This window comes from Acipenser ruthenus, chromosome 2, assembly GCF_902713425.1.
Source record: "Acipenser ruthenus chromosome 2, fAciRut3.2 maternal haplotype, whole genome shotgun sequence".
NCBI lineage: Eukaryota > Metazoa > Chordata > Actinopteri > Acipenseriformes > Acipenseridae > Acipenser > Acipenser ruthenus.
In genome coordinates, this window is record NC_081190.1 from 31,796,823 (window position 1) to 31,941,001 (window position 144,179).

A 144,179-nucleotide genomic window follows, 5' to 3' on the forward strand; every position below is an offset into this window, starting at 1 on the left:
CAATTTAGTCTGCTTATTGTAAGTTTAAAGGCAAACCATTTTGTTTGACTGCAGAGAACATGTTATTTTTGAAATGGCAGCATTCTGTTCCATATGCATTGAATTATTCTACATTGACATGTATGTTAACCATATTGCCAGATATGTATGGAATGTGTGTTTTGTTAGTATTCTGTCACTTTAGGTTGGGTTAGTGAACCACTGATCCAGGTGCCCATGAGCAGTTAATTACTCCCGGCTAAAAAAACACTCCAAATTAGAAATGTGAGCTCTGGGTTTTAATGTATCTTGGTGAGTTTAAAACTTAGTTTTATTCAGTAATAATCATTTCTTGCACAATTTTTTTTATTTTACTTTATTGTCAACAAAATGAATAATTTATTACAGATGAGGGTGTTACCGAGATCTTTAGAACAATCTTTTTGTTTTATTTTTATTTTTAATTCTACTCAGTCTCAATACAATTTTAGATGATTAATTGCTTAGAACATTAAACTTTTAAGTCAACTAGAACTACAAGAGAATACAATAACAAAAGGGATGTAATAAAACATTTGTTCCAGTAAAGGATTGTGATCTAATTTTTCTCATTTATTTTTATTTTTATATCACCCTATATAGTAGGCACATCGTAATTTATCATTTGTCTAAATAAACAAACAGTGGTGACTTCATTATTGCATTTTAGATGTTTATTTTTTTTGTGCATGTCACATTCTGCATACAAGTTCAATCAAGTATTTTCCCCCAAACCAGGAAATGCATTGAAAGTCAGTGCTGTTTGGTAGCTGACAGCGAATGTGTAAATCAGTAACCATGGAGACAACCCTGGGGTAACCTTTAATAACTCTTTGGCATCATAATTAGACGTTTTTTCGGAAGTTTCCAAAAACAAACATGCTTTCCTTATGAACAATGTGCATGCCCAAATCTCTATTTGTTGACCATTGTTCGTAGAAAGATTGAAGTCTCCTTCACCACAGTTATACACATTTTAATTTGACAGCAAACAAAAGAAAGATTTTACTTCACACCATCCTTATCAGCAATCCTCTACATCAGCGAAAGAAAAATGAATCCCATCTAAATCAGAAATAATTATGTCACCAGTAGCAACACTCTCCATTCATGTTGTGTAACCTCCAGTCCTTTATAGCTGCTACTTTAGCTGTCAGTTTACCCTCAGATACACAGCAAGTGTTATTTTATCTGTGTGCTGTGCTGACCTCAGGCAAAGGATTCCTCCCCATATCTTTGCTCACAAATAGCAGGGCAGTCTTTCAGAGTCTGTGTCTGTCAGCACTAGCTAATCGTTAGCTTTCAGAGGTTCTATCATTTCTTACCTGCCTCAGCCAGGAATTCAAGTTATCTGCATTACAACACACTTATTCTACACCATTCATGGTACATTAGAAAAGCTCAGAAATGTACCATATCTGCGTAAATAGTAGAGGCATCATGGTTTGTAAGGCGAGCAAATTCAAAACTGGAAGAATATTTACTTTGGCTCCTCTATTAAATGATAGATTGCAGTTTTTTGTTACATGTCTCTTATTGTGTTCATTTGCATTTGACGCATTTGTCAATCAGCCCATTGGTTATTTTTACAGTTCACAAAACAATGTACTGTACTACTGACAACATGCCCCACATGTCGACCTGTTCCTATCCAGCTTTAAATAACTTTAGCATAACAGAGGCAGAAGTGTTAAAGGGACTAGGAGCTCTTAAAATAAACAAATCCCCTGGGCTGGATGAGATCCTCCCAATAGTACTCAAAGAAATGAATGAAGTTATTTACAAACTGCTAACCAAGATCATGCAACAGTCTCTTGACACAGGGGTTGTACCGACAGACTGGAGAATTGCAAATGTAATGCCGATCCACAAAATGGGTGACAAAACTGAACTAGGTAACTACAGACCAATAAGCCTGACTTCTATTGTATGTAAACTTATGGAAACTATAATAAGATCCAAAATGGAAAATTACCTGCTAACAGTATCCTGGGAGACAGTCAGCATCGTTTTAGGAAAGGGAGATCGTGTCTAACTAACCTGCTTGATTTTTTTGAGGATGCAACATGGACAATGGATATTTGCAAAGCATATGGTTTATTTAGATTTCCAGAAAGCTTTTGACAAAGTCCTGCATAAAAGATTAATTCTCAACCTGAATGCAGTAGGGATTCAAGGAAATGCATGCACATGGATTAGGGAGTGGTTAACATGTAGAAAACAGAAAGTATTAATTAGAGGAGAAACCTCAAAATGAGTGAGGTAACCAGTGGAGTACCACAGGGTCATGTATTAGGTCCTCTGCTCTTCCTAATCTACATTAATGACTTAGATGGTATAGTAAGCAAACTTGTTAAATTTGCAGACAACACAAAAATAGGAGGAGTGGCAAACACCGTTGCAGCAGCAAAGGTCATTCAAAATTATTTAGATAGCATTCAGAACTGGGCAGACACATGGCAAATTACATTTAATATAGAAAAGTGTAAGGTTCTGCATGCAGGCAATAAAAATATGCATCATAAATACAATATGGGAGATACTGAAATTGAAGAAGGAATCTATGAAAAAGATCTAGGAGTTTATGTTGACATATAGTGAGAAGAAGGGAAGTAATGCATTATTAAGACTTCATCTAGAATATTGTGTTCAGTTCTGGTAACCTGACCAAAATTATTCCAGGTTTAAAAGGCATGTCATATACAGACAGGCTAAAAGAATTGAATCTATTCAGTCTTAAACAAAGAAGACTGTGCGGCAATTTGATTCAAGCATTCAAAGTTCTAAAAGGTATTGACAATGTCGACCCAAAGGACATTTTTGACCTGAAAAAAGAAACAAGGACCAGGGGTCATAAATGGAGATTACATAAAGGGGCATTCAGAACAGAAAATAGGAGGCACTTTTTTACACAGAGACTTGTGGGAGTCTGGAACCAACTCCCCAGTAATGTTGTTGAAGCTGACACCATGGGATCCTTCAAGAAGCTGCTTGATGAGATTCTGGGATCAATAAGCTACTAACAACCAAACAAGCAAGATGGGCCGAATGGCCTCCTCTCTTTTGTAAACTTTCTTAAGTTCTTATGTTCTTACTTGTATTTGCTTTGTACTGTGATACAGATAAATATGCAGTATTGGTATAAAACTAAGTAAAATTTTCTAAACATCAACAAAACGCACATGTACAATGTACAATATATGCATTTTGTTTAAAAACTGTTACTAAATGCTAGCAACTAATACAATGTTTATTCTCAACAGACTCCGGCTTAACTTTGCCAGGTGATAGTATGAAGGAACAAAAGATGGAAAATACACTGAACTTGCACACTGCAAAAACCAAAGGGAAAATCTCTTAAATGTTTGTCTAACCCGATAATGCATTGCTTCTTAATACTCAAATCTTATGATTGTATGTTTAAAGCACTGAATGAATCAGTCAGGATGCCCTGAAGACTTCTACAGTAGCTTTAGTACATACTGTCTCAAAGGAGTTAATGCTATAATATTCAGCTTCCCATTAACCTTATTTACTTAGCTTAGCAGGGCACATACTTTTAAACCAGAACTCACAGCACCTGCAGTAATTATTCTGTAGTCCTTATCAGAGTGCAATACATTTTTGTTCTTTAAAATATCAACCCCAATGAACAAGTTTTCCACATGCATTGGTAGTAAAATTAGGAAGAAGTTACAAATGTTTTTTTAAAAGCCTATCAGACACTAAATTCAAAGACTATTACGTCTCCTAAATGTGTTGAAAGAGAACCAGCCATGTATGAAATCTCAGGTGTATGCTACCAGTAAAGACAGGTTTATTAACTATTCTTTTTGTTTAACATACAGTAGCAGAACCCACACCAGGAACAAGAAATTACAAGGTACACTGATGTTTATGTCCACGACAAAGTCTGCTTAGATAACGGTAGAAGATTGATTTAGGAGTTCTTGCAGCAAGTATGCATGTTTTAACATCTTCAAAGTGTATTCTTGACAATGAGATTTCATATATGATTACAGTATTCTGTAATTTCAAGTGGTATGCATTCCTTAAAATCAGAATTGCTTTTTTTGAGCTACAACCTTTCTTTTCAGTTTAAAGTGTGTCTGTGTGTGTGTGTGTGTGTGTGTGTGTGTGTGTGTGTGTGTGTGTGTGTGTGTGTATGCTTACAGACTATACATAAGAAACAGGTTGTCAAGCAGTATAAGTTTTAATATGAACAAAATCCTGAGAAAATCCTGATAATATTTTAACCTGTTACAAGGAATATTGACTAAAAACGCTGCTGATTTTGTATTAACTTGAATCTACCCAAGGATATGTGTTGTATTAATGTCTACAATATTAACCTCCTTTGGTAAATTGCTTATGTGTTTACAATAAATAAACTAACAGTTTGGGTTTTGCACCTTACAGTCAGATTGCACAGGTCTTTTGCTTCCACAAACTAACTATAGCAGCTGTGACAATAAGTCTGTGTGACTTCTATACATTTACACTCAGTCTACCCCTTTCCACAGTTGAAAGTTTCTTGAGAACTTCATGTTGGTACGGCGTCTGGGGCCATTTACATTCAACAACTTCAGGAATTTCCCTTAAGCACCCTTTTAAACTGAGTGCTCCTGAAACAACAGCAAGAAAGCATATGTATCCCAATGGGAAACCTAAGAAAATACTCTAAAAGCATTTCACTTAAGTGGATATACTGTAAGGTACCGGTACACTTAACACAAAACCACTTATGGCTGATAAAGTATGTGATTCAGTGTTGTATACATTTAAAAATAACGAATTCCAGTCATCTGTACTGGACATAATGCATTTCAACACATACGAGACAATTACATTGCAAAAGAACTTTATACAAAACATCTCTTATCGACATTTCCACATTTTTTTTGCCAAAAAATGATAAGAAAATTGAAACTTTTCCCAATTTTCCCCCCATTGCCACCAAGAGATGGATCAATATATGTTTTACATTGTAGAACTATCTGTGAGATACAGGGGCACCATGTTCATTGAATATCACAAAATCTTCTCTGCAAAAGCAGCAGCTATCTTAGCAAACGATAATCATATTGTTGATTGGTCTACAGATAGCTAATTTCCGCAGCCTGGTTCCAGCAGCAGTTCGATTCCCTCTCCAAGTCCCGCCGTTCCAGCAGCTCATCTTCAATTAAACTCAACCCTCGCCCCACCTCCTTCTATCAGCAAGATCCTACATGTTAGCAGTCCTCTCCCCATCCACTCACTCCTCTTATGCAACAGGTTGGGCAGCTTTCTCTACCTTTTGTGCTCAGAACAGGATATCCCCCACTCCTTTTTATGAAAACTGGATTATAACTTTCATCGTTCACACTCGGGGCACATTGCATTTATCCCCAACCTTTATAAAATCTACATATCAGGAATTCAATTCCACTTTCGCAACATGTCCATCCCAGCAGTACGTCTGACACTCCGAGGAATCACCTAGAGCCTCCCCCTTGCATCTCCTTCCAGACTCCTCATAACCACCGATATCCTCAATACCCTGATATCAATTCTCAGGTCAGGATGTTTCAATCCATTCGATGACATCGTCATGGAAGCAATGTGCCTAACCGCCTTCTTTGGATTTTTGAGAAGTTCACAATTCACAGTCCCCTCATCATCCAGTTTCCCAGCCATAGGCATCTGTTCCTGCAACCTCTCTCTAGTTCCAGACCTTCATTACATCCTATTCCTGAGAGCATCCAAGACAGACCAATTCCGCCAAGGTCAATTCATCCAAATCTCAAAGATAGACTCCCCTCTCTGCCCTTTCTCCCTGCCCTTTCGCCCTTTCGAGCACTAAGTTCATATCCATTAAAAGATATTTCAGTTCCTTAGACCCCCTCTTCATTGATTGCTCTAAAAGCATAATTACCAGACATTGGTTCTCTTCCCACCTCTCCGCTTTTGTCACCAGAGCAGGTCTTTCTCCCCAGTTCTACACCACACACTCCTTCAGGATTGGCACAGCTTCTTCAGCAGCCGGAGCCTGCATCAGCCGTAACTTAATCAAGACCATTGGTCCTCTTCAGCAGTCAACTCCTACATCCAATTGTTGCCATCTGATATTACTGCAGCACACCAGTCTATAGCTAGTATGCCTGGAGTGGGGGCACCCTCTCCGCCAGGACCACCAGAGGTTTTCCCCTAATAGAAGGGGTTTTTTTCCTCTCCACTGAGCGGATGGCAGTCACATAGCCTGTCCCAGGCTATGTGACTAATCTAGCTTTAGTTATTTGTTTGTCATGTTTGTCCTTTCTTGCCTTTGTTATACATTGGCACGCGGCCTTTGTTTGTCTTCACAGGTGCGGATTCAGTGGGCGCCGTGGTCCATTCTTTGGGGGGATAGCGAGTCTCACTTCCCCAACCTAGAGTTCCAGTAACTTGTCAGGTTCTTCGTGTGGTCAGAAGGGACCACTGGCCACACTGTTCTTTCACAGTTTATGTGCTATATCTTGCCTCATGAAAGAAAGCTCTGTCTTACTTCCTCCTTTATCCTCCCGGGACGTGGCCCTCATACTCGTAGTGCTTGAGTCCCATAACTAACAAATTATTTGTGTTCTTCCAGATCCTCTTTTCTTCCTTACATCAAGGTTTCGAATGAGCCGTTCCTTCCTCTGAGGGTGGAACCCGGTCGGTAACTGGGACCCAGTCGCGAGGCCAAACCTATAACGACTCCAAGAAGTCAGAGGACTCTGTTTCAGTGGCCCGGAGGCCAGTAGGGCCAGACTCGACTCCATAGGGAAGGCACTGTTGTTTGAAGTCCTACCCATCCTTTTCTCTCTCCCCTGACCTAGAGGCTGAGCCTCCGATCCTAAGTTGCAAAAAACACTCCCTTCCTCTTGCAGCCCTGGCTCCCGCCCCATGAAATATATTTATATATGGTATACATATAAAATATCGGCCTCCACTCTCTCCAAGACAGTGATTTTCATTTCTTAAAATATTTCAAAGAATAAGCCAAACAGTCTGCAAAAAAAAGTTTCAAATCCGCAAGTTTCCTGAAAAAACAAAACTGAAAATACCTGTTTTACACTGGAAATCGTGAGATCAATGTGGCTGTCAAAATTAAGATAAAGATCCAGCCAGATGCCTAGAGTACTTAAAAGCGCCCACCCACTCCAGAGTTTTACTCTTAAGTATATCCAAAACAAACTGGTTTCTAGACTATGTTCAGAAGAGCACAGCACTTTTTGTTTTCTTTTTACAATTCAAAACTAATCAATTCATCATTTTACATTCTAAAATGAAATAAATATACTATTCACTTGTTTTAATGACTGGATCTGTTGAAGCATAGTGGATTTCAATACCCCAATGGGAATTAACTCTAGTTTTTTAAAATCAACATCTATCAGGACCATTTTTAGTAATAAAAGTCACAATGGTGGGGGTTGTTTTGTTTTGTATTGCAGTTCAAGTTCATTTTGTATTATTTATTATTATTAATAAGTATTAAAAAGTTAAAAACAGTCTACCGAGTGGATAAAATCTGAAACGAAGTTGAGACTGTTGTCTCCAAGTACACTAGAAAGTGGCCTGAAGCTACAGATATTAATTGACAAGACGGCACACTGCTGTTGCTATGGACCCATAATGCTTGTTTATCTAAACTGTACCGTGTCATGTTATCTCAGCAATTCTAATGAATGTGAAGGGCAGATAGATTCTTCTCTAACACATAGCATGTCTTACATATATCCATCATATAAGAATATTGCAGGGTGTGCATGTGTGGGTCCAACCAAAGGGACACAGCACCAGACTGACCTTTGACCCGTCATTCCACTTCTTTTCAGAGAAAATGCTAAATCATCTGCTTTTATAAAACTCCATGGTTTATGTAGAAATCATTTTAGCTTAGAATGCAAATTAAATTAAAAAGTTGTAACAAAACTTTTTATTGGTCTTTCATATCATGCATTTTATCATATTCATTTCTAATATTTATATATTTAAGATATTTCATATTTTAAAGCGATGTTATAAAATCACATTTTGTTTCCACTGTCTCTCGCTATTCAAGTTCAGTCGCAGTATTTCGCTATATGAGACAAACAGAGTAACATTTTACAGCACCTGTTTTCAGTGAAGTATCTATGCTGCTACTGACTTTAACAGTTTTCTGTTTACAGAATATATTACAGTTGCTTTGACTTTTTAAGTAAATGCAATGAAATACACCAGGACAGGGAATATTTTTTGGATATGAACGAATAGCCAGCTTGGAAATCTCTGTACTAATAAAGGTGATCAGGCCGATTCAGAACCTAGTTTAACATAGATGGGTTACTAGAACAGTCTTTAAATAAGTCATGTGTAAAACATTTGTGAATAGGGGGAAATCATTCTAGATTTGGGCAAACTCTATTGGGTTTATTAATGTAAAGGGGAGGATAAATCTTGACCCATTTTATTGATATAATATCTTAACATTGCTGTTCCCTTAAGTGTATTTTGTGAAAGAAGAATGCCTGCAAACGGCTTGGTCAGAGATCACTGTACTCGTGCCAATAGCGCAACAGCACCACCTAGAGGAAAATATAATTGACAGCAACATCCAGGAAGAAAAGAACAATAACTCTGATTTCACTTTTGATCATTATTCTTTGTATTTCATTCTGTTTATTGTGTTTTTAAACAGACAGGCATATAGAAAACAAATAACAGTGAAAATAACAGAATAACAATCTCTGTAAAAAAAAAAAAAAGGGAAAAGGTATATCATGTATAAAAACACAAACAAAAGCCTACAGTATTAGACCTCTGGGCAGTTGGGGTGGTAACAACAAAACATGGCATTTATGACAAAAAAAATCTTTTTACACTTGATTTCTCATTCAGAAGAAGCATATGCTAGATTGCACCACAGATGGCATTACTGAGAGCGTGCAAGACCACAAAGGAGCGATAACCAAGCCTTTCAAACAGAAACAGATCCCATCAGGATTATCCAACTCAAAGAAACAATTAACTGGACACATGGCAGTTGGTGTGCTTAATGGTGTGGATCCCTGAGTGGTTCATCTGGTAAATGACAACCCTGTTGTGTGCAGTCGAGCGCATGTTATCCTGCGGGGAGCATTGCGTTGGTGCTGGTGCTCCTACGGGTTGGGGAGGTACAATCTTCAAGAAACTGCTTCAGCTCAACGGACACACTGGTCAAGCACTCGGGGAGCTCAAGCAGACATCTGAAGGGCGGATCTCTGCTCTCCAGGTGTCTACATCCATAGCTGAACTCCTGATTGTAAAGAAGTGATTGTCATGTTGGTGGGATCAGAAGACAACTTTCAGTTCTCCTTGGCTTTTTTTAAAGGAACATTCTAACCTGAGGAGAACAAGGGGGATCAAATAATAGGACATCATTGGAGTAAAATCTTTATTCTTAGCATATATTTGATTATTAACTCTCAAAATCAGTGTATAAACCCAAGAGTATTCTGTCCACGTGTTCCTGATATCTGACTGCAAGGCACAGTCACTAATGTGATACATTCTGTAAAAAGAGGTATCCTATCTCAGTGATATATGACTTGGAGGAGGCATTTTAATTATAAAAATTAAATTTACCACAAAAAACAAACTGTTAAAGCCAAGATATTCTCACAACTTCCAAAACTGTATTCTGTAATTAAGTTAATGTGGATGGATGTACAGCTATGACCAAATGTTTTGCATCGCCTAGAATTTTAGGATTGAGAAATAATTATATAATTATATATATATATATATATATATATATATATATATATATATATATATATATATATATATATATATATATGAACATAATTGAGATATTTTATTTAACATAAATCTACCAGAAGCCATAATAGTTTTACAGTATTTCATGTTCAAACTATCAAGCGGTATGTAATTCTATATGTTAATGTAACATTATTCAGCAGGTTTCATTCAACTTTATGAAGCAAAATGAGTTAATTCTATAGTTGATGCAAAACTTTTGGCCATAACTGTGCACGGCAATTGTTTAAAAATTTTTTTACAGACATTACATTCTTTCTAAAAAAAAAAAAAAATCTCATCTTTCTCTGGCTATGGAGATTCAGTGGTCTAGTTGCAAGAAAAAGTCCCTGTGTTTTATGTTATCTCATGTTGTACCCCTAAAGATCAACTCCCTGACTTTTAATAAACCTGGCAATTATTTTGATTTTACTGTAAACAAACCCGCTACTACAGGACCCGACTCGAACCCGCAACCTGACCCGACCCGCTTTAATAAGACCTGCAACACGACCCGAACACGCAAGTGTTTGTCCTTTACTTATTGCCTGCACCGACTGGCTCTCACATTCCCATTGATACAGATATATCTACCATTCTCCACAGATCGAGTTTATACAATAGGCTATACAGCGTGGTAGCTTTCTCTAGTGGTCTAGATATATTTTAACACTGTAACATATTAACTATCTCTACTTTACTATAAAATACCTGTCTATTCCTTTCGTGCCACCAGTTGAAAGGGAGCTACACCTGTGCTTTCGCAGAGATGTACCAGTTTTGTGGCTGGTGTTCACAAAGACATAATGACAAGCAACGCAGTTTTACAAGCAACGAATCCAGTCACATGTTCGTTATTTTCATTCACTATGATTCCAAAAGAATTCCTCACTTCTGATTTACCTCTCGAACTACATGACATAAACCCTGCGCTATCTTTTGTTTCACCTCATCCACAAACATTTTTAATATCACCAAGCAGACATGGTTAAAGCATCTTGCGACATATCAAACAAGCGCGAACACGGCTTAGTCAGCTGACTCTTCCCTAATCGCATCCTGCTTTAGTGCAGGAAATACTTGTACATTTACTTTCTAATATGTTATTTGGGAAAGGGTAAGAGAAGAGTACCCTAAAATGACAGAAAACATTTTTGGTTATTCAAATTCAGACCCGAAATGTACATTTATTTGACCTGCACCCGAACCGCAAACTGCGAAAAACTTCCAGGTCATCCGCAGGTACGCGACCAGATGCAGATATCACTTTGAATAAACAACACGCCACTACTATCCATAGTATTGTTTAAAACTCAACATGATAGTTTTGAGTAAGGCCTTTCACATTTTTCAATACGCGTGAAACATTTTGGCACTAGAAGAGGCAGCCGTTCTGGATTATTCTACTGTTGGTGACGTCTGGCACTCTGGGTCCTTACATGTTGTTGCAATAGGGGAAACAGTCTGTGTACTGCTATCAGAAACTACACGGGCTGTTGAGAAAGCCCCAGAGGCAATAACCGCGGTGAGGAGACTTAGCGTGGCTGAAATGTTTTGATTAACAGTCATCTGTTCCATTTGAAACTGCTCACTATTGTTCCTCTGCATCATAATTCGTCCAAGCTCACCAACCTGGTTTGTTAGTTGACCTATCTGATTTGCCAGTAGTGCAACCTGGTTACTAAGCTCGGATAAACCTGTATTAGTAACCTGGTTCCCTTCACTAACATGGCTAACAACAGTCTCATTAGTTTCACCATAATATATATAATGGTGTGGCTCTTTCTTATCCTGCAACGCTTCATCCAGCAGCGGAGGGTGTCCCTGTTCCATGTGCTGATCCTGTGAAAGCGAACAGGGTGCCAATGAAAAGGGTGGGCCCACAATCCTTGGAGTAAAATCCTCCAGGAGAGAAGATTCATGGGGCTGGACAATTATGATTGGTCCAGTGTGACTTTCTTCAACTTTGTCTGGCTCATCATCAGCTAGAACTTCTACAAACACTGTGAACAGCAAAAGAAAGAATGAATTAACAAAACTACAGTGTTAATGGAACTGTGAAAAACAACGCACTACATAGCAACATATAAATGACAATAGCTATTTTAAACAGTGTTAGGTGTGCCACTATTAAGATTAATTAGTACAGATAATTCATTTCTATACACTAAACATTGATTGACTGAAGTAAGCAAATGATCTAATTACTAGGGCTACTGATTTTCCACAATCACGGAACCACGGAAGGAATCGCGGAATTAGGCATTTGGAACGGAATTGGAATTTTGGGAATGGAATTCTGCTTTGCAACTGCACCTTTAAAAAACCTTGCAAACAGTCTTCTACCGCTGTTATTCTTCTATAAAAAATAATGGATTGCTTTGAAAACTATACTACCCAGAAGCCCAGCGATGATGCTTGTATAAAACATTTTTGTATGTTTATTTGGATCATTGGATAACGAGAAAACAGGTGGTTTTGTGGGCGTTACGCTGATGGACTGTCTGTCTGTGTTGCGGCGCTGCCTGTGTGCTGTGTGAGTCGAGTTGTTTAAAAATGCAACTAGCCCTTTTGTGAGTTCTATTCTGTGGAATCATTTTGGAGTTGTATATACAGAAAAGTGAAAAGTACCGAAAAAAACGATCGTCAACCCCCCCCGATTAAAAAATCTTAATTGAATTTATGTATTCATTTATTTAGTTATTATCGCAAATCCATTACTCTGTCACCCGCTCAACACAAGGAAACAACACGGTGGTTGAGGTGAAACCTTTAGTTTTATAATTTATTATTTCTCATTTATCATTAACGTCTTAATAATACTATGTACTCCGAGTGATTTTTCATCTCGTGTGGCTATTAGTATTATTTATTTCTTAGTAGGTGCCCTTATCCAGGGTGACTTACAATTGTTACAAAATATCACATTCTTTTTACATACAATTACATTATTTTTTACACATTATTTTTACATACAATTACCCATTTATACAGTTGGGTTTTCACTGGAGCAATCTAGGTAAAGTACCAAGCAGTTTTACAGCAAGTACAGCATAAACCAGTCTGCGTTGTTGCAGATGAAACTACAGATGGGAGAGTAAGTGTCCTGAACATTGCATTTAATTTGTAATTTTATGAAAACTGTATATTTTTTGTAATAATGTCCCTCGTTTTCAACTAGTCTGCATATTATAATGCCAGCAATAAGCTGTTTTTTTTTCAAAACACCTTTATTTGTTGACTGACCTACAGTACATTGTTACTAGTGGACTGCTTTAAGAAAGATTTTTCCTGAAAATTACAGTATCTTAGGGACTTAAAAAAAAAATTTAAATTAATTCAGTAGATTTTTTAATGTAAAAATATTATTTATGTTCAAATTACATTGTTAATTCTTAATAAATTGGTAAAAATGGGAAAAAAAAACATAACTGGTCATTTTGAAAAACAGAAAAAAACGTAGCTGGTCATTTTGAAAAACTGAATTTGCCATTCCCAGAATGGAAAATCAGTCGCCCTAAATTACTGTGCGAGCAATTAAGTGTCATTAAGTGTATTCATAGTAACCTGGATTAATATCACATTGACCCTTTCATAACATTGTACATACATTACAGGCAAATATATTTCAATTGTTATATGTTGTATAAACATATAATATGTTGTATAAACATATTTGTTTGTTTATACAGTACCTTCTGCAGGCTCCTTTTTAGGGTGTATACGTTCAGATTCCAGCCCTTCCATCTCTGTGTTTAAATGAGGGAACAGAAGAACCATTACTCTTTTCTCAATGGAGGTCAGTACCTCATATTTCGATATTCCTCTGAAATTCTTCCTGTTCCTCATTATAGAGACAGTCCTCTTAAGGTCTTCCCATTGTGTTTTTATGTAATTTTCAGTTCTACTGAGGGCTGACATATAATGAATTGTATTTGTAATTTCCTGCCAGAGTTTTGACTTTTCTAAGTTAGATATAGTTGTACTGCCAAAAAGGGGCCTGTAATGCGTTGTTATTTCTGTGACAAGTACATCCAACTCAAAATCAGAGAACATTTGCTTTCTTCGTTTGGGCTCTCCGCCCATTGTTTTGTCTGATTCAGCTTTGATTGTGTTCTCTGTTAGAAAAAGAAAAAGGTACCTTAGGTATTCTGTAAAATTGTACTAAACAACAGATTTGCAAGGTTAATAAAAAAAAAAAAAAAAAAAAAAGAATCATGGGATGACTTCAATATTTACACAGGCTGCTAAACTAAATAATATCAATTATGTCTACTGTTTGCAAATGCTGAGTATTAATAATTTCCAAAATAATTTACTATGGTACTGTGTACTAGTATTGTGATCTATTCTCTCACCCGCATCAAATGTGCCATCAGCCAATCAGCTTCCATTTCTAGCGGGCTCTACTAGACGGTAGATGCCCACTGTAACGTCTGAGCACCAACTGTGAATCAAATCAAGTGCTGGCTATTTCTTTCTGACTTACTGTATTTTTCAGCGTAGCTCACATCTATTGGACAGTAAATACTAAACAAAGACAAAATTGGTCCAAATTAATTCTATCATCCACCAAAACCAGCCAGTCAATACTTTGCATCGACGAAAGCAACCAATCCTGTACCTGCAACTGCCGAGAGCCAATCACAGACTGTATGCTCGACTGGAGCACAGGCACAGCATCTTTCAACAATAACAAAGCGAGACGCAGACAGTTCAGTAATATTGCTCCATTCGTATAGATTCCGGAGAGAAACGGCTTGGCTCAAGGTAGTAACCTGGTGAGTTAGGAGGCATTTTAGAGTGGCATTTAATGAGAGATTGTATTGGTAGTTCAGACTCCATCGCACACGGACTGGTAAGTAGTTGCTCCGTTCATTCCTCAGGCAATGGCCCGATTATAAAAAGGGGTTTAAATCCCTAACAAGTTAATAATCGATTTACTAAATAAAAATCGTTTTTCTCTTTATATGTATGTCACCCTTGTTTTATATTTAAAAAAATGTTTGGGACTATTTTCTTAGTGTCTTTACTCAGCGGAAAGGTACCTGACGAATCGGTACAATTTCAAGGTAAATCTAGCTTTTAAGGTGTTTTTTCTTAAAGAAAACAATGGTAAAAATAATTTTCTAATAGTGATAGTGCCCTCTCGATGGCGGCTCTACCGTGTGATAGTTGACCTTGATTTTCGTTAGCACCCTTGCCTTCGGCTTGGGAAGCATAACTCCCATCATGGTTAACTATCACACGATAGAGCCGTCATCGACAGGCACTATCGCTTAATTATTGTGTTGAAATAAAAAATGTAAATCACCTTCTGGAAATTCATTTTGTGTGTTTGACTCTGCAGATCCAAGTTCGTCAAGAAGTGGGAGGCACTCAGGATACACAATAGCTACAACTCTTCTTTCAATAATGTTCATCTCCACATTAGCTGTTTTAACTTTTGGGTGCTTCTTCAGATTTAACAGACAGACGGACCGCCTTTTGAGGTCATCCCATCTGTGTTTTACTTGTTTTTCACTTCGTCTGATGGCAGACACAGAATTGACTTTATCTGTTATTTGACTCCAGATTCTTGTCCTTTCGCTTAAGCACGTAACTGATCTTTCCTCTCCAAAGAGTGCTTTGTAATTGTTTGATATTTCTGTCACAAGTGTATCTAACTCAAAATCGGAGAATTTACAAGTTCTTCTTTTCTGGACTCCTGCCACGGTTTCATCCGATTCTGATTCGCTTCTGTTCTCTGTTTAAAAAGAGTTGCAGAAATAATCTGATAATACACCAGACTTTAAATTACACCATAAATGCTGTACTCTGTTACTTTATATACCAGTAAACAAATCCCCAATAAACTAAATACAAAACAAGTGTGTCACAAATCTGTAACTCCTGCAAATAAAACATAATTAGAGCCATCAGCATCATGAAAAGTATTAAGGATATAAAGAACGCAAACCCAACTGTACATAACAAGGCTGTAATTCCTTCAAGGGTTTCTGACATAAACCAAGTAGAGTAAGCCCCCCCCCCGAAAAGAAAATTTGCTCACCAGAGATTATAAAAAATACTGCATGGGGTAGTTTTTAAAAACAATTCTTGTAGAAGCCAGCAGCACCTGTGTTTTCTCTACACGCTGCAGCCAAGATGCTTGATTCTCACATCCACACCCATATGATATTGCAGTCAAAATAGTCACACAAGAGTCAACATAATCCATGTATTTAATTATATTGTTCATATGAAGTTCATCAAAGACTAAAAGTGGTTTGGAGCGACAGAACCTCTGTGCATAAAATAGACAAGGTTTCCATCAAAACTACTTTAGGAAACAAACCTTGAAATTTACAGTAAAGGGCTTTTAAATAGATCCCGTTTTCCTGGACCAACTTAATCAATCTGCACGACCAGCTGAATACCAGCAAACCACCAGCTCTGAGAAGCATTCACCAGAGCTGATCATGAGATTTGATTTATAAAATTATTGAAATACTGATATTAAATGATTGAAATACTGATATTAAATGTTTTTTTCCATGATTATGCAAATGTAACTTTTTTTTTTTTTTAACCAAGCTGTATTTATGTAATTTGATACGGTATATTACATTTAGAGCACCAATTAAAGAGAATTTCTAGATTATAGATAGGTGCCAGTTTAACATGCTCCAAAAATTATAAACTAATCTATCCTCAAATCAGGACAACGGCACTTAATATAGCCTAGCTAACCCGGTTGTGCAGAAACGTTATTAAAACAGCGGAAGTTGTACTTACCCCATTCTATGTCATAATGTGGAATGGCAGTTGTTGTACCTGCTGCAGGATACGGGTATTCTTCCACAGCACAGCTAACATCAAAACTCGCGTCGGTCTTGTTTAATCTGCGATCATTATTCGTTTTAGTTTTCTTTAGTTCTTCAAAGACGGCATTAACACCCGGGGGTGTACCCTGCTTGACTATTCTTCTAACAAGAACCCTTTTTAGGTCATCCCATCGGTGTCTTACTTGTTTTCTGCTTCTCTTAACGTTCGACACAGAATTCACTTTATGTGTCATTTCTGTCCAGAATGCAGATCGTTCTATGGAAGTTGTATATGACCTGCCTTTTCCGAAAAGTTTATGATAATAATTTGTCACTCCAGTGATAAGTATATCCAACTCAGAAAATGAGAATTTACAGTTGTTTTTCTTGCCTTTACTACTCATTGTGTTTAGCACAAATATGCTTACTAGCACGTACAATAGACTGATCGTGATCGGTGTATGATTTGCACACAGCGTAAATGCTGTATTATAACACTTAACTAATAAGTAAAAATACAAGCCATTGCAACCATTTATTTACGGTGTCTTAAACATTACCGTTAAAACGTGTGTAAAACAACGGAAAAGACCTCACTCTCTGCCTGTGTTCTGAAGCTCCGCCCAAATATAATGACGTATCGCCGCAAGAAAGAACGGAGAAACACCTCCGGGAGATCCGTCTGTCTGCAACTGCGGTAGAGAGCACGTGGTTTTTAGTACTACTAGGGTTCTCCATGCATTTCAGTGGAACTTGGTGATGCTATCATTTTCTTTTTTTTTTTTTTACTATCTGTATTTTACCGCATCTTAATAAGTTTTGATTACTTTTAATTGAAATTAGGAATTAGAACGTGTTCAGGTAAAGCGTTGACTAATATGAATTGAGCTGGATGTAATATCTAAATATTATATGTCTTTATGTATTTATTTATTTGATCTTTTAATGCATTTTATTTCATATATATGTGCATATATGTAATATATTTATTACATGTATGGATATTTATTGTACTATTTTTGAAATGAATAAAAAAATATATAATTATATTTAAAAAAAAAAAAAAAAGATATGTTTATATTATAGAACAACTCATATTCTTTGCAATCCACAATACAGTTGGGCCAAAAATAATTTTCCACAGTGCTAAACTTGTAGCAGATACTAAGATGAATTGAAATACACATCCTTAATTATTTATTTAAAGCTTTATGTAACATCAACATTTTGGGGTAAATGCTTTGCGAAAAGGACCCTAGCTGTATAATCAGTGCGTCAGTGGTTATTTTCCACCAAAAAAAATTGCTTTCAGTGCTACAAGGAATGTTTTTTGAACATAAGAAAAGTTAGAGACCAGAGGTATCTAAGTGGTCAGCTCACATTTACTCAGCAGCAACACAAGGCTCATTAAACACTGACCAAAGTGTCTACTTCCTCCTGTCCAAACCAATCTCCACTGAATTTCCAGCTGTGTCCTGTGATCAGTCTCTGCACTGAACTTTAAATAATGTTTTGCTTTTTTTCTCCGCTGGGGATGAAATCCCTTGCAAATGGATATAGTGTGGAGGTGGTCACATATCTGACTATACACACTTACATTTGTGCATGTGTCTTGAGAACTGTTTTTCCAATTGACATGGAGCTTGATTTTAACATTGCTTAGCGTAGAGAGTATCAGATTCTGTTTGTACATGTGTCTGTCTGTCACACTTACATGTTTACATAGCTTGAGAACTGCTTATCTAATTTGGATAAAACTGGGGCTATATGGATGTGTCTGTCTCTGTGATCGTCCATCCATCTGTATCACACTTTTTGCTTGTCAAATTGTGGTGATTAACCTTTAATTGCACATTTTGTTTTTATTCTGTACTGTTCTGTACATACTGTTGATATGTATCATGGTCTTCAGCTTCGTCATTGTACTGATAACTCTAATTTTGAAATTACAGCCGGAGATTTATGTTACTGAAATACTTGATCAGAACTTGTATCAGACAATGAAGAAGATGACTTAGAGGTTAGTGGTTGCTGCATACATATTAACTTCTTGGACAAAACCCTACTGATATATGTGGCTGACAAGTCCCCATCTGTATTGGCAGGTCGTGGAATGCAATAGGCCAGACACCTCCTCCAATTTCAGCAAACAACTGATGCAAAATGTATTTGTGTGTAAAGACCCTGAAAGGCCCTCATATATTACATAAGGAATAATGTTCACCCAGCTGTGAATAGTAAGGCTCAAATTCTAGCCACTGACCAGAGCTAAATCATCATTCCCAACAAGTCCCCTAACTGGCTTAATTATGTAAACAAAAGAAGCAACCTTTCAGTAATTTGCATAATTATCTCCGGCCAGCTGGAAGCTAGTGATTTGTCCCAGCTGCCAGCCTGTGTCAAACCCAGGAATCGCTTTCTGTGTGGACCGTCTCACTGGGGTGTGATTCAACAAATATTATGGGTTAATTTTAGCCTTTGCTGCAACCAATTTGCTTTTAATTTACATTCAGTCATAACAGAATTATCCTCAATCAAACCTCTTTTTTATTACACTAATCAGTTTCTCAATAGGTTTTATGGTGTAAGCCAACCTTTTAAAAAAACATTTGTCTTTTTCTAGGGTTGTTAGATTACGTAACCAATCATTAGAAGCCCTCTATTAAAGTGATGTCATTATTATGATGAACTTAAATTACAAAGCTTTTGAGAGTACATGTGTGTAACACGGTATTTATATTCATCAGATTATTTTTGCACTTATTTATTATCACCAATTATTATATTTACTTTTTGCGCACATTTTTAGTTAGTTTGTCTTGCACGAGTGATTTTCTTAATTTTGGTGTTCAAATATTATAGAACTCAACAAGGTTCAATTGAATGATTTGTAAGATCTTACGATTGGTTGCAAAGCAAGTGGCCCGTCCCCCAAACTTCGCTACCAGTAGATTCGAAAGCCAGCTGTTCAGAGTCAGTGTTGTGTTGCTTTGCTTGATACGGTGTGTTGTGCTTGAAGGATTGTTTCGTTTCAGTTTCAGTTTTAGTTTTGTATGGGATTTGTTTGAGTAATTGTAAGGGGGTTTTTTTTGTCTTTTTTATTTAAAAACACGAGCTGCTTTACCTGATGCTGCCTGTTGTGCTTGAAGGTTCCTGTTCCTGGTCTGACACTGTGTGCGTGCTGATGAACAGCGCAACTGAGGGGAATGCGGCAAAAGAAAGGAAAAATATTGAACTGGACTTTGATAAGTGTGTAGACAAGTCTGAACTAAACACGAAGTTAGCAGTGTTTTTTTGTTTTTGTTTTAATTATTTTATGTGGCCAACTTTTGTATTCCGTCTTGTACCTTTTTTATATTTCTGTATTGTAATTTTAAGTGGGGGATCGGGGGATATCCATTTTATTGAAATATCACTGGCCAGCTAATTTAAATGCTTTAGCACTCTTGCCTGTAGTGGGCGGTTAAGGTACTGCAAGTCAAAATCTGTATTCAGAATTTGACATAAATGTGGATAATCTCTTAGGCTAAAAGCATAGTGCGATTGAGTCGTCTGAAATAGTAAGTGGGATTGGGCAGTGGCTAGTTTACTCTTGTATGCTAGCTTGATTTGTAGGGTGCTTCAGGGTCTACAAAATAAATCAGAAAGACCCCATTGGATGTGTAACATTGTATTGTATGTTATTTGCATTCTCCCCTTGAAGAAATAATACATTGTTAAACTTGCATTGTCTTTCTCTTGCCTAAATTTATTCCAGTGCCAAACAAAATAACCCAAGCCTTTTTAACCTAGTCTGAAGGTGGTGGCGTAGACGGCTACCATAAATTATTTATTTTATTATTTTTTATAACAGACCTAAGCCCCTGCTACATGTGTACTACATTTACTTGTATATGGAAAATATTCTAAAGAGGTATTGAATAAATTCCTTTAAACTGTACCTATGTATAAACACTACAGTTGATCTCTATATACATGCATATCTGGTTAAACATTTATGAAAAATGTTTAGCATTTAACACTTGGAAAATGTGTAAACGTATAATTCAAACATGTCGTTTTCAGAAAGATGGTCTGTGGTATGGCCCTTGTTATTGAGGCTCTGTGAATGTGCATATGAAGCTGGCAGAACAATTGTAACAGGCATTAAGATTGGGATTTTTGCCTAGAAGGGACAACCAAAAATAATATATTTCCTTTAATGGAACTACCGTATGGTATATTTGTAGAAATGAACTGAGCCATGTTTTGATTCCTTCCATGTCAATCAATGTTTTCCTATTTTGCATTGATTTTGTTCATGTTGCTTAAAGATCATGTGACTAATCGTTACACAGCATCATATTTAATATTCATCACATCTCATGAATACTGAAGTTGTGTCTTACTACTGATTCACACTTATGGATATTGGTCATGTTGAATACAGCATATTTTACCATTGTGGCAGTCTCAGCAAGGTGGACTTTCTGTATAGAGGCCAGTGTAAACATGACCCATTCTAAAAAGTTCTCTCCTCCCTGAAATATTTGTGTGATATTTTCAATGTCAAATCTTTATCATGCAAGATGGTACAGTAGCACTACATAAATCAAACGAGTGTGTTGTAAAATAAAAACACAACCCCGAAGATATTTCTTTTTTTTTAACGTCTGTTTAATCAAGTGTTGTGGCCGAAAACATGGTGAAGTTTGGGTTATTATATTATTGCACATTGCACATTATGTATCTCATGATTATTAACAATTGAATTGACAGCCCCAGCCCAAAATACAGTATATCACCTCTAATCCCTTGCCCTCATCCAATGGTTCCAATTTTTTTATGGAAACCTGTTCATACAGGTACGAAGCATATTTCTTTTTATGAAGTAATCGGCTGTGGTGGCGTGGCCGTGTAGTGGTGTAGATGTACACACACAAATGTAATTCCAGACACTGTTTACGGTTCAGCGCTTTTCAGCACACTTTTATTATTTACAAACAAAAGGTTTAAAAACAAATAAACAAAACAAACCCAAACTCCAATCGGAGACCTGAATACACTTTGGGTTGTTAACCCTCACTGTCAACAGGACGGCTAAACTGTTTACCTGTTAATTTGTCCTCTCTTCTGTAATTAATCATTCAATTACAGCGTTCAGATTAAGACTCAGGTGTTGTCCTGAGTCCTATAATGTATCGGACTAATGCCATCTATTGGTCAGTCCTCTGTTACTGCACCTTTTAGTTTACACAGGGTACAGAGATCGGACAATCTTAGGCTTTCATATCATCCGTCCGAGACTTTGTCACTATCTAAAAATGTAAAGTTACAGTAAAGGCTTAATACAGTATATCAATGCATGATGTCTCAATATTTTTTTTAATGTATTTAATAATTTATTTTATATACCATAGATTTCACTCTAGTCCCTGATGTACGTTAATGTTTACACATATTAAATAATGACTGTTAATATGCTCCCTTGAGTTTATATTTTCCAGTGTAAACTATATATTGCACTCTTCACATATCAAATAACCCTACAAATATGAAGCGGCTGCCTTAAATAGTTGCATAAATAGAAAATGGACAGATATTTTTGAGAAACATATTTTGCTTGTAAAAGCTAATCCTTCCTATGAGATTAAATGACCTAAAAGCCACAACACACAATCCCTTTTTCGTATAGCCTGACACAAGTGTCAAGTGTTTAACACGACTGGACAATCTACACTGTGTGTGGTTTTATCTACATGCAGGAGCGTTGGCATCTTTCACCACATAAAATGCAAAGGACAGAGCTGGGAGTTTGAGAGGGCTTCCCACAGGTAGGGGTATCCCTGTCAGGACTGGCAGTGTTGTGTCATCCACCATCTTCAACACTTTTCCATTCAGCTGCACAGACCTTAAGGAGATAACACAAGATGGTTATTATTTGTGTGCATGTGAAACATTAAAAGAGCCACTTGGTACAGGTCTGAAATATTACAGTCAACTAATTTATACGGATCAGTTTCCTGTGCCAACAGGGACCTAAGAAACCCAAGACGTCACTGCGCCTTTGGCAGACGTGACTGGTGTACCCCCTGCCTCCTGTTTGGTTCCCCCTGGGGGTTCAGACGTTGCTTTGCTGGCTCCAGGACTCGCACCTCTGCCTGCTGGTGCAACAGCCCGGTCACCAGCCTGCGCTCCAGTCGCCCCTGCCACACCGTTTGGATCCCGTCACCGGGTCTCAGCCCGTGAGGAGGCACTGGAAGGTGGACTGACCCCCCCCCCCATCCCGCCCACAAGGATCCATAGGGAGAAAGATGGACATGAGGGGAAGGGGTTGGTGTTTTAGGGGGGAGGTGGTCGATTGCAGCCATGTGTGCTGTGCATATAGGGGGGAGGTATGTGGCAGGGTGGAAGCCCTGCCGGTGGAATGTGTGGGGAATATTGGGTGGCAGAGAGGGGGTTAAATTCCTCCCTGTTCAAATACATGGGAAAGTGGCTGGAGCTGTAAATTGAATAAATGAATAATGATTAATTAGACTCCAGCCACCGGTGTATAAAAAGTGTGATCATGGGTGTTAGTTTAGAATGAATGGTGTGTTAATGTTGGTGTTAGCTGGTGAAGGTGTGTTTTGCGGGGCGCTGTAAATGAAGAGTTATCGTTGGTGTTCAGGGGAGTTGCGACGCCGTGCATACTGGAAGCGGCGGCTCAGCCTGAAGCCATCAGGTATATTGAAAAGTGCTTCTCGTGTTTTGTTTAAACCTTTTGTTTTTGGCCACCGTGCCACTGTTTGTTTGTTCTATTATTTTGTCATAAAAAATGTGCAAAAGCGCTTTAAAACTTGCAACTTCTGTCTCTGGGTCTCCTTCATGCCAGTACCAGCCTTGGCTGTAACTCTACCCTGGCACAGTCTGTGTTATTAGTTCTTATCTAGACCGAAGTATGACTGGTTTGTTTCACACTACTCTTCGATTATATTTTCCAACAGGGGACTTATCAGCACTTAACAGCCTGAAATGAGCTCTTAAACATGTACTTTCTCTAAGTTCTGCTGGTACACCAGATTGTAACCAATAACATGTCCCCTTGTAACACTCTGCCCCAAGTGGATGTTAAAAATACAACTGTAAGAAATACCACATAAAACAAATGTGGTATTTCATACATTTACTGTGAGTGCAGGTGGACAGGTTAATGGTAACAATGTGGTGTACCAGCTAAACTTAGACTGAATACATATTTGAAAGGCCTTTTGAGGCTGAGAACCCCTTCTCTGTACTATTAAGGGATTTTATACCACAGACTTTTCGTTTCAGGGGAGAACCAAACTCATAACAATACAATACATTTTTATTAATTAGATTTTTGTGAACTTGTTTGGCTAAGCCAGTAAGAATAGCACGTACCGTAGTGTAACATCCATTGCACTTCTCTCAACTCAAAACTTACTTGCCCCACAAAAGTTGAAACATTGATAAATATAATTTTGACTATGACTGGACCGTATAATAAGAACAGTAGTCTACTGCATACCTTGAATGTAAGCCATCTTCTCCAGCAGGCTCTAAGAGGTAAAGGACGACTGTTTTGTCAGACAAGAGTGGAGGTAGGTGGATTGTTGATGTTTTCTTACTCAGATTTAAGGCAAACACTGTTACAGCTCCCGTCCCAGAGGTCTCACTGTAATAAAGAAGAACTTTATGTGCGGGTCATTGTATCCTAACATCATTCTCCAAACTGTAGCCCCAGAACTTCATCTAGTCATGGCAATTATATTATGAGGAATTACAATATGTGAACACTACATGTGCTCTTTTTAAAACATCTTATCAAATATTGGTCACTCAATATTTGACCATTCTAACATGACAACAAATATGTTTCATTATTTTACTGTGGTTAGCTAATGCTTAGTTAATATCAAATGGCTTATTTATTATTTCCAGGACAGCTTGGAGAGTCTCTATCGTGGGTCAGTGGAATTGTATGGCATATTCTAATATAGTAAACATCCATTATCAAGAAAATGTAAATGTTAACCATGTTACTGAAATACTTGTCAACCGTTAATACATTTTAAAAAAGTGTTTAATAAAAGAAACGGTGATCAGACAACAATCTCGTCATTCAGTATGCACAGCTTACCTGTTGCTCTTGGTGCAGTGCATGTACACACGGTGAAGCTTGCTTTCTGTTCCTAGATGGGTGAACGCTGTAGCAGCAAGCACCTTAGGGCCAACCAGCTTCTTGTATAGTAAAGACAGCCAATAGTCCTAAAGGGAAGATAGATTATGAGCGATGTGATCACATCACTGGAAACATAGAAAATCTCAAACACATTAATAACGTTCTCAGTGTTGCTCCTTGAGTTTACCAAGAAGGTGCAGAAACAGGAGTAAAAACAAGTATTTCAAGTATGTCAATGAAAAATTAGATGCACACTATCATAGAGACCGAGATTTTGAAAGTCTCACTACCTTGGGCGAATAAATGCCTTAACAAATATTAAAATATGAAATTCACCACAACCTCATTTTTAACAATATCCAATAACAGTTTAGACTGCATTTTCTCCTTTTGGTATTTTAGTCTTTTAACCCTTTAAAAAGTGTCACATTTCTCCCTGTCTTCTGCAGATAATACTTAAAAATTCTGCAGGCCGTTGTTGTTTGTTTTGATATTCACTGCACTTTGTTGTGTTCATGTACTGGTGGTAGAGTTTGTTTACAAAAAATGAGGTTGGCAATTTTATAATCAACCTTATTATACTGTATCTGGTCAATGTTATTATAACACAGGTCTCAGGCCACCACCTAATCTTATTATACATGCACCACCATTGTGTATAATAAGACTGTAAAACATTGAAGGTAATAGGAAAATTATTGTTCACCGTGTATTATAAATGCATTACTCACAGGCAATGGGTCGAAATTGGAATCAACTAAATGGTAAGATCCAGCCCCAACCAAAACTTGCCTGATGACCACGTCAATGCCCAGTCTGGCTGAGAGTCCCAGTTTATCTAGCCACCTAGAAACCACCAACAAAAAGAGGTTAGGTATTCAAGTTTTGTACAAATTTGGTTCTTTGGATTTCAGACCAGAGTTTTATTTCAATGCTTGCCCATTTCCAGGCACAAATTCTAAGACACTTACAGTAATTGTATACAGATTTCCATTTCCCTTTTTATATAAGTGATGATAGTTATAGTGTTGACTAACTTTTTGGTCTTCAGCGATACACTTTTTTAATTTTTTTTTTTTACTGGATCTGATTTTGGAATATATATTGTACTGTTTGAAATTATCCCACATTGCTTTGTTTATTTCACTTATGAGGTTGCCCATAAACAACCTCTTATAATGCTCGAGACCCTTGCTGTTTCACTTTGACTATGAAGCCAATTTATTTCTTTTCACAACCTTGTCAACTCATGTGTCACAGGTAAAATATCCCACCTCTCATTCTGCTTATGCTACCCATAGGAAACTCTGTGGAGTCGAGTGGGTCTTATTTCATATAACACAGCAAGTGGAGAGGGAAAGTACTTTTATCAAACATATACATAGGCAGCAGTGTGGAGTAGTGGTTAGGGCTTTGGGCTCTTGACCGGAGGGTTGTGGGTTCAATCCCTGGTAGGGGACACTGCTGCTGTACCCTTGAGCAAGGTACTTTACCTAGATTGCTCCAGTAAAAGCCCAACTGTATAAATGGGGTAATTGTATGTAAAAAAAATAATGTGATATCTTGTAACAATTGTAAGTCGCCCTGGATAAGGGCGTCTGCTAAGAAATAAATAATAATAATAATAATATCATTGTGGCTTGATAAATAGACTTTACTGGAGAATAAAGTAATTTCTGTAACATTTTTTAATGTCTTGAACATGATTTTTAGAGGTCTATACAGTAGCTTACAGTATTGGAATTCAAGACCCAGAATAGCATATCACACCAATAAGTGTTTACCTTACCACAGTGCCTAGTTCACAGCAGACAGTTTACTTACATGAAGCCAGCAACGTATGTGTCCGACAATCCAGGGGCTCCACCTCCATAGGCAGAACTTGTTTCTCCCAGCCAGACTTTTTTACCTGGAACTGTCTCATTGACGACCTACAACGTTCAACATCTGTCAGTTAAAAGATAATTCCATAAAATGAATAGTATTGTGTTATTTCACTATCCAGTATGACATGATGCATTTCTGGGTTATTTGTGTTTTTATCTGAAAGATTTCTTGGGTCTTTGTAGCAAGGCTATCCAGCACCTCAGGACTGAGGAAGTCTGACAGGGATGTGTCTCTTCCATTCACATAGTAACTGCGATAATAGAGAATTGGATATAGTGTTTGTTGTCTTTACATCATGTATTACTTCAGTACAAGCACACTTTGCCCAGTTTTACCACAACAGAAAAATTATGTCTTTCCTGCAGGTCTCAGATGCATACATTGCTGTAGACTGTTTTTAACATAAAGTTGAGATTGAATTTGATATTTTAATGTTTTGGTTCTTTTAGTTAACTTTGACAGTTATTTCATTCAGTTGCTCTGACCTAATCAAAGGAAAGTTGGTGACATAAAAACTACCTGATGCAAGTGACCAATAGGACATTTTTGGGTCATTTATTAAGGTTTGTTGTAAAAAATAACTTTTTATAATCAATTTACAAGAAACAGATTATGCACTTACTGATGCCAGGTGCAAGCATCTATGACTTTCCCACCCGTCTCCAGAAACCTGTAGAAACAAAAACACAAGCTATTTAACATGAGTAACATCTGTACTACTGCTGCACTGTTCTAGGTGAATACGGGTGTTTGTAAGCACATGGTTTGTAAACTATGGAGGCTCGGTGGTCCAGTGGTTAAAGAAAAGGGCTTGATACCAGGTTGTTCCCGGTTTAAATCCCAGTTCAGCCACTGATTCACTGTGTGTGACTCTGAGCAAGTCACTTAACCTCCTTGTGCTCTGTCCTTCGGATGAAACATAAAAACCGAGGTCCTATTGTAAGTGATTCTGTAGCAGCAGTTGTTGCATAGTTCACCCCCTAGTCTCTGTAATAAAAGCATATGCTAAATGACAAATTAATAATGTTCCAGAAAATTCTGAGGCATTTTTTATGTTATTGGCAGTACAATCTTCGTTTTTATCATTTACATTTCCGTGAGATAATTTGTTGTGTGTAGGGTGTCTCTTATTACAAGAGATGTCATTATGCACAGCACAACATCAGTTATGCTAGTATCCTTAGGAAATGATATGTATTGTCCTGCCCTTTTCAGCATGTCATCCAGAAATTCGCCTAGCACTCTCAAAAAGGTGGATAGGGCTACCCCTCCAGACATTCCAACTGTGGTCTGAAAGGAACCAGAGGCTAAGTAGTGCAGAGAACACAGCACTTTCACATGTGCAGGGATAGCGGTCCCTAGATTGACGCTGGGGTCTAGCTCATCCCTGATTTAAGCTATTAGGTCTAGGATGACCTGCGGAGCGAGACAATAATGCCTTTATGGACGAATTATGGGGGTTCTGCCCCCTCCACACAAAGTTACATTAAATGTGATTTTAATTATATATTTAATAAAAGTGTTACCCCTCCAGCAGATTCTCTGTGTGGTCTCGAGGCTGTCCCACATCAGGTCCGTACAGTCCAGAATCTTGGAAGTTTTTGTATCTCCTGAGGATTTCACGAAGGTGAACGAAATCCTTTCCCAACTGGGTGCCGTCAATTCTGATTCCAGATTTCTTCATAAAGCTATTAGGCTCTAGAAAAATAAGTAAATGATTATGTTTTTAAGGCTTTGGGTATTACACATTTAAGTTCACAGACATTACAGTGTATCATCAAAATAACCAAAAAAGTGATCTAAAGGTGGCTAATACAGTACCGTTTTTCATTAAGCCTTTACCAGTAAATGCATAAACCTGATACCCCATCATAAAAAAATTCTTAAACATGCGAAAATTTCAGTTCATTCCAATATGCGATTAACCTGGTTTCAATGTGTTTATTTTTAATGTTCCTGCAGAAAACATACATTAGATATTCTCTTCATACCTACCCAAGGATTGAATCTTCATTATTAAACTCTCCTTATACATGCAATCTGCATCGTTATCACTGTGGTTGTTTTTTGTAACTTGATGTTTTTAAAAGCTTTGTTAAGGATAGTGGCGCCATAATTAAAATAAACAGCTATCATAGTTTTTGTTGTTTGCTACCTTTTAAAAGCAGCTACAAGGAAACGGAAACACTGGAAGCGTTTCTTGTAGGTTGAAAAATAAAAATAAAACTGTATATCAGTTGAATCTCAAAGAAGTGCCAGTATCAAAGTAAGACGTTCCATACCATTGCCCAGTTCCCATGACATGCTGTAGTTCTTTGACTGGCAGTAGTTGAGGAGTTCTTCAGCATTGGAGCTGTTCCAGGTATTAGTTTTAGTTCTCAGTAAGGCATTCAAACCGAAGATTAAGTGAAACCCAGAACAATTGGCAAAATTGTACAACATATCCACGGTAGACCCTGTTAAGTCAATACAAATACAGTACATGTATATAAGCTTGTGACAAGGTAAGAAGGCACAGTATTTTCATTAATTTGCATTTTTATGTTGCAGGGAAAGGGTTCACTTCCTGGCTGTCTATGAAGATCCAGGACTAGACTATCATCCTGACAATGTGGATAGATCAGCAAGTGCAAGCAACTTTACTGGGCAGCTTAACTCAGCCCCTTGGAAATTTAGCTAAATGATTTAATTGTTTAGTTAATCAATTTCCTGCACTGGCTGTGTATAAAATGAGAAGCTCTTGAAGGTGCAGAAGAGGCTGGTGTTTGTTACTGCTCTAAAATATTTGAAGTTGCAGGAGAGCTGCAACTAGACATTACCTGATTAAGGCAACTTTTTGTTTAATAGTTTTTTTTCCCGGTGTTGATTTACTTGTATTAGCTTCTGTAACAAAAACTCATTTATTAGCTCCTGTGACTTTTTTTCTCTTGCCTGACCACCAAGATGTAATAGATAATTAAGTATCAGGAGAAAAAGTGGATTCCTGTAGAAAGAGAGGGAGGGGGCAGTTATATTACTGCTACTTTTAATGCAGGTGGTTATAACATGAGTACAAACAACCTTCTGCGGTGAAATATTGGCTCTGTTAGAAAAATAAATGTAAGCAGTAAACACATCTTAAGAAGATATGGAAAGATACGCAAGTGGTCTGTTTCATGTTTTATTTGGATTTCGCGTTTAACACCAAAAGGATAAAGGAATTTGACAAATGATTTTGCCTATGGTAATATCAAATGGAACTGCTGCCCCTGGCCTCAAGAGTGTCTTGGACGAATAACAAAACCACTCCTCAGGCCTGCAACATCTGGATGTCTAACTGAAGAGGTGATCTTCCTTGGCTCAGCAATGGCTTGTCATGTCAATTCTGCTATGGGTTATACAGTACAAGCTTCCTCTTGCTTATGATACTCCTTTAGGAAATGTATCATTAATGACCTGCTGTACTGCATCTTTCTATCGTGCTGTTTCCTCCTAACAGCATAGGTGATTTGGAACTAACATTACTTTCCAATTGTTACATGCATTGCATCATGGATAATAGTGCAGTGCGTTGCTGTTCAGTCTGCCTTGAAACTCTGCATAAATCTTGTATAGCATGTATACAAATGGGTGTCATGAAGAACATATGGTCTGGGGCTCTACTAGGACTGAGTAAATATATCAGTTGGGTTTTTGGTCTGCATCCATGGTGGTTTTGAGGTCAAGGGGGACAGTGATTTAACATTCCACTACTACCCTGTGTCCACATTCCTTTCTTAAAGAACAATTACATGAACAGATGTCCTTTTTAATACCATCATATTTAAATATTTATTATTTTGCAGAGAGAATTACAAGTCCACTAAAGGCAATTTTAATATTAAATTGGAGATGCTAAATAACGTCCATAATTATCTATTGTCATATTGATATAAACTAAAACCATTATACCTTCATATGACCTTTGCATAACTACACAATGCTGTTAGACACCTTGAGGTATAAGGTAAATATAACTACACCATGCTGTTAGACACCGTGAGGTATAAGGTAAATATAACTACACTATGCTGTTAGACACCTTGAGGTATAAGGTAAACATAACTACACCATGATGTTAGACACTGTGAGGTATAAGGTAAATATAACTACACTATGCTGTTAGACACCTTGAGGTATAAGGTAAATATAACTACCTGAAATATTTAGCTTGGAACAATGATTTTGATGTTCCTCCATAAGGATGAGTTCCTCCTGCAATACCCACTCTGACTTCAAATATTCCTCTGTCTCAGGAGAAATGGGCCTTCTGTCACAAACACCTGCGAGGAACAGACACTAGAAACATCAGTTTGACATTACCATTAATAGGACATGAGGCAAAAGTTTGTATATGGCTGTGATGCATGTGCACAGCCTACGTGGGTGGATCAAACATTATAAATCAGATATAACAAATTAACCAAAGTTATGCATCTGGCAGAATTCCAGTACATCTTATTCTGTGTAAAGATACAGCACAATTACTAAAAAGATAATAAAAGAAAAGTCTAACAGCAGTTGAGTATAATCTTTTGTGATTTATAATAATCGAATACGTTTGTAAGGTAATTTAATACGTTGTGAGTAGGGTGAGCTGCTCAGCTTTGCAGTTCTCTTGTCTGCACTGCAAGATATAACATCTGTCTCAAAAGAAGAGACATCCTACACACAGCATATTCAATTGTCTATGCCATAAACTGTAAATGGGGTGTTGCCATGGGCAGCTGACACGACAAGTCGGCAAAGTGTTGCAATTTGTTCTTGAGGGCTCTGGTAAAGCTGATGTATCCTACCACAACACAACCGCACATGGTTTCCTATTTGAAGAATATAATGGGATTGGAACGCTCTTGTTGAATGGGAGTATACACTGGGTTTTTAATATCTGCCTTTTGACTACTTACATAGTAAATTGTGGATTTCTAGTTGAATTGTTTGTCATTGAAGGAACATGTTTTTTTTTTTTTTGCTTTTTTTTACTGTTCCACTTCCACAAAATGCATTATGGGACAAGCTGAATGCACAGGAACCCCCCATCATGCTCATGTTGTTGCCAAACAGTTGCACACAACTCACACACAGCCTACAGAGGTATAGTCATGTGACCACATAAATTTGCACACCTTGCAGACTAGGGATTTTCTCATTTCATTTACAATCTCCAATTATTTGAATAGTCTGTGCATGTATTTGAAAGAGGAGGGGTGTCTACTTTCACAGACACAGAACTGTAAGAAGAGCAAATGAAGATGACATTACCTGGTTTGATTCCAAACTGTCTGCTAAAAGCCTGTTGTCTTGTTGCCACTTCCTTGGTGTGGAAGCGCATGAAGTCTGCTTTTGTTCCACCAAATCTCAAATACCCAGGAGCTAGGCCTTTTGCTAGTGTCCGCAGCTTCTGTGAGCTAGCACAGGTGAATCAAATAGATAGAGTATAGATATAAGGGTGGCACAATTTCATACACTCCTGAAAACGTATCAAATGAAATGGGGACGGACATGTTATTTTCATGTTTGAATATTCTTTCATTTTGAATTAGCTGAAAAACAAAAGTATAATTATACCGTTAAAGTAAAATAAACCTGAGAGTAGAATAAACCTGGTACCCCATTAAATAATCTACCGATGAATCGAGAGAAACTTTCTTTTGTCCAGTACAATGTGCGTTCATTATTTCAGACATCGTTTATGCACTGGTTTCCTTGGCATGATATCTTTTTGATACAATCATTTATAAATTATGTTAAGAACAAAAAAAAAGGTTTTATTAAACTGTGATTATAACACTGAGCAAACCTTGCATTACAGAGCTACAAAAACAGTTCCGAATCAGAAGTTTTGTACTGTACAGTACACCTTGGCAGTTATGGAGAGATGAGAGAATGGGTTGTAAATGTGTACAGAGCAATTAATCTGAAAGGTGATGAAAAGGTGTGTTAGTAGCATACGTGATCATCCTATGACTGGGTTCTATGTCCAAGTTGTTTAACTATAATCCCAATGAGCATCTTAATTTTTGCACACGTCGGAAGATGTTCTCATCTAACTCCTGTAATACCTTAATTGTTTAGAAGACTCCTATTCTTAACATCCTCTAATTTAAAATGTAATTCCTTTATTATTTGTTTATTTAGCAGACGCCTTTATCCAAGACGACTTACAGAGACTAGGGTGTGTGAACTATGCATCAGGTGCTGAGTCACTTACAACAACGTCTCATCAGCAAGACGAAGCATACAGAAGTTACTCAAGGTCACACTCTGAGTCAGGAAGTGAGCCGGGATTTGAACCGGGACCCCCTTTTCTTTAACCACCGGACAACACAGAATCCTTCCTTGATTGTCTTCTATTGCATGTCAATCATGTTTTCGTTTACTTTTCCTTGGCAAAGATGCAAACAAATGTAAGTGTAGTGCGGCTTTTAACAGGGTTTGTTGAAAACTGATGTGTGTGGCTGTCTTTGACGTGTTGTAGTGACAGCCTATATCTGCAGTGTCCTCTAGAGGCCGCTGTTAATGGCTTTCTTGGGCATTTGATATCAATTGATTCCTTCTGCTGCCAAATTCAAGACATTTCGTAATTATTTAGTAAGTTGCATAATAAAAAGGTGCTTTGTGTACATTTTAAATGCTCCAATTACCAACATGATATAGTATTTAAAAAATAAGAACAACTCACTGTGTTTTTAAAAGATTACTGCAGCATGTTAAAAATGGTATTTAAAATAACAAAATCTAGTTTAAAGCTCAGCCACAATAGGTAAACACAGCCTGTGTAATTTTAAAACTTCACAATATACAGTAGCAGTACTATATCACTTTTTTAATTCATTAAGCTAGAATTTAGGTGTTTATTTTATGTTTCAATTAATAAACTTCCCTTGCCTTAGCGGGATTCCCCCCCCCATACTTACCCCAAAAGGTTGATGTACCTCTCTTCAGTGACCAAGTTGGTATCTATAGCCACTGATAGAAAAGCATCGCTCACTGTTCGCTCAACATGTATTAGATCAGCGTTTACAACTGCAAATTGTTCTTTCTCAAACAGGGCATGTATTGGCGAGTAAAGATAAAGCCCCAGACCCAACACCGTCATCACTGCCAACATGATGCGAACTCAAATACTTCTTGATGCCCCGAGACGACTAATAACGTCATAAAAGCAAACGTCTTCTGAGATCTTCTGCTTCCAAATGTTCTTTCAATGGTGCATTTAAACTAAAGGAGTCTGTCACTTCCTAGTCGCATACTTCTTTGTTTTCCAATCACTACTGCATGTAGTACTAGAGGAAGTAAAACGACTTTTCACTCTAGTTTCGCTTTGGCTGTCTTGTTTAATTTTCGCACCGTAATCACATGATCAAAGAGGTACCTGAGCAGGCAAGCAGGGAATTGCAACAAAACAAAAACATAGGCGAAGGTGGGGCTTACATAGGTTAGAAAGGTGAAGGCATATAGCCTGTAGTATTATGAAGCCACTGGGTATAAATGTGTTCAGTAAAGTTTTTAGTTTTAATATTTGAATCTGCCAAATGAAGTACAACATGTCAATTGAATGCTAATACTTTATACATTATATTTGTTCAGTTAAAAATAGATAATGTATTTTCAATGTGACAATTTGTTTTATGTAAAAAAAAAACCTGTTAAATTCAATTTAGATTTAAAAAAACGTTATATGTAGATATGCGACTTTCTCAGATTAAATGATCATTGATCATTTTTGAAGTACTGTACCAATATATGACTAATTTAGTTCTTAGAAAGTTAGACATTTGTTGACTGTACTACATACACACTAAAATGAACTTAAAGATAGGTATTACAAAAACAATATTTAAACAAATGTTGATTTAAACATTTTATTTACTTTTTCTTTGAGATAAAACAGAACGTTATAAGTGGTGGCCAGATCAGGTACAACTTTGGTGCATATAAATAAGATGGAATGGATATAAGGTCCTTATTTATTATAAAAAATACAGTGAACACTACTGTGACTGCAGTTTTAACACAGAAGGGTGAAAAATCACCAAGATACAAGGCTATTCACCAAAAAAGCAGAATCAGAGATAAAATGGAATGTTAAATTAGGATTAACGTGTCAGTTTTTTTAATTGTAATCTTTATTCCAAAAGTCTGAAAGGAACTTGGGGCCAGGGGGCTGTGACAAAGTGGTTTGCAGTGTGCAGGTGTACAGGTGATGTGATTACAAAATAGAAGACAGACAACAAAGTTCACGATCCAGATAGAAACATTTATTTATAATCCTGGTCTGGCGACTACAAAGAATAATCCCAGGCAATACACAGCAATGTGTACTGCACTGTTCCAAAACAAAGGGTTACAGTCCCGAAAGAATAAACACGGAAGAACACAGACAAAGACATACACACGTTCACAAATCCAGAGTGAGTGCACAGTTGTGAAGTGTTGTCCGGATTTGGTGCTGGCCTTAAGTGACAGCTCCGGATCGTGTTAGCTGTCTGACAAGAACAAACAAGTATAATTAGACACGACAAACAAACAAAACACTCACGTTATTTTACAGTTCTCCTTTCTCGGTTCGACCTTAATCATAACAAAAGGAACAGATCTCCTAGCCATGTCCCCTTTCATACCGTCAGTCACACCCCCTTGGTTAACGACTGCAACCGTTTCTCCTCCAATCCGTGGTTGTCACATCGCTTCCCTTCTGGGACGATGACTTGGTGTACCGTAGCTCTGCCCCCTTTTTAGATGGTCGAGTTCCACCTTTCCCTTGGAATGAATTGTCAGACCATCCAGTCCGGGGCACTCTGTTCCCTTTACACAGCGCCCTCACAGGTCAGAAGGGAGATTTATAATATTAAAAGTAATACAGCTGGAAAAATATTCTTATGCAACCAAGTGAAAGGCAAAACTGCTGAAACCCAAGCTTAAACAGTATTTATTTATCTTATATGTGTTTTACTTTGTACAAACTGAAGCATTTTACAAATATAACATACAACTTAAAAAAAATTATATATATATATATATATATATATATAAAAAAATATGCATCCTCATGAAGGAAGATCAGATGGAAATGTAAGAAGTTCATCCACCTCTTCTTGGAGCGCCTCAGCTTTTTCAGTCAATAACATCTACAAAAGGCAACGATAAAAAAAAAAAAACACGCAAATCAGTAATAAGACAAATGCATCTGCCTACCAATTCCTAGAAGCAAACATCACCCTTGTATTGATGAAGGAATGTAAATGTTATGGAATTTGGGGGTCAATGGGAAATTTGGGGGTCAATGGGGTCATTCAGCAAATGATGCACTGCAGTTTTCCCTCCTGCACCTGTTGATGTTATGGGAAGCATAACAAGACACATTGAACATGTCAGTAGTACAACAATTATGCTTGGAATAGCAAGCAAAAATATATCAAACACCATAAGAAATGAATGCAAGTGTGACTCACTTTAGCAGAAGCAACCATCTGATTGGCCTGTCGTTTGGACATGTTCTGAATTGTCTTTGTTAACACGTTTGGGTCAGCATTTGCAAGGTGGGCCAGTGTTTTATATCCCGCGCCATACAACTGCTTGGCTCGAGCCTGCAAACCACATACATTCACTCGTTAATACTAGAAAATAATCGAAGACCAATCTGAAAAGGAACCTCACAACCCAGCTGTAAAGCCAAGTGGTTTGTCTGCACTTCACTAGTAATTAAATTTTGTACAGAACAGGAAAAATAAATCAGGGCCATAAAGCAGCATTGTTATTGTTTTACTGAATCCCCATCCATAGTATACTGTATTTTATTCTGAACAGCTGCCTCAGTTGCAGAAGCTTGATAAAATGTAGTTATATTTTTTTAATTAATAACATATTTGATTCGGGTGAGTTGTGAGAGTATGCGGTTTTACACCAAGCTGGTTACAAACCTCTAAAATTCCTGCTACTTCCATCAGAGGAATGAGCTCTGCCTTCACACAATAGGTGAGCCTTTTTGTGAGCTCAATGAAGAGAGCTCTGTAAGCCCAGAACTCTTCCAGCTCCTGGAAAGAACAGACAACACATATTGATAAAAAAAAGCTACAGATCTAAACACACCCAGACATTTTACAAACAAAAAACCTAAAAGGGTGTCTATGTTAATCCACTGACATTTATATAATTAATTAAATAATATATATTATATTAACTATACAGTGGTATTCTACAAATAATAAAGTTAAAATGTAGTACAAAGTTTGAGCAAAAACTAATCAGGTAAATCGTCATTTTGAACTGCCTTCCTCTCAGTGTATATTTAAATCTTATTTTTAGTTTATGCTGATAAGGCTAACAGAAACCAGTAGCCTGCCCAACTGAGATGATGACTAAACACCTTTCTTGACCACAAAAAAGTAATCAGAAAAAAGGGAAGAAAGAGAAAAAGCTGCTCAAAGTACCTCAGTGAAGTGTACTACACAAGAACAGAAGGCTGATGATGAACCGAGCAAGGATTGCACAAAGCCTCGAGCCAGGTTAAATTTATCTGCCACAACCCATACGTTGGTTTCCTTTAGGAGAGCAAACAACACAAAGGCGAGGTAGAATCTATTCACTGTGAGACTGTCCACCCCCTGGAAAACACCAAATAAGGAACAACATTTACAGAAGAATCCAATCATGAAGCTTTTGGAATGCAAATTGTGTTAATCATAACACAAACACAAACATATTAATTCATTTTGTCAGAAATTACCTGGCAAAGGAAGTAAATAAGCAATATCTTATATTTTAAATGGAGCCATCTGACTATAAAATTATATATATTTCGGGGTTTAGGTAATGATAAACTAGCACATATGAAAATAGGGCAATTATGTTTAAAGTAGAGATTACGTCCAAGACACCCAATGGCAATTTGAGTAATATAAACATGCACTAAAGTTTCACATGGTACAATACAAATTCCTGAATTCAATACAGTAAACTATTACAGGCATGACTAATTTGTATGGAAATTATTACAAGTGCTAAACTTACAAAACGCTGGTGAAAACTCCCTCCCTCCTCACCTTTTTTAAACTCTGCCCTGAAGCCTTCTTTACAATGTAGCTCTCTGGCACACCTACCATAGATGCCATATTTTGTTCCACTGCTGTCAGCTGAGTAAACTGAAAACATAAATAAGGTAAACTTTCTTGGTGTTTGAGCACATTATTTGCATAAAAACTATATATATATATATATATATATATATATATATATATATATATATATATATATAATCATTTTTTGGAACTGTGGTACACAAGGCCTTCATTTTCATGGAATAAATAGCAATAGTAATTTCACCTGTCTGAAATAGATCATCCAATCTGGTTTACAATGAGCTACCATGTCGTATGGTGTCACCAAGTAGATCAAGTGAAGGATACTGTCAAGCACCAGACCCCCCAGTCCTCTCTTGAGATCACTGTACAGAACATCACAATAGCGCAGGTCTATTGAACCTAAAAGAGAAAGAAATAAAGTTATTTTCTATTACACCACTTCCTTGCTAAAGGTAACACAAATGTTATCCATTTACAACCTATAAAATACCCAATATGACAGCCATCTTAGGTCACAGATCAGCAGTGTGGAGTAGTGGTTAGTGGTTAGGACTCTGGACTCTTGCCTGGAAGGTCGTGGGTTCAATCCCTGGTAGGGGACACTGCTGCTGTACCCTTGAGCAAGGTACTTTACCTAGATTGCTCCAGTAAAAACCCAACTGTATACATGGGTAATTGTATGTAAAAATAATGTGATATCTTGTAACAATTGTAAGTCGCCCTGGATAAGGGCGTCTGCTAAGAAAGAAATAATAATAATAATCAAAGAGAAGGGTGCCATTAGATTGTTCCTGAGAAGTTTCCACAACACTAAAAACATATGAAGTTGCCAGCTGAAATGGTTTATATTAGCAGCAATAGGTGCAGAGATATAAGCAGCAATAGGTGCAGTGGTGAAGGGTTTGCAGACTCATATATGCTCCCTTTACGAGGATGTTTAATAATAATTCTGTGATGTGAATTCAATAAGGCACGTGTCTCACCTTTATAAGTTGCTCTCCCTAGCTTTGTAACCTCAAGAACTGTATCTCCATGACTGCCAGCAGTGCTCATAATGAGTCCCTTCTCTGTTAGGAAACTTACAGTTTCCATTGTTATATCCCAAAGGTTCTTCTCACTGGAGAGATGTTCCTGCTGCACACTGAACAAAGTGCAGGACACAAACTCGTGAATATCAGCTGGAGTCCTCGATATCTGAATACATTTGAAATAAGACATACACTTTCCATTAGATACTTCTGAAAATAGAGGATAGAACTAAAAAACAACAACAAAAAACAAACAGCTCCCATACAATTTTTGATATATAGTTCTTGATTCTTTAGTACTTGTACTGCAAAGCAAGTATAGTAAGGCGATGTAGTAGCAATGTGCACATGAACATGCCTTTTGAAAAGTGAGTAAGAGAAATTCAGACTATATTCCCAAGGCTCACAGTGAAGAATATGTTTCTTGTTATTACCAATTAGAAGAAATGCAAAATAATTTGTAGCACATATTTTCTTTTCTTTCTTTAGAGCAGCAAAAGCTTTGGATATTAGGATATTGGATATATTTACATTTAACCCAATGAGGGAGAGGATTAGACTCTGCAGCCCCTTTCTGTTGTCATGCATCAGATTGCTGTAGCAGTTTTCTAGTGGTCTGCTCACTAGCGCCTTTGCCTGCAATGAAAAACGCATCCAGTATAAGCACTGCTATTGCACTAGCCAGAGAAATACATTATCAGTTTTACAGCTGTACCTTTCTGATTTAAAATAAATAAATAAATACAAATAATTAATGCAGTAGTTACAAAAAAATACAAAAATATTAAGGCTAAGAAGCAAAAAAGCTCAGTGATAGAACACTTAGAAAGATGTATGATTGCCTTTAGAGTAGAGGTCTGCTCGGGCCTAAATTTAAAAACCCGATCCGAACCCGACCCGAGCCCGAGACCTTTGAAATATCTGCATACCCGACCCGACCATCTCCACAAATATATTCTTAACATACGCTATTGCAACTAAGTACCTTCAGTGTACGGTAATCCTGGTTTCCAGTTAAAATGGAAATAAATAACGAAAAAAAAATCACTCTCAATTAATCACATCTCATTTACTTCCTTAGTAATCCAACACTGTGTGATTTAAAAGAAGACAACAACAGGCTTCTTCAAAACTTTGTTACAATCAATAGCCGCACAGAAGATGCTCCTGCAAATTTGCATACTCATTTTGGACAAGCCTATATCATATCAAACCGCTAAATTAATGTTCAACAACAAATATTACAAATATTAACTATGGCTTTTAAAACAGCTGCAGGACGAATAAATCACTTTTCAGTGCACTTTTTGCTGTTGTGTTTCAGTAATATTTTGCAAGATTTACCAAAGCCATATGGAGTTTTATTATCGCTGAATACAACAATGTTGTAATTTTTCCAAAGAGTAAATTTAGACGTATCCTTTCCAGCAACAGACCGTTCCATTGCTACACATTCTCCTGTTGATATTTATTTATTTTTATTCCATTAGCCTATATACAGATGAACCTGCTTTATATCATGATTGCCGTGCAGGCATAATTCGTGATATAAACCGGGTTTCACGTTTGCCTATGACAGCACATTACGAGTGCGAGAAAAAAAGAAAGAAAACTAACGGTGAATTAAAGAGCAGTGTTTTAATACTGTACATTTAGATATTCTTTATATTTAAACAAATGCATATAGTTTACTACAGGACAAATACATTTTGTATCATTAACTGGAATGAAACAGTTTGTGTCATTACCTAAAAAAGTCATGAATTGTTGACTGATGAGAGCTATCAATTAGGCGTTGTACTTGGTGGTTTTTTTTGCATACATTTGTATAAGACTGATTGTTAAAATTTGGTGACGTTGGCGTTTTTGCATTTGTTGACAGGCTGCACAAAATGTCCGTTTATCAGCCAAGATGATTGTTGGTTGTTACTGGAGTTGGAAATTAATTATATCCTGTGGTTACTTAATAAAGCCCGGTGACGCAGCATTTAACAGGCTGCACAAAACAAATAAGCGGGTTTGTGAGATGATATTAAGAAAGGTAATTTCTCAAAAGAAACTATGGTGCATGGCGAGTGGTTTTTCAAAAATCGTGAAGCAGGCCATAAATTGTCACATATTATACAAGATAACGGGCCTTCACCACTTCACAGTTTTCAATACTTCATGTTTGATGGGCAATTCAGATAGCGAAAAAGTATGGTATGTTTCTTTTGACACCCTGTTCTTACCAGTAGCTTGTCCTTCTCTTGGAGAATGAGAATACTTTCCCCAGAAGTATCAATACCAGCTCGACCGGCTCTGCCTACCATCTGTTTGTACTGGTTTCTCTTTAGAAACTCTGTGGCCACGTAGGGAGATCGCAAAATTACCCTGTTAATAGTTTAAAAAATATATAACAAGATTAATATCATGCTGGCCTTTACATTTCTCATTACTGTTAACTGTTTATTGTTTTGGGGCATGTCACAAAAGCACAGATTGCATAAATTATTTACGGGTCAACTTATGCAACTAATATGCAGTCTAACCTACAAGAAGCACACACCTAGGGAGTACTCTAAAGTTGCTTTTCATAACTTTATTACAAATATGTGTTTAAAAAATAAATAAGTAATGAAGAGCAATATACATTAAATGTATGTCTTGAAGTTTTCCACTTCTCTGACTTCAGAGGAAAGGGATGTATGTAATTATTATAATGTACTTGTAAAGCACATAGTGTCAGACAGACTAACCTACGTGCTGGCAGGTTCACTCCGGCAGCCAGAGTTGACGTGCAGGTCAGGAGGCAGAGCACCCCAGCGGAGTAGGCTTCCTCAATCAATTTCCTCTCATCGTTGGTGAGGCCGCTGTGATGGTACGCAATCCCAAAAGGGATGGTCTGTTTTAAAACAGAACAGATGCTGCCATTTCCAGCGCTCCTAATCTCATCCAACAGATCTGTCTTCTCTTTCTCTCTGTGTTGTATAAAACACCTGGGAATAGAAAAGTGGTGTTGAAGATCTGTTTGCACAAATCATGCCACAGTGTTTATTGTGTTCTTATTCTGTGTGAGCTGTAATTAAGCCATAACTACAAGGGTGCCTTCTGTCTTTTGTGTGGATAAAATCTAAAACTAAAGTCAAGGACATTATACTAGCAAGGGAGACTGTTGTCTCCAATTACACTAGTATCTACAATATGACAAGTTTTGTAGTCTTTCCTTTTTAAGGCACTTGATTTTAATAAAGAAATTCAGTTACATGGTTTAGCTCCTATATTGAGTCTGACTTATTTGTGGTGTTTACGGACCCATTGTGATGTTTGTTTATCCAAACCGTACATCGACGTGTTATCACAGGATAACAGGATTAGGAATCCTGACAGAGAGATTCCACTTGCCACACAATATACTAGAAACTGAACTCTGGGATGTATTGTTCAACATTGATCTTTTTAAAATAATATACTTCACACACTGAACACAAATATCTCTTGAAAACTAACAGAAGCCATCATTTACAATAAGAGTGACTTTACATGCAATTACATACAACTAAAATAAAGTACTACAGCTATGGACAAGAGCTTAGCACAACCTAGAATTTTAGGATTGAGACGTAATAAAAAAATAAAAAAAAACTATGACCATAACATTAGATATTGTATTTAATGTAAATCAAAGAAACTCCAAAATGATATCAAAAAAGTTTACCAGAAGCCATAATAGCAGTACAGTATTTAAATTTTGAAATGTCACATTGTTCAATTTCTGTCAGTTTTTCATTAAGCATATGGAAAACTACAAAGCGGTATGTAATTCAATATGTTAATGTTCAGTAGGTTTCATTCGACTTTATGAAACAAAATTAGTTAATTCTATAGGGTGATGCAAAATGTTTGGTCAATAGCTGTATTTCCTGTAAAGTGGTCAATAAACTAACTAACCAACTAATATTGTGTCATAGTAAGATAAGAAAAAAAATGTAAGTGAAGTATGCTATCTTCTTTTCCCTCATAAATGCTGTAATTTTCTTCAGGTTCACTGAACACACATGTAAGTAAACTGAAAGCTACTATATCAGTGAATAGAATATTGTGGTATGTACTTGTTTAGGTATTTGCAAATCATTCCAGCCACATTTTCACAATTTTTTTTGGTTGGGCAGAACATGAGACAGGAATGCATTGGAATGACCTCTGTCACCAGAGCGATCAAATGGTCTGGGTCCATCTTCTTCATATTGCTAGAGTACTATAAATGACAAAAAGAAACACATGAAAAAAAATAGAAACATGTCAAAACAGTTTACATATGTCAGTCACATCTATGCAACAGTTGCTTTACTTACTACTGTATCAATACAAAAAAAAAGGTGGTTTGTATTAATATCCCTTCATAATTTTAATACGGCAACATAAATCAAAAGTTATGACAAGCCTTACCTGGTTGGCTTCATACATAGATCTGTTTTCTTTTTAGGTTTGTTGATTAAACATACCCTGCGTACCCTAATCTAAACCTTTTGTTACAAAATGCATCCTGGAAGTGAAAGGCTGACGCTAGAAGTTTTTAAGTAAAAAAAATTTATCTGTGTAGATCTAATAAAATTAAACAATTATGCTAACCGGATTAAAAACAGTCAAATGAAAAAGCATTGAAATAAAATAAAATGTTATTTGAGATCCTGAACCACTGTGAAACTGGAATAAGCAGGATACTGTGGACAAATATCTGGAAGCTGTTTTAAATGAGATGCTTCTGTGAGCTTGTCAGTTTATTTTTATTAAAGTAGCTTCATTTAATGTGCATCTATTTAAATGGTTTAGTTTATCTCATTACTTGGTTGCTGCATTCTGTCGGCATATTAATTTAATTCAAGTGTAATAGTCTTACCATATAGTCACACAGTGTCATGTAACGGCTATTATAAACAAGAACTGTGCATATGTTTTATTGGGGGGCTAGCGTTGAGTTCTAGCTTTAGATTTTTGCTGACATAAATCTAGGTGACATTTTATATGAAAAAGTGTTTCCACATCAGAAACTAATTTAAAATGCCACCACACATCTCAGTCACTTTGAAGCCAATGTTAATTAAATAATTGCAACTCCATGAGCTACAGTTCTACTAAGACGAGATTTGCCACTTGCAACTAACCTCGACTACAATGGGGGTACCAGGAAAATAATAAATAAAAAAGTTTAATGTCTCCTAATACAGTATTTTAATTTGTATTCATTGTGTCTAATTGTATAATACATTGGTATGCGTGATGCAATATCACTGCATTGAGGTTATTTATTAAAGTAAAAAAAAAAACGACATGTGTGTAAAATGGTACGTCCCGTTCCCTCGGCTGCACAAAAGCAGTTCAGTTTTTCGCTTTGAATCTTTACATTCAGTTTTACCAAAAACCGATTTGAAAAAAAAAATAGTTGATAAAAAAATGAACCGATCATAACCGACTTTCATCCCTACTATGAATTACTACACCTATAACGAAAATAAATCAATTTAATTCAATCAGCTATACAGTATAAAATGTATGGATGTTAAACGAGACGGAAAAATACAACTAAAATACGTTTTTGATACCTTTTCATTCACGACGCAGTAACAGCTGCTAATCATAAACACTGCTCAAGAGCCCTAATTAAAATGTAAGTCACATGCCGATTATATAGCTGTTTTCCATTCCATCTTTTTTAAGATGTATGTAATAGTTGTTATGTTTGATACTTTATTAATATTTAGTCTTCAGCAACAAACTAACATTTACTGGTAAGCACATTTATTTAATGCAGCCATTAGAGCTGTACTGCCATACCTTAAAACTTAAGGGTCGAGAAAACTTGAAACAATCTTCTTCTTTGCAGTCAACCTCATAAATGCAGTCACTTAGTTTAACATACTCTTTTAACTGGACCTGTAGATTCAAACAAATGAGACAAAGCAGTTTTCCAGTCTGTGTAAAGATCACAATTGTAGTTTGAAATTAAATAAACTACATTAGCTTTAAATTAAATGTTTACTGTCTCTACATTGTATATGATGCTTACAGTAATTTTGTGATAAAGTGCTTAAGTTCAGAAGCTGCTCTCCAGTTCTCCTTGCATAAGACATAAGCAACACAGACTAGATAAGCCAAAGTGCCTTTGTATTCATAAGTGCCAACACTATCTAGAGAATGCCTACTCTGTAATAAAACAAATGATACAATTCACATACAGGTCTGAAGTCACTGGAATAATTCTCTGCTTTGAGGAACTTCTGCAGATCACCAACATTATTTAGGGTGGCACTCATTCCTATGATTTGTGTGGTCTCTGTTGGAAGCAAGAATAATGGTAAGTAAAAAAGTAAAGACAAGTTATTTTATCACACTGCACATTTGGGTTTGAAATGGGAAAAACAATGTTAAAACATTGGCTTGTCATGTGAGAATTACTGTATATAAGATCTTAACAGTATGAAAATACAAGGAGGTTATGAACATTAGACTTCGCAAACATGAGTCACACTTTTATAGAAAGAATACCGTATTTAGTAAGTGTACAAAGATAGTATCCTGCATGGTTTTGTGTCATCTTTGTAATTTTCTGTTTTTAAAATGGTAAAGTCTTCAGTTCCAGGGTATTTGACTTCCAAGTTTAGTTAGTGTAGTGCTTAGTAAATATAAAAAAAAACAAAAAAACTTACTGCTTGCAAAGAGAACTTTGGCAAGTGTAATTTCAAGAATGGCCCCTCGGCTGCCTTCACCCAGCATGTGCAACTATAAAAACGGGACAGAATCATCATACAGTATGTCAGGAATAGCAAAATAAAACATCACTCTGTGGAATGAACCTTGCAGATCTCTTGTCCTTCTGTCCCATCAATGTTTGAAACTGAACAAACAAAAAACAATTTGAAATTTCTCATTACAAATATATAAAAATACATTTCAAGCACTATTTGTTAGAATAGTAATCCAAACAGTAATATGTCCCGGTAATGCTTTTAAAACCTACCTCATCCACTACAATCAGACCAACGTTTTCAAGCCTATTTGCCTCTATGAGAGAATTCACAAGGCTGTGTCCTTTCTCAATGGTAGCAATAAAGAGCGAGTTCTTCAGTCTCCTCTTGATTGGAGGGTACTTCCCTTTACTCCCTGCATACTCCTCTATTATGAAATCAAGCTCCAGGCCAAAACTGGCAAGACCCCGGACCTGTTTACAGGAATACAAATAACACATTAGGTTATTTAATTAGAAACTGAGAGGCAGGGGAATTAAATTATGCCTGAAAGTATAACTAAATAAGCAGGGATGCCTACAGTTCTTGAGAAAGTTGTACACTCTTGTCTGTCAAGTACTATCGATAACTTATTTTTTTAAGTTATTGAATTTGGTAAATTCTAATGAATCTAAATACCACTGCCTGCCATTGTTTTAAGTAATACTGAAAAGGTCATGCAAATATCAGAAATGGGCATATGCAAGATCTGGTTAAGTGTGTCTGTTGTGTTGAGGAATTATTTTCCTGGACCAGTTTAAATGCCTGCAGTACTGAAATAGTTAGTACACAGATGTTGGTTTTAACAAAGGGCCCTCCATTTAAAGATTTAAATGAAAGAGTTTATAGATCTGCTACTGTTTAAATCACTTTAATTGACCCCAATTTTTATTGTATACAAGAAACGTACTTAAAGAAGGCTTGCAACGCAAACAGTCCAATTACCTTTTCCTGTACAATGGCCACATATGGCAAAATGAACAAAGCATCCTTTTTCCTGCAAAGCAGTTCACGAAGAATCAGTATCTCGGCAACTAAAGTCTTGCCTCCACTTGTTGGCAATGAATAAATCAGGTTTTTTCTCTGCTGAACAGATTCTAGAGTCAAACAGGTACGCTGCCATTCTGTTCAAATGCAAGAGAACAATCATTTTAATTCCAGAAGCAGATTTGGTCAGTAAGGAATTGGCTTGTTTTTGATGTACAATAATAATAATCTATCAACGCAAAATACAATTAGACAATTATTTTAACAAAGACCAATTCAATAAAAGTTCAAGTGATCACCAATGATTAGATACAATATTAAGAATTTTTTTTAAAAAGTGAAATGTGCATTTTCTGATTAGGAATGTAAGTTTGTTTTCAGTTTCTGGGAAAGAGGTTTCTTGATTTGATATTCTTTTAGGTAATACACATTTATATAAATAAAGAAATACATGGACATATAACAGTGAAAATACAGTATATTTGGTTTAGAATGCAGGGCACAGTAGTTGTTTACCATAAAGCTCTTTGATGCCCCGATGCTTCTGAAACAACTCTTTAACTTTGCTGGGCAATCCAAAAAAGGGACCAAGGTCAACGTCTGAGGTAGATTCAATAGTTTTCACTGCTAAATTGATCTCCTTAGTAACCACAGCATCTTTCTGCTGTTTAGCCCTGGAGACTTGGGGTGACTGTGCTCGAGCATATCCTGTCATAGTACTTTTGAGATGATCTTTCAGGCTTCTCCTTCTGTTCAAGACTGGCTCTGCAAGGTGTGTCACAGAGTTTAGACTATGTCTAATAAGGTCTTCGTCTTCTTTAACAGAAGACATTTCACCCCTAAATGGATTAAGAGGTCCACTTTGTTCTGATGATGTTTGTTTTGTTACAGTTTTATTTTCTTGTTGTAACATGAGTTGGGAGCTTGGTAAGTCATCAGAAAAGTTATCCATTAAATCTGAAATAAGGATACTATCAGCATTCCCCACATGGCAGGATTTTGTGTCATCTCTGCAGTTTACTGTTTTTAAAACAGTAAAGTCTTCAGTGGCAGGGCATTTGACCTTGTGCTTTCCATCTGAATGTGCCTCCAAGTTTCTCATTTCTGCCACAGTATTCCCATTATTTGCATATCCGTGCTTCACAGTCTCCAAGTATGGACTGCTGCAGGCTGGTGCAAAGTTGTGTTCTACATCATCAAGCTTTGCTAGGAAGGAGCTTTCGTTAGCAAGGCTGTCATAGTCTCCAAAGAGATCGTCATCACTGTGACACTGCAAAACAACAAAGAAAGGTAAATACAAATAAAAGAATACGATTTCCAGTGTCAATACAGAGTACCAAGAAGAACAGCATTAACTATGGCAGGTATAACTTACTGTATAGGCCTGGTACAGCAAGTAAATATGCTCAAAATATATGCTTCTGTATTTAGTAGGAGGAGGATAGCTCAGAATTTACATGGTGGGCTACAGTCTGTTGGTCACTTTGTAATACTGCTGTGGAAAAATCACTGCAAACAAATGACAGGTAAGATTCTAGGACCACCATCACAGATCATAAAAGTCACTGTAGCTGACAGCAATGAATTGTATTGCATGCAGTGCCCAATTTGTCTCATTTAAGGGTTTCATTGTTGAGATCATCTTAAATTAAGTAATTCTATACATTTTATATTTTTTGTAAAACACAAGTCAGGATGACATGCATTTCTTTCAATTTAAAAGTCTTAGTAACAACTATGACTTATTGAATTATTTAATGAGCTGTAACCCCTAAGCAGCAGTTTCTTAAACACCCAAAATACACCCGATAGGCTACAGCCGGGATCTCCAACCCTGGTCCTGGGTAGAGCCCTAATCCTCCAGGACCACGGTTGGCGACCCCTGCGCTACAGTGTCTAACTTATTTTACATTTAAAACGACCTTTGATAAAATAAAAATATAGCTTAGGCCTAAATTACCTCTAAATATGCATTTGATCTTGGAAAGTCTGTTAACATATTGATCCAATGTATCACACACACACAAAAATGATTCTGCATTCTAAATACACAGCAATAGCATTATTACTTCGCTGCACTTTTCGCGTCAAAACAACCTTGAACTAAGTGTTTTAAGTTAAATTAACATTTTGTTTTATTTCAAACAGTAGGTTGTTTTATTTAAACCAAATATATAAAAACATAGCACAATATGACAAAATGCATATCAGTCAGTACCTCCTTGTCCTGCATGTCTGGAGCTAATTCAGTGGTCTCGTTTTTTTCTCTCCATTCAGTATCATGATGATGAAGCTGAACTTTGTACATGGCAGCTTCACAACTGTGACTGGGACTGCAGGTTTTTTTCTTGACAGGGGTTAAACAGCTGCTCTTCCCATCTCTCGATCTCTTACGTACAGAAACACGTTTTACTCTTAATTCGCTTTCAAACTCCGAGCTCATTGTATCACTCAGCAAGCAAACAAAAGGACGGTCGTTCCTATTTACATGTTTACATGCTTCATGTTTGTTAATAAAATTGATATGCTAGCAATACCTACAGCAAAACGTATCCACACTGACAGTAGTGGCGTGATGTAACAAGTGTTGACATTCTCATTTTAATAACTATTACAAAAAACGAACAACAACGACGAACAAAAAATGTAAACACGGACAAATGCATATGTAGCACTTACAAAAATCTCGAATATGTAAAAAATAAACCAATCATTTGGAAGCGTGAGGCATGGATAGCCCAACGTCGAATGCTGATTGGGTCTTCTGACACGTTTTAAAACAGCATTGCGGTTTTAACTGATATAACGTTAACGGGTATGTTAACGCGCAAACAACTCCTAAAAAGAAGACGAAGTTACAACCTCCGGAACCTTTATTCAGCCTCTGGTTTCGGGCGGTGGGAAACAATTGACGTTCTTACAGGAAGTTAGAGGGAGGGATATTTAAGAAACATGTTTGCTGTCAGAAATTGCAGATTTTTTATAACATTTACAAACCTGAAAGTAACGACCAGAAATCCAGGTAAAATGTTTTAACCGTCTGAAGGGGTTATGTATACCTATTCTGGTTTACGAGCAAGGCTTTATTTTGAAGACAGCACAAGACCAGCGTTTAAATGTTTGACCTACTGTTTCATGTTAGTCTGTTTGCTGAGGAGTATAGTGTAGATTCATAGTTCCAACCATTGCTGAGTACGTCCATATTACAGCGAAAATAAAAACGCAAAAGGTGTAACTGTGTTTATGGATTGGGGTTCAGGAATTGTTTCTACTACTTGCCTCCGGTGGGAGGTGATATCATTTCTGTACAGCATGGCATTGACTGTGTCCTCTGTAGTTGTTGAATGACGATAGGGTGCAGTGACATATATAATGGCATATTTGAAACCTTCGCATACAATGATGATTCTATCTATCTATCTATCTATCTATCTATCTATCTATCTATCTATCTATCTATCTATCTATCTATCTATCTATCTATCTATCTATCTATATATATATATATATATATATATATATATATATATATATATAAATATAAAATCATGTGCTGTTTATATTGTTTCCAAAACGCGGTGTTGCTGCCTTCCCTGACCAATCCCAGCAGTGTTCAGATTTGTTTTTTAATTGGAGTGATATAACCTCCATCACCGAACCCAACTACACATATTCTTCTTATTCTCTTTAGGGTATTGCCACAGCTGTCCCAATTGTTTCAGCGCCATTCAAATAAGTTTTCTGGACAGCTCTAAACACTCTAATATCGGTGGAAGTACTGGCATAAAAAAGTGTTGTTCTGGTGAAGCGACTAAATATAGTAAATGAAGACAGATCTTTGTGAAACTTGCCCCCCAGTTTTTTTATTCGTTGCTACAAGTTCCTACTGCAAAGAACATGGGGGTCCAAGTTTTCCTCATTTGTCTTGTTAAACGTGTCAATAATAATAATAATAACAATAATAATAATAACAATAATAATAATAAAAAACATCATGAAACATACCAAAGCAATTTCAATGCATCAGCAGAAACATAGTTTGGTTTGAACTCTTTCATACATTGTTTATTATTTAACGTATCAAATATAACTGATCTAGGCTCTATTACATCTTAAATATTTTCAGAAAATGTTTTTTCTTTAGGCCTGTGGCAAAGAAGCCTTAGCATACAGCAATATGAGAATCCAGCTGGCAACAATGACATGGTAAGAGAATCTACGCAATATTTATTATTTTGAAACAAAATGAATGGGTTGCAAATAAAAGGGGTCTGGCACTGGGGATCTAGTGACAACTCACTGTTAAAATTAAATCATGGGTCCTCCTGCTAGCAACCCAATCGATGCATGCTGAACCAGCTATTGTGAATACTGTAGAATTTTTTGTACATTACAAGCTATGTAATTGTGTGTGTGTATGCACTCATACTAAAAAGTATTGATAATCAAATGTTTATTATGTTAAGAATATGTGAAAACAATATAAATGTTTATGTTGATTGCTGCAACTCACCCTAGTACTTTGAATTTGTAGCCTATAAAGATGGACAACCCGTACAAGGAACCTCCAAAAACATGCATACTTTGTGGTGTAACTGTGGACTATAAAAACATACAGGTTAGTTATATATATATATATGTGTGTGTGTTTATATATTTGAGTAACTACAGTATGAGTAATATTTCACAGTTTATACAGTAATATAAACTTGTAAAACAATAGAGAAAAGCAGTTACTGGTCCTACAAACTGAAGCCAAAGGGTTCCAATATGAAACTCCATATTAATTTTTAATTCGAACCCAATATATAGAACCCTCTGTTGGTCAACAATGATGGTTCTGAATAAGCTGCTTATTACGAGATCTCTCATTCAGTTCTTTCGACTCAAACTGTGTGAAATGATTGCTGTTATAAGAAGCACGCCACACACCGTGTCTCATAGTAAAACACAAGTGTACTCATGAACTACTATTCTGTTTTAGTATTATTATTCTATACAGTATGTTCTATGCATGGAATGACATTTATACACAAGATAAGATGGTTGATTTCTCTTCACGTGATTTATAATATTGAACCTAAACAGAATAATGGGTTCCAAAGAGAGCTTGAAGAAATCATATAGTTCTATATATAGAATGCTTGGGCACCTTCTTTTTAGTAGATAGTGTACAATAATAACATCGGTCATCTGTGCATTGATTTTCATTGTGCGACATCTTTGTTTCTGTACATTTATAAATTGTTATATGGATGAAGATGATATTTTTCGCCATCCAATATGCATTTTATTTCATATACATCAAAGCAAGAGAAAAGGCCTGCAACTATGATCTCATATTTTGTTATTCAACAGCTTCTGTCCCAGTTTGTATCGCCACACACAGGCCGTATTTATGGCAGACACATAACAGGTATGAGTAAATATGTTACTGTATATATGATATACATGATATCAAACTAAACTGAAGTGGAGATTTGTTACAGGATTCCCGTGTTATCACAGTGTTATGTACAAACAGGACCACTATACATTGTGGGTAGGTGGTAAACATTAATTTATCTTACTATGTTGAAACCTAATGATTATATTGTTGTTACAAATTTGAATTCAGGAATTCAGTGCAGTGTTCTGTTAGCATGATAAACAACAGAATGTAGAATACATAGTAAAATGCTGTAAGCTGTTTTTAACTTGTAAAAATAGCATTAGACACTGTTGATGTCTTTTATTTTTAATTGCATTTTGTTGCTGTACAAGGTATGGTCAGTTTATTCAGTGGAACACAGTACATGCTCAGACCTTTTTGTAATGTATGGAAATCATTCGTAGTGATTTGTATTGCAATACATATTGTGCTTTTTATTTTTTGGTAAGTTTGTGATAAGGAGATTTGTTCTAGTTTAACTACCTGCCATAGACAACATATATAGGCTGGGTCTGCCAAAGTGTCTTTAATTAGTAAGTGTGAGCGCTGGCTCTTGCTATGAAGACACTTTGGCTTTTCTAGCCTAGGTTACATATATCTACAGTATGTCAAAGAATTAGAATATCTCCTGAACTCGAGTCAAAGCACCTTACACAGTCAGTCTATGTCTATGTCTCTCTCTGATGTATTTTTTCTTCTCTCAATAAATAGGACTGCATATTACAAAATGGCATAACATTTTTTACTATACCTTACATTTTTATGATGTTTGCCATTATTCTGAATGTTCCTAATCATAATAACGTAAATACTGAGGCATTTATGTAACAAGTTGTGTTTTAAGCAGTTGAATATGGTAGCAACCAACTTGCTTCTGAAGTGGCACCCAGCAATTGGATTTGGCGACCAACTTTTTTTTTTTTTTTTGGCCAAGGCAAAAAGTTTGTGTGTAGCCCTGATTTGTAATTTTGTTTTAAAGGAATGTATGTTAAAGAATAGTAAACAAAAGAAAAACAGGCCATGAAACGTATTGGACCAAAAGTACTTTACCAGTGTTTTTGCAAACAATTGTGTGGTTTTTATGTAGGTCTCTGTGGGAAGAAACAAAAGGAGGTCTCAAAGGCGATCAAAAGAGCGCATCACATGGGTATGTGACAGGACAATTGTACTGTACAATGTCTTGTTTTGCATTACAGCAAAATCATACGTCATCAAACATCCTTCTTTTTACATAACATGTTCAAAAGGCAGGAAGGGCTATTATTGAAATATAAAGCTGAGTTGATTGGTAAGATTAATTTTTGTGCTATGTGGAAAAACAATATTAGGCCTTGTAGTAGTGATTTAACAGAATCCCAAACACATAGGGAAGTAGTGTTGTAAATCATACTGATTTATTTACCACTGATAACCAGAAGTCAGGCACACATGTATGTGAGTTGTAGATTAAAACGCACTAGCAACTTTAAGTTAAATAATTTAAACCCATGGTACAGTACTAGTTTTTTTTATATATTTGTATTGTACATTAATTCTACTTGAACACTGACACCACTACCCCCCCCCCCAAACACATAGGGAAGTAGTGTTGTAAATCATACTGATTTATTTACCACAGCAACTAGCAACTTTAAGTTAAACAATTTAAACCCATGTACATTAATTCTACTTGAACACTGACACCACTAAACCCCCCCCAGGAAAGTGTGAAATAGTTCAGTCACTTCATTCTCAATGTGCGTAAGAGTTGAATAATCTGATTCATGTGATCCTTGTGTGTTAAAGTTAAACTGCCAAGGCTTCTTGTCATATTTTGTAACTTAGTTGTTCCATTTTCTAAATGTGTTTCAGTTACTTTAGATGTAAATTAACAAGAAAAAATGTTGCTCACAGTAACTTGTATGGTCTTATCCACAGCACAAAACCCTCATGCATTGAAGTCTGCTTGCAGAAATACAAGGGTGTGATCAAGGTGCCTTTCAGACACACTGTAGCCAATGCCACTGTTCTCCACTTAAATGGGCACTGCATTTATCAAAGACTCTCCATATGTTCAGGCCATTTGCCATGGCTAGATCTAATACTTTAAATGTTTTTCAGATTTTTTTTCTTTTTTTGTTATTTCAGGTTTCATGCCAGTTACACTGAAGGAACCTGCCTTTCTTAAAGACCCTAATGTCTGTGATATCAAGTACCCAGAGTAACTGTCTTTTGAAAGCTGTGTATGATTGTGTACCGTATGTGAACATATTTTCATGAAATATCAATAAACCTGGTTGTCAGATGTTTGATGGTGACTTGTTTCATCTTTTTTCTCTCCCTTAACTTTTTTGTTGATTACAGGCTGTGTATGTGTTTATTACCAACTTGACGGCTGAGCCGTTTACCATCAACAAACATGTACTTTTACCAGGATTACACCTTTCATAGGCTTCAGGATAATTATTATTATTATTATTATTATTATTTATTTCTTAGCAGACGCCCTTATCCAGGGCGACTTACAATTTATTTTTATTTTTTTTACATACAATTACCCATTTATACAGTTGGGTTTTTACTGGAGCAATCTAGGTAAAGTACCTTGCTCAAGGGTACAGCAGCAGTGTCCCATACCAGGGATTGAACCCACGACCCTCCGGTCAAGAGTCCAGAGCCCTAACCACTACTCCACACCGCTCTCCGATTTCTTCACAGACCTTCACACAGACAACCTACAAACACTTGTGACCTGCTTTTATACCTGCCTGTTTAATCACAGGCAGGTGTCCCTAATTGCATTAGAGCTAGGCGTTTCCCAGCCTGGCTCTAATTATAAACCCCAAGGCATTCTGGGTGATGTAGTCCTGTATCACACTCTGGACTACATTCTCCCTCTCTCCTCCCCTTACTCTGCCACAATATTAATATCACGTTTCCATCTGCAACAAGAACATTATTATATGAAATGTGTCCAAATCAAATTGAAACTGATTACATTGCTTTGGGGTGCCAAACGTAATAGTTCAAGTTTATAAATAATATATATAAATGGAATTATTTATGTATACTTAATTAAAAAAAAAATATATATATATATATATTTTTTTTTTTCCCAAAAGCATCAGATTTTAGAAGGGATGCAAATGTAGCTGACATTTTGGTTCACAGTAAACACAAACGGATTACAGGCCATTAAAACATATATCTGTCATACATATATTTGTACTGTGACATTTTGTAACAACTGTAAGTCACCCTAGACAAGAGTGTCTGCTAAGAAATAAATTATATATATATATATATATATATATATATATATATATATATATATATATATATATATATATATATATATATATATATATATAATTATATAGTTCCCTGCCACAGTCAGATATAGGCAACGTGTCATTGTAGGAGAAAGCAGCAGCGCCATCTAGTGCTCATCTGTATTGCCAGAAATACACACTTTGGCTGATCTGTTGTATGTCAATAGCAAACTCAAAACCACAAGAACAGAACCACAGCTCGACCTCAGATAAAAGCACTTTGACAGTTATAAAAGAAAAACAAACAATATTCAGTCATTACAATAAGAACTAATCAAAATGATGGTAAACATCATAAAAATGTAAAAGGGAAAGTAAACCAAGAATAAGAAAATGTAATTTGAAGTTTGCTTACTCTTTAATAAGAACAATACAAAAACATGGCAAATTAACAGTTTGCTAACATTTTCAAGATTAACGTCACTGCCACTGGGACTGAACTCAAATCAGACTCACTCATTTCCATCAGCAGCAGTACGAGATAAAAACCATTTAAATTGTGACTCTCAGCCCTGGTTACAATTGTGGGCTGGCAGAACTCAATCTCTCCAACTCGCACTGACAATGAGTGTCCAATGCGATGGACGCAAGAGGCAGGATTGAAATCTCCAACTGCAGGAATAAAATGTTGGCTGAACAGGGAGGGTTTGTTGGAAATATATTACACTGACGGAACAATGCCATGTAGGCTTATTCATTATTAAATACAAAAGAAAAACAAACAGATGATCTTTAGTTGCAGATTGACTGTAGACTGCAGATGGAACTGGCAGCAGATGAGTTTGAGTTTAAGACTGGATTCATGGTGCAGATGGAAATGTGGCAACCAATAATTGACAAAATTCAGAGCTAGTAATTTGAGGGAACTAGGTTAAAGAATCATTAACCTAATGCCACTATAACAAGTGCATCAACCATCTTTCTTAATTGGACTGGAGAATAACATAATGTCATTTGTAGTTTGAAAAACACTACACATTTGTCAGTCTGGGTTTTCAGAGCTGGAATAAGCTATTTGGGGGGGGGGGGGGGGGGTTCTCTGACATTATCCGTCCCTCTAGAGTTAGTTGGCACAAGCAAATGGCCACTTCAAGTGTTTTTTTTTTGTTGTTTTTTTTACAATAAATTTGTGCAATTTAGAAACTTGTGATCCAACTACTATTCAATAGGGATCTGAAGTTTGGTTCTTTCTGACTTTCTACCAAGTTTCAGGTTGCTTTGTAAAAATGTGCATGTTTGATTTTAGTAATGGACGACACAGTGATGATTGTATGAGCGGTCATAAAAAGAAAATGTGCCTGGCCACATATAACAGGTCTTTTTCAGCTTTAAACAATGTTTTTTCTAAGTTTGTTTTTAGTTTTTGATATAAAGCATGATTTAAATAACTCACAAGAATAATTTATTTGCGAATAGCACCCATATTATCTCGTTCCAGCAGAACCTTAGAAGGTTGGGGAATGTGAGACAGCCATCTGTATTTTCAGGGGATCCAGCAGGTCCTCCTCAGTCTCTGATCCGCTTTGATCCAGTTGCCTTTCAGTGTCACTCTCACAATTCTCCTTCTTGTCAGCGAGTAGCAGAGGCAGTACCTCTGAAATGTCAATTCCGTGATCTGCACTGCAGGTGTAGGCAGGTAAGGGGGTTCCCTCAAGTGAAATGGTTTGAGTTTGAAGTGTCTTTGTTTCAGGGAATAATTTCTGCAGGGCTTGGCACAGGAGGACATTCTCATCAGTTTTTGGTTTTTTGCATTTCTTCTCTTCTGAAAGAGGAGACAGAAAATCTATTTCCCATATTTACACAACCTGTTACTAGTGAACGGTTACAATGGGCAACAGCTGGTACGTTGGTTTGGATGGGCATGGTGGTGAAGTATTCTTCTGCTCTTTACAGGGAAGTGTCTTTACAGTTTAAGTGCATTGGCAAGACCGTCTAAGAACTGCTCAGTGGGTAAACCAATGCAATCTAACATTTTTCTTTAAATAACAACAAAAAACACAAAAGACTAAATGTAACAGTAATGTGAATTTGAAGGTTTCTACCATAAACATGATTTCAAAGACCTTTTACCATGTCTGTTAACAGCCACATAATAAACCAATGTGGCATATTTTATAACTTGCCCATTTTATAACTTGCCCCTCTATTCACTGTATATAACTCTACCATTACAAACACTGTTCCAAATGAAGCACTGTATAAAAATAATAATACATTTTGCCACAGCGGTTGCTCCAACTACAGGTTACATTGTATCGTAAGAATATGCAAAACTACCAATTCTTACCAAACGTTTGCATGCACAGCTTCTTTTTTTCCTTTACTGTCTTCCTCAGCTTGTTTACCTCATCCAGAAGCTTCTCTAGTGATCGCTCACTCTCCTCCACCTTCCCGCAGGTCTCCTGCAAGACATACAAGTACTTTAATAGGCAAGGAGGTAACATGGAGTAACATCGGTTTTCCTTTAATGCAATTGAAATGATACTAAAATCAAGTCCATGCGCTGATTGAAAATCCAACAAGAACATAACTATATGAAATAAAACCTAATAAATGTGTCGAAATCAAACTGAAATTGATTACATTGCTTTGGGCTACCAAAAGTAATAGTTCAAGTTTATAAATTGGATGCAATACCCAAGTGGAATGTGTAAGGAGGCAGTTCAGCCAATTGAGACTTATGCCTTGCTAGGACATTATTAGCCACAGGAAAGTTAAATCTTATTTTCATTTAATGATCCTAGTAAGCCTACGGAACCTGGTATTCTCAGGCCAGTACTAAACTAACTCACCTGTCCTATCATCCTATCATTAAACCTGCACATCAGTTCAGCCCAGACCAAATCCTGCTCACCTTTAGTTCCTCCTGCAGTGCTGAACTCATTTCATTTATTCTACAGACCTCCTTCAAGGACCCATCTGTATTAAAGTATTTAGACCTTGACACACACAAAAAAAACAAAAAAACAATTTACTTCTCAAAGATAGGGGTCCCTTTATAGTTTTGAGTGCGTAATGTATTTCATAAGAAAGAAAGAAACATTAAAGATCCCATGTCAAGCTTTCCAAAAGCATTAACCCCCATGTCATGAACGAATATCAATCCATCCTTTTCTGACATTCTCAAAAAAAAAAACTTCCCATAGTCACTACTGTACCGTAAATGAAAACTTGGAAATAAATTCCTACCTGAGCTTTTTTACTACCCGTGTGTAACCTACAGAAGAACAGGCTATAGAAGACGCGTGGTAATCCTGTTGGTCTACTATCCCCAAGTTCGTCACCAGAACTGGGACTTTATGGAAACAGCTGTTTAATCATAAAGGAAAAAAAAAAACATATTAGGCAGCTTTTACATTTTTGATTCTTGTAATATTTATTTGCATGTGTACATGAAACTACCTGCTTTAACGAAGGTCTACATTTAGAAAAACAAATGACTCCATTACCTTCCCTGAAGTTTGTACATTGCATATTCCAGGCTGTGGGTGGAGCTGCTCTCAGTGATGGCACTGGAAGTCATCAATAAGAAGACCAGCTCCTGATTGGAGAGGCACTTTTGTAGGTTCTGATGAATCAGACGTTCTCGGAAGGTCATGACCTGCTCTGTATTCCGCCTCTGTCTGTACCAGCCAATCACATTCTGCTTAAGTGTTTAAACTAAATGTTATACTATAAAAATGATATGTTTGTATAAAATATACAATTGAATGCATACAAAGCCAAATAAAAAATATTTACTGTACATATGCATTAATTTAGATAAAATATAATTGTGACCCACAAACTTTTTTCTTGTTTTAAAAAAAGAGTGCTGTTGTCCATGAATTTGAACACTTAAACATTTTGTTAATAAGCTGTGTATCCTGAGAAAAAGACCTGCGCCTCTCTCTATGTATGCATGCTGCTCACCACCTTTAAATTAAAAACATATTCAATATAAGGACAGTTTTAACAGTAACAATACCTCTTTATGACAGGATAGTAATTTCTTCAGCACTTCCTTATTGATTTCAACATAGTTATAAAAGCTGCAAGAGAATGGAAATTATTTAATTGAGTTTTGTTGGCTTATTGGGGTTTTGTTCTCAATTTTATTTGCAAACACCTGTGAATTTACCCATATTCAAGTTAACTTCCTTTTCCTAGCACAGCAATTTCAGTATATTTGTTTTTAATATTAAGCTACTACACAAAATAACCTTGTACTTACCTGTGAACTGTACTACATGGAATATGTTTTTGTATGTCTGTAAAGCAAAAACATAAATTCATCATATAGACATTCAAATTCTGACACACACACACACACACACATATATATATAGATATACAGTGCCTTGCAAAAGTATTCAGACCCCTGACCAATTCTCTCATATTACTGAATTACAAATGGTATACTGAAATTTCATTCTGTTTGATATTTTATTTTAAAACACTGAAACTCAAAATCAATTATTGTAAGGTGACATTGGTTTTATGTTGGGAAATTTTTTTAAGATAAATAAAAAACTGAAATATCATGATGGTAGACTACATTTGGGGGCTGATTCGTGAAAGTGATTTACAGTATAATCGTAAATCTCGAAAAACTACTCACTTCTAAATCTTTTGTAGTCATTTTTGTATTACTTTAGTATAAACACATGTTAACCTGGATTCATATGTTGTTTTTTTCTGACTTTATGTGAACGAAAAGACACAAATTCGCCAGTTTTCTCATTGGAAATAGGTAAATTTCAAAATATCACTCCTGGTCACAAAAGCAAAGTTTGTGGGGAATAATAGCCATTTTCTATACTTTTGAGGCATAAGCAATTAGGAAATAACACTTACTACCCAGGAACAAAAATTGTGTTACATAGTGTTATTATTATTATTATTATTATTATTATTTGGCCCATTAACTATTTGGTTTAAATGGGGTACATAACATAAAAAAATTACTTCATGCCATGACACAAAGCACTTCACAGTAAAGTACTATACTCAAATAAAAGAAAAATAAAACAAAACAAATGACATTGACATTATTGTGCTGGATATTTAGACCCAGCCCTGACAAGTCTCCAAATGACCTTGCTAAGGAAACTGTTTTTGCCAGTTATTATGACAGCTGGAGATTGTTCATTTCTCAGGCACGCGACTAGGAAGGCAGTGTGCTAAAGTTGACTTTTCTTAAATGAACCGGTAAATTCCTGTTAACTAACGTGGATTCGTTTGCCCAATGCTCTGTGGTAGCTAGCAATACTGACCTATGGTGTACTCAACCTGAACTCCATCCATCTGGGAATCTGTGATGCTGTTTCTTGCTTCAGTTTTAATTCCCCCAAGAAGAAACCCTTCCTGAAAAGAAATAATAAAACAAAAGGTTCACAGGCGTTTTTCGATGTATTATCATTGTTTTTGTTTTACCCCTGACAGACAAAACACTCTATATGAGTTTAGTAAAATCGAAATTACTGTATTTGGGAAATGTAAACAAACTGCCGAAAGTCTGCTTTCTGATATTAACTTAGACTAGAGTGCACAGAACAGACGACTCCTAGAAAGAATGCGATAACCTGACACAATAGTTTGACACAAGAATAGAATGGTTTATTTTAACAATTTGTATTTTGTGAAAGTCAAGTGCCAAAGCTTAACTCAAAAGTTATACCGTTCCGTACTACCCAGTACCGTACCCAATGACACAGTACTTAATTTTACAACACCATAAGTAGCTTATCAGTCCAATAAAAACATGGGGACGTATTTTAAAAATCCGTAGTGATAGCATGCAGAAAAACATCTTCATTGTATTTCATGCAAATGATGCTCTTCATTGTCTCAGAGGCTACAATTCAAACTTGGAGGTCTGTTTTGTTGACTTCTTGTTTGCAAATGAGAACAAAAAACACGTGAATGTGCGTCAATTCCTTCCCTTGATTTTTAGTACGTTTTCTTTTACTCACAACATCAGAATTACGGTTGAAATGGTGGAACATTAACGACGCCAGAACATATCCCGAAACGTGGGCTGTTGTGTTTAATTCCGCCATACTTCCTGTTGTTAAATCAAATGACGTTTTCTCCTTGTTTAACTCGACTTTTTGGTGCCACCTACTGGATTCTTTCTCTTTACGCCCTCTACTGGACGTTATGTAATTTATTGAATATTCTCCCATCTGGGATTTGAGAAAACTGACCGATTACTGAAGTATATTTTTAATTTGTTTTATCTATCTATCTATCTATCTATCTATCTATCTATCTATCTATCTATTTTAGATAGATAGATAGACAGATAGATTTCATGACAATACCCTGCCCAAGAGGAATACTGTATTACCTTCATATCATTTGTAATTCCCTTTGTCGTCGTTATCCCACCTTCATTTCCATAAACTGTCATGCTGGATACTGACTTGAAACCTCCATACAAGTTAATTACAGAAAAACATATCTGACTGTTTAAAAATTACTGTCCATATTCCAGATCTCAATGAAAAAGGTTAATTGCTTTTTTTTCTTTTCTAAACTTACAAATGTTATGATGTCTATTTATAGAATTTGTATGTCCCAATATACATTTATGTATTAGGCCTTTGTATATTCTATAAGCATGAGAAACATTTCTCCTGAAGATAAATACAGTTCTTAACATGCAGTTATCCACTGGCACCATAAATCCCACCACTGAATCCCTACCTTTTACAAACTAAAACAGCTGTTATGAAAATGTGTGAACACTCTGTTACCATGAGGTGTGATCTTAGGCACTGTGGTGTGGCATATTCAGTTGATCTAAACAGTGGCAAAGGGAGGGTCCTATTTTAATAATTTATTCTATCACAATATTAACCACCACTATTTTGGTCAGTTGAGTAGACGGTAATATGTTTCAGAACTGTAGCCTGTAACCTAGGTCACCATGACTTTGTGTATATTCTGAGAAAGAATAAGCATACCGAGCCCAACAACTCGACATTTATTTAGACAGAGAGCAGGTTGTGCTGGCAGAGCTGAAAGATAATATTATCGCATGGTTTTAATGGAACAAACTCAAAGGAGCTCAAAGCCAGGTAAAGGCATAGAAAAATGCCAAATCATTCTTTTGGAGCAGAATGATTAAAAACACCATAACATAGTAAGGGGAGTATAGAAAATACCTAGATTCTAATTAAAATGCTTCACAGCATCAGTGCTTGTTTACAGTGTGGCTGATGAAGCTCACTGTGAAACCTGGCATTGATCAATCTGATATGAAACTGGAGTCTAATATTTCCATATCTGAAATGAGCCAGTTATTTAAAGACAGCCACACTTCTCAACACATGGTGAGCTGAGGTGGAGTGGAATGCTCTCTTGCTGGACCCAGAACCTCAATGCAAGAAAACAATATCAGTGTTGCAGCATCAAGTATGACTTTCCAAAACCACCTCACATGTATTGATTACCTGTCAGCCGAGCTAATTAAAAGGAGCAGTTTTACGAAACATTGGCCAAGTTAATCAACATAAAACATTCAGTTGATAAAACATGATATAAGCAAGTGTTGTTAAACTTTTTTTTTTTTTTTTTTTTTTTTATCTTTTATATAGTTTCATACACCCAGTCATACATTATATGAGGGTTGGTTTGATTAACTCATCAAGGGTGATTCCCCATAGTTTGAACTCAGTATATCATCAGGTACTTTACTTTGCTTAAAATGCCTGTAGTTATCTGAAAGACATTTTAATGCGTAGTAAAATTTAAATACGTTATGTAAAAATGTTTGCTTAAATTACAAGCTTCAGAAATTGGACATATGTTGAGGGTTATTTGATGGAGACACAGATGTGCAATAAAACCAACAGCAGAAAATCATGGTCGGAGGTATGCTAATTACCAGGATTGATTAGCATGGGAGTCAGTTAATGAAAACAAAAATGTAAAATAAAAAAGGACAGTGTTAAGCACTTTCCATATATTCTGTAACATATTTGGTGCCATCCACCTCAATAATGTTAGCTTTTGTTGTATAGGAAACACCTAAGAACGGTCATTCTCAATTGCAACATGTATATTACAAATACACCAGTGATGCAACAAGCATAGTTATAATATAACGAGACAACCTATTACAACAAGTGTGTGCTGCTACATAACTTGGACCAAAGTCTTGTTGTGTCCAACCGGTGTAGTAGTTAAGTGTAATGGTACTATAGAGTACAGTGATATACCGTCACATTCATTTTAAATGTACTGTGGGTGGGTTGATTAAACGATATCTAAATAACCACAAGGTGGCGCCGCTTAATAAACCAAGAAACGGCGACAGTACTGACTCGGACTTTGATCGGCATAAAGTTCTCTGGAAGTTTCCTCAACTGTTTCCTGAAGTTTGGGGTTTGGCGAGATATGTCATTTTGAGCAGGGCGAAGCAGGCAAAAGAAAGCTAAACAGGAATGGGGATGATAATGCATTGGTAGTGTTAACGAGCTTTGAAGTTCAGGTAAGTCACATATAGTATTTATATATTTCTTATAATGTGCACTTTAGAAACATTACTCATGTCATCTTTGTTTTCGTCGTTGTAATTAATAGCCCAGTAGTGTGTGTGTGTGTGCGTGTGCGTGTGTGTGTCTATAATATATATATATATATATATATATATATATATATATATATATATATATATATATATATACACATATACACACATCACATTACCTAAATTAGTTATAAACAAACCCTATTTTACTCTCTTGGGCTTTCACATAAACAGCTGTGACAAGCCAAAATCTTTACAGTTTATCAGCAGTCTACCCAAACTACAGAACGGCCTTAAGGGGTAGGAGAACATAGCTGCTGGTGCTTTGTTCCAGTGTGCTCACCAGGTTTCTGTGATTTGTGCCACTGTACAAGAAGCATACAGTAAGCGTGCACAGTGTCATTGCTGGTATTGTTCTTAAACATTTGCAGACACTGTATACTGTTTAATTCATAGAAAATGCATCGCATGCATGTACTGGATTAAGAAGACATTTGACAAACATGAAGACATTGAGAAACGTTTGATAATGAACTATATAAACGTTTGTTTTAGTACAGATACTGTGCCATTTGTGTACAGAGTTATGGATAGTTAACTTTATTAAAAAAAATATATATACATTTCATTTTATGCATGTTGTGTAATAATTTGTTGTTGTTTTATTATAAAGCTGAATCTCTGCTTTAATTTATATCTTTCAGTAGAACAATTAGAAATGATAGAAATCACTTTCTTTGTGGTTTTTCTCATTTTTTAAAACTGCCCAAATACTTTTGTCTGCAGCTGTTTTGAATACTAGTCAGGGTTTTGCAACATTTGTTCCACAGTTTCTGAGCCATGTTTCTGACATTTCCTGTGTGATTCGTATATAGATACATTTTGAGGGCTGTTGTTCTGTTTGTTGATTTGTGTTTATTGATTGTATGGTTTCCTGGTTTGGTTGAATTGATGAAGAGAGTAGTAGATTACGGTATATCTGGTTATGTTTAAAGGGAGGTCAATAACCTTCATTGAAAAATACAAAGGGATTAATATTGAGTTTAAGGGTGGCAGTATTAAGGCTGGCCACTGTTTAGATTCATTTAAATTGACCTCATTGTCTATAAATCAACTACTGTGATTCCTCTTTGATTTGTTACGTGTAGCTGCTTAAGGAACTGTATACCATCATTTTTATCTGTATACCATTTACAGATATTCTACATCACAGTGCATTACATTACCTTCTCTTTTAGAGTAACTAATGGAGTTCAATTACAATTGAATAGGAGTTGCAACTATTAGTGGTTAAGTGATTTGGAGCAAAGTTCAAAAGACTATACTGGATGTTCAGGTTTTTTAGGAACACTCTGCAGTTTAGGTCATAAAAGATTGCTACATGGGTAATGAGTACTGGCAGCAAACCAAAATCAGCAGCTTGCAGTAAAGAACATCCAGGGGAGTAGGCCAGAAAAATGGCAAGTGCCAGAGCATCTATAGCCTTATTGATTAAGAGAAGAATGTTACATTCTGGAACACACTGAAGCATGAGCTGCAAGCAGGGAATCGCAGGATCAAGTCCATATGTAACAAGAGCATAATGTCTTTCCACTTCCAATAAGTAAAGACAAGAGCATACCTTCAAGAGTAAACTGAAAAAGAGGGATTTGAGTTCCAGGCTAAAAGAATTATCACAATTCATTGACACACAATTCTGAAGTGCAAGTGACATGCTGATGCATACTACAATTTTATTGCCTACATTGAATTTATTTTTTGAAAGCAATGCTGGTTCTTGCAGGTTAATCAGGTGATAAGTTATTCCAAAAATTCAAAGGGGGTATATTATGCGCAGTATTTTAATGATCAAATGAGAGCGTAAGTGAAAATTCACCAATTTTTGTTTTCTTGTTCACAGGTATTCCCATGTAGGAAAGGATTGGTACTAACTAACTCAGACCATTTAAAGCAAAACTGCACAAATGGAGGACTTTGGGAACATTGTGTGCATTGCATTTATAGTGTGGTTTACCCTGGTGGTTGGGCTTATCGTACTCCCTGCGATGTTTGGAATCTCCCTGGGAATAACAGAAGTTTACATGAAGGTTCTAGTGAAGACACTTGAGGTACTATCACTAAAGCAACATATAACATGTTTCTTTTGGGTATCACTTAAAAATAAACGAAAGGTTCATGGTTTTTTTATTATTATTTCAGTGGGCCACTTTAAGGATTCAGAGAGGTTCAAAGGAACAGCAGAAACCTACAACTTTAGTTTCTAATGGTAAGTAGTTTATTACTTCTGTAATAGAGGTATTGTATTACACTAATGAATACTGTGGAATGACACGTTGTAGCATGGCATGGTATTCCATTTATTATTTGTATTAATTAGTTTTCTGATTATTTTCGGACTTTTGTTAGATTTCCAGAATTTGAGAATTGGGTTTTTTAATACTGGACAAAAAATACAGCTGTGGCCAAATGTTTTGCATCACCCTATAGAATTAACACATTTTGCTTCATAAAGTTGAATGAAACCTGCTGAATAATCTAACAGAAATACTATACTACTATTATGGCTTCCGGTAAACTTTTGGAATATCATTTTGCAGTTTATTTGATTACATGTTAAATAAAATATCTAAATTATGTTCATATAGTTGTTATTTTTAATTATGTCTCAATCCTAAAATTCTAGGGGATGCGAAACTTTTGGCCAGAGCTGTAGACTTGCTACAAATTAGACTGAACGTGGTACCCTGGAGTACAGTAAATGTTATTTCAACACTAAGATATTGGATTTATGTGAACAGTTCAAATGACATTGCCCAAGCTTGCAATGTTGTGTGATGGCAAATTACAAATGAATGGTTATTACACATCCAGAGTTTGTACAGAAAAGGATTTCTTCACTCGGCTATAACTTTGTGAAAACCTGTTTGGTAAGTTGTACGATTCTGTTTTGGCTGCCGTTATCCACCTGTGCACAAAGCTCTTTTTGATGTTACTTTGCAGTTTCTTTAGGAATGTGTAATGTTTTTGGTATGTGCAGACATCGATGAAATGAAGGTGGATTCACAGTTTAAAAGTGTAACTTCATGATCTGCCCAGATGATTCCCTTCTAATAACATTCTCCCCCAATATGTATGCAGAACTTGTCTTTCTCTGTCACATAGAAGAATGTTACATATTCTGACTGACATGAAAATGTTTAATCATCACATTTCACCTCTTTTCTCCCATTGGTACTGTAAGTTATTGAAGATCACAAAATCATCTAAAGTAGACACTTTTCTGAACATCATGGGGAAAAAGGGCTATAGCTTTAGAGCTTCCTCAGTTGTATTCCTTATACCAGACACCTTTTATATGTTACATATATCAGTGCTGGGTGTGAGACTTTGGACTTTGTCCCCACAGCAAGCCCAGTGTAATGGGCATATATACTCTAGTGTTGTTTCTTCAGACACTTCTCAATGTGACAACAAGGGGAGTAGTTAAGAGTCACTGAAGCTAATAAACGGGAAGGGAATGGATTTTAAAACCTTTGGGTGCATATTTAGTAAGGTACAGAACAATGACACATAGTGGTTGTAAGCCTTTACATAACGGCTACATCTATGCGAGGATTCATTGCAATCATCTTCTTTGAAACAATGGTGCAAATAGGACCCTTTGATGTATGCTGTTATGTTTATCTTCTGTTAAAACGATGAATTGGATCAATTGTGTCTGCACTGAAACCTCAAGGTGGAGATGGTATAACTGCACTGTGCATTTTAATGAAGGGCGTAGTAGGAGGGGAGCAGAGGCAATTAATCATGGATGGTAAGATGTGCTGCAGGTTCACTGTAAGATCAATCCAGGATATTTGTATGAATACTTTGCATCTGTTATGCAAACATAGTGGCAAATCCATAGAATGTTGAACCAGCAACTGAAAGAAAAGCAAACTAGCCATTCAAAAAAGCTGCTTCTGTTCAGCAAACTGAATGTTAATAAAAACACTAGAAAGGATTAGTCCAGTGTAGAGATACTGTCACTTACAAGAACATGCAGAACACTGTTTTTGAGCAGTAAGCAGAAGGGGCAAGAACAGTAGCAATAATGATGCTGAAGTCAACTGAACAATTTTGTTGACCAGAGGACTTTCTTGATGCAACATTGATTTAACTGTGTAAAGGCAGCTAACACCAATCCTTGAAAGCTGACATACATGGTCACTGCTTGTTTTCACAGCTAATTGTGTGGCACTGATAGTGTAACAACACAACTGAAGGTTATAGTTTCATCAAATCCCACGCATGCCAAACCTTTTTTTATTTTTATATTATATAAAAAAAGATATTTTTTGCAGGCAAATGTTCCATTTTAAAACAGAAATAAATCATTTAATATAAATGATATAGATGTCACAATAAGTGTGTTCCCTAGTATATTTCCAATTGTCATTAAACTCAGATGCCCTGTGATATACATATGCGTGGATAAAACTCCCTGGGGTCTGCAAAAATCTGCAAAAAAATGGGAGAAATAGAAGGACATTTTTATCTTACTTTGGCGACTTATTTCTCTTACTGTATGACAGGTTGTAGCAGGGCAGTAGTAAGCCCTGCTTATTGATATGTGTCTGTTCGTTTTATTTTAGAACGGGATTTCCCCCTCCGGCCCAGTGTTATTTTGTATTTGTTTATTGTGTTTTAGTATTTAAATGTATGACGGCGAAGCGCCACTGTGTTTTGTTTATTTTTAAAACGTGTCCTGGCAGAGGCGAGATCAGTGCTCGTCCTCTGCCAGGAGTAATGGAAAAAAACTCGTGCAGAAGGTGGCCATCTCCCGAATTAATTAAGTGATTCATTTTGTTGCTAATTGGGAGATGGTCACCTGAATATAAAAAGCCTGCAGCTCTCCAGCTCGTGGTGGGTGTGAGAGAGGAGAGAGCGAGCAGAGAGAGAGAAACTGTATTTAAAAAAGACAAAGGATTAGTGAAGGCTATTGCCCAGCCTGACCGTGCTATTTTGTGTTCGAGAGTTATTTTTGTTTAAACCTTTTTATTTTTGCTCTGTGAGCAAGTGTTTTTTTTGTTAAAATATTTTATTTGTTTTTGTAAATAAAAACGGCGCGCCTTTACCTACAGTACGTCCCTGGTGTCAGTTTTTTGTTCCTGCTTCTGCCGTGACGTCAGACCATCGGTCACCCTGCCACACAGGTATTGACCTTTTTTTCTACATTTCACCAAAGAGTGTCGGGAGCTACAAATTAAAAGTGAAATGGTGCTTTTGGCTGATTTACTTTTGCGGCGCCAATACCCTGAAAACATGTAAACTGTAATGCTGTATAGAGAGTCTATGGCAGTTCTCGCTGATAACTTGACGTGAGGAATATATAATATACAGTGCTACCCCCATTATAACATGGTTGTCGGGGTCCATAATTGGAGACCATGTTATTTGTGTTTCGCCTTCTAACGAATATTGCCATTTTTGTTCCCCTAAATTATTTACAATGGTCAAGTTAATATTGTAGCGTACTGTGGAAAATGAAGGAAGGAGACACACAATTTGCAGGTATTCGAATCCACAATTTATTGGGACGATTATTCCTGGCCCGTCAGCTTGGGCCACACCAAAAACAACCAAGTCTTGCACATTCACACAGCAGCTTGTCTGACTCAGCTGTCAGCTCTGTCTGCGTTGATGTGGGCTTTCATGTTCCCGCCTACCCAGACGTCAATCAATCCCGGCTGAGGCAAGCTTACCACTCCCCTGATTACACACACACACACACAGGGTCCATAGACCTGTTGTTGAACAGTATAAATCCTGGGTTGGACATCTTCCGATTGCGAAGGGAAGTAAGCATGATGTGTCTTTCATAGAAACTGCGTCTTTAATAGAAACTGCTTAAACCAGTTTAAAGTTTACACCACTGTTATTTAAATTGTATATATATACAGTACTGTGTGTGTGTGTATTGTGTGTGTGTGTGTATATGTGTATATATATATATATATGTATATATAATATATAAATAAATACAGTACTGTGCAAAAGTTTTAGGCAGGTGTGAAAAAATGCTGTAAAGTAAGAATGCTTTCAAAAATAGACATGTTAATAGATTATATTTATCAATTAACTAAATGCAAAGTGAGTGAACAGAAGAAAAATCTAAATCAAATCCATATTTGGTGTGACCACCCTCCTGCCTTCAAAACAGCATCAATTCTTCTAGGTACACTTGCACAAAGTCAGGGATTTTGTAGGCATATAGTCAGGTGTATGATTAAACAATTATACCAAACAGGTGCTAATGATCATCAATTCAATATGTAGGTTGAAACACAATCATTAACTGAAACAGAAACAGCTGTGTAGGAGGAATAAAACTGGGTGAGGAACAGCCAAACTCAGCTAACAAGGTGAGGTTGCTGAAGACAGTTTACTGTCAAAAGTCATACACCATGGCAAGACTGAGCACAGCAACAAGACACAAGGTATTTATACTGCATCAGCAAGGTCTCTCCCTGGCAGAAATTTCAAGGCAGACAGGGGTTTCCAGATGTGCTGTCCAAGCTCTTTTGAAGAAGCACAAAGAAACGGGCAACGTTGAGGACCGTAGACGCAGTGGTCGGCCAAGGAAACTTACTGCAGCAGATGGAAGACACATCATGCTTACTTCCCTTCGCAATCGGAAGATGTCCAGCAGTGCCATCAGCTCAGAATTGGCAGAAAACAGTGGGACCCTGGTACACCCATCTACTGTCCGGAGAAGTCTGGTCAGAAGTGGCCTTCATGGAAGACTTGCGGCCAAAAAGCCATACCTCCGACGTGGAAACAAGGCCAAGCGACTCAACTATGCATGAAAACACAGGAACTGGGGTGCAGAAAAATGGCAGCAGGTGCTCTGGACTGATGAGTCAAAATTTGAAATATTTGGCTGTAGCAGAAGGCAGTTTGTTCGCCGAAGGGCTGGAGAGCGGTACACGAATGAGTGTCTGCAGGCAACAGTGAAGCATGGTGGAGGTTCCTTGCAAGTTTGGGGCTGAATTTCTGCAAATGGAGTTGGGGATTTGGTCAGAATTAATGGTCTCCTCAATGCTGAGAAGTACAGGCAGATACTTATCCATCATGCAGTACCATCAGGGAGGCATCTGATTGGCCCCAAATTTATTCTGCAGCATGACAACGACCCCAAACATACAGCTAAAGTCATTAAGAACTATCTTCAGCGTAAAGAAGAACAAGGAGTCCTGGAAGTGATGGTATGGCCCCCACAGAGCCCTGATCTCAACATCATCGAGTCTGTCTGGGATTACATGAAGAGAGAGAAGCAACTGAGGCTGCCTAAATCCACAGAAGAACTGTGGTTAGTTCTCCAAGATGTTTGGGTCAACCTACCTGCCGAGTTCCTTCAAAAACTGTGTGCAAGTGTACCTAGAAGAATTGATGCTGTTTTTGAAGGCAAAGGGTGGTCACACCAAATATTGATTTGATGTAGATTTTTCTTCTGGTCACTCACTTTGCAATGAGTGACCAGAAGAAAATTGATAAATATAAACTATTAACATGTCTATTTTTGAAAGCATTCTTACTTTACAGCATTTTTTTCACACCTGCCTAAAACTTTTGCACAGTACTGTGTATATATAAATGTGTTTAAATATAACGATTCTGCACTATAACGGGTCGCATTATAACAGGGTAGCACTGTGTGTGTGTGTCATATATATATATATATATATATATATATATATATATATATATATATATATATATATATATATATATATATATATATAACCCAAGTGGTGCTGCATTGATGATTTCAGAGTGACCAATTAGCAGCTACTCTCAAACAGACACTCTTATCCAAATAACCACCGAGTTAAAAAGAAGATTGAGAAAATAAGCTCCCGCTTATTTCGAGAAAATACGGTATAATAAGATATTATGTTATGTGTATTGTTTCTGTAGTAGCTGAGACATTGTTTTGCTCAGTTTGAGCTGCCAGAACTTAATGAGATGACATCTGTTTTACAAAAAGAGACTACATGCAACATACTAACTTGTATAAGAAACTCTTTAGAATGTGTTTTCATCAACATGTCTTTAATGGACTTCTAATGTTACCTTATACTATTGCGTGTTTTGGAAGTTAAGGAGGAATTCAAGCGGTTTTGTCCAAATGTTGCTGGAACAAATGCAGATTTGATATCTGTTGTATCAAGGTTAGCACTAGAATATTGAACAGAACAAGTCTAGGCATCATGCCTATGTTTGCTGAGGCAATACTGGATTGCATAACTCCTAGGCTGAAGGTCTTTTTTAGTGTATATGATTTATACCAGTAAGCAGCAAAATCATATAAATGAGAGGTTTTACCTTTACAAGCTTAGGGTATACAATAGAATATAATATATATTTTTTTACATGGATGCAGCATATTCACTATGTTCTTGTTGTTGTTTATGCAACACCTACTGGTTAGTGTGAGCTAGTTGCTGTTTGTGTTTTCTCCTATCTTCGGCAGTGGATTTCATTATAGAAACATAAAGTGAATGGCTATCTTAATACAATGATACAATATGTTTCCACAATAAAAAAAAAAACTATACATTTTTCAGCACTTTTGATCCAGCATGGGCCAGATTGCTTCCAGGCATCTTTCAGCAGTTTGTTTGTTGTCGTTTTGTTTGCACTTTTAAAACCAGTGGGATGTACAGTAGAGTGGTGTGATTCACCTCCCACTGATCATCAAACTGTGAACCAGACAAATTTCGGTTTATAGACTTTCCTTAAAAGGATCTATGTCTAGCGTCCCAAACTGTTATATTTTCAATCTGATAAGAAACGCTGGCCCATTACCAAGAAGCCAAAGGCAGTGGCATCAGACAGCTAATACGAAAGCTGTGTTTTGACATGAAATTATTTTGCAATATTACAGTAGATCTGTTGCAATCATTCGGTTTCTTGGTAATATGTGTGCAATGTGACCTGTTGTAAGTGGGGCTTCAGTATTTTTTTTTTTTTTTTATAAAGATAATCTCAACTTGTTTGGATCTATCTTAATGAACCCAGTAAAAATAAATAATGAAATGCTCATAGATCAAATTATTAGCGATTGGGTAGGTGTCATTCTTTGTTGTTACAATCTGCAATTGTGGGACTTTCGCCCCCCAAACTTTATGAAGGAGTATATAGATTTTCAATACAATCCAACAAATGGTTTACAAGTTACAAGCTTCATTGAAACTAGGGGTGCATATCAATGATAGGCAGTAGGGGTGCACCGATAAGATTTTCTTGGCCGATACCAATAGCCGACGGTTATCTACACACAACAGTCACACAAAAAACACTTCACTTCTCTAATAGTAAAAACACTTCTGTAGAAAAACTATATAATGTGACATTTTTTATAGCCATTTTTTAAAGCCACTTGCTGTCAAATATTGTGTATTATAACTTCGGCCTATACTGTACAGTGTCAGTAGAAAAAAAAATGTCAACTACAACAATGTTCGTTAAATTCTTATTGTAAGCATACACTACTTAAATGCAGCCCAACTTAAATTGTTCACTTAATCAAAAACAAAAAGATGTCATGAAAATATCCGGTTACAAAATTCAGTCAAACTTGAATTTATTACTAAACAAGCTGGCAAAGTAATCCATGCCAGCTTCAAAATGCCGCCTAATACACTCGCAACCAATGCAGATTAAGATAAACAGAGCAAGATAAACAAAAATTACAAAAGGTAATTCCCATTTAATGTTTAGAGAGCCCACAACTTCTTAGAAGTTGGAAGATAGGGAGATTGTTGTCATTGCTGTTGTAGTCTAAAAAAGTGCTTTTCAGCTAAACTGTTTATGTTCAAGGATTTGATCAAGTGAGCTACAGAGGAGGACCTGAGGGTGATGCTAAGCTGCCAAATAAAGGATAAAGGTAGCCTTTTTTTCTTTGTTGAAGGTATTATCCTAAGAGATGACGGTTCCATGGAGAAGGAGATCACAGACCTGAGGAAGGGCCGGAGCAAACCCCAAATAAATGGAGAATTCGAGTTGAGCGACATCTTCTACTTCAGTAAGAAGGGCTTTGAGTCCATCGTGGAAGACGAGGTCACTCACAGGTTCACCTCCGAGGAGCTGGTCTCCTGGAACCTGCTGACAAGGTCCAACAACAACTTCCAGTACATCAGCCTGCGCATCTCCATCATCTGGGTGCTGGGGGTCTTCATTCGATACTGCATCCTCCTCCCTCTCAGGTGAGCCTGTCTGCAAGTGGAGATGCTGCTTTTTAAAACAAGAGTAGTATAAGTGGTGGAATGAAGCTGATTGCAAGCCCCTGTTTAAATTGCAGGATTTAGGGGGCTCCCGAGTGGCGCATCCAGTAAAGGTGCTCCACGTGGAGTGCAGGATGCGCTCTATAGTCTGGACGTCGCGAGTTCGAGTCCAGGCTATTCCACAGCCGACCGTGGACGGGAGCTCCCAGTGGGCGGCGCACAATTGGCCGAGCGTCGCCCGGGGGGAGGGAGGGTTAGGTCGGCCAGGGTGTCCTCGGCTCACTGCGCACCAGCGACCCCTGTAGTCTGGCCGGGCGCCTGCGGGCTTGCCTGTAAGCTGCCCGAGAGCTGCGTTGTCCTCCAACGCTGTAGCTCTTGGGTGGCTGCATGGTGAGTCCGCAGTGTGAAAAAAAGCGGTCGGCTGACGGCACACGCTTCGGAGGACAGTGTGTGTTCGTCTTCGCCCTCCCAAGTCAGAGCAGGGGTGGTAGCGGTGAGCTGAGCTTCAAAATCATAATTGGCCATTCCAAATTGGGTGAAAATAATACAAGTAATTGGCAACGACTAAATTTATAAAAAATAAATAAATAAATAAATTGCAGGATTTATCATGTTAACAAAAAAAAGAGTAGTCCAAGGTAGAAATACTGTAGCACTAAACTTCCATTCCAGCATGTACAGGGTCCCCCTCATGAAGTCCATATTCATACATACTGTACACCTAACCAGTTAAAGGAGTCTACATGGTCTCCATTAAGTTCCACAGAGAATAATCCGCCACAATATACTGTGGAACATTTTGTGTAGGATTTGAGTTTAAGCAAGAATTGCTTCATTCAGTTAGTCCATACTATTTTCTCTCTCTTTTTACTGGAACCGTGCAAAATTTGTTTAAAAAAAAAAAAAAAAAGTATACAAAGTTTAATTGCCCTTGCGTTGTGTGTTCGGAAGTTATACGATAGGCATTTCTTAACACGAGGTTTGTGACGATTCTTGAATTTGTCCCTTGAATTTGACGCATTTTGACCCATTGAACAATGTTAGTCGTACCAAATTGGCACTGGCCTACCCCCTCCAAGCATTTCCAAAATCTAGAAACTGTAATACGATGACAGTATGATGACATCATGAATCTAGAAAAATAAATATGGATGCCAGAAGTCGTTGTAAACGACAGTGAAAGGTTAGTTAGTGGGAGAGTTAGTTAGTTAGCTTTGAATTTTACCTATTTATTTATTTATTGTAGTATAACAATTCTAAACATTTCATTTCAAAATCATTTTATTTTTGTTTTCCTTTAGGGTTACCCTAGCAACGATTGGGTTAAGTTGGCTGGTTATAGGTGCCTCATTGGTAGGACTGTTACCAAACAGCAGGTAAAGTTTTTAACTTGTATATTATTAAATAAAATACACAACTTTGAGCATAAAGGCCAAATGTGGTTGTAATTACAACAATGTAAAGCAATCCACTGCACGTGTGAGGATGGAAACACAAGCCTTACATGCTTTCCATAAATGCAGAATAATCCATCAACTCAATTACCAATGAACAGTGTAATGAATGTGCATGAGCACCTTACATAAGAAAGGTTACAAACGAGAGGAGGCCATTCGGCCCATCTTGCTCGTTTGGTTGTTAGTAGCTTATTGATCCCAGAATCTCATCAAGCAGCTTCTTGAAGGATCCCAGGGTGTCAGCTTCAACAACATTACTGGGGAGTTGGTTCCAAACTCCCACAATTCTCTGTGTAAAAAAGGGCCTCCTATTTTCTGTTCAGAATGCCCCTTTATCTAATCTCCATTTGTGACCCCTGGTCCTTGTTTCCCTGGGTTGACATTGTCAATACCTTTTAGAATTTTGAATGCTTGAATCAGATTGCCGCATAGTCTTCTTTGTTCAAGACTGAATAGATTCAGTTCTTTTAACCTGTCTACGTATGGCGTGCCTTTTAAACCAGGAATAATTCTGGTCGCTCTTATTTTCACTCTTGTCACGAGTTGACCAGAACTGAACACAATATTCTAGATTCTTGTATAGATGGAGTTCTTAATGTCCAATCCAACATAACAGATTTAACAATAATATATTGTTTGCATTCTGCAATGGGTAGAAATTAGTTAAATGGACTAAAAAATATAGAGGATGACTTCAGTAAATGCTTTAAGGATAGGATGCAAACATGCCTATGCATCATCTCTATGCAAATCTGAAAAAAAAATTATCATTGAGTATTGTCGTTGTCTCTTAGTGCTCAGATTTACAGACTTGGTTGTGCTTGGTTGGTTTTTGAATGTTGTGTAAAAGTCTGTGTTTTTGTTTCCCTAGAGTGAAAAACTGGCTAAGCGAACTTGTCCATCTGATGTGCTACAGAATCTGTGCCAGGGGCCTGTCAGCTACCATCTATTATCACAACAAGTGAGTAAACGAGCTAAAACGAGCTATTCATTCACAGCAACTTCGTTTCTGTCTTTGCATTTCACCCTGCTTTCAGGGGCGGGGGGATTCCCTAAAATAACTTTCTGGAAGGTTGGAAAGGCCCTGCTTTATTTATTTATTCATTTTAAAATCATGTCCTTTTCAAAAGTATCAAAAAGAAAGTACTAGACAACAAAATCTGTCATACATCTATCAACAGTTATCTTGGGGCTCCTTTTCATTCTTGCGTGTGGGTGATCTTTAGTCTTTGTCAGTCTTTTATGATGTGGTATGTTATTGTATTTAAGTTGCAGTGTGTTAATTGTTTCTATTTATCTTACCGTCGTAGAGAAAACAGACCAATGAAAGGTGGTATATGTGTTGCAAACCACACCTCCCCAATAGACATTGTCATTCTGGCCAATGATGGTTGCTATGCTATGGTGAGTAAAAGAATAATTAAAGAAATAGGAGCACGCTGAAAAAAGCATGTGCAACAGTGTTCTGTATTCATGGGGTGCTAAAGGCTCAAATAAATGTTCAAAATTAATCAAATGCCAAGCACTCACCAAATGTGATTAGGGCAGGGTTTGATAACAGTTTAGCACCAATTTTCAAAACAATTTGCACCCCAGGTATTGAGTTTACTTGTTTGCTATGTCCTGTTTTCTCAAGGCTTAGTTGCATATGGCTGGCAATTTCAGTTACAACAACTAGGTTATTGTTGTAAAATGATATATACGGTACTATATATTAAACCATCCCTGATTTACTATCACATTTCTATAAGATAAATGAAACTCATAGTTTACAAAATAATTGTTTAAAGTGTTTGAAGTGAGAAAAATAGATGGTGGCGGGTCTCTCTTGCTGTTTTGTCAGTTATTTACTACAAATAAAGTTTGTTTGTTGATGTGTAATAGATGGCCCAAGAGCAAATAAATAAAATTTATTGGTGGTTTTGAGATTACAAAATAGCATTAAATGGATCTGCCACATACTTACTTACAAAGCATTTAAAACAAATCTTTAAAAACAGTAGAAAATTCAATAGGTACTGTAAATAAAAGCCACTTTTTTAACTGCAGTTAATTAAAGAATAATACATCAAATTCTTATCTTGACTTGGATATTATTGATTGTATTCTTTCAAACTGCTTGAACTGCTTCCAATTTGTATGATGGAAACTGAATCTCTGCCACATAGATATTTTTTTATTCATGATAAAAAATTAAAGTTTCTATTTCATGCTATTTGAAACAGCGTATACCTAATTGATCTGAACCTTGGTACATGCAGAGCATGAGTAATTCTACACAAGGGACTCGCCTTTCACACACATGTTGTTTATAAGGTGGTGAAGAAAAGGTATTGGTCACAGAGCTCTGAGATCTGACAGGTCGAGGTGCACACATGATGTGTTCCATGTTGTCATATGGCCTATTGGGGCACTGTGTGTCCCTTGGATTCATGAAGTTTGATTAATCAGCATATATGCACTATATAAGTAAGCACAGTACACCAGTTGTTTAATCCTGTCGGGCACAGACAGCATGCTGACCTTGGAACAGCAAGTACGATTTGTACCTTTTTATTGCGCCAGTAAGAGAAATGCAGTGGGCTGTGACATTGTAGAAACAATGCAGAGCACACTACTTTTCTTGAAACCTTGGCACCTGCCATCTTTGACCAAACTGTTTTACAGCTTAACAGATGTCAGATTAGGTTGTCAAAAGTTGTCATTTCTTATTAAGGTTGTCGAAGTTACATGTCTAAATGGAAATAAAAACAGTAAACCTTATACTGTACAATTTTACTAAACCTTTAACTGAAAAGGTGCTGTTTTATGCTGATGTGGCATTGATTCAATATGTCAACCAAGTTCCTTTTTTTAATAAAAAGGTATGTGATAGATAAAAAGAGAAACAAAAACTGTTAAATGTTTAAACTATTAAACCTAGATTTATACCCTTAAATCTAATGGTATTGAATGTGTTAATAATTTGGCAGTATTGATGTCCTCAGTACACCTCAGAGATAGCCATTGCATCTTTTGAAAGAAAGCATAAAAAACTTGTTGTCTGGTTTCTAGGTTGGCCAAGTGCACGGTGGCCTACTGGGAATTATTCAAAGAGCCATAGTGAAGGCCTGTCCACATGTCTGGTTTGAGAGGTCAGAGATGAAAGACCGTAGCCTAGTGACAAAACGGTGAGGTATTCTCAGAACAAAGTTAAAGCTTAATCATATTGTGCGTCATGTTTTTATCAGAGATGTGCAAATTCTTTTCGCTGTCAAAATGATACTAAATTTGAAGGTCTGGCTGGCTAAGTTGTGGATGATGACTAGATAAATAGCCTCCATAGCTCTATTAGATAGTGTAAGTTCTGTCACAGGGTAGTGGTAAAACCATGGGCTTGTGTTGGCTGTGATGTTGATCTGGGTTCACATCCAGAGTGGGGGCTTTTTCATTTAAATGCAAAATGAAATATGTTGTATGAAATAGTCTTATGTTACCTTTTTAAGAAATACCATATTCACATGGAGTGTTCTCCATACCACTGTGATACTTATACATGAACTAACAAGGTAGGCCTAGTTTACACTTGGCCTGAGAAAAGAGATTGCAATGATACAGTAAGGGACGCATTCTCAAAGCTCTTTTACAATTCTAAAATGTATAAGAATCTACTTATGTAACCCTTACACAAGTTTATTTCTAGTTTGGTCATTTTTTATTGGGTGGAGTTTTTATTTATGATGATTTATAGTAAATAGCATATCTAGCTCCAAGTCTATAAATAATAATACATTTTCCATCTGATTCCCTATGTATTACAGACTAAGAAATCATGTTGCAGATAAAACAAAGCTTCCAATATTAATTTTCCCTGAAGGTAAGATCAGCAAATCATCTTTGACGTATGCAATGAAACTCGTCAGGTCCTGTATATAGCCCTGTGAATTTAGTAACAAGTATTTTTATTTTGAAACCTATGGACTGGATGAACATGGTGGTATAGCACATGACTGCCCTGCTGAGGGTGCCTCATCCTTGGCCTTGAATGTAGTTCAGTGTCTATGCCCATCCATTGCTTGGCCTCTCTGGTAGTCAGCCATCAATTACTGGCAATTCTTTTGGTCGGTTTTAAAATGAACAACTTAATATATCAACCCAGTCATCATATGGGGATAACTTGCCTAGAGGTAATTGCAAAACTACAGATCAGATTGTCAATACACTGTGCTACTTATGAGTTATGTATAAATTATATAAATAATTGCACAAAATGTCAGTCCAACCCATGTGAAATATGAGTGGATTCTGTTATCAGTTGAAATGAAATCTCCTAAATGTCCGTACTGTCTTGCAGGTACTTGTGTAAACAACACATCAGTAATGATGTTTAAGAAGGGAAGCTTTGAAATAGGAGGGACTATATATCCAGTAGCAATCAAGGTAAGAGCTTTCTGAGTTTGTGTCGCTTTGTTTTATGACCCTCACTCTGTTGCTGTCTGGATCCTGGTTGTGTTTATTATGGGAGTCACTGTCGGCTTAGAAAGAAAGGCTTACACAAACTCAGGATATTTTTCCTTTGGCAGGTTTTCTGCAGTTTTAGTTTAGAATTTGCAAAAATAATGCAGAAGTTTGTGTCTCCATGTGTGCAGTATGATCCTCGTTTTGGAGATGCTTTTTGGAACAGTGCGAAATACAACATGGTGAGCTACCTAATTAGAATGATGACCAGCTGGGCGATTGTGTGCGATGTTTGGTACCTGCCATCGATGACCAGACAGGTACTGTAATTTTCTTTGGTCATTCACTACCAGGGCAAATTCAGGTAACTTTTTAAACTGTGATGGACCTAATACCACTGCCGTTCAAATGATTTAAATAGGACCTCTCTGGCTAGCTTTTACAAACATAAATACACTAAAGAGAAGTTAGACTGTTAGACATTTGATTTCCAGAACCTTGATAAAAAGGGTCTATGTTAATGCAGTGTTTCTCAACTGGTGTGAGCGTGCTAATAATAAAGTCATTATAGTAATACAAATAAAATTCTAAATACAATTTTACACAATTTTAAATGTGAATTTTACGAACTTAGTAATGTTTTTTTTTTTTAGTTTTTGTTTGTTTTTTAAATGTTTTTATTTGACCTATGATACGGGTACATATTTAGTCTGGAAAACCACTTTATAAAGCAGAGACCCAATCACAGGAGATTTTGTGTTTAAGAATCGGTGACAGTTCTGTTCCCAGCTGCATTCTGCCCTTGTTTAGTACATAAAATGGATCGGTTTGTGGTGAGTGAAAAAAGCAATTGTGCAGGTGCATCATCGTCTAAAAAACAGTAAGTTCAGAAATATGAAGAAAGTTACTTGGAAACTGGATTTACCTTGTTTGGTACTGCACATGAACTTCATCCTCAGTGTGTCGCTGTAGTGATGCACAGGTTAAAAACAAAAGTGCAGCTGGAGAAACATTAGTTTTTAAGTTTGTACCGTGTACAGCGACACCTATTAGCGCTGTTGTGGGGGGGCTCCATGTGAAACATTTTGGGGTGTGATTCAAAAAAGGTTGCGAACCCCTGTATTAAAGTGTTACTGAACAGGTTATGCATCGGGTCTATTAAAATGTCTTCTGAATTCACAATTTCGGCAGCTTTAACCCAGTCTGTTCAATCAGAAAAAAACTGGTTCCCGACTCCTCCCACAAAGTTCTGATTGGTTCTTCTGTCCGTCATTTTTGCCAGGATCCTACCCACTCAGTCAGGTACAGATTCAGAGGGGCGGGACCAGGTTTATGAATATGCATGACAAGCCCCATATAATAACAATAAATAAATGTATTATTTTGGTGGGTTAGGGTGGACTAAGAACCAGTAATACAATCTTAAGCGAGAACTCTAAGGGCAGCAGTGTGGAGTAGTGGTTAAGGCTCTGGACTCTTGACCGGAGGGTCGTGGGTTCAATCTCAGGTGGGGGACACCGCTGCTGTACCCTTGAGCAAGGTACTTTACCTAGATTGCTCCAGTAAAAACCCAACTGTATAAATGGGTAATTGTATGTAAAAATAATGTGATTTGTAACAATTGTAAGTCACCCTGGATAAGGGTGTCTGCTAAGAAAAAAATAATAACTCTACACGCTAAGCAACACAACAGCGTTTAGAAGGAGAGCAGATTTCACTGCCTAGGTTGTAAAATGTTCTGTGTGACAATGTTGTTGTTATTATTATTATTTCTTAGCAGACGCCCTTATCCAGGGCGACTTACAATTGTTACAAGATATCACATTATTTTTACATACAATTACCCATTCATACAGTTGGGTTTTTACTGGAGCAATCTAGGTAAAGTACCTTGCTCAAGGGTACAGCAGCAGTGTACCCCACCTGGGATGGAACCCACAACCCTCCGGTCAATAGTCCAGAGCCCTAACCACTACTCCACACTGCTGCCCCACACTGCTGCCCCACAGTACTCAATGTACCCCACACTGCTGCCCCACACTACTCAATGTCTTATGAGTACAAACATAGTCATATGGTTGGAGGTTACCCCCCTGTACATCTTGCTTCTCCGCTATAACCGGGCGGGGGTCTGTAAACCTACAGGGCTTGTCATGTATATTCATAAACATGTTCCTGCCCTACTGAACCAGTGGCAGATCGAGCAGGTAAGACAGATGAACCAATCAAAATGCTGCACTTTGTGAGAGGAGTTGGGACCCAGTTAAGTGTTTCTGGTTGAACAGGTTGGATTGAATCTGCTGATGTTGTGATTTCAGAAGACATTTCGACAGGAAGACCTGATGCATAACCGAAAATAAGTAGTCAAAACTGATTTATGTCTCGGGATATGTTAATAGAAATATCCAAACAATCGTGATTATGTTGAAACAACACTGCAGGGATGCGTAGAACACAGCAGAAAGCTAGAGAAAGTAATGTGTTGTGTTTTAAACCCTACAGCCTGTTCAGGAACACTTTAATAATATCAACAGTGACAGTTTTTAGATCCTCCACTGTTCATAGCAATTGATGAATAGTACACAGATTTCATGTTTCAGTATGCTTTACTGAGAAGGAGTACTTTTTTATGTGAAATACATTACAGTTCTTTCCCATCGGGCATTGACGATGTTGTTTTATTTTAATGAAACACATAGAAGCAGAGCCCTGTGTTTTTCGCAAATACGAAATAACAAATTATGTACCATATAAAACAAAACACAAAACGAAATCGTTATAAAACAAACATAGAGTGACATTTGTTTTTAATTTGTGAGGTTTATACACAACATACTTTAACTAAATACTTGCAATTGTAGTTGTCAACGCTCAGCCGTTACCATAGACACGGTTTGAAGGGAAACAGAAGCTCTGACTAGCACTTGTGCAGATGTTTATTTTCAATCGAGTCGTTTGGAAATTAATTGTGATGGAAGAGAAGAGACATTTGTTTCTAAAATGCCTAAACCGCGCATAACAATTAAACAACACTGTAAAGAATTTGAGCATGAGGGGGTGCATGCAGCCGACGGTAACAAAATAATCATGAGCAGATTTTGCAACTGTCGGCTGGAATGGGAGTTAAAAGATACCGTCGTTAAGCATCATTAGCTGTTTCTTGCTTTTGGGTAAATTATGGCTTGTTTGCTTGTACAATATTTTGCATTAGTATGCTAATTCTTTGTTTTATTTCAAGTCGTGCAAATTTTGCACTGGAGCAAATGCTGTTTTGGTTTTGAATGGATTTGCTTTGCTTTATGTTTAAATACTGAGAAACCCCAAGCGTGTTGTATACTGCTTCAGTGCAATGGGATTGAAATACAAATCCTATGTTTGTTTGTTTTTTAATGGGTAGATTGCTGTATGTGCAATTATTATGACAGCCCCACAATAGTAGGACTGTGTGTGTGTGTGTGTGTATATATATATATATATATATTTATACTTTTTGTTTTATTTTACTGTATTTTTATAGAGGGCATGGGCAGTATTTTAGTGTAAACAGGCAGTTGATTAAAAAGAGTGGGGGACTAAGTTACCGTTAATGGAAACTAAATCATTTTTCTGTGCGAGGTCTGTGTCAAAATGTTAAAAAAAAAAAAAAATCGGATAATGTTTAACAAAAATATGTATGTACCAGTAATTAAAACATGATGTGTACTATACTATTGATATACATCTATTTGAGTTATTTTATTAATGTGTATCTATAATAAATAAAACTAAATAAAATGACATTTGCGAAAAATAAAACAAAAAAATATAAATAAAAAATAATTTCACAGGGCCCTACATAAAAGCAAAGCAAGAATTATTTTGTCATGCATGTTTGTTTTAATGAGAACGAACTATATTAGTAGAAAAAATACCTATGTGATGTAATATAACTACTGTATCTGTAGTTCACCTCTGACACCAGTGTCAGCATGTGCAGCAACTCCTCATATTTGCATAAATGAGGTTGGTTATAACATACACAAATAATAATGATAACAACAGTTGTTTCAAAATATATTTCTTTTTTTCTGAAAGATGAGTACAAGACACGAGTGATGTTTAAGTTATCTCTCTATGTTGCAATGTTTCCTGACAGGAAGAAGAAAGTGCGGTGCAGTTTGCTAACAGAGTGAAGGCAGCCATTGCCAGGCAAGGAGGCTTGGTGGATCTGTCCTGGTAAGGCAAAGAATTGGTCTGCTTGTTTATTCTGTGTTGAACTGACATCAGTGAGCCCTCTACTTCATGTATCCATGCCATTTACATTAAAATTGTATACTGCGTGTTAATGAATTCAGTAAAAAAAATAATAATAATAATGACATTATCGCAAAATATAAGTCATTTTATTAAACTGTACTGGTTGTACATTTGTCTGCCTGTCATACTTATATTTGTACTGCTTATCTAATTTTGATGTTTAGCATAAGTTATATTACTATATTCTGGAGATATGTCAGACTTACATTTTTACATATACAGTAGCTGGACAATCACTTATCAAAATGTGGTTAAGCTTTCCATTGCATTTCTTATTCTATACTATTATGTACATACAGTGGATATATATCATGATTATCAACCTTTTCGTCATACTGATTTCTCTAATTCTGAATTTACGTTCGTGGCGGGGGGGGATGTAAGCTGCTGGCATACTTGTTTAAACATTCATACTTAGATCTCTTTTTAGAATTAAATGCTGTACAGTAGGTACAGACATGGGGAGTATAAACAACAACAGCGCTACTTTTTAAAATAATTAATAAAGTAGTCCAAAGTTATGAAAATCCAACATCAGTGCATATTAGTTTCTTTAGTTTCATATTTTAATTAATTAAATGATGGCTAAGGCTGTATGAAAATCGCGGGCCGTGAATTTGTTGCGGAAACCGCTACCCGAGCTGCATAGAATTGTTATTTTTGTATTTATTTCAGGGACGGTGGCCTGAAACGAGCAAAGGTAAAAGACGCATATAAAGAGGAGCAGCAGAAATCTTACAGCAAGATGATTGTTGGAGACGACAGTAGCTGAACTGAAATTCAAAGGCAATTTCCAAAAGAAGCTGAGTCTTCACATCCATCCAACTAATTGAATTGCATCACAGTGTTGCTCAGTATATACTAATGTTAGTGTGCACTATGATGGGATGCTAGGTGTGCCTTGAAACAAAACCACCTAACAAATAGTAAAAAGTGACTGTGCTGAAAATAAGCAAATATGATGAAAAACATTTAACACAAGTATATTTTATATCTACCTGAAAACTTGAGAACTTCATGGTTGCACAGTACTAAAAAATCCAAGCAAATGTCTGTCCAAAATTCATTAAAAAAATGAAATTAAAAATGAAATTAAAAAAAAACCTTAATGCTGAAATCTTTGACTGTGTTTATGTGCCATATTCAAACAAAGCCTTTTTAATTAGTTAATTAAACAGAACTGAGAATGGAGTTTATTTTTTGTTAATCTCCCATTACCACTGCTATTTCAACTCCTAATACCTCATGAACCATTTTATATGGCAATATTTTTAAACATATGGAAACTCTTTTTGGCAAATGTGCCTTTTATTTTAACCTCTGACCTATGGCATACATGCCAACAGTCCCTAGCAAATGTCCCGCGTCCCAATGCATAGGAAGATCACCAACTTATACAAAGGTAAGAACGCTTCATTATGTCTTTCTAGTTTTTTTTTATAAAAAGACGAGCGTCCTGCTGAACAGTACAAATGTTGGCAAGTATGCTAAGGTGGCTGCCATATTGTAGACATATATTGTCGACACTTAAAAAAAATAATATATATATATATATAATATATATATATTAGCTCAAAGAGCCTATATATATATATGTAACACGTTCTGATATTGGTTTCATACTTGGTACAAAACTGTATTGCATGATTCTGCAGGTCTAGTTCAATTGTGGTTATCGAATTATGTTTGTATGATTTCAGACACTGAGTGTACAGTTGTAATGTGTTTTATTAATACAGACATTGATCAACTATGGCTTCCATATTGAGGTAATATTAGGTTTAGGTTTCTGCTGTACAGAGACAGTATAATTGTTTTATTCGTGTCCTTTTTTAAATAATGACTGGAATCAGTGAATATGAATAATGAATACAATCCTACTGTTTTGGACTTGATTTGTATTTGATCTCCTTTTCACTTGATTCAGTATATTAATAAGGCAGTGACATTTCTTAAGCTGTCAACTATTTGCATTTGCCGAGTATCTTGTACTTTTTTTAACCAATGGAAGCCAGTATAATAATCTATGACTGTCATGCAAACTGAGTTGATTTTTTCTTTTTCACTGTTTTCACAATGAGATGCTGCCATCTTGTGATTTTATTTAGAACAGCAGTTTCAGACTGTATTTCTAATATTATTTTGGTATTGCGGCAGACTAAAAATGAAAAAAAAATCCAGTGTTTTTAAAATATGTTTTGTGGGTGTTTTCGTTATCCCTTCTCTGTTTTCTGACCTTGCTCAGCTAAAAAGCACATCTTGAATAACAGCTTTAACTTAGACAGGAATAACTCAACAATCTTGGCAAGCCTGAAACTAGATGAAAGTTCATAGTGAGTCACTTTGGACTCTTGGCATCAGTGTTAGAAAATGTTTTAGCAGCACAGTATTGGCTGTTATGGATTTTTTCCAAAAAAAGAAGCCAGTGTTTCAAAGCCTCTAATTGTCATAGAAATTAATTTATAATGTATTCCATGGTGCCCTTTCCTATTCAGTTTTAAACTTCACTGTAGAATAATTGCACAACTTCTCAATCAGTATACAGCCTTTTAACTATGAGCCTTGCACAATGTATCAAAGCTATTCTACTACAAGACAGAACAGTAATGCAGTATAAGGTAATTTAATATTTGCCATTTGGGGAAGGTTATTACTCAATTCCTAGTTTAAAAAACAATGTTAAGAAGTTTGGGAACAACAAGAGGCTCTATAGCTAAACAAGTCTATTCCCTTGCTAGCACACAGTTTCCCTTGGGACAGGTTATAATTCACCAGGACATTGAGTTTTAGCTGTTACTACTTCAACTGGTAAACTATTCCATGCAATTATTACTATCTGCATACAAAAACATATTTTACCTTCTGTTTCTCACCTTCCATTCATATGCTATTGAAATAGCCTGTTAAACAGTAAGAATTGTAGAAACTTCAATTGAATACCCCGTTGTTTGTAGAATGAACAGATTTCATTTATATGTTAAGTACCATTACATGTCTTGGCAGCAGTCACCATTGCAGAAACTGCTTTCTGGGGAGTGGAGGGTAAAAATAAGAACTATCCAAACAAAATGGGTAGTAAATGGATACCATATCGGCTACCACTGTATTTGTGAAAATAGTAATATTAAAAGATAAAAGCAACATTGTACTCCATGCTATCTGGAAATATTTAAAATACAAATGGCATTTCTACTATTTAATAGAGAAAATGGGTTGTAAAAGGGAGCATTTGTCTGATCCCATGCCCAGATTGAAATAAGTTTTGCAGTACTCCTACTTCAGCTCAAGAGCCAGCAAATCTCCCAGATTTAATAACAATTCCGCAACTTAAATTGCTTGAACAGAAATGTTTGTTCTCCGCTAACAGGATTGTGAATTATTAATCGGATTGGGAGATTTTCTGACCCGATTGTTGAGGCGGGATTCTTCCACTGTCACGCTCCAGTACACTATTTACTGTGATGTATGTGTCTGCACATCTTTATATCTAATTTAATGCAATTCAGATAGATTTCAAAGAGACATCATGAAACGGCATGACTGTGACCTCACCAACTCCGGATACAGACTCCTGCAATTGTTCCACGTCTCAATATTCTTATTAGATTGTCTGTATTTTTGTATTTACCCAATAAGATCTATACAAATTAAATACAGGTACTCGCAGTAAATATGAATACATTGCTAAACAAAATGATTTCACCAGAGAATCTAGTACAAGTAAGACATCATTTTAAATCACTGTAGTCTTGAAATGGGAGTGCAGGGCTAAATGTTCTAAAGGAATATCTTAGGGTTGTCATTAGTTACAGTTCAACATTTTTTTAATATATTTTTAATGCATCCTCTAATCCAAATGGCCCTATAATAAAATACAAGTGAAATCCAATGCAATAACAAAATCATGCATATAATATACAAAAGATGTTAGGACTAGAGAAGTATAACTAAACAAATAATAATATAAATACATTGGTAGTATACAATTTGATCGTAAATTCACGACCCCCAAAATATATCTTTTTTATTTAGTCCACAGTAGTATTTTATTTACTGGTAGCATGAGCTACAGTATAAAGAAACTGTTGGTATACAGATATTTATAAGGGAAGCCAGACTCACCCAGCCCAATTTATTTCAGTTAACAATTTTAGTATTTGGCAGTTGTTTTCATTTCAACCAAACTATCAAGTGAGATGAACTTTTAAGATAGGAATACTTCGTTAGTTTTTTTAGCCCAAGATATATGGGGTATATTTTAAAGACCAAGTGGTTTCAATTGTCATTGTCATTTATTATTTAACCTTTCCCTTGCCTTATGATTTTTCAGTTATGTTGAGTGATTTTAAAATTCTAACTGCCAAGGCCTGAATAACCTGAACAGGCTTCCTCATTATTTCATCATGTCACCCTCTCTATATATGTAGAGTAGTTGGACCAGCAGAGTTGAAAGGTCACATTGCCACATGGCTCCAGTGAAGCTCTACAGACTCAAAGTAAGTTTTTTTTTTGTTTTTTTTTTTAAAAAGCACCACTTACAATGATAGCAAACATCATAAAAAGCAAAACTATAAAAGGTGAACAATCTCAGGGAAACTGTATTACGTTCTGTTGCTACAGTATTTAACTCATTAATATAGACCATACAGATTGAGTTGCCAACATTTTTTTACATGTGTGTGCTAGTACCAGAATTCAGGTTCAACTGGCCTGTAGTATAATGTGAGGCATTTTCGTTGAAATTGGTTGATGAGACAAAAACAGCACTAAATGGCATGTGACCTTGCATCTCTAAAGTAGTGACATTAATTATCCCAGACAAACCCTGAGGAAGCTTGTAGGATACTAAGCAGTATGCCAGTGAAAATAAACTAGAGCGAATCCCTGAAAGAATGTTGCTGTAATTACGAAACAGCTGCAACATAAATCTCATACCGCCAGGCTTCTTGCTGGTTTTCTAACTCTCTTGATTAACTAATTAAAGGCTAATGAATGATTCCATCCAGTAAATGTTTTAATTATATATGTGTAGAATTGACTTACTAATGATCATTTAATTATTGACAAAATGACCATCAGCAACTCAATTAAAGATCAACTGTTGCTTTGCAGCACTTTCTTTTTTTTAATCAAGACTCTGGTAAATTTGTTCACATCCCATTGGATTAGTTATTAACACACAGAGCTGCACATTTGGGCTTTCTGTGGTTATTACGCTTTCATTTGTATTTGTCCCTAATACATCATTATTTAAATTACCACCTCTTGGCATTAATAATGTTGAGCCAGGGAGCAGGCTAATGTTGAGACGTTAAAGTGCTCAAGCTCCCTTAGGAAATACGGTTTGTTCAAGCTGCTTGCACAAAAAGTGCAGCTCTGTTGGCTCTCGTATAACCAGGAGCAGTTGGAGGTGTAAATTACCAAGGGACTGACTGGGGTTATGAGACCAATACATATTTGTTGTATTTATTACAATGGAAGGTGTAGTGCTTCATTCCGGATTTTAAATAAGGTTTTAGATGTAAGAAAGTTGGTACTTTTTATTTCCATGCTGAACATATCATGTAATCAGTATGACACGTGCACTATTTGCATAATTTTGTTTCCAAGGCTATAGCAGAGCTTGAACGTCATTTAAAGTCTCCTACAGCTGAAAGTGCTTTTTACTATGAACATCTTAATTTAAGTCACACAGATTTCAAAAGAGGTCTTCTTCAACTTATGCAAAAAACACATTTGGGGAATTACAAGGTAAACATTTTAGTAAATTAGCGGTTGATTTTATCGACTTACTGTATACATCGGTGGGATACAACAAGCTGTAGCATTTTTACTGCACTGGGGAATTAATGGGAGTCACCCTTGATTGCAAATAAGACTTTGGTCTGCATGTCTATCACACTGCTTGGACTCATCATTATAACTAATGATCATAATTTCCTATACCCTGCCGGGGTTGGATTTTTAGAACATTTTACAGAACTGTGGAATCGGCCTGGTTTCAGCCACCTACTGTACCCATGGTTATTCTAATGTCTATTCTAGTGGCTTCAAACTTTAGCAAGCCCTAAACCAGTGAATGCAGAGAATTACTTATATTTGAAACTCTTTCATGTGTTTTTACCTGGTCAAAGTCGCCATGCGTTTCAAATAATATAATGTTTTTGCCGCCCTCATTATGAATCACAGTTAGAAATATCAAGCAAAAGTTACAATTTCTGATGGTTTAAGATTACAGCTGTAAAAAAAGTTGTTCGCATAACAACATTGTCACAAGTCAGTGATGTTTTCGTTTTTTAAGATTTTGACTTGGGTTCATATTCACTTCCTGTGTTGTAGGATTACACCTTACAAATTGTTGCATTTCTCAAATACATCTTCATTGTCCTTACACAATTTTGATTGTACTTCTACAATTTTGATTGTACTTTTACTTTTCATTCTTGAACTCTGTGTTGTGTTGTGGCCTGCACACTGGACATTAAATGAAGTGGTCTGGATTGCATGTTTTTGATATTATTATGATTCTGGTCATGTTAGTAAATGTCCAATGCTCTGTGGAAGGACATTGTGACAAATTAAAAATATTCAGGTCCTTACAACTGGTAGAGACCTCTAGATCATGGCATCAAGCACACTGAGCAATCGGTGAGGCAATAAGAAAAATAAACTTAAATACTGAAACTTCCACTTGTGCGAGTCCAGCTAATACCATGTTCATGCTTCAGGAAGAGGAACTGGTTTCAAGACAGCAAAAACCCAAGGAGGACCACAACTGAAATGATATGGGCATGATTGCTACCGGTAATGCCTCAATATGACACAGACATGGAAACGTAACCCCTTAACAAGGGTCAAAGCGTGCATGTCACAGCTCAGAAACATTAACTCAGGCCTATTTTCAACATTGCCATATAGATCAAATAATGTGAAGCAGTATTGGTTTAGTGAGCATTGCAAATAAAAAGTAGTCCAAAAAAGATAAGATTTGCTTTAAGGCTGGCTGTAGAATTTTAGATAAAGGATTTGGAGGAGTGGTAGGGTATTGGGGACGTATTTTTTTTTAATTTATTTAGTAGTCGCCAATTAGGTTTTTTTTTCTATAGTTTTCTCCTCAATTTAGAAATGTCCAATTATTTTTAGGCTCAGCTCACAGCTACCACCCCTGCGCTGACTCGGGAGGGGCAAAGTGTTCTCCCGATGATGTTGCAGTGTATTCCTAACCTCTATGGACATCTCACGACTGCCCCCAGACAACTCAAACAGAACTTCAAGGATGCTTGGGAGACACTGTAAAGGTGTAAAGATTTGGGAAACACTGTATTTTAACGATGCTCTCACAATGGTAAAGTACATTTAGGGAAACACACCCCAGATACAACTTATTATTATTATAATAATATGGCTATTTTAATAGTACTGATAGACAGGCCCTTTAAAACAGGTCCTACAGGTCCAACCTGACATTTCATGTCAAGAAATATGTAGCGTGAACCAAGTTTCATGCATAGAGATTTTTTTCCCCCATCAGTTACCTGTGGTGGGTGCCAAACAAACAGGCTCTTTTATCTCGTAGCGATTACAATACCTAGGGGATTGCACCCTAAGAAACCGTTGTTTTAGTTTTATTATATTGATTGTAATTGTAGTGCGGTCGAGAAAACCCACCTCTAGTTCACCCCTTTTTTACAAAAAGAAAGCCAATAACCCTGCCCACTAGTGGTCGCCACTAACAACCAAACAACCACCCGGCCAACACTACTAAAATACAAAAACCCTTTAATATGTGCTAATAGAGCAGTACAAACAGGCTAATTACTACAGGCAGCTGGTTGAGATCTGTAAGGGATAGTCTTCACTTTAAAACAGTAAATCACAATCACTGAGTCTCCTTCCCAATTAGAGCTACCTTATGCAGCAGACAAAGAAAGCCACTTAACTGCCGGCTGAAGCCCGTGGTCCGAGTTACTCCACTTCCTTTTGCCCGTCAGCTGTGGTTTTCTCAGCTTGTCGTTGTGTTTAGGATTTGCATCATTTACACACAGCCTCCATTGCAGTGTATCCCGTTGCTGCTGCTGCTGCCGCCACTGTGGTTCCTTCTGCCTCTCGCCTCGTTCCCGTCCTGCTGTTACTGCTTCTGCAGTTGCTGCTTCCCCTTCCTCTCTCCATGCTCTCTTCTTTTTATCCTGGTCCTTGATTGAAAACCTGCCTGTCGTCCAATTACCAGTTCACTCCAGCTGTCTCACATTATCACTGCTGCTGTTATCAAACTCAGAAGTAAACAAAACACCTGTGCGCAAATAAAAAAATACAAAAAAATACATATATACAGTGCCTTGCAAAAGTATTCAGACCCCTGACCAATTCTCTCATATTACTGAATTACAAATGGTACATTGAAATTTTGTTCTGTTTGATATTTTATTTTAAAACACTGAAACTCAAAATCAATTATTGTAAGGTGACATTGGTTTTATGTTGGGAAATATCGGCCTTTTCTTGGCAGTGCCTGGGTGGTGTGATGCAGCTTCCACTTCCTGATTATTGATCCAACTGCTCACTGGGATATCCAAACACTTGGATATTATTTTGTACCCTTTCCCTAATATATGCATTTGTATTACTTTATCTCTAACTTTTGTAGAATGCTCTTTGGTCTTCATTTCCCTTCAGATTCACAGCCTGACCAATGATCCTTCAACAGTGGGGTTTTTATCCAGAAAGTGTGACAGCAACTTTAATGGTTCACAGGTGGAGGCCAATGGTAAGGTAATTGTGTCCTCGTTAGGGCAATTTCTTTCATCGGTGTAAACTGGGAGCTTCCACAGCACAGGGGTTAAATACTTATGCAAGCAAGATATTTCAGTTTTTTCTTAGAAAAATTTCCCAACATAAAACCAATGTCACCTTACAATAATTGATTTTGAGTTTCAGTGTTTTAAAATAAAATATCAAACAGAACGAAATTTCAATGTACCATTTGTAATTCAGTAATATGAGAGAATTGGTCAGGGGTCTGAATACTTTTGCAAGGCACTGTATATATATATATATATATAAATAATATATATATATAATATATATATACTTTTAAAACAAATCATGCAACAATCATCAAGTGCAAGAAAAAAATAAAACAAGTAAACAGTCAAACAGAATAAGTAGAATAAACAAAATAATAATAATAATAATAATAATAATAATAATCAACAACACAAATCAGACACACAGGCATTGGTCAACCCTGTGACACACTTCCTTGCTTTTTCATTGGCAATCCCTGTCCAATGCTTCAGTGGTAACAATAGCGATTATATTCCCAATATCTTCTAGGTGGGTGGCCAAAATTCTCCTGTTGTGGGTGTCTATTTAGAGGGGCCTCGGGTAGTGGGTCTAACGGGTATAAATAACCCCACATAGGCTGTCTTATTTCTTGATACTGTAATTCAGGCTGCGCAGGTTCAACCGCAGGTACACTTTCTACCGGCACTACACATGGCCGTGGAAAGTTTCTGTGCTGTGGAGGACTCTCTCATCCTGGTTTCTCTGGCCTAACCTTATATATCGGCAGGTTCAGTCCCTTTTGTTCTACCACAATATATGGTACTGTCTCCCAGCTATCTGCCAGTTTACCAGCCCCACATGTTGGTTTATCTCGTATCCACATCCTTTCCTCTAACAGTAAAGGCACTTTCTTAGTAGTACAATCATAATATTGCTTCCACCGTTTAGCATTTCCTTCCAAGGTTTTACTTGCCTGTCCAAATGCAAACATCAGCTTCTCATGATGTTTTTGAATCCACTCATCGGGGGTAGTACTCCCAGTTGGTTCTGGGGCTCCCAATACCACATCTGCAGGTAATAGGGCGTGTCGACCAAACATCAAGAAGAATGGAGCATATCCTGTGGAACTGTGAGCTGAGTTGTTATAAATATGGGCCATTTCTTGCATATAGTCCACCCAGCAGTTCTGCTTCTCTTTTTCTAAGGTACCTAGTAGATCCAAAAATGTTTGATTAAACCTCTCACAAACCCCATTGCCCTGATGGTGATATGGAGTAGTCATACCAGGCTGGGCACCCAAAAGGCTGAACTACATGATACCACAGGGCCTTAGCCGTGGTCTTGGGCAAATATTTTGATATGCATCATTTGGTTTGCCCCACACCAAGAAGTCTAAAGCAACTACCTCTAAAGGAGCAGTAACCTGAAAGGGCACAATTGGAGCTCCAGGGTCTGCCTTAGCCTTTTGTAACTTGCAACCGGTACAAGCCCAATGCCATGCCTGTACCTGAGTTTCCATCCAGGGCCAATAGAACCATCATCGAATTGTGGCCAGGGTCTTCTCAACTCCCAGGTGTCCAGCCTCCATATAGCATTTACAGATCTGTTTCTGTTGATCTTTTAGCACAGTGATCTGAAAATAAACCTCACAAGTGCATCCATCCACCACCTCCCTACACAACACACCTCCTTGAAGTTGGAAATGGCTCTCTCCATCCACCAAATTCAGTCCGAATCTCTCGCACACATTCCACAAGTTATACTTTTACCTCTTTCTGAAAATCTTGTCACCAGTCTTTAACATCCTGAACAGGGGTTGTGACATCAGACTCACCAATCACTTTACACACTGTTGGCGTTCAACCTACCAATCGTTCCTCCTCATAACAGGCAGTCTCTCTACGGATATCCTCAAAGGTCTATTCTGCATCTCTTCTTATCATCGCTGTACGTTCCTGTCGAAGTGCTCCATCCCGTAATCCCAACACAAACTAGTCTTGTAGGTATACTTCTGAAGGGAGAGATCGAGGTTCTCAATGTTGTAACCTGCGGAAGAGTACTTGAAGATGCAAAGTGAGGGCTTTTAAACTCTCATTACTCTCATGCTTGCAACTAAAGAAAGAAGAGAGTAACACAGAACAAGGCACTTTATCACCAAACAATTCCTCTAATACTTTAAATATTTTCTCTGGAGTATTCCTATCCCTCATCTACAACCAAGATTTCCCGTTTGGCCTCCCCTTCCAATGCACTTAGTACAAAGTCTAAACATTGTTCATCACTGCACCACTGCATCCGTATCACTGCCTTGATTTGCTTTTTCCATTCTACGAGCCTCGTCCCTGCCTCGGCACCTTTCAATTTAGGAATCCAAGTCTCATCCATAAAGAAATAGCATCATCGTGACTCCTCTCCAGGCATATCAGAAGGACACTGGGTTGCTCAAAAACCCCAAATACACCAGACAAACAAAGCCACTTAACTGTCAGCTGATGCCCGTGGTCCGTCATTGGTGGTTTTCTCAGCTTGCCGCTGTGTTTAGAATTTGCATGATTTACACACCGCCTCTGATCCTTTGCAGTGTATCCTGCTGCTGCTGCCACTGTGCTACCTTCTGCCTCGTGTCTCGTTGCTCACGTCCTGCTATTACTGTTCCTTTAGCTGCTGCTTCCCCTTCCTTTTTCAATGCTCTCCTCTTTTTATCCCTGGTCCTAGATTGAAAAACTGCCTGTTGTCCAATTGCCAATGGCACCCCAGCTGTCTCGCATTATTACTGCTGCTGTTATCAAACTCAGAAGAAAACAAAACACCATGTGCGCAAACGAAAAATAAATAAATAAATAATATAAACCAAACAATACTTTTAAAAGAAATCGTGGAAGCACAAGAAAAAAATAAATAAAAGTGAACAGTCAAACAGATTAAGCGGAACAAACAAACTAATAATAATAACAAACACAAATCAGACACACAGCCATTAGTCACTTCTGTGACAGTCTTCCCACTTTATATTACTTTGATTTTTTTAGTAACTGGTCTAAAAACCTTGTAGCAGGTGAGACCTTTTTCCTATTTACTTTTAATTAAGTAATAATTTAATTAACGCTGCACCGTTCTGAACAATCTGCGCACCTGTATATAAAGAGCTGCAGTTTCACATGATGAATCAAGATTATTTGCTGTGGTTGCTTCGTTTGGGGTCTCCCTGCTGCTATTTGATGGTAACATTAAAAAAAAAAAAATCAATCTCTTTCTTTGTTGGTTGTGTGCTGATCTCCCCTGTTTTGAAATGCTTTTGTTCTATTTTTCTATTGATTTTTGGTAGGGTGAACAGGGAAACGAGCCGATTGATCAGTCCGGTTCACCCGAGGTAATGTGTGGCTTGTTTTTTTTTTTTTTACCTGGTTTTAATAAATAATAAAATGAATGTAGTTGGTGTTTTGTTTTAAGTAAACTGTCTGAACTGTGTTTTCTTTTTGTGGTCACGCATAATGATTTGTTTTCTTTCTATAGGAGATGTGTTGGCCACTGTTTTGCTTCTGTTGAACTTTGTTGTTTTATTGTTATACGTTTTTTTTTTTTTTTTTGGTTTGCTTGTTGTCTTGTGCTTTCTGTTTAGTTCTAAAAACCAGAAAACAGAATATACTTGGCAGTTCTATAGGTTTAATAGAAGACTGTAAGCTGGGTTAAAAAAAGAAAGTTGTAACGAAGAATATTTATTGTGTTTCTGGAAATGTGTGGAGTTTTCAGCCTCCCCCAGATCACACTGCCCCCTGGTGTTGTGTTTAAGTTATTCACTATTTGTTTTTGAGCACATTGAAGCGTTGTTAACACTTCTTTTGTTAATCAGTATTTGGTTGTATTCTGTATTTTTATTAAAACACTTATTTTGTATTTTTTTTTGTTTTCTTGCTTTGAGCGTTCTTCTCCAGGTGTCAGTGGCATATGGGAGAGGCTGCCCTGGCTTCATTGTGCTTTATCAACCCATCTTTTGAACCTACCATAGCATATAACTGCTGTTAGTAAAAAAGATATCTGTATTAAAAAGCAAACATTTCTCTTTTATTCTTTTGTCTGAATTTTCATTGTATTTAAATAAAACCATATGCACGTTTCCCTCATTATTCTTTCATTTGTTTGAAAGGGACTCAAGTGGGGGTCGCAATATATGGGAGATATTAATTCTGAGCTCCCCTTACTACTGGTATAATTAAGGGGTGGCGTATTTAAAACAACAGTCCTATATAGGGGGCGCCACAACCAAGTCAACAAATCAAATAACTTCCAAGATATACTAAGCTGCTTGGTCTTCTTTGTTGTATTTCCCAGTGATACAAAGACACGGTAGTTTCAGACATTCAACATCATTAATTCATATTTTACATATGGGAACACTGAATTGAAGATATACATCTTCGGATACACATCTCAATCCTTCCAATTAAAATTGTTTTTATTTTTCAACTTTGTGCACATCCTCGATTCTCTTCTTTTAAAACTGATTTCATATTTTAAGTCTTCTCTCAGATGTAGAATATTGTATAGGAAGCTATATGATACAAGCTGGTATTTGCCACAAGTGGGCTTTTTGGTTCTGATCTTGAGGAAAGCAGCTTATATCCTATAACAACCTATACAATATTTGCATAATATATCGTCAAATAAGGGTATTAAACAGTATACTACAGGTACAGGTTTGCTGCTGAACACTGCAGCCTGTGTTCTGTAAAATTTCCATGGTGCAGTGATGCCAAGCCATAGGAGCTCACGTTTGAGGGCTATGGGGATGGGATAGTGTCCCGTTTGGCACATTGTGGGTTCATCTGTTTCCAGGTTCCATGGGTTTGTTCTTGAGGATATTTGGGGAATCTGATAGGTTGGAAGGTCTCCAAAGGATTACAGTATTTAGCCAGGGAATCAGCAAGCCAGGATCGGTAGTTGGGAGTTGTACGGCACACTCTGTATTGGGGCTTTTATGATGTTTTTAATCATTTTGATTGAAATATGAATGATAAATCTGTTTTAAGGTGATTTGACAATCAGTTCAGAAGCTGTTCTTCATTTCTAGTTGCCAGCCATAGACAAAAAATGTAGGCTAGATCTGTCAAAGTGTCTTTATATTAGTAAGTGCCAGCACCATCTACTGCACAGCAGTGAGCCAAACAAAGGGAAACTTGATCCAAAGTAGCTGCTTATTCAATAAGGAAACTGTTAATGTCTACAGCAGGCAACTGCACTTTTCATGTTACACTATAGCAGGCAACTAGAACTGACGAGCATCTCCTAAACTCAAATAAAAGCACCTAACACAAACAAAAACAAAGCAGTATTTCAGTAACTGCAATACAAACTCAAACATCATATGGGCAGCAGTGTGGAGTAGTGGTTAGGGCTCTGGACTCTTGACCGGAGGGTCGTGGGTTCAGTTCCTGGTAGGGGACACTGCTGCTGTACCCTTGAGCAAGGTACTTTACCTAGATTGCTCCAGTAAAAACCCAACTGTATAAATGGGTAATTGTATGTAAAAATAATGTGATATCTTGTAACAATTGTAAGTCGCCCTGGAGAAGGGCGTCGGCTAAGAAATAAATAATAATAATAATAATAATCATAAAAAGTTAGGAGGAAATAAAAAAAAAATAATAATAATAATAATTAGCTTTAAAACTACTACACTTAAATAAATTCCTGTTTGTTTGTTGATTAGCTGATCATGTCTGTAACCCACAATGCTGCAATATCCATTATGTCAGTAGCAGACCGTCCTATAGAGAATCATACAGAACAGAAGCAAATGATGTTAATCAGGTAAGAAATGACTCATCATATACTGCACAACACTTTCAAATATGTACAGGTTTTCACTAGTCAGGATGTTTTTTGTTTAGGGCCACCAGCACTACTTCTCAGAATCTACGGCCTCTTGCCTTAGCACTGCTGTGAACCCAACTGCAATAAAACATATGTTAATTTCCCAGACTGCAGCTAGAGGCCAGCACGAGCACATCCTTTGTGCTTCTCATTGACGAGGATTGCAGGCATTGAGCCGCTGCAAAATGAGGAATAAAAGAGGGAAGGGAAGCTCATTTACAACCTTTTCCTATTTGCATACGCTAATGAAATGGGCCATAATTGGTCTTCATTGATTTTTTTTGATTGAGCTAAAATAGAGTCAGAAATTCTTAGGGCAGATAGCTGATTGATTTGCGGTGAGATTCAGGACTATTCCGTTTGAGAAATAATGATGTTCTTATTTAGTTATCATCAGATTCTTAAGTGCATTGCTTTGATGTATTTGAATAGAGGATTTGCAGGAGCTTCTTTTCTGGTTATGGAAGCTTGAAAAACAATGGCAACAAGCCAAGGAAAGTTTTCCTTTGCACATAGTTTGAACCAACAAACTCTGAAAAGAATGACATAAGTCTTTCCTTTCCTTTTAATGTTTTTTTGTAACTGGTCCCTGGTGTTGAATAATTGTATTGCCAAGATGGGTTGAATAGTGAAGAGCTTCAATCCTAAATTTTAAATTTCAATTTATTGTTGTTAAAGTATAAATGTAAAAAAATAAATCACACATTCATACGTGTGTATTATATGAATGTTAACATTTTAAACTCCTATTGACCATGACTGTGTTATTTTTTATAAAGTTATGACCATGTTTATGTCTCTGTATCCACAAGACCTTGAAACACTCCAATTGACTCGGTTTTCATTCCTGTGTAAATGTTTGCTGTATATAAACTTAAATTTTACTGGGACTTTGGCAGTTAAAAAAAGGTTATACTACAGTAATACTAAGTAATTCATTTCTGTTGTCACTGGCTTAAGTATTAATATCCTGTAGAGGTCTTTTTTCTACGATACTGTTTTGTGAGAATCAAGGTCATGGTGACACATAGGGATGACTGTAAGATCAGCTTTACAAAAGCGGGCTAGACTAAAGCTCACAGATATATTTGAACTTGGACAGATTTACTTTTCAGTGTGGTTTAGTCACTATCTGAATGGTTTCCATTCCCTTTGTTAGTAATAGAGAATGGCCCTGAGATGAAGCTGACATTTGTATAATTGATATGCTTTGCCTTTTCACTTTCAGTATCAGCATGGTGGCATAATGTCTCCAATGAATTGGATTTGGCTCATTAAGGTCAAGAAAGATTATTATGTGCCCTGATATGGAGAAACTCGGTGAGTGACATGGTTGCCACATTGGTCATCGTTCAAAGGATGCCCACCAAAAAGGGTAGTTTTTCTGCTGAATGGGACAACATAGGTTTATAAGAGAGTTTGTCATCACAACAATATCTCATCCTGAAAAGTACATATCAGTGGTTTGGTGAGCAGTTTCAATACATTTGGCCACTCAAACCATCATGCTAATAGGGATACTTTCCAATAACATTCAGTATACGAAGCTCTGCACTGATCAATGAAATATGTCTTGGCAGTAGTTAAGAAAGGATAGAATGTATTTTTGAATGGGTTGTGTTTCATCCGAGTATCAGCCATTTCATTACTAAATGGTTTAAAGTAGAAGAAATGTCATCATACCTAATACCAACAACCCTGAAATTAATGGTACACTTCCAATTTCTATTATGCTACCTGTTACAACCTCACCATGTTACTGTAACAAAGCAGTATACATTATGTTATCCATCCCTATACAATTATGTCATTGAATGAGAGTTCTATTACTCCAATACCCCTTTTCTATTTTTAACCGAGCTAAATTCATTGCTGTAGAAAGATAAATAACTTCCAGGGGTCTTTGATTACATAATCTTTTTGTCAGATGATTAGGCTCTTTGCCCCAGGATCTCATCTCCTGTAGCAGCCAATTGAGGTGCAACCATGGCAGGACAATGGAGGACCACCGACCCCCAGAAGGAAGATACAGTTGCCAAGAACGCGATGAGAAGGCGGGGGAGAAAGACTGTCAGAACATCTAGTGAACGGTGGACTTGCTCTATATGGTATTAGTTAAGAGTCAATGAGGTTATTGTAGATCACTAAACCCATGCTCCTAGAATTTCGGAAAACCTCCAAATTATTACCATACACATTTATAATGTTATATTTCAGCTTATGTTACCATTGCGGCAGCCCTGATGCTATTGTTGTAAAAGTTTTAATAACCAACTGAGTCATCTAGCCTCAGTTTTGTTATTCAGTGCCCTAGTCTGTAAATACTTCAAATAGTTCTTCTCAGCTACAATTTCACCTATCCCAGTAATTGCTTTTGTTTTCCTATGTCTATCTATTGGTACAACTTTTTTCAATTTATAAAGATTGTTCCTCTAACAGAGTTGTTAGATGAAGATGATAAACATGCATGGACAGTTCTGAGTAACGGCTCCAAGCTTTAAATGACTGCATTAAAAAAAAAAAAAGTTGTCTTCTTCAAGAGATACTGTCTGAAACAGAATTCATTACAATTGAAGGGAAAGTTTATAAAGCCTTGCCCCAAATGTATGGTCCATTAAAATAAAATTACCTTTCAATTATGATTAATTAGATTACATTTATGAAAGTGTGTTTTTGTTTAAATCAAAAGGGGGGAATGATGGATGGCAGGAGGGTGTGATGAATGAAGAAAGCAGCTGAACTAAATTGAATGTGTATTCATCCGTTTTCACTTCATAACTAATGATAAATTGAGCATGTCACATTGAACAATACACATCAAGGTTTAAACACAATCTCAACTTCTGGACTCTGATGCGAAATGGCAGTTAGTTCAGTCTAATGGAACTCTTAACAGTTTTCTAATGCCTTTTCAATGAAATACAAGTCACCTTAAAAGAGGGTTTTTCTAGTTGTGTGGTGCACTGTGTATGTTAGTATTAATAAGTGTTTTACATTTCTGAGAATCAAGGCATTGTTTAGATTCTACTGGACGTTCTAATGTGCAGTTTTTCATTTTTTCAATCTTCATTTCTTCAGTATTCTTCATTAATCAAAAACATGATTAAGGACTGTTCGCAGTCCGACCAAATATTCTGTCATTCCGTCATCCAATTGGAACTAATTCCATGAATTTAGCGCTGCAAACTAAAGATCTATCCTATAATCTTCTAATCTCAGTCTACCAATTAGTTCACAAATTCAATTCCTGTAAAGTACTGACATTGACAAACAGTGACTAGGAACAAGAAAACCTTCCATAATATGTTCTGTGTCATTAAAATGATGACTTTTTTTCAAAGAAACATTATATCTCTTATAACTTATCTACTTTACTCACAGGACGAACTGATCCATAATTTTCATTTTGTACAGTCTGTGGTTAGTCTATCTTTGTAACGTTCCTCCATTTATTTAAGTGATCAGTTGATAGTAGATGTTGTGCATGCACACAGAAAACAGACCTGACTCTAAAGCAGTTTAGATGTTTGTGCCTTTGTCTCTTGGAAATAACTATTACAGTAAAACCTCCTTTAATACCACCTCAGTATAAAGACCACATCATAATTAAGGCATTTTTTTTGTCCCGATTAAAGGCATTGTAAAGTCATATTTGATAATAAGGCAAACACTCTTTTCATGAAAAAGGCCCAAAAGTATCAAACCTCTGTCCATTGCCTCTCAATAAAATCAAAATGCTGTAACCTTTGTTTTAGATAAAAAAAAAAAAAGTAAATTAGAACAGTTTGCTTAAACAAAAAACTGAAGTAAATAACAGGGTTGGCACTAGGTTTTTGTGGGCCCTGGGCAATGGACCTCCAGTGGGCCCCCCCCCACCTTCACCCCCAAATCAAAAATATTTTTCAATCAAAAAGGTTTTCATAACCGGTAGTCCCTCGCTAAACCAGACATGTCTGGAGTAAAATCAAATGAATACCTGTAGCGCATTTTCTTTTTACTTTACCTACTGGTAACACAAAATAAATCATGCTGCTGCACTTTACACATTACTGTACAGTGTAAAATAGTGTAATGAATATGCTAGTCAGGAATGCAGTGTAACACAACAGGCTCTTTACTACACCCTTTCTCTGGAACCGACGACAAAACCCACAGCCAGGTCACCGCACTACCTAAATACGGTCCTGGCAGACCTGGTTGGAGACAAGCCGACATAAAAATAATAAACATTTGGATACATTTATTCAAATAAGGCACTGAAGATAACCAATAAAAACACAGACAGAAAACAACCAATGAACGACACAACACACACACACACACACACACACACACACACACACACACACACACAGTCCCATACATGCCAACAGTCCCTATACAGTTGTCCCCTCCAAATGTCCCGTGTCCCGATGCATCGGATGAAAGCACCGATATTTACACATAGAAAAAAATTAATTTATTCTGCACAGTAGAGTTGGTGAAAACCACATGCTGTGCTCTTTGTGCGGCTGACACATCTGCTGATCACTAACTTACCGGTATACAAAGGTAAGAACTCTTCATTGTGTCTATGTTTACTGTCATGCTAGTTGTGTGGTGTTGAGTTGAAGGGATACGTCTATTATTATATGATAGTGTTTTTTGCATATGACCCTTCCCATGTGTATGATGCGTAACCCCGCCCCCCCCCCAGGGGGATGAGCGTTGGCAAGTATGCAGTCTAAAGGCCACGCCCCCACTCTTAGCGTCTTGCTTGAATGCGTCGTTACAATAGTAAAGATTATTTTTTACTGTAGCCTACTTAGTACAGAAAACAGAAAACAGAACACACACTTTACAGTTTTTTTATTTTCTTTTTCTCCCGTTTTTGTCATCCAGATTTATGTTTCTTTTTATTTGGAGGTTCCAGAGGTTCGTCAGGTTTAATTGTTAATGGTTTAAAATCCTATAATTATAATAGGTGTTTAGGCGTTATGATAATAATAGACGTTATTATTATTTATTTATTTATTTCTTAACAGACACCCTTATCCAGAGCGACTTACAGTCGTAAAGAAAAATACATTTCAAGAATCACGGTACAAGTATGAATACAATTAAAAGCAAGATAAAATACAATGACTTTGGTTCTAGCAAGTACAAGTATGACAAAATACAATTCAATTATGGAACAGATAACAGTGTCAGTGATAGTTACATCAGGATATAATTAAATACAAAAATACTACAGATTAAATAACATCCACGTTAAGAGAATGAGGTGCAGCCAAACGCTTGTCAAATGAAAGTCTTGATTGTTGGAAAGTAAATGTGCCAATTATAGAATGTCTTTAACTGGCACATTTGTATAATTTTATGTCGAGATCAGCCAATAGCTTTCGGCTTTACGAAGAACTGGGGAGGATGGAAGCCAATAGGAAGTAAGATGAGGCGGGACTAAGAGAACAGGACACAAGCAGGAAAAGAAAAATGGAAAAAGGGGAGATCTGAAGTTTCACTGCACTGCACGCACACAGTTTAGTTTAGTAAAAACTAAACGGTTCGAGTCCTAAAGGCTGCTTCAGTAGGATAGTTAGAACAGAAATAGTACATTTACTCATATTTGTAATTTCATTTCTGTATGTGTGTGTCGGTCCCCCTCTGGCGTCGGGGGCCCAGGACGGTTGCCCGGGTGCTGATGCTGGCCCTGGTAAATAACAACAAGAATGGTTAAACGGTTCAATTAAAGGTTAACCTGGCTAAACTAAGACATTTCAAAATCCTCATGATTCAAAGGTATTAACTTGTTACAAGCAATTTCACATAACGTCAATACTTTGTTGGTACCTTGACTGACATTAGTAGCTGGGTTTTACCGTATTTGTATTATTTGAGTTACTGTAGCTGAACAAATAAGGTATTACCCCAAAAACATTTAAACATGTTGGTTGTAATGGCACCCCCAGTGAATTGGCTTGCCTAGGTTGAAATGGTCCAATGTAAAAGTGGTACTGCCATCAGCAGTTGAAAAGTATGAGATTTCTTGTTCTTCTTCCCAATTTTCTGAGGCTAATATTAATAATACAATTCCAAGTGGTACTTTTTGAAAACTGATGGTACTGTAGTAAAAGTAAGACAAACTTTGCATTTAAAGTGTATAATTTTGACATACTTCAGTGATGAATAGTTGTGATTGAGTTAGACTCGCTGCAGTTCAAAATCTGAGAAGTTGACTGTCTTTATTTGGCATACATTTATAAAATCAAAAAATTGAAATGATTTGCTTCCATTCCTTAAATTGCATTAAAACTCCAATCCCATGAATCTTGCTTCATTACAATCAGATTAATGTTACCTTAACCTTTAAAATTATTTAAAATTTATTTTCATTTACTATATTTATATTCGACAATCTGTAAAGGTTACTTATGATAAATGCTGTAAACATTACATAATGTTTGTTTTAATTCCAGATCTCAATAACATTGTTAGATAGTTCATTCATGATAACATTTACCTACAGTATAAATAATTAGGATTTGGATAGCCTTTGCCATGTTTCTGCTGCTCAGAAATGACAGTTTTCTAAACCTAAATGTTAAACAATAGTTGTGTTATGGTGTTAAAGGACATATTCATGTAAGTACTTACCACTGTGATATGTTTGTTGATATTATGTTTTAAAATGAAAAACACACTACTAATGTTAATGGTAAGAAAAAACTAAGGTTCATGTAGGAACTCTTAAATAACCTCCTTAGTTATTTATATGAAGCATTCCATAATAGACACTAACCATTTTTCAAAAGAGGGCTAACAATAACATTTGTCTGTATTAAAACTAAAAATACAAGACAGGAGACACAGGAAACAGGGTCGACTCATACCGTCATTTGATACTAATCACAACCACACATCCTTTTAGTCTCATCAAAGACTGGTTTGGGATTTCTTGGAAAAGTAATTAATAATAACTTAAGCTTGGTACAAATTATGTATCGTAAGGTCTGTTAATTATATGAAATACTAATTATATACTGTACTAATCGTTATACTAAATACAAAGTCATTGTTTTCTTAATTTGGGGGGGGGGGGTTCACATTAATTGCCATGATACGTTTCACAGACCAAAATACACAGTAGAACAATGGCCTGCAAAATCCAAGGTAGCACTTTACATTAATGGTTGGTTTCACATACCCTGATTGTTACTAATCTTAGATTCACTGATGTTATTTCAGGTGAAGTAGTCCAAGACGAGATCTAACCGGAGTCTGTGAAACCAGCGTTAGTGTCTCTAACTACGTTGTAGTCACACTGTACGAGTGTGGTTACATAGTAGTACTATTGTATAGTGGGGAAAAAAATCTACATATTTTTCAAAATTATTTACAAATAAAAAACTGAAAAGTCTTGATTGCATAAGTATTCACCCCCTTTGCTGTGACACCCCTAAATAAGCTCTGGTGCAACCAATTGCCTTCAGAAGTCACATAATTAGTTGAATGGAGTCCACCTGTGTGCAATTAAAGTGTCACATGATCTCAGATTAAATACACCTGTTTCTGGAAGGCCCAAGAGTTTGTTAGAGAGCATATCTAAACAAACAGCATCATGAAGACCAAGGAGCTATCAAAACAAGTCCAGGATAAAGTTCTGGAGAAGCACCAATCAGGGTTGGGTTATAAAAAAATATCCCAAACTTTGAACATCCCCCGGAGCACCGTTAAATCCATTATTAAAAAACGGAAAGAATATGGCACAACCGCGACTCTGCCTAGAGAAGGCCGTCCACCAAAACTCAGTGACCAGGTAAGGAGGGCATTAGTCAGAGAAGCAACCAAGAGGCCAATGGTAACTCTGAAGGAGCTGGAGAGATCCACAGCTGAGATGGGAGAAACCGTCCATGGGACAACTATAACCCGGACGCTCCACAAAGCTGGGCTTTATGGAAGAGTGGCGAGAAGAAAGCCATTGCTGAAAAAAACCCTTATCAAATCCTGTTTGGATTTTGCCAAAAGGCATGTGGGAGACACAGCAAACATGTGGAAAAAGGTTCTCTGGTCTGATGAGACCAAAATTGAACTTTTTTGGCCTTAGCGCAAAACGCTATGTGTGGCGCAAAGCCAACACTGCTCATCACCCTGAGAACACCATCCCCACAGTAAAGCATGGTGGTGGCAGCATCATGTTATGGGGATGCTTTTCATCGGCAGGGACTGGGAAACTGGTCAGGATTGAGGGCAAGATGGATGGAGCCAAATACAGGGAGGAAAACCTGTTTTAGTCTGCAAAAGACCTGGGACTGGGGTGGAGGTTCACCTTCCAGCAGGACAATGACCCTAAACACACAGCCAAAGCTACACTGGAGTGGTTTAAAAACAAGAATGTTAATGTCTTAGAATGGCTCAGTCAAAGCCCAGACCTCAATCCGATTGAGAATCTGTGGCAAGACTTGAAATTTGCTGTTCACCAACGGTCCCCATCCAACTTGACAGAGCTTGAGCAATTGTGCCAAGCTGTAATTCCTGCCAAAGGTGTTTCTACCAAGTATTGACTCAGGGGGGTGAATACTTATGCAACCAACAAATGTCTTTTTTTTTGTTTAATTAACTTTTGTGTCACAATAAAAAATATTTTACACCTTCAAAGTGTTAAGTATGTTGTGTAAATCAAATGGTAAAAATCCCAATTAAATCCATTTTAATCCAGGTTGTAACACTACAAAATGTGGAAAAGTCCAAGGGGGGTGAATACTTATGCAAGGCACTGTATATATTTCAAATTTAAAAAAGCTGTCTTTTTTCATTCATATAAGCAAAAAGAAAGTTTTTTTGTAATTTCCTAACCACAGATAATTTTACATTGTTCTTATAGTCTTATCTATGTTCATATCTGATATAGAATTAAATGGCAAAATCACAATATATACATTTTACTACTAGGTAATACTAGTTACATCTAGCTTGACAAGAGTTAAGTGGGGCAGCGTTTGGACTGAGAAATAAGTGCCGCTTCAATTATAATCATTAGGCATGATTCATTTTAAAAGGTATCAACAAACAATTTACAGTTGTATTGAATTTATCAGCCGCCCAAGAGGCAACTGTTTCATTTGAGACAAGCAGGTGCTCTTTGGTTAATTAGAAGAATGTGGTGCCCTGTACTTTAAACCCTTCTGTGCCTCAGCTGGGAATCTTTTAAAAGGCCTTTTACTCATCTCCATCCATTCATCTAGGTATAGGGAGTTCCTCAGGGGACAGACTGAAAATAGGATTTATTTTACATTCAGGTGCCTATTAGACTGTTCTCCCAATAACAGTGCAATTTTTGAAAGTGCTTTTTAATGTGCAAGATGCACTTTATCCAGATCTCCTGCCCACACCGCCACCGTTTGAGTAGCACATCTTAGGTCTGTTGAAACTTTTTTTTTTTTCCCCAAAGTATTGAGAAAGAGTTCAAGTACACTTAAAAACCAGATGAGAGATGCCGGTAGACTGTTCCAAAATCAACAGTGTTCAGTTAAGATCAGAATGTGTTGCAATCTTGTTTTTTACTGTCTACTGCTAAGCAATTTGTGCTTGTTAGTTTCCTCCATTTACGACAAGGTAACTTCTCCTTTGAAATCTCCTTTAATAAAGGTCTAAAACTAAGAAAGTATAATATAAGAACCCCGCCCCTGGTTCTTATTAAGTTACTATCCTAGATATTTGTACCAATACCCCCCATGCCAGTAATGTTTGATTGTATTTCTTAAAAATGCCTCAAAGATTTAATTCCAGACTTTGTTGCAAGCTGCATAACGTTTGTTTTCTTTGTATACAAAATAAACTAACTGACAGCCAGCCAAAGTTACAGATGATCAAAATCCTATTAAAGTTACTTCTGGATGGATTCCAACAGGGAGCCTGTATTATAAATATCCGTGCCATCTGCGTGTAGCTGACAGTCAAGTCAGAGTAATATAATTAATGTAAAACAAAAATAAAGACGGGCACAAGATTGACACCATTGGGATCCCTTTTCTGTTTCTTTTCATGGAGTTTAAATAGATTATTTCCAGTGTGACTGTGTAGCTTATACTGACAAATAGAAAATTATATATACAATAAAAGGTAAAAAAAAAAAATAGATAAATAAAATAAATTCAGAAAACAAATTCTACTGCTTGATATCTTGGCTTTTTTTTTTCATCAGTGCACAATTCTCACCCCAATATTTACCTCCAAAATATGAAAAGACATATTTTGAACAAAATATATAGGCAGCATATTTTATTTATTATTATTATTTATTTCTTAGCAGACGCCCTTATCCAGGGCGACTTACAATTGTTACAAGATATCACATTATTTTTTTCCATACAATTACCCATTTATACAGTTGGGTTTTTACTGGAGCAATTTAGGTAAAGTACCTTGCTCAAGGGTACAGCAGCAGTGTCCCCTACCAGGGACTGAACCCACAACCCTCTGGTCAAGAGTCCAGAGCCCTAACCACTACGCCACACTGCTGCCCATAGGCAAAAACTATGCAGAAGCTGCTGTTTCCAACACAGCTCAAATATCTTTTTAACACATGATATCAATATTTTATTTGGTTTAAAAATACAAAAACAAAGATTTTAATAGATGGAGTTGTAATTTTACAGTTACACACCAGTGGGTATAGTGTTACAGTGACAGCAAAAGGTTACAGTGTCATTTTTAAAACAAAATGTGTAAAGTTGCAACAATTAGTTAAAACAATTTTGATAGAAATGGTACAATTTTACTATCATAATTGTATAATATATAACTTTTTTACCTATATTTAATTGCTCAACCATTGTTCTGTTTGATATTCATGAAACTGTTCTAGGAGTCTATTTCAATTAAATAGACACCTAGATCTGTATCTGTATCATATGCATGTTAATAAGTGTCTCAATAAATCTCCCTTGGGGTAAATCACCAGCAGGATTGACACAGAATTAAAGAGCGGTGGTATTCAGATCTGCCATTTTTTAGATCACTAAAATAGATGCCCCTGGACTGTTTTTGCCTTTTTAAACAGCCTATTACAGTTTCAAAAATCTTTTTTCAATACATTTAAAAGAAGAGCCATGTTAAGTCATGCCCTACATGGTGAGAATGTATCTGAAGATGGTGAAAACGGACGCTTAATAATGCTGATAACATTTTCAAAGTTTGAAAGTGCTTTCCAACCAAAAATAATTGATGGATGTCAGAGAAGAAAGGCTTTGAGCAACCCTCTTTGGTCCACTTGAGCCAGAATGACCCATATCATAATCAAAGGGAGGAAATCAAATCTTTGGCAAAGGGAGGATTATTATTATTAATTAATCATTTAGCAGACGCTTTTATCCAAAGTGACTAACAGAGACTAGGGGGTGAACTTACAATAGGAGCTCGATTTTACATCTCATTCAAAGGACGGAGCACAAGTGACTTGCTCAGGGTAGTGAGTCAATGGCTGAGTTGAGATTGAACTGGGAACCTCCTGGTAACAAGCCCCTTTCTCTAACCACTGGACCACCAAGCCTTCTATCATATGATATATCATATAAAAACTGTTCACAACAGTAATCAATATTAATTACTTAGAGTCCTTCATTTTCAAGAATGTGAGCTCTGGGTTCAGGTTTCAGGGAACTAGGTAAACAGTACTGAAGAAAAAAAGTCAGCCTGTTTAGTTCAAGGGTATTATTTTTTTTTTTTATTAAGTGTAGGAGGTTGTGAATACATAAGAAACTCAAGTGTCATAACTGGGGTATCAGGACTTCTTTATATATGGGTCTGCCACCACTTTTAATCCTCAGCTCCACTGCACCGCATAACCTTTCTCTCTCCCACTTATTCAGAAAAAACAGATCAACAGGCTGCAAGCTTCACAAGTTCACATTAAAATGAATATTTTTTTTAATTTCTCTGGATGAGATAGGCCCAGAGCCCTGGGACAATGCTGATGGATGATGTTTTAATGCAGCCGAATGTTATTTTACTGAACCAGGGAAAACTATAAATTCTTACTTCATTGGCAACGATCGAGCCCTATGCATAAAAGTACAGTGGGCGCGCGTTGCCCATGAATAATCACCTCCTGCAGCAGATGTTACTTCAGAGAAACCAATTCTTCGGTGAAGAATTGCAGAAGATTAATTGTCTACAGCTGTTTCATGGCCCGCAGCAATCTTAATACATTTATGATAAGTTTAAGAGCTCACTGGAGGCAGCATAAATTCCCTGGTGAGACAGTAGGGAAAGAAGGCTTTATTCTTACACCTGGATTCATATGTTCTGTCAGATTCATTACAACCTTTATGCAAGCCTACTATCACTGGCTTGGAAATGATTGCGCTATGTGTAATGTTGAGCTGCTTTTTTTTCCTCCTTTTTTTTTTTTTTTAAAGAGTGAATTATTCAAATTCATGCAAATCAGTTGTTTCCATTTTTCTTCCCGCTGAGTGGAAATTGAAAGTGACCTGGGGTGACCCCTTTCTATTAAGCTCCGCAAATTGCAGCAAATGCACAATTCGGAGCGTACTAATGGTACAAAGTCTCAGCAATGCCTCATTAATAAGGGAGCTCTGACCTAGCTGGTCAATACGTCTCATAGTATTTATGAACAATAAAGGTGTTATGACCCACTCAGGGAGTTAGAACAGGGCTATTGGCATATCACCAAGAAAACTGTTATGTGCGGTTATATATGCACGGTTCATGCACTAATGTAAAACAACAGCTTTTATTTTTTTTTGCAGACTCCTTTAGTTTGCTTGTTGAACTTGTATTATGTGTTTTTAAATAGTCTGAATGAGTTTAACCCTCCACCTTTTTAAGAGTGCTATGTGGAGATGTGGTATTCTTTCAGCTATAACAGCAGCATACGAGGATGTGTAATGATAAAGAGTCACCCGAAACCTTCATTTTGTGAACCAATTTTGCGGTAAAATGAACACTGGTTTCTGATTGCCTGAGAATCCCCTTTAGAATCCCCTTTTTTTTGTTGTTTTTCTTCTATGTGCAGGTAAAAAACACGGCACGGCCCACAGTCCTGGAAGGGATATAGAAGCAGGGCCCTTTCAAATTATTGAAATAGGGATCTAAAAAAAGACACAGTTTGAATTCACATTTCTCTCTTTGGAGTTTGACATAGATTTGTCAGACATGAAAAAAACAAACTACACACACATGCACCGATAAAGACTGGGTTTCATAATCTTGACAAACAAAGAGCAGAACAAAATAATCCAAACAGTGATGGTAGTGAGAAACACCTCTTTTTATATCATTGAAATAAGGTGTGGATATTGGAACACCCTGTAAGTACTGTTTTAGTACTTAAGAATTTTTCAACAAGTAGCTGGAATCAAGAATGTTTGTGGTGCTTGAGCTTTTCTATGCAGAGCTGCTTGAAAATGAAAAATAAGCTGCTTCAAACAATGCCAGAAGTAGTTGTTTGAGTTGTCTGGTGTTCAATTACCTTCAAGGGTAAGAAGCTTCAAAATATCTTTTTTTTTTTTTTTTTTTTACTGCCTCATGTCATTTACAGACATTCTTATTTGTTATTTTTGCAGTTACTTAAATATTATTATTTATTTTTTTACATTTCTTGATAAGTCTGTGTTAAGGTGATTTTACCTGGGCTCAGTTGCTGCTGTTCAGTTCTACTTGCATGCCATAGATGTATGCAATATAGAACAACCAAAGTGTATTAAAAAAACATAAGAGCGAGTGCCATGTAATGGACAGACAAATCAATTCAGGGACAATGATATATTTGTGGCTTGAAGATTAAACCTACTTTCTCTATTTTTATTCTGTATCTGGGAACCTCGTGCCAGTGCTTCTCCTTAAATCTTTAATGTCTTTGCTTGTTCCCCACAACCTCCTTGTAAATGCAGCCTCAATGGGTAAATCCTCCGGCTTAATAAATCAATAAATCAACATAAGGAGCATGTTTTCAGTAACAAAACAGTAATAAAAAAACAACCTAGTGTTAACGGCCAGGTAGACAATAAATACACTGAACCTCTTACACTGAACAACACTTCAAATGCTGTACTAAAACAAACCTGCAGTTGATAAATAACCTTGATTTATGTTGTGATATTAGATAAATTTTATGTCATAAATATGCAACAGCATGAAAACTATGAAGTTATATTATAATTGTGTGTTTAATTGTAGGGGGACTTAAAAGTTAATTGGTATCTTTTTTTTTTTTTTTTAATTTTCCTGCTAATTAACCAGCAATAAATAAGTTAATTGTTATAAAAGTATGCTTGCAGCTAAGGATTAGAGTTGTGGTTATGCAAAATACAAGCGCAATTTGTGTATATTCCAAACCAAATTAATAAATTAATTTAAAACATAATTTTTCACATTTTAGGTAACAGCTAAAATATACTGATAATGATACTGTTTCGACTTTCCAGTTTATATTTGTAGATGTTTTATATCCCAAAGCAAACATACATTCATCAAGAACAGGGTCCTAAATTAAATCAAAGCTTACTGTGGCGCCATAGCTACAGGTACACTTTATAGTGGCTATGGCGCGGTCATCATTTTGATTTAATCCAGGCCAGGGACAGCATTAGCATCAACAGAACTGGGCCCTATTTTAAATATACTGTAAATTGGTATTTATATATAAATTGGGCACACTAAATTACCTATTTCATTTTTGTAAAGTAAAAAATAATCACAATTTCTATGATTACACCTGTTTTGTATTTTCCTTTTACTAATAAATGGTGCTTGTGAAGAATAGTTTGGGAGGACAACCACAGCGCTACGTCACTTTTTCAGGACTATGTCATTTCACCTGGGTATAAATCCCCAGTATTCTAGTCGGTGAACACAAACATCAACACTCCTCCATCTCTCCCTTTAAAGCTACCCCTAGACTTATATGTGGGGTCTCCATACGCCATACAAAATCTAGGAAATCAAGACAAATGCTGTTTGTTTTGATCTCATTACATTTTATTTATTTTCATATAGCACGTCCTTAAACTGGGATATATATATATATATATATATATATATATATATATATATATATATATATATATATATATATATATATATTCAAAATTATGTTTCATGAAGATCTGTCTTCATTTATGATAAGTTTAGCCCCTTCAACAAGAAAAAGAAGATTCTCCTAATATATGATCTACAGATATTAAATCAGTGTTGTGTATGTGATGTTAGTGTTTAGAGCTATCCATAAAAATTATTTGAATGGCGCAGAAACAACTGTGATAGCTGTGGCAAAACCCTAGATTTCCCATAAAGTATGGTCCTGTATAGATAGTCACTGTAATTTTCCTCCAACCTTCATTCTATCTTGACAAAAGTAACTACTGTGACTCCCAAAAATAGCAACGCCATTGTTATTAATTATTGTCGAATGAAAAACAAAATAATAATTACATGCTCCTGATGGGTATATTGTACAGAGACGAGTAACAAAAAGTGTTGTATGTGATTGCAACATGGCCGATTTTAATGATCTTAAAAGTGGCAGATCTTAATATCACTTCCTTAAAACCTCTGAACCTGTTCTTTTGTGGACCTCATTTTACAGTATTTTTTTTATTGTACATAGTGATGATAAGTGCATTGATATTTAAAATTTAGCCTTGTCTTGGAGTATTACTAATTTATTAAATTTTGGAGCTCTTTTTATACCCAGTCTGAGCATTCACATTTTGTCTGTGATTCTTGCTTCTTTTGTCCTCCCCTCAACTGCAACGGTCTCCCTCTGGTGGCCAGCAAAGTTCTCCACCCATCCGGACCGGACCTCACCTCACCTCCTCGACCCCAACGCCCCCCCGCCCCCGGCAAAATTCTACAAACACTCTAGATCCCTCCCAGAGCCATTGCCTCGGCCTAGTTCATCTGTACTGTTATAGATATGTAAATAGACCCATAGAAAAACAAATAGGCTAACAAATACTGTACAACCACTCCCTCGTTTTATCGGGGGCATCATGGTCCAATATAAATCCTCTACGCAACCCGATTTTTCTCATTTTTCATATAAAAAGCAGCACACCATTTTAATTCGTACTGTGGAGGGTAATTGCTTGTCATCAATTTAAAGTCTCCAATTAATTTCATGAGTCTTTCTCTCCTTTCTCAGTCTTCCTCTCCTTTCTCAAATGCACAAACCCGCTGCATTGAAAGAATCCCGTTCCAAACATAGGAGGCTTGTTGCTAGGGAGCTGATGTCACTGCCCTGTGACTTTTGCTAGTGCATTGCTGCTGCCCCAAGTGAATGCCTTGTTGGCTAAAATAAAAACCGCTTCAGCAAGTAGATATTTCATTTGCTTTGTGTTATTGTGCAATGCCTGTGTATATTTTTGTTTGTGGTGTGCAGTACGAAATAAAACAAACAGTAATTCTAAGTGAAATTGCCTATGTATATTGCAGCTAAGGCATACACAGTTAGACTGTAAAAATGGGGAGCCAACTCCAGGATCGAGGGGCGGATGTGTGTGTATGTATGTATATATATACACACACACACACACACACACACACACACACACACACACACACACACACACAACAAGGAGAATTATGATACATTATCTGCAGTAAAAGAAATATAAAACTAGGTTCAAATTTAAATGACAAATGTATTTAGATCTTTATTCTTGAGTCAACTATACTAACAGGCATGGTTTACAATTGAGGCTCATCGTATCATGTATGTCTTGGCTTTATATACAAACAGCTTACCTGACAGGTTTGACAAATGACATGAATCCTTTACAAATGATTTATTTCTATAAGAACACTGAGTATTGGTGAACATTAGAGAGGCACTTAATATATGATCATGAAGTGATGTATATGGGGGAGGGGGGCTTTAAACCAACACTGACATTACTCAGTACAATTTAAATAATATAAGTCCACAGAGCAATTGGGTTGGTGTTAATGGAAACAATATGGTGGTATAAAGCCACTGTCTTCAACAAGTACAGGTTAAATTCAAAGCATTAGCAGCAGGATAAAAAAAAATATTGACAGTTAAAAGTATTTTATTAATACATTTTTAAGCTAATGTTCTAAAACAGGCAATTATAATTTTATGACAAGGGCAGAAACTGATTTGGTTTGTGCTGTAAACTTCTACAAAACTAACCCAAACATAAAGAAACCTGGCAGTAATGTATATAATACAAAACTACATTTTGTACTACACTACATCTACACTGCATTTGAAATAAACACGGACACAGCACAGTAGAGCCTCAAAGCTACCAACACAACACTTACAAATCAACCAGTCAACCAAACAAACCACTTAAAAACGAACGCAAGAATCCTGATAAAGATATCAAGATTCAACACTGGAAATCTGACCAGAAAAGCACAACTTTGTTGATTATTATTCGCGGTAAATGTGTAGACATTTTATTAGTACTGTGCACATACAAAAAACTAATAAAAATAATACATTCTCAATTGATTGTAACTTTCTACTGTATCACAAGAAAATGGTTAGATATGGGATATACCAGGTACTTTAGTTCTCCCTGCCATCTCATGTTATCCAGTTTTCTGCACATATGCAACAACCAGCTGGTAATTACTGTACAAGAGATGCCATCAGTGTTTTGGCTGAGACCCTCTGAAACACTATGCCTTTAAACAGGCTTAAAAGTGCTAAATACGGTTAGCGTCCGCACTACACAGCGTTTAATACCGTACTCGAGAACTGGACTCCAGACCACCTCAGGGGGTAGTCTCGAGTCTGGTTCTAAACATCAGGTAGTGCGGTTTGTCAGAAGTGTGGACGCTGTAAAGCCTGAGACAGACAGACAGGCGCGGCGCGGCACCGCTGGGCATTTTAACGGTACCGCTAGTCTGTACTTGGACATACAGGAGTGGTATGTTCTACGTGGTACAGTAGCACCACACCATAGGCTATGTACTCAAATATAATTTACATATATGGCCACCTAGTAGAATATTAGGATGCAGATCCAATTTTTTTTTAAAACAAAACTATATTAACATCATTTCGATGTTTTATTTAACATCATGCAATCTAAGAAAGGTATCTCAAAAGTCTACAATAGTAGTACAGTATTTCATGTTAAAATTTTCAATTTTTGTAAAACTACAAGCGATATGTAATTTCAATATGCCAGTGTGACATTATATTCTATAGGGCGTGATGCAAAACTTTTGGACATAGCTGTAATGCCCCCCGTATAATCTAAATAAAAACACTGGTTTGTTTTTCAGTGTTGTTTTTCTGTCATCTATATGTAGGTGTGTGAAATGTGCGATCAGCTTAGCAAAGAAACAGACACTACGCTGCTGACAGCAAGTAGCTTACTAGTGTTAGAAAATATATCCTTTTACAGCCAGTTATTTAGTACAAATAGTAGTGAACTCCAGAAATAATAAAAAAAAAGGCAAAACGTGTTAACAGTATCAAATTGGCTACAGAACTAGGGTGTGTGAACTATGCATCAGCCGCAGAGTCACTTAAAATGATGTCTCACTCTAACGTCTCCTGGTTACAAGCCCTATTCTTTAACCACTGGACCACACAGCCTCCTATGGCTGTGTGCTCCAGTGGTTAAACATAATTTGTCAGCTCTGTTTGAAATCAAATTAAGGTGCCCAGAATTAGGCAAGATATGAAGGTAAAAACAAAGATTGTTTTGCAATTAACAGCTTTTTGTCTGAGTTTAATAATGAAACACAATCATTATAAACTCAATTTATTTAAAGGGACGTGTGGCAATGCGCCCCGCCCCTGTGTGCATTTGTGTGTTATGTGTTGCGTGTTGCGTGTGTAAATGTTGGTGTATAGATTGGTACACGGGATATAAACGGGTCTGTGTTTCACGTGTATTTAAAAAGTATAGATTTGTATTTAGGCACGGGATTGCACATCACGCACGTGCATTTAAAATATAATATGCGAGCACGGGGTTGCACAGAATTAATTCACGTGCTGGGATTCAAGTGAATAATTAATTAGTAATTGAATCTCAGCACAACAGTATATATAGAGACACATTTTCACTCACTGGGGGTTGGGTGTTCGAGAGTGGAGAACGGGTGAGAGAGAAGGAGAACGTAAAGTAGTAAAGTAAAAATAATATCTATAAGTGTTTGTACTCACCGTGTTTGTTTGTCCCTCCGTGCACCGTTTGTTAAGTGTTTAGTAGTACGTTTTGTTTGTCTTTTTATTTTGGCTACCAGTGCCGTGTCCTGTTTTATATTCCGTTGTTCAAACCTTTTATTTGTTAATAAACGCTGAGTGCAGCCATTGCACTCAGCTCATCACAACCACCGTCTCTGTCTGTGTATTCCTGTCTGGTCTGACGCCACCCACTCTGGCCGTCTTTGTGACACGTGGTGTCAGAAGTGGGATAACAGCGCCTCCAAGCGTCAGACCAGGAGAGGGGGTTTTGTGTTAAAAAAAAAAAAAAAAAAAAAATAGTAAAGCGAGGATGGGAAGAAAGAGCTGCAGGAAGCAGCAGAAGCAGCAGCAGCAACAACAACAGCTGCAGCCCTCATCCTGCATGCCGGGCTGGGAGGAGGACAGCCACAACGGGGCAGTAGCCACCCCTCTACCCCCACTGCCACCGGGTTCCCCACCGTCCCGGGAAATATGGGACTGGCTGGTGCACCCCGAGGGGAACTTCGCCAGTGACCTCCCCATGGTTATTCACGCACTGCAGATGCGAGATGGGAAACGATGGGAGGACTGGGAGCAACGGCACAACCCGGCATCCGTTCGTGACCTCACCATTGTGGTGCTGGGTTACCTAGCTGCAGACATGGGAGGGATGCCTTCCAGTGAGCAAGAGGGAGAGGAGCAGTCGCTGCCCTCTCCAGTACCTGAGCGGGAGGAGCCTGAGCGTCCACAGCCCGAGTGGGAGGAGCCTGAGCGTCCACAGCCCGAGTGGGAGGAGCCTGAGCGTCCACAGCCCGAGTGGGAGGAGCCTGAGCGTCCACAGCCCGAGTGGGAGGAGCCTGAGCGTCCACAGCCCGAGTGGGAGGAGCCTGAGCGTCCACAGCCCGAGTGGGAGGAGCCTGAGCGTCCACAGCCCGAGTGGGAGGAGCCTGAGCGTCCACAGCCCGAGTGGGAGGAACCCGAACGTCCTACGCCCGAGTGGGAGGAACCCGAACGTCCTACGCCCGAGTGGGGGGAACCCGAGTGTCCACAGCCCAAAAGGGAGGAGTCGGGGCGTCCACAGCCCAAAAGGGAGGAGGTCGAGGATGATGGCTGGGAGGTTTTTTTAAAGAACCTCGCAGCAGAGTTATGCCCTGGCTGTGGGGCTTATGGGCACACGTTAGCCATATGCCCCACCCAGTATGAAGAGGAGGAACTAGCGCCCAGACGGGGGGACCGTGAGCGTCCAGCGCCCAGACGGGGGGACCGCGAGCGTCCAGCACCCAGACGGGGGGACCGCGGGAATCCGAAGCCTGAGAGGCAGCTGTTCCCACCTTCACCAGCAGAGCAAGAATGCCTGCTGGTTTCCCCATCACAACCAGCAGAGGTAGAATGCCTGCTGGTTTCCCCAGCACAACCAGCAGAGGTAGAATGCCTGCTGGTTTCCCCAGCACAACCAGCAGAGGAAGAATGCCTGCTGGTTTCCCCAGCACAACCAGCAGAGGAAGAATGCCTGCTGGTTTCCCCAGCACAACCAGCAGAGGAAGAATGCCTGCTGGTTTCCCCTTCAGAGGCAGAGCCGCACCAGTCCGCTGCAAGAGAGGCAGAGCAGCACCAGTCCCCTGAAAAAGGGGGAGACTACACGCTGCTCCCACCTTCACCGGCAGGAGCAGAGGAGCAGGAGCTGCCTCTGCCTCCGCCACCTACATCGGCAGGAGCAGAGCAGCCGGAGCTGCCTCTGCCTCCGCCACCTAAACCGGCAGGAGCAAAGGAGCAGGAGCTGCCTCTGCCACTTCCAGGAGCAGAGGAGCAGGAGCTGCCTCTGCCACTTCCAGGAGCAGAGGAGCTGCCTCTGCCTCTGCCACTGCCAGAAGCAGAACAGCAGGAGCTGTCTCTGCTTCCCATACTTCCACCACGGGGAGTACGGTGGCCGGAGCCCCAGAAAGGGGAGCTGTCGGCCACGAAGAAGGGGGAGGAGGTCTGGAGACCACCAACCCCAGCAGCAGTTTCGCTGCCGGAGATCGTGGGGGAGGTCAGGAGACCTGCTCCCACTGCAGCAGTTTCGCTGCCGGAGAACGTGGGGGAGGTCTGGAGACCTGTTCCCACTGCAGCAGTTTCGCTGCCGGAGATCGTGGGGGAGGTCCGGAGACCTGCTCCCACTGCAGCAGTTTCGCTGCCGGAGATCGTGGGGGAGGTCCGGAGACCTGCTCCCACTGCAGCTTCTTCGCTGCCGGCAGTACTGTGGTCGGAGCCCCACCAAAGGGAGCTACCGGCTACAAAGACAGGGGGAGAGGTCAGGAGACCACTTTCCCCAGCAGCAGTTTCGCTGCAGGAGGTCTTGTGGCCGGAGCCCCACAGGAGGGAGCTGCCGGCTACGAAGAAGGGGGAGGTCGGGGGACCACCTGCCCCTGCAGCTTTTTCGCTGCAGGACGGGACCAACAGGCTGTCAGCCGTGCCACTACCGGCAGGGGTGCTGACAGCCTGGCCAGCCATGGGCCCACTGAAGCCTCCCTTCCCAGCCCGAGACTTTGTCCTGGACTGCTGGGTTTTTAAGGGGGGAGGTGGCCGTTGAGGCCATGTGTGCTGCGCACAAGGGGGGGTATATGTGGCAATGCGCCCCGCCCCTGTGTGCATTTGTGTGTTATGTGTTGCGTGTTGCGTGTGTAAATGTTGGTGTATAGATTGGTACACGGGATATAAACGGGTCTGTGTTTCACGTGTATTTAAAAAGTATAGATTTGTATTTAGGCACGGGATTGCACATCACGCACGTGCATTTAAAATATAATATGCGAGCACGGGGTTGCACAGAATTAATTCACGTGCTGGGATTCAAGTGAATAATTAATTAGTAATTGAATCTCAGCACAACAGTATATATAGAGACACATTTTCACTCACTGGGGGTTGGGTGTTCGAGAGTGGAGAACGGGTGAGAGAGAAGGAGAACGTAAAGTAGTAAAGTAAAAATAATATCTATAAGTGTTTGTACTCACCGTGTTTGTTTGTCCCTCCGTGCACCGTTTGTTAAGTGTTTAGTAGTACGTTTTGTTTGTCTTTTTATTTTGGCTACCAGTGCCGTGTCCTGTTTTATATTCCGTTGTTCAAACCTTTTATTTGTTAATAAACGCTGAGTGCAGCCATTGCACTCAGCTCATCACAACCACCGTCTCTGTCTGTGTATTCCTGTCTGGTCTGACGCCACCCACTCTGGCCGTCTTTGTGACAGGACGTCACCTGATTAAAACTAAAACCTGAAAACTTCAAGCCTTACTTGTGTGTGTGCGTGCGTGCGTGCGTGCGTGTGTGTGTGTGTTTGTGCTCACAGATACTTTTTCCAAAATACTTGTTTTATTTATTTTTAGCAATATGGACCTCTATTAATATGGAGCATAACACATTACTTTAAAATAAAATACTGTGCATGTTGGGATACTATCGTATTACTTTCCACTGTCCATTGCGTTGCTAGGAACTGTAACCAAACTATTTTAAATGTTAACCTTTAGGTCTAATTTGTATGCTGTAGAGGGCGCTCCCTCACTGAGCTTCCAATTTTTATGTTTGTATTCGACTTCTCTGGCCTCTCTGGCAGCTCTCAGTGGGGGCGGGATTAGCCACGCAAATAACTTCCAGGCGGGGGGCAGTTCAGTTTCAATCAAGTTCCAGTCTCTGCCAATAGCTCGCGCCACTCTGTTTGGTCAGGTTAAAAAAAGGGCGTGACCAGAGCAGTATGGGCAATCCCATTAGGTAGCTTGCATGTCAATCTCTCCTTCTTTTTTATTTATACACCCAGCACTGCTTCCGCCCTTTGTCTGTGTTTGTTTTTTGTCCTCCTCCTCCCTCCTCCTCCACTTTCTCTTATTTCTAATACCGCTCCGTCCGCACAGGGATCCCTCTCTGGGTGAAATGATTTTCACTCCCCCGACCGACCGGGTTGGCCTCCTGCCCAAGTCACTGCTGTCCCCGGCGGTTCCTCGCTGGCTAGAGGGGACCCCCGGCCACAGCTATTCTGTCGCAGCTCATGCACTAGCCTCACCAAGGCCACAACCTTGCTATCCCATCTACCTAGTTTCTTTTCAGGTCCGAGCACCTTTCTGCCCCTTCTGGATGGCCGAGTCCCCACCTGCCGAGCCAGGACCCGCCAAGGGGGGGGGGGGTTCTCTATTTTCGTCTCTCCAACACGGACCCGAGACTCTTTATCCTAACTCTCCACGCCGCCCAGCTGCCAGCCACGCTGCCTGGGGATACTGCACTGAGTAGTGACGGATCTATCCTTTTGTCTTTTTTGTCTCTCATCGAGAGTGTCTTTTATGTTTGTCTTCTCATTCTCCTTGTTCGTCCAGCAGCTAAGAGACGCTGCCTGGTTCCGACCTGGACTGAGAGCTTTGTCCTTATTTGTTCTGTCTCTCATTTTCAACAGCCACCAGAGGATGCTGCCTGACCCAGTGAGACGTGAGAGTTCCGAGTGTTTTACGTCGTATGTCTTGTCCAGCTCTTCTTATCTCAAGCTGTCCAGCTTTACGTCTCTAATTCCATGTTACATAAGCACCCCCGTTCCTCAAATTAAACCCCCCTTATTCTGCACTACTCAAGACCTTGTAAGCGACCAGTGAATAGTATTTGGATGCATTAAGTCTGACTAAACATGAAAAGGTACTTTAGTGAGGACGTGCTGGATTAATTAAAACATTTTTGAGTTTGGTTCTCGAGATCGGTTGTGTAGTGTGAACAGGGCTTGAGTTTAATGTGTTGTGGATTCCTGTTGACCTTACAGGTTTCAAAATTGTTCTTAATACAAAACTGTCACATCTTGTGAAGATGAACAGCCTTATTGCTTATTCTTTAAACAGCCTATACAACTAAATTGTTGGTGTTGTTTTAATTTAAATTCATTTCCAGTCTATTGAAATTAATCTAATAGTGGCAAACCTAAATACTGTCACTTTTTAGATACCATAATTAAAATAAATATTCAATTTTGGTCAAATAACTGCTGGATAACATAGTAACATTTGAGCTATGTAATAGCTAGGTTCAGATGGTCATAATAAAGAATCAAAAGTTTAAACACATTAGACAAATATGCGTCTGTAAAAAACAAAAGCTATGTTACTCGCAGGTGATAAGATTGATGAACCAAGCATGAGGACAATTATCAGTAAAAATGTTTTTTGGGTTTTTTTTTTTCAAATGAAAACCCATTTTTACTCAATCTGACCATATTCAGTGTTCATGTTACTTCCAAAAGTAGTTGAAAAAGTACTGTGTACAAGCCCATTAGACGAGAACTAAAAGAAAGAAAAAGAAAAGGCACAAATAATGACACGATCCTTAGTCATTTGTCTTCTACAAATTACTAAATGATAACATTTTAACTCAAGTCTAGTAAAGAAACCCATTTTCTTTCATGAGATATCTCAGTTTTTAATTTTAACTAATCACAGTCATTTACTGTGGGCGACTTAATAAAAAAAACATGAAAATTCTGACATTAATCTTCCAGAAAATGATGCATGATAGATTTAATTCAAATTTGATAAAGATATCATTTTTCTTTCTTCTTACTTTCTCAATTATAATATCTGCTTTCGTGCATCCCGTATAGTGTGGAACTATTAACTATGAGCACAACCTAATATTTCTTTTAACTGAAAAAAATATTACAAAAGCAACTTACTTATTTGTATTTTTTGTTACTTTTACCTTTCTAATGTAAATACTATTTTAAATAAGTATGGTAAATAAAACTATACACACAATTTAAGATAACTATGCTAAATGTAAAATGTTATACAAAATATGTGTAGGTAGACAGGAAAAGACACATACAGAGAAATGGAAAGCAACATATTCTGTGGATGAGGTGGGGGCACGGTCTTATTTACAATACAAGTCTAAAATCTGAGATCAGTCACTGGATATTCTAGCAACTTGAAAATAAATGGTTATCGACAACACATCTAATTTGGTAAAGCATATTTATTTATTAAATCAAAGAGGCTGGATCCAAAATTCTCTGTCAAATTCAAAGATTTTAATTCGGAGTTATTCCTTCTTACAAGGTCTGTGGGTATGCCAAAGCTTTGTACATGCCCATTTAATCATCTCAGTATATCTTTTTTCTTTTTGATTGAAACTGTGAGGTTATAGAATCAATAGTGAAAACCTTGAAATACTAGTTTAGACTAAAAGAATGTTTTCATAACAATCAAATTTAATCAAGGCATGTCAGGTTCAATAAAACCTGCTAGTAACGTATAATTTTCATGTCAAGAAGTGGAATAAATCAATACAACGGAAGGACTTAAATCTTTTCTCATCTTGGCATACAGGTATGTCTGCTTTCTTTCTAATTAAAATGGCATACGAATATGCTGTCATTGTTTCTTAAGAAGTACATTTGGTTCATAGTGTGAGGTTTTTTCATTGAAATGCAATGTGAACCCCTCTTGGTAAAAAAAAAAAAAAAAAAAAAAAAAAAGTTTATCATCCAAGGGGACTGCAAAATATATTTTGAATATAGGTTAAGAGATATCTCCCAGAAGCCATTGAAACTCCATTATAAATTAACCAATCACTGTTATGGATTTGTCAAAATTCTAGTACATCTTTTCCTGAGTACGTATGTCATCTCGAACATAAAAGACATGGCACAATTTTACAGTTAAAAAAAAAAAAATATATATATATATATATATATATATATATATATATATATATATATATATATATATATATATATATAATGAGTTCACAAATGTAAAGTCAATTAATAGGGCGTTGGGCCACTATGGTATCCCACTCTGTGGAGTTCTCAGCAGACCGTTTTTGATGAAATTGGCTGCTCGCACCCCAGGTTGAAATTAGCAATCAATTGATCTACAGTTGCTCGCCTGTTTTGCCTTGCACTTCGAATTAATGCAGGGATTTTGTTAATTGATAAATATAATCTATTAACATGTCTATTTTTGAAAGCATTCTTACTTTACAGCATTTTTTCACACCTGCCTAAAACTTTTGCACAGTACTGTATGTTTATATATATATATATATATATATATATATATATATATATATATATATATATATACTGTATATATGCTAAAGGTATCTGCATCTGAAACAATTTCATGTTACACTAAAGCTCCAAAAGTTATATAATTCCAAACTCGGATTTCAAGCGGTAGGTTACGGCTAGCCAGCTCTGCCTCTTTAAGAAGAATTTTAAAATGTTAGTGTTTAGAAAGTGAAATGAACAGAGAAGCTCATCATCAGAGACTTCTGCCTTCTGTACCTGTTGATGGCGAGGAGAAGATGAATCACCAGATTAGGTTCAAAGCTGCCCGCTTGGAAAATGAGAAAAGAGGCCCAAGTAAATGCATGCAGCCCTTTCCCATCATCCCTTTAATAACCTGTAATATTGTAGCAGGAGATTTTTGTCACGCCGCATCTGATTGATGGGCTCGGCTATAAGACATTACAAGTGCAGAGTAAATTGACCAAACACCTAAACATACAAATTATTAAAAAGGGGGGTAGCCTCCGGCCTCCAGGGAAGGCAGACAGCCTTTAGTTAAGATGATCCCATTTCCAAGTGCAATTTATAGTCTATTGACTTGTGGCACTGTCTTTTTAGATGTGAGGAAATTGTCATATATTGCAAATGAGAAGCTATTTTGACACTAGAATCTCAGGCAAGTATGAGACAAATGTTATATTAATGTCTAGGGCTGTTAAGGTGATATTAAAGCACACTGTCGTGCGGTAGATGGGCATTAATTTCCCCTTTTCTTCAAGCTGTCCCTCAGCACAATTACTCTGATTAGAATGAGTAACAATGTGTTTCTGACACCTATTGTATTGACGCATGCCGGCAAGTTTTCGCTCAAGTGCTGTTCCTCATTACCTTGCTAGCATTGATGTTTAGACAGGGAAGATCCTTTTATGCCATTCAAGTCTATCAGTGACAGCAAGGGCTTAGCCTAGACACATATATTTGAATTAAAACAGTCAATGCCATTATACACAACATGTTATTGACCTTTTAAGATATAACTTTAATAGCTTTTTTTTTTATATGAGACACTGTACTCGTTATGAAGTCCCCCTCAGGATTTATTTGAATTGAAATCAGATTACATTTTTTCCAGGGTTTAATTTGGAGGGCCATGCTACTAAACTGGGAGAGTTAAAATAAAACACAGACTTGAGACTTATTAGATTTAAAGAGGCTGCTACCAATTTTATGGTTGCTAACCAGACTATTCAAAGTGCCTTATTATTCAGTTTTAACTGGTACAATCTGATAGGCTTCATTTCAGTGTAGATTCATCAGCAAGTCAGTCTTGTCAAATTATTTGAAGGAATGTAATTGTCTACAGTGTTTGTGTACAGAATTGTTTTTTATACACCACATGCTGCAGATTAAAAGCACCTGATTACTTTTGCTCAGTTGAATGGTTGTTTTGTATTGTGTCAAGAGAGATGCTACTCTCTAAAAATAATTGAAAGCATTATTTTATTGGTTATTTTTTAGACAACCTGTGAAGGTGCAAGAAACAGCTGGTTTTGTATGAATATAAAACTGTATTTTATTTGAGGGATGACCTGGAAAAATACACAATTTCAGATTCACATCATTTTAGCTTAATATTACCATCAAAAACTATTCTGATGGAAAAATAACTGGTGGAAAATGAGTATTCAGAAAGTGATTTATTATTTTTTTTTTTCATAAGAAGCAAGGTCAGGTTATCTGAAGAAAATTGTGGTTATCAGATTTTTCAGGACACTCCTAATTTATAAGACATTCTTTTCATGAGTGCATCCATAAGGCATATTTGTTTTTCCTGTAATCCAAAATTCCTTTTGTCTTCTAATTGCATTCATTAAGCATTGATTCAAACTCATTTGCATGTTTACCTTCCCTGCTATTGTAATGAAAACAAACATAAAAGTACTCCTGATAAAAGGCTGATTGCTAAAGTTGGAAGACACTCTGAGAATGGACTCTGCTACCCACCAGCCAGTGTCACTGAATGAGAAAGCCTGAGATTGCAATTAAAAAAAACAACAACACGAAAAACATTTGAAATGACTAAACTTCTCCTTGGAATACATTGCACGTCAACCTCACCAAGCAATCAAATGAATAACAGAGGTACGGTTTGGAAACTCAATGTAAATTCCTTCTCTTGGCAACTGATGAGTGAGACCACATGGACTGACAAGTTATTTTACATTTGCTGCTAAAAAATACAATCTCGACTGATTAAAGAAATGCAGAATGCTGATGAAACACAAAATCCAATGTTGTATTTCATTACACCGTGCAGCTGAAAATTGGGTGCATAGTTTTATAGTTGTTTTACCTGAGAAGGTGAAATATCCCTAACCAAATTGTTTTCAATGGAAGTCATACTAATGAAAACATTAGCAAAGACGTTTGTCTTCAACTTAATTAACAATAGTTTAACCCAAGAATTTATGAACAAATGTCATGAATGCAGTGTGGCACTAAAATGGTTGTTATAGCACAAGGGCATCTATGTTATTACCTGCGGAATTGTACCACAGTGGTAACATATTCATATTTTGATATGGCTACGGTATGCAGCAACAATTATATGAACCAATACACAGCTGTTACTGTATCAAGACTACTGCTCAGTACTAAACCAAAATTCTCTGGTGTTTTTTTGTTTTTTTTTGGGGGGGGGGGGGGGGGGGGCAATACTATATTCTTCCTACAGATGTCAGGACTGCCCAGTCCCTGACCACATTCCGGCGCCTCCTTAAGACTCACCTCTTCAAACAGCACCTGTAGAACTCCTCTGTTGTATCCTGGGACACTATCACCCTTCATTTAAATATGCTTTATTTTGCTCTTATCTGCCCCCTATTTTACTGCATTTAATCCTGTTCCTCAGAATATTGTAATCTGCCAAGTGTTTAATCTGTAGTATTTTGTACTTAATCATATCCTGATGTAACTATCACTATTTAATCATATCCTGATGTAACTTTCACTATTATCTGCTGTATTATTGAATTGTGGTTTGTCACACTTGAGAATTATTGTATTTCTTGTTCTTATTGTATGACTTATATTGTAACACTTGAATGTATTTGTATTTGCTTGCGATTGTAAGTCGCCCTGGATAAGGGCGTCTGCTAAGAAATAAATAATAATAATAATAATAATAATAATAATTGTATTATAATGGTATCCTAATTGTATTTTTGAATATTTCTTTTAAGAGCAACATTTTGTTTCAGATAGGCCTACATCCTTATTAATTATTCAAATTTAAATACCGCCGCCCTTAACTCTATTCACCTTTCTGGTGTTTCCCCTCTGGTGTTATTTATTGATCACCATATTAACATCACAACAAAAATAAGGTGAAAGTAAGTCCACAAAATATCAGGATCAGAAAGTCCCAATATGGACTGTTGCAGCCTGTCAAACCCATTGGGGGGGCATAGGCTACTAATGCTTAGGTATAGGGACTGATCCATAAGAAGAAAGGACTAATATTTTAAGTGGCACTAATACCTTGAAATTATAATTTTTCATATTTACTGTATTGCTTCGTTTTTTTTTAAATAATAATTTTTCATTAATTAATGAGCAAATCCAAACACAATGGATATGACAAACACAGATTATTCTGTCATTTAAGTATAATAACTCCTCAGGAAAATGATAATTAGTAGACCCTCCCTCCATTTACAGCGAGTATGCAAATTGCGAATTATTATAATCTAACATATTGCAATAAATCATTCACACGAATCTCGTAAACCTTAATGTGATCCATTATTTACCTAAAAGGTTTTGATACTCACTCTGTAATATATTTCTTACAAAAAATCAAATTTGAAAAAAGAACACGATTATTTTTTATTTTTTTATTTTTTTAAGAACAGGCTGGGCTGTAATTTAAAGCAAGAAACATCTTAGTTGCTGGAAGGACCTGTGAAACTACAGTACTGTTTTTACACAATTACAGTTCTTTTCATTCCTCTCTGAAAATGAGCCTTTGCCTTTGTTTCAGGTGATACTAATCACAAGCTAATGTTACCTTAGATAAGATAGTCCACCACTAGTGCTAATGGCGGATTTGGGAATCCATCCAATATATTGTGTCTGAAATTATTCTAAAGGGATTTTGTACTTCATGCTTAATGACACCTAGTAGACAAATATTGTAAATGCTCAGTTTTTTACAAAGAGTATGTTTTTCTCTTAAAAGGAAAATCCAATTTGAGTACTCTGCAGTGCACACTCAAGTGTCGCTAGAGGTAAGATGACTTTTCCAAGGAATTTCTAAAGTTTCACTCATGCAAACTTATCCAAAGTCAATGGCTGATATGGAATTGAAGAACGTTATTCTAGCAGGCAATGTTGTGCAGTATTGTATTGTATACATGAGTCCTGTTCTTCTGTATTTGAGGGGTCTGTTTGATTTCAGAAGTTGCACTACTGGGGGGTGGGGGGGGGGGGATGGGGGGTCCAGCTGGCACTAAACAATTTAATGAGAAAATCAACAACGGGGTTTGGCAGAAAATAGGGCTATAACATATAAAACCAAAAAATGAGTAGACATGAAGAACATAGGACATTAAAACAGTAGTGGTTTTGTTGGGTGGTCACACACACACACACAACACATCAGGGTGGCTTCCTGTGTTATGAAGCAGTGCCTTGCCAGGTCTGTAGGGACATAATTCCTGGTGATTAGGTAGAATGTGGATAGCAGACTTGAGCCACTCAGCCATGGCATACTGGTCTTTAATAGAACCCCAAAAACTGTTTTCAAATGGAGAGGTCAAGACATACAAATGGGCTAATCCATTCGACTGGAAAAACGACACCAAACCAATCAAACAAACCAGTCGGACAATCACTACAGATGTGCCTGTGTACCATCCTGTCACAGCACCTGTGACACCAGATAAAACCCGGTCTCTAAAATGTGCATATGCCTCATGGTTTACACTGGTGATATATCATCCATTTGGAGCTGTAATAAAGACAAGAGAAAGAGAGGGCCTGGCTGTGTTGTTTTTTGAGAGTAGGCCAAGCTTTTCTTGACGGCCCCCGTCAGAACTCACTAGTCATTTGCTGTTTCATTAGCTGCCAGGTTTTCAATTTCTGGCCCTTGGAAGTTACAACGCTTTGAACAAGTCCCCACAGTAATTGAATTTGCCGTAAGAATAGAATGCTGGAAAATTTCATTTTCTTCCCCTGGCTTGCAGGCAGGTCTCCCTGTAACTCCGTTTGCTACTACTATAGTACTGAACATCCACAAAACACTCTCTTTCCTTGTCTACACTAATGGACAGAAATCCCCTACCTTCTCCACCAAATGTTCCCTGCGAATAATCTCCGAGTGCATCGGTTTGTCACTTTCTAATTTTCGCCTAAACGCCTTCTACAAATAATGGTTTTCAAAATGAGCATTAACAGGCTTGATTTCAAGGAATTGTCCTTTTAATTTACACCAGGATTCTATTGATCACACAAGTGCAGATTAAAGTGTTCAATGAAGCCTGTGATGAGGTATTAACCAGCTGAGGGCCCTCTGCGGGGCCAGCAGCAAGGCAGGCCAACACGCCTGCAAGTGGACTGTTATTTCCCCATAATGAAGTGCTGCTATGCGGCTGCATGAATCGCTGGCAGGAAGAATAGATTGGAGATGATGAGCTCTTCAAAGTCATTTCTCGCTCACTCATTCCACCTCATGCTCAGATTCTCTTGCGATTCTTCTGCATTACTTGACATGAAATGCCTGGGATTTACTTAGCCAGCCGATGCAATTTTTATGACCTTATTGCTTTTTTTTTACCATGGTAATAGTTTTGAATCAATTTATCAATCCGCCGGTACCATCAGACATCTTGCCCTCAAGATCAAGTCCAGGTCATTCCATCAATTCACTGAGGTGCGCCGAAATAGAGAAAAAAAAAAAAAAGTTGCCCCTGCGTGGGCTCTCAGCTCAAAATGGCTTAGTAAACATGCTTTTACCAGTTTAACCCCTTTCTCACTCGATGCCTCAATCATTCTGTCTGTTATTCTTGCTGGTAGGTGAGGGGAGAAATGGGAATCATTGTTATAAACCTGTAGACATTTCTGTAAGGATAGTGTTATTATTTAAATATATTGTTTAAGAGTGTTTCAAATACTGTACAGTGGGTTTTTAATTGAAGTGTATCTTATGTCTTTAGGTAACAGTATGAAGCTATTTTAATTTTGGTAGTACGGTCTGAAAAGGCCCCAATTTGCAACATTATTTTCTATACCTGCAATGCAATCTGTGCATTCAATGTTTAGGATGGTGTGTGTTGATTTCACTTAACTTGTGTCCCTAGTTGTATTACCAGTATATGTAGCCTTTGGTACATTCTATGTAATTGTTTTTATTTTTATATATTATGTAGATTTTAATGAATGGCTTATATATATATATATATATATATATATATATATATATATATATATATATATATATATATATATATATATATATATATATATATATAGATAGATAGATAGATAGATAGATAGATAGATATAGATATATAGATATATAGTAGTGCTTTGAACGATCTTTCTCAGGATGATGCTCACAACACAGCATGTGCTCATGCTTTTCAGATCACTGCCCTACATTCATTCAGTGGCCTGTGATCACTGTCTTGCACTAATTGGCAAGCTTGTCCTTTTTTGTCATTGCCTTTCTGGAATGAGGCAATATTTCTTTGAAAGTTATTGGTACCAATGCATAATGAGCCTTTTTAGGTAATTTAGATTCTTAATGGATAATGCTGCAGTGCAAAATAAACACATTGCTATTGATCCCACAATACAGAGTTCTGCTAATTTAATAACTCTCTCCCTGGGCTCGACGAGTCTGGGAATGTTGCTATCTATCTGCAGGATGCCATTGTCCCGGCAAACCGCAGACCCCGGGTCTGTTTTGAACCTGCTGTTTTTCACACAGCCACTTTAGACCTCTGGTGCTCTTTGCTATTGATTTACCGTAGTCAGTGTCTGTTAAAGAACAGAGATCCAGTTCCACCAGAACAAACTCATTATACACTATATACAGGGTGTTGCTCTTAATAGTCATTTGTCCATTTTCTTTCAGCATATTTAAATATTCCTGCTGGCTGATAATGTTGAGGAATACAGTATAGCTCCACTCGGTTAAGTTCACTGCATTTCAGTTTGACAAACCTTACCAAATTATCTCCAATAGCAATACAATGTCTGTAATAACAGCCAAGGGTATAACAATGGTACCTCTTCACATTTATTTTCTATCTCTGCTTTCTTTGTGACAAACTGTCTTTCCTGTCATAATAAACTGTTACTTTTTTTAAAATAAACAAAAAATGGGGACTGCAAAACTGTAGAACAAAAGGCCAACAGTAATACACAATGTAGGGATTTATTTATATTCACAAAGACAGCTATTACCATATTGTTTCATGTCATTCTACAGACTTCAAGACATATATAGAAAAATGTACTTTAAATGTGATTATTTTTAAATTGGATTACTTACCATGTTTATTTGTGTTTGAATGTTAGTGCGTTTGATGTAAGTAAATGCTGCCAACTGTCCTAAAACCCCACTGGAAGCAAGCCTTTGGTCTCAGTAGGCTACTTTAATTAATGAATTTGTGATGTTTTAGGTTACACAGCTCATACACAGCACTGAACAGTAAAACTGAAAAAAGAACATGTCCTGATCTGAAAATGCTGAGAATTATCTGCCCACACTGTAACATTATTGGGGTTACTCGTCAAGTTTCCAATTGTAGCTATAATAAAGCATAGTGAAAACATGGTAAAGCACAGAGAGGTAAGGTAAAACATATTGAAAAACATGACAAACCATGGTAAACTGCGGTAAATGCATAGTATAACCACTTGAAAACCACAGCAATACTGCAAACTTACTGTGTAAATTTACCACGTTAGTTTTATAGTGCTATCAAATTAATTAAATAAATCCTATCTGTCATGCATTTACAATTCACGTCTTCTTGCCTGCCATTAGCCAACCAGCTGCTGACTGACATAACTGAGCCCAAAGACATGCTGAGGTAAAATGACTTGAGGAAGTGAAATGTTAACAGACAAGTTGAATGTAAGACATGCAGACAGAGATCTTTCATGAACCTCACATGGTGCAGACATACTTTTTAAAATGAAAACAACAATGTCAGTAGCATACTGTACATCACAGGACTGTAAATAAAAAATAGAGCTATTAGTATGATAAACAAGTTGAGGACCATAACTTTAATATTCTCAATAACTTAAGCTAAATCATTTTACCACCAAGTTTCATGGCAATCCAGATATATGCAAAAATAGTGTGAGAAAAGGGCTTGTAACCAGGAGGTCCCCGGTTCAAATCCCGGCTCACTCATTGACTCACTGTGTGACCCTGAGCAAGTCACTTAACCTCCTTGTGCTCCGTCTTTCGGGTGAGATGTTGCTGTAAGTGACTCTGCAGCTGATGCATAGATCACACACCCTAGTCTCTGTAAGTTGCCTGATAAATAAACAAATAACAGTAACAATAATAATAATAATAATAATAATAATAATAATAATAATAATAATAATAATAATAATAATAATAATAGTGTGATCTATAGATAGACGGATGTACGGACAGATAAGACACACCCTACAGCCCACGAATCTGATAGTCTCAATAACTTATGCTAAATAATTTTACCACGATGTGTCATGACAATTAGATAAGCGTTTCTTCAGATATATGCAAAAATGTGTGAAGTGTGACATAAATCTGTACGACCGCCTCCACTACTGTATAACCCCTTCACAGGGGATAATCAATGTTTGCTATAGCATTTAATTAGATTAAATATAACCACTTTAACATGTTATACTTAATTCTTCTTTGTCATATCAAACTTCAAATTATAGGGTTAGCAGAGTTGAAGCAATTCCACTAGTAAATGTTTGGTTACTGTGACTGGTCTAGTAAAAATAATTTCTAGGACTAAATTGGTATTATGGCGCTGCTATCTTACTAGCTGCTTTTGAAAATTATCAATTAACAATGCAAACAACAACTGTGATAAAGATTACTTAAAATGTAATAATTGCACACAGTTATCGCAGATGTTGTTTTTGGTGTTTTTTTTAAAGTCTCTAAAAGGTTTTTTTGGCAACAATTAAAACTGAGTCCCAGAGAAAGCAACAAGACATGGGCATTGTGACAAATACATATAAACCAGTTTATTATTCTTATTATTTGTTTATTTGGCAGACGCATTTATCCAAGGCGACTTACAGAGACTAGGGTGTGTGAACTATGCATCAGCTGCAGAGTCACTTACAACTACGTCTCACCCGAAAGACGGAGCACAAGGAGGTTAAGTGACTTGCTCAGGGTCACACAATGAGCCAGTGGCTGAGGTGGGATTTGAACTGGGGACCTCCTGGTTACAAGCCCTTTTCTTTAACCACTGGACCACACAGCCTCCTATAACCTTGAAGAATCCCTTGGCAGACCACATGGATTTGGACCATTACCTATTGCACAGTACAGGATCGCACTGATATGGTTCACTATCTGGACAATGACTGTTGCAGAATGTCCAATATTTATCCTTAATTTATTAAAACTGATATAGTAACATTTTTTAAAAATAATATGGATATTTTGTAAAACAATATTTTTTTAAAACAATAAAAAAAATGATCACATCTATCAAATGACTGACTTTATATATTTTATAGCACTGTAGATAATAATCTATTTTGTGATGGACATTATATTATTTTGGCTCATTTTTACAAGGTAAGATCAATATTGAATTGTTTTTATTAAAATAGACTATGATCAGGGAAACCAAAATTAATGCAACTGGTGATGTGTCACAGCTTGAGGGACCTGGCGTAGCTTAAGAAGCAATAATGGAAAGCTGTGAATACATATTGATCACAGCAAATACATTTGTAACTAACCTTGAAACGCTAATGATGTCTCCTGTCTAAATTCCCAACATGAACATAAAACAGCTTGTAAGAAATCGTCTAAAATAAGGTAGCATCCCTGTAGAGCATTCCTACAGGATTTTTTGAAAAGCAATGGTAGTTACTGGAGTTTTTTTCCGTCACAATATCTATAGTAACTCTACAGTGCTTGCACACTTCAATTGTATCTTCTTTCCTTTGCTGGTTTAAAGTATTCAGAACAAATCAATGCAAGATACAAGTCAGGAAGGAGGGACATTGCCCAAACTGCACTGGGAAAGTTGGGTTTTTTTGGTAGGTTATTTCATTTTTTTCACCGGGAAAGGGTTCAAATCAACGTGAACTGAGTAACCATTTCCAGTGTTTTTCCGGTGTTTATTGGATATACACCGATTTAATTTCTTTTGTATCAAGGGTGTTTTATTGTTTTTTATCAGTTAAACGAAAATCAGAAGCCCTAGTTATAAGCATGGTCATGACTCCCATTTGCCCCATAGTGCTATTTCACTAACACTTTCATTCTTGTTATAAGGCGGAACACAAATAGCCCTGCCTTGTAACTATGGCTACTAACTGCAGTGTTATAAAGGGGGAGGTTAGGTTAACAAGGGTTAACAAGGGGATGTTCATATAACAGAGGCTTCAGATAACCAAGGTTTGACTGTATAGGGAATTCAGTAATGTCAAATGTTGGTACTGCTGGGTTTTGTAGTTTCTTCAGTGTCATTTTAAATCAATTAATTGCACTATAAAAAATTGTTTTAAACTTGCCTCTGCTGTCTGCATATACATCAGTTTTATGATGCAATTCATAAAATATATTTTTGTGTTTGTTACGTTTTGTCAGCGGTTGCCAATGATTGATATATTGCAGCTAAGGACTGTGAACAATAAAGATGTACAAGAAAAGTATGACTCATTTGTATCGATTTATGGTGATCTTGTTCTGCATCGCCTCCTAAATGTTTAGGTGACTTAATAACTGTATGTTTACATATTAATGGACAAATCACTGAATTTGTATACACAGTTTCTGTAGGACTAAGACAACCTGTAAGACCTGAACTTTAGTTCTGGGAAATGATGTCAAAATCTTTTTCTTTTTTTTCAGCAGGTGCAGCATTGTTTTTGTTTTAATTTATTTTTATAAAACTCTTATTTATAATATGGTTATGTTAGCAGACCAGGAACATACTGTACCTCAGGCATTAAAGGGATTGTGACAGGGCAGAGGCCCTGCACAGTAAAATATGTGTTTCTGTGGCTGCCAGCCTGCTTGTCTCAAGAGTGGGGGAACAGCCTGGAGCCAACATGGCCACCCTTTCCACAGCCACAGGATTTTAATGAAAACTGGTTGTGTCTTTCTGGGGAGGTGTCACGGATGGCTGGGTGGTGATGTCACAGACCAGGAAGTATAGACAAACATGGTACTGCAGGTGAAGCGCTGGGCACATGTTTATTAAATAAACATAATAAACAGGAGGCTGTGTGGTCCAGTGGTTAAAGAAAAGGGCTTGTAACCAGGAGGTCCCTGGTTCAAATCCCACCTCAGCCACTGACTCATTGTGTGACCCTGAGCAAGTCACTTAACCTCCTTGTGCTCCGTCTTTCGGGTGAGACGTAGTTGTAAGTGACTCTGCAGCTGATGCATGGTTCACACACCCTAGTCTCTGTAAGTCGCCTTGGATAAAGGTGTCTGCTAAATAAACAAATAATAATAATAATAATAAAAAATAGCTTCATGGCTCTAACTCTTTGGATTTTTCCTGTATCATGTATTATGCATTTCTCTGTATTTAAAGTATTATGTATTTTCTTGATACTGCATCTTGTAAAGTGCTTTGTGATGGTGGTCCACCATGAAAGGTGCTATATAAAATAAAGATTGATTGATTGATTGATTGAAAAACACTTTAAACAAAACAAAAAGCATGATGGCCAAAACAAATACACATTTGTGCAAATCTATCCCCAGCACGAGTAGCAATTGTTTACCTTCGTTATAGCGTTCTCTCTCTCTCTCTCTCTCTCTCTCTCTCTCTCTCTCTCTCTCTCTCTCTCTCTCTCTCTCTCTCTCTCTCTCCATTTAACCCTCTCCAACCTCATGAGTGACTGATGTACTTTTATATACATGGCCATCTCTAAATTAGTAATCACTTAAACAATTTGGAGATGGCCACATTCTGCACAAAGTTAGATGGATGGGGATTTAACCCCATCCACGCTGCCAAACAATAACAAAACACAGTTTCTAACAAACACAAAACAGTGCATTTAAATAATGATAATAATAATACAAAAACAATACAAATAAGTATAGGGCCGAGCGTACCCCGTCACAGGAGGTTTATTATCTGATTGATCAGCCCGAGAATGCTAGGCATGCAGTTCCTGGTTGGCTGATCAATCAGTCAATTAACCACCTGGAGAAGACACCACACCATTTAAAAAGAACAAAGAAATGTTTGCTGGGGGCAGAGAGAGAGATTTGTTTAGAGAGAAGACTGGGAGCAGCAGGTTGTGCTCCCTGTCTATGCACAGAGATAACCGTAGCTTTGGTGCTGTTTTGTTTTGGATTTGAATTTGGAGTTGGATTTTTGTTTAAACCTTTTGTTTGTTCAGTAATTATTAAAAGTGTGCAAAAGTGTATGGGTTTGCTATTTCTACTGCTGGCCAGCCTTGACCGATGCCACACTATGCCACACTATGCCACAGGGATAAAAAAAAAACAACACTTCCTTGCATTTACGGGACTTGATTTGCAGTGGTTTTTGCAATACTTCTCTGTACCAGGCTTTTACTATTTTTCCACAATTTTTCCACTTTATTCCTTTACATTTGTTGGGTTTTTACCATTGCATACTGGCAGTGTTATTATTTTTGTCTTATATTCACACATGCCTGGTGCCTTAAAGATGTACACAGGCAAAGTTGCTTTGTATGTGCCGAGTGTTGTGCAATGCACTCTGTTACGGATTCTGACCCTTGTAGGTGAGAAGAGGTTAAAAGATTATACCTGCTCATCAAAACATGCCTGGCTCTTTCGTGCAGTGGTGCTGTTTCGCACACGTTCTCCACCTTGTTACTTTGGTACATAGCTCTATCGTCAATTACACTTCTATTGCTAAAACCAGTGGGTTAAAACCTAGATAAATCTATACCTAGATAGATGGTGCTAAGATGCCTAAGTAAAGGTTGACTGTCATTTTGTAAGTCAAGTGACTGTATTTATTTCCCAGCAGAGCAATGCTTGATGAAGAAACAACCATCTCTTAGAGCGTGGATGCATCCTGAGACTTGTCTCTTCTCTGACCTACATTGTTTTACAAGAAGGGCCCACAGGGTCTTATTGGCAATGCCATTATTAATATCCCCATCTCCTTTTCCTCGGAGGTCAGCCTTAGCATTAAGCAAATAGCTAATGGAATTAAGGATATAATAATATAGGGATATTGTGAGACAATTGTATTAAGAAGATATAAATCATGTTGAGTGTGAGGTAAGTGTTTTTTAATTGATTGATGGAAAGGACGATCCATAGGTTTTCTGAAGACTAACAGCCATTTACCTCCACAGTAAAGAGGCAAAACGAGAAAGATAAGGAAATTACGCGACCAGGAAATAAATTATTCAGAGTAGATAGTCATTCTGTGCTGACATTACTAATGTGAAGAAGCATTTAATCTTTAGTGCTAACTACATTCCTGTGGGTTTTAATACTGGGGTGAAGGTTTTATAAAGATTAAAACTGCACCTCCATGCATTTTGCGGTAATTATTCAGCCAATTTCTTTTTCTCCAAGGTATAGAACAGGAGGGTAGGGGAGTATGGAACTGCCCCTGTGGAAGGGTGGTGGGCAATTCACTGACACACACGGGAGACAAAAGGTTTTGTTTGAAACGCCGCTTGGCGCACTGATTTATTTTTGCCACAAGGTGGCACTGTGGTACTGCTGCAGGGCACAACCTAATACCAGCAATGGTAAAAAGGTTGGCAGGTTGTAGCGCACACGCAGGTGTTCAAAATAATAGTGAAAACAAAATGCACAAAGAAAAAGGGAAAATAAAACAGTAATAAAACTACAAAATAAAAGGTGCTGCTTTGTGCAGCGTCCCCCACTGCCGCTAAACCGGTCAGATCGGGTCTCCAACCTACACTGAGGTATTCCCTCACAATACTCTGTGGAGTCGCCCAGGTATTCCCCCTAACTCTGCATACCCCCTCGGGTACGTAAATGCAAACAGTTATGGCAACTTTCGGCTGTCTTCTTTAGCCGTGCTTGCCTCGTCTTTTTCTCTCGCTCTGGACACTGCCGTTCTGTAAGGGAGTTTTTTTTTTTTTTCAATTCAAGTTCATGAACAGAACTCCCACTGTCGTTCTTCCTGAATGGGCTGGGCCGCCCACAACAAAGCGTTCTTTATTTTTATAGGCCAAGCAACCCCCCAAGGCCTGCCTCCCAACCGCTCAGAGAGAGGGAGAGACCACACCTCTCACCCACCTCTCCGTGTCACTGCCATGACTGACAGGCGGCTCTTACAAGGCTGCTGCCCTCGTCCTGCAGAACCACGCATGCGCCAGACAGTCAGCACTGATCTCCCCTGTTACAGCCCCCAAAAGCCAATCACTATTCAAAGGATTTTTCATAATCTGCTACAGTAGGACTATTATCGTATGTCATGTAAGAGACAGATATAGTTAACTTTTATGAATACAAATTTCAAGGGACCAACAAAAAAAGTTTGTCTTGTTAGTAATTATTAGTAATTACTTATTAGTAATTTTTATTCAATGGAGTCTTTTATTGAAGCTACAGTAACAGTGAAATCAAATTTCAGTATACCTTTAAAAGTACTGGGCATTTTATTGAAAATACAGTTGTAAGTGAACTTTTTAAAAGTATATATTGCAAAAACAGTTTAATAAAGAAAACAGTTGCAAAGGCAACAATAAGTTACAGCATATGCATGTGCAGTACTGTACTTTTAAACTGATCAAGACACCCTGAACTGCATTTGAAGTCTGCATGTCTCTGCTGCTGTTGTTGCACTTCTAAAATGATGAGACACAGTCCATTTCAGCTCCAACACATTTATTGAACATTTATTGAATACTTTCCAGGCATACCCTGTAATTCAAGGATTGTTAATCTCCATGATGTACTTATGCAATTTTACTGCAGCTGTACCATACCAAAGGGACACGTGGGTATTAATGCAATACACTTGATTTATAAATGTAGAAAAGAACAATCATCGGCCTTGATGCCAGACTCGTTTACATCGGGTTTAGACCGACAACACTTAAATAAATCATGCTTGGATCCATAATAGACAGGTTTCGGATTGTATAGGGTATTAGTGTGCATTTTCTTAAAAGTTTGGTGTCATTTACACTTGCATAGTCTATAGTTGTGTTTGGTGTACTTTGATATGATATATATATGCCCAGTTTATATTTAATGTATATGTTTTTTATTGTTTTTTAAACTTGAATCTTCAAGTGTGCTGTATACAAGCAACTTTGAAGCTGTCTTTAGAAAATGACCTGCGTTACCTGATGCAGGTTCAACAATGCTTGAATGAATGTTTTTTATTTTTATACCATGTTAAAATGTCACACCCTCTACACTTTTCTCTAATGTCACATTATAAGAGCCACAAATTCCTTTGTTCGGCACCTTGATTTTTTTTTTTTGTGAATTTTTTGTTTTAATACCAACATTTATCCCGCCTTAGCTAAGGCAGTGCACAGAATTTAGATGTACTCTGCCCCAGTGTTGCTTTTTGAGTAAACCTGTGAATGAGTGTGAGTGCCTGTGCATACTTACAGTAAGTAAATTCATTCCAAAACATGACGTGAGCTTACACTCACTTTTTTCTCCACTGTCTTACTATCTCTCATATTCATGCAGGTTCATATTCACAGTAAAGATTACATTTTATGTCAAAATGAAAAATAAATACATGAATAATAGTGATGAGCGATTAATCGAAAATACAGTTAATTTCAGATTATTAAATTAAACACTGAAACAGACTTCGAACAATTAATAAACTGCAAAATTTTGATCGCTTATTATACTATAAAACTTGACATCTTCTTTATGGTCACTCATCATAAAAGTTACTTCTGCATCTCAACCACTTTGAACAAAAGCATACAGGGAGCGTCTACTCTTTGTTATAAATACTTTTCAGAGAAAGAAGGTGAGCAAGTGTTTAAATACTGTAAGTTCATAAATAAAACTATTTTTATTTTGTTTACACATTTATCAATCACCTTACTAATGACATTTCTTTCCGCAAAAGAAAAGGTCAGTCCATGTCAGATCAATCACCCTCGAAACCAAAGCAAAGGTTCATGAATGTTGATATAAATATGTATTTATAATTGAGCTCCCCAAAGTTACTGTATTGTTTTACTGGGACTTTCACTTGTATGTATCTGTTATTGTTGACTCGGTTTCTCATTTTAGTTTAGTCAGCGATATAATAATAAACAAAAATGTTTCAAATTACTATTTCTTGTACTACATTTCATTTAATATTATTACATGAAACATAATACAAGAAAGAATGGCAACCAGAAACAAAAGATTATAAAAATAATTGTAATTATGAATTACTAACAATTATTTTTATAATATTGTTTTAGGTTGCCATTCTTTCTTGTATTACGTTATATTGAATGAGTTAATAAACTTCCAGCCATTTATTATTATTATTATTATTATTTTCTGTTATGCAGGATTATCAACCCTAGAGAGTTAGGGATTCAAAAGAGCTTAAAAGAAGATTTCAGACAGTTGAGAGCAAGAGAGTGCTTTGTCAGATTGTGTGTGCTTTTCTTCTGTATTTAAAAATGGTTTCTGTAATGGTATTGTTTATATATTGGTTATGCTGCTTTAGTAGTGACTTCAATATAATTAGGGCTTCCGATTTTAGGTTTTAACCGATAAAACACCCCCGATAGCCAATAAACAACGGAAAGCACCAGAAAAACTGTGGAAATGGTTAATCAATTCACGTTGACGTTACCCTATTCCCACTAAAAAATAAAACCTACTACAAAAATGATAATAAATACATTTCCCAGTGCTGCTGGGCGATGTCCCGCCTTCCTGACTTGCATCTATCATTGATTACATTTCCACCTCCCTTTTTCTTTTTCAGCTTTGCTTTTTACATTTTGTTGCTGCGAATACACTCGTGTCAATCAAAGCTAATGGGCGGTATCATTTACACTATTGGCTAATCCATCAAGTATTGCCAGTGGCACATGATTGAGTTTGACTGCTGGCGTATGGTGTTGAAAAATAATAGATCAGTTGTTTGCTGCATTTGGATTTTTATTAGGAATTTACAATGAAATTTGTGAATTCATTAATTTTAAAATATATCTTTATTTGAAGAAAATTGATTAGATATGTGAATCTATTGGAATTTTACTTATAGCTTTTTGACGTAGGTTATAGTGGCTGAATTTCACGGTATTATTATACGAGACCTTTTGGTACTTGTTAACCGAATTGAGTCAAACTCTGTTTCTCAAGACTACATACGTTTATCACATTGCCATTTACTTCCCATCTCAGCACAATTATGTGTGCCATAATGTTGACTCGAGGAATGATACACAGGATAATCTGGATGTATAAATTCAACCAGCCGCTATACTGCTACTAAAATGCAGCCCGGCCAAAAAAAAGACAAAAGTCGAAGTGTATTGAGATTATTATTCAGATTTATACTTTTATACTTCTGAAAAATGCTGAAGGTTGTGCTATTCTGATTACCATTCAATTGTACGATGAGTTAAAAACTGCAAAGTTCATGAGCATCACAAGCACTCTGAGCAGTGCTGTCCATTGGCAGAATCGGCAGACGTCTGCTTCACCCACCCTAATGTCAGAGTGGAAATCCACACAATCGTAATCATGCATGCGTACAGGTGGACGATCAGTAGTTTAGTGATACTATTTAATTCTGTTAAAAAATAAATTCAAGATCATTATTTTCTTTAACTTTCATTTTTATTGTAGCATTTCTGAGTTGTTCTGCGTCCCCCCTATGACCCTTAAGCCTGGGACAGACAGACATTTTGCCGCTTGTATCTCTGCCATTGGTTACAACGGTGTTGGACAGATCAGCGCGGTGCGATACCCCTAATCCTGCGGTGATGTTCAAATCAAATCCAGAGTGTTTTTTTCTGGCTGCTGCTCGGTACCGTCTCTGGATTAACCAATCACAACCAAGTGGTGACAACATGTGCTTGGCAGGAAAAATTTTAAATTAAACTGTTGTCAACTGAGGTGTCCAAGCACCTTGAAGTGTTTGATCCCTCCCATATTTCATACAAGTACAGGCAGGTCAGTATTTTATACATCGCTCTGATAAGCATTGTTCCTGTAGTCAATTTGATACTGTTATCACTTTTTGCCTTTTTTATTATATCTGTAGTTCACTGCTATTTTGACTAAATAAGTGGCTGTAAAGAATATATGTTCTAACACTTTAGTAGCAGGCTACTTGCTGTTAGCAATGTATTGTATGTTTCTTTGCTAAACTTTGATAAACAAACCAGTGTTTTTATTTAGTAGATTATATGGAGGGCATTACAGCTATGGCCAAAAGTTTTGCATCACACCCTATAGAATTAAGAATGTTACGTTAACATATTGAATTACATATCGCTTTGTAGTTTTCCATAAATGTAAAAATGTGACATTTCAAAATCAAACATGAAATATTGTACTACTATTATAGTTTCTGGTAGACTTTTGTGATATCATTGTGTAGTTTCTTTGATTGCATGATGTTAAATGATTAATTAATTATTCATTAATTCATCTCGGTGGTCAGCCAATGGTGTAAATGATACCACCCACTCACTTTGATTGAAATGGGTGTCTTCACAGCAACAAAACGCAAAAAGGAAAGCAGAAAAAGAAAAGGGGAGGGGGAAATGTAAATGTCGAAGCAGAAATGTAAAAGGGCAAAATGAAATGTAAACAGCAACTGGGAAATGCTAAATAAATAAATAAATAAATACGTTACTTAATGAATAAATAAATGAATAAATA

At 37.1% G+C, this 144,179-nt stretch overlaps 6 protein-coding genes across 12 annotated transcripts; 2 read left to right on the forward strand and 4 right to left on the reverse strand.

The window, feature by feature from the left end:
• Positions 1 to 10,156: 10,156 nt before the first annotated feature.
• On the reverse strand, positions 10,157 to 17,249 carry LOC131698960 (uncharacterized). Of its 2 annotated transcripts, none has more exons than XM_058994102.1 (3): positions 16,579 to 17,249; positions 15,116 to 15,547; positions 10,157 to 11,795 (listed from the first exon to the last, which is right to left on the reverse strand). In XM_058994102.1, the coding sequence occupies exons 1-3, from the start codon at positions 17,009 to 17,011 to the stop codon at positions 11,200 to 11,202; spliced, it is 1,461 nt and encodes a 486-aa protein (XP_058850085.1). In that variant the 5' UTR covers positions 17,012 to 17,249; the 3' UTR covers positions 10,157 to 11,199. The 2 variants fall into 2 exon arrangements, with proteins under 2 accessions (XP_058850085.1, XP_058850079.1); XM_058994096.1 differs by having other exon boundaries at positions 10,157 to 11,804.
• Positions 17,250 to 21,464: 4,215 nt separating this feature from the next.
• LOC117408892 (heparanase-like) lies at positions 21,465 to 34,022 on the reverse strand. The gene is made up of 12 exons (XM_058994105.1): positions 33,594 to 34,022; positions 31,939 to 32,084; positions 30,834 to 30,959; positions 28,941 to 29,114; positions 28,185 to 28,356; positions 27,281 to 27,328; positions 26,790 to 26,908; positions 26,596 to 26,686; positions 25,503 to 25,617; positions 24,730 to 24,857; positions 24,118 to 24,264; positions 21,465 to 22,497 (listed from the first exon to the last, which is right to left on the reverse strand). The coding sequence occupies exons 1-12, from the start codon at positions 33,785 to 33,787 to the stop codon at positions 22,338 to 22,340; spliced, it is 1,620 nt and encodes a 539-aa protein (XP_058850088.1). The 5' UTR covers positions 33,788 to 34,022; the 3' UTR covers positions 21,465 to 22,337.
• An 893-nt stretch (positions 34,023 to 34,915) lies between these two features.
• LOC117409485 (helicase POLQ-like) lies at positions 34,916 to 49,197 on the reverse strand. Of its 5 annotated transcripts, XR_009307979.1 has the most exons (19): positions 48,758 to 49,197; positions 47,056 to 47,809; positions 46,498 to 46,676; positions 45,786 to 45,986; positions 45,475 to 45,547; positions 45,004 to 45,101; positions 44,603 to 44,701; positions 42,880 to 43,025; positions 41,527 to 41,766; positions 41,020 to 41,161; positions 39,320 to 39,424; positions 38,744 to 38,954; positions 38,002 to 38,159; positions 37,722 to 37,820; positions 37,110 to 37,283; positions 36,600 to 36,713; positions 36,132 to 36,266; positions 35,301 to 35,807; positions 34,916 to 35,165 (listed from the first exon to the last, which is right to left on the reverse strand). XR_009307979.1 is itself a non-coding variant. In XM_034015624.3 (18 exons), exons 1-18 carry the CDS (start codon positions 48,980 to 48,982, stop codon positions 35,727 to 35,729), a joined length of 3,234 nt encoding a protein of 1,077 aa, XP_033871515.3. In that variant the 5' UTR covers positions 48,983 to 49,197; the 3' UTR covers positions 34,916 to 35,726. The 5 variants fall into 5 exon arrangements, 4 of the variants coding, with proteins under 4 accessions (XP_033871515.3, XP_033871516.3, XP_033871518.3 ...); XM_034015624.3 differs by having other exon boundaries at positions 34,916 to 35,807; XM_034015625.3 differs by lacking the exon at positions 37,722 to 37,820 and having other exon boundaries at positions 34,916 to 35,807.
• A 174-nt stretch (positions 49,198 to 49,371) lies between these two features.
• LOC131698993 (small ribosomal subunit protein bS18m-like) lies at positions 49,372 to 54,259 on the forward strand. 2 transcript variants are annotated; one of them, XM_058994107.1, is made up of 6 exons: positions 49,372 to 49,561; positions 50,666 to 50,745; positions 51,074 to 51,157; positions 51,898 to 51,955; positions 53,058 to 53,117; positions 54,098 to 54,259. In XM_058994107.1, exons 1-6 carry the CDS (start codon positions 49,492 to 49,494, stop codon positions 54,172 to 54,174), a joined length of 429 nt encoding a protein of 142 aa, XP_058850090.1. In that variant the 5' UTR covers positions 49,372 to 49,491; the 3' UTR covers positions 54,175 to 54,259. The 2 variants fall into 2 exon arrangements, with proteins under 2 accessions (XP_058850090.1, XP_058850091.1); XM_058994108.1 differs by having other exon boundaries at positions 50,684 to 50,745.
• Positions 54,260 to 56,403: 2,144 nt separating this feature from the next.
• On the reverse strand, positions 56,404 to 94,579 carry LOC117408639 (BRCA1-A complex subunit Abraxas 1-like). Its single transcript, XM_059007070.1, has 11 exons — positions 94,549 to 94,579; positions 94,015 to 94,250; positions 92,198 to 92,485; positions 60,537 to 60,627; positions 59,495 to 59,531; positions 59,249 to 59,312; positions 58,731 to 58,927; positions 58,471 to 58,590; positions 58,136 to 58,220; positions 57,569 to 57,683; positions 56,404 to 57,043 (listed from the first exon to the last, which is right to left on the reverse strand). Exons 1-11 carry the CDS (start codon positions 94,577 to 94,579, stop codon positions 56,727 to 56,729), a joined length of 1,581 nt encoding a protein of 526 aa, XP_058863053.1. The 3' UTR covers positions 56,404 to 56,726.
• Positions 63,607 to 85,374, forward strand: LOC117409484 (glycerol-3-phosphate acyltransferase 3-like). The gene is made up of 13 exons (XM_034015623.3): positions 63,607 to 63,760; positions 65,700 to 65,907; positions 65,999 to 66,065; positions 73,755 to 74,049; positions 75,369 to 75,443; positions 76,396 to 76,485; positions 76,835 to 76,928; positions 78,579 to 78,694; positions 79,325 to 79,380; positions 79,858 to 79,943; positions 80,153 to 80,281; positions 84,097 to 84,176; positions 84,933 to 85,374. Exons 2-13 carry the CDS (start codon positions 65,764 to 65,766, stop codon positions 85,027 to 85,029), a joined length of 1,329 nt encoding a protein of 442 aa, XP_033871514.1. The 5' UTR covers positions 63,607 to 63,760; positions 65,700 to 65,763; the 3' UTR covers positions 85,030 to 85,374.
• Positions 94,580 to 144,179: the final 49,600 nt, after the last annotated feature.

What these genes read in the sequence shown, in the direction of transcription:
- LOC131698993 (XM_058994107.1), top strand. Translation starts at nt 49,492, where the DNA reads ATGTTTGCTGTCAGAAATTGCAGATTTTTTATAACATTTACAAACCTG. An exon ending in CAGCTGGCAACAATGACATG is followed by an intron (nt 50,746 to 51,073) that starts GTAAGAGAATCT and finishes TTGAATTTGTAG; the next exon opens with CCTATAAAGATGGACAACCC. An exon ending in CAAAAGAGCGCATCACATGG is followed by an intron (nt 53,118 to 54,097) that starts GTATGTGACAGG and finishes TTGTTATTTCAG; the next exon opens with GTTTCATGCCAGTTACACTG.
- LOC117408639 (XM_059007070.1), bottom strand. Translation starts at nt 94,579, where the DNA reads ATGGTTCTATTGGCCCTGGATGGAAACTCAG. An exon ending in CCATGTAGTACAGTTCACAG is followed by an intron (nt 59,313 to 59,494) that starts GTAAGTACAAGG and finishes ATTCTCTTGCAG; the next exon opens with CTTTTATAACTATGTTGAAA. An exon ending in TACTATCCTGTCATAAAGAG is followed by an intron (nt 58,928 to 59,248) that starts GTATTGTTACTG and finishes TAAACACTTAAG; the next exon opens with CAGAATGTGATTGGCTGGTA.
- LOC117408892 (XM_058994105.1), bottom strand. Translation starts at nt 33,787, where the DNA reads ATGTTGGCAGTGATGACGGTGTTGGGTCTGGGGCTTTATCTTTACTCG. An exon ending in GATGCTTGCACCTGGCATCA is followed by an intron (nt 26,909 to 27,280) that starts GTAAGTGCATAA and finishes CTATTATCGCAG; the next exon opens with TTACTATGTGAATGGAAGAG. An exon ending in ACATACGTTGCTGGCTTCAT is followed by an intron (nt 25,618 to 26,595) that starts GTAAGTAAACTG and finishes GGTGGTTTCTAG; the next exon opens with GTGGCTAGATAAACTGGGAC.
- LOC131698960 (XM_058994096.1), bottom strand. Translation starts at nt 17,011, where the DNA reads ATGAGTAGTAAAGGCAAGAAAAACAACTGTAAATTCTCATTTTCTGAG. An exon ending in ACATTATGACATAGAATGGG is followed by an intron (nt 15,548 to 16,578) that starts GTAAGTACAACT and finishes CTTTTTAAACAG; the next exon opens with AGAACAGAAGCGAATCAGAA. An exon ending in ACAAAATGAATTTCCAGAAG is followed by an intron (nt 11,805 to 15,115) that starts GTGATTTACATT and finishes TGCTGTTCACAG; the next exon opens with TGTTTGTAGAAGTTCTAGCT.
- LOC117409484 (XM_034015623.3), top strand. Translation starts at nt 65,764, where the DNA reads ATGGAGGACTTTGGGAACATTGTGTGCATTGCATTTATAGTGTGGTTT. An exon ending in ATGATGGTTGCTATGCTATG is followed by an intron (nt 76,929 to 78,578) that starts GTGAGTAAAAGA and finishes TCTGGTTTCTAG; the next exon opens with GTTGGCCAAGTGCACGGTGG. An exon ending in TATATCCAGTAGCAATCAAG is followed by an intron (nt 79,944 to 80,152) that starts GTAAGAGCTTTC and finishes CCATGTGTGCAG; the next exon opens with TATGATCCTCGTTTTGGAGA.
- LOC117409485 (XM_034015624.3), bottom strand. Translation starts at nt 48,982, where the DNA reads ATGAGCTCGGAGTTTGAAAGCGAATTAAGAGTAAAACGTGTTTCTGTA. An exon ending in ATTTGCAAATACCTAAACAA is followed by an intron (nt 41,767 to 42,879) that starts GTACATACCACA and finishes TTCTATTCCCAG; the next exon opens with GTGTTTTATACAACACAGAG. An exon ending in GTGTAGTACACTTCACTGAG is followed by an intron (nt 36,714 to 37,109) that starts GTACTTTGAGCA and finishes TGTTCTTTCCAG; the next exon opens with GAGCTGGAAGAGTTCTGGGC.